This window comes from Spea bombifrons, chromosome 2 (genome assembly GCF_027358695.1).
Source record: "Spea bombifrons isolate aSpeBom1 chromosome 2, aSpeBom1.2.pri, whole genome shotgun sequence".
NCBI lineage: Eukaryota > Metazoa > Chordata > Amphibia > Anura > Pelobatidae > Spea > Spea bombifrons.
In genome coordinates this window covers 110024399-110168577 of record NC_071088.1, presented here as the reverse complement: position 1 = coordinate 110168577, position 144179 = coordinate 110024399, and the positions used below count along the sequence as shown (strand labels likewise).

The window sequence follows — 144179 nt, the reverse complement described above, 5'->3', positions numbered from 1 at the left end:
TTCAGTTGATTAATACCTGCAATGCTGTTTCCATGTATTTATTTGATCTATACCTGCAATGCTACGTTTCATATACTATTGTATACCTGCAAATACAGGATTTGTATGTCTGATTTGATATATACCTTCAGTGCTGAGATCACAAGTGAATATCAGTTGATCTATACATGTAAAGCTTGGTTTGTGTGTTAATGTGTTGATCTATACCTACTATCGGCAACTGGGGCTAATATTAATATATATATGGGCAGCAAGGGCATCAATACACAAGGGGCAAAAACACTAAGGGGGGTATAAACGACAATGCAGTGTGAAAAATCCATCCTGATGTAGACGTCTGTGACGTAGATTGTGTCCTGCTGTTTGTGTGTTTTTGGTTATCAGTGTAGCAGAGCCTGTTCTCGGGTGTGTGTGTATAAGTGTTGGTGTGGCAGAGCCTGTCCTGGTGTGTGTTTGGGTGTTGGTGTGGCAGAGCCTGTCCTGGTGTGTGTGTTCAGTTGTCAGTGTGGCAGAGCCTGTCCTGGTGTGTGTGTTTGGGTGTCAGTGTGTCAGAGCCTGTCCTGGTGTGTGTGTGTTTGGATGTGGGTGTGGCAGAGCCTGTCCTGATGTGTGTGGGTGTCTGTGTGGCAGAGCCTGTCCTGATGTGTGTGGTTGTGTGTGTGTTTGGTTGTCGGTGTGGCAGAGCCTGTCCTGATGTGTGTGTCTGGGTGTCGGTGTGACAGAGCCTTTGTTGGTGTGTGTGTTTGGTCATCTGTTTCCTGGCACTTAACTTACAGTAGGAATTATTTAATTTATATTTATCCAGAGATAAAATGCCCTCCTGAAGTTGTAGTGACTTCAGGGGACAAAACGTTCAAGGCCCTGAAATCATTTAGTGGTAAAGTTATTTATTGTGTTATAATATTTATTTCAAGGATTAGTTGCACTCAATTGTGGCTTCAGGCTTCCCATGTTGAATGATCAAGTATTATTTTAGCCCAATAACAAAAGTATAATTCCATAGCACATTACTTTTGGAAATTATGAATGCCCCCCCAGTTTGACTGTGGTATCTTGTGTGCCCCCCTATATATTGTTCCTAGAGTCGCCACTGTTAGTGCTAAATTGGTAACAGGCCGAATGCCGCTGGAACTCAGGTACCATACAGTGACAGCCGCAACAGTGCTCCCTCCTCAAGGGCGACCTCTCAGCACAAGTTGAGGCTGGACATTCTGGATATTGTCTATGGACTCATTGGACAAATGCAGGAGTGTGTGCATTGCAGGCAGGTTCCCAGGATTTCTCTGGGCTTCATCCACACCAGTGCACCAGTGGAATTCAGGACTATGACCTATTTCTCCACTAGGTACCGATGTTGATGCAGGGCCCAGAAAGAAGATTCAGTTGTTGCTCGTTTATGAGATTCATTGTAGATGGTAACCATTGCTGCACTGAAGGAGGACTACTGGACTTGGTACACTCACTGGCCACTTTATTAGGTACACCTGCTCAGTTGCTTGGTAACACAAATAGCTAATCAGCCAATCACATGGCAGCAACTCAATGCATTTAGGCATGTAGACGAAGTCAAGACAACTTGCTGAAGTTCAGAGCATCAGAATGGGGAAGAAAGGGGATTTAAGTAACTTTAAACATGCCATGGTTGTTGGTGCCAGACGGGCTGGTCTGAGTATTTCAGAAACTGCTAATCTACTGGGATTTTCACGCACAACCATCTCTAGGGTTTACAGAGAATGGTCCAGAAAAGAGAAAATATCCAGTGAGCGGCAGTTGTGTGGATGAAAATGCCTTGTTGATGTCAGAGGTCAGAGGAGAATGGGCAGACTGGTCCGAGATGACAGAAAGGCAAGAGTAACTCAAATAACCATTTGTTACAACCATGAAAGCATGGATCCATCCTGCCTTGAATCAACATTTCAGGCTGGTGGTGGTAGTGTAATGGTGTGGGGGACATTTTCTTGGCACACTTTGGGCCCCTTAGTACAAATTGAGCATTGTTTAATCGCGACAGCCAACCTGAGTATTGTTGCTGACCATGTCCATCCCTTTATGACCACAGTGTACCAAAGAGATTCACATCATGGATGTGCAGCCAACAAATCTACAGCAACTGCGTGATGCCATCATGTCCATGTGGACCAAAATCTCTGGGGAATGTTTCTAGCACCTTGTAGAAAGTATGCCATGAAGAATGAAGGCAGTTCTGAAGGCAAAAGGGGGTACCTAACAAAGTGGCCAGTGAGTGTATAGGCAACAGATGAAGGGTCTAGGCCATAGGTTCACCATAGTTCAAGTGAACAGGGTAATACACACCTTAAAATAATCTGTGGGATAATTGTGGGACGAAGAACAGTTTGCATGAGATGGTAAAGGACCGGAATTAGGGCCAGTCTCCACTGAAGTTGTCAGGTGGCTTGACATGGGGTTCAGGGGTACTGGCTATAGCTCTAGGGTTTTCTGGTGGAGCTGGTGCTGATGCGGTAGGTGGGCTAAAAGCTGGCACAATGTGAAGTTCTTGGATCTGGGCCTGAAACCTTGCTTGGTTGGCTTGTAGGTCACGTACAGCATGGTTGAGTGCAGATACTTGCTGCGTCAGAGTTGTGAGTAGTTCAGCCCCTCCTGTGGGACCCATTGGTGGCTTGGTTTTTCTGTAAGCACTAACGCAGGCAGTATTTCCAGTGCAGGAGAAGCTCAATACTCAGGCAGTCCAAACGTCCAGAAAGGCAGCATCGCAATCAATAATAGTAGACAGGCTTGGGTGGAGGCAGGCAGCAAGAGACATAATCCAGAAACCAGTTCCAGGGGTGACCAGACTGGCAGGGCAAAGGTGCGTGAAGGATCCTCCCTTGAATTTGCAAAATGGACCACTAAATTGGACTAATAATGGAAAAGCAACCCTAATAAAATTCTATCTGTTCATAGCAATACATAAAGTACCACATATTCTAACACAGAGCAACATTAGTCATCCAAGGGAGTAATAACTAATATCTTGTTTATCCAAATGACCAAATGATTTGGATTTTTATCTCTTTCCCTATACACTGCGTAATGAACATTTTGCTGACAGAGGCCAGCTTCATTACAAGAGGAATAGAGAAATCTGCACTTAAGTAATTCAATGGGGCTTATAGAAAATCAGCATGTGTTAAATTGATATGTTTTGTTCAGATTTCATAGGCATTCAAAAACAACATCTAGGAATTGATAGGTTTAAATTGAAAAAAAAGGCATTGTTAAAGGATAAAACTATTTTTTTTTACATAATTATTTAGGGTAGCTTGGTGAACCATTTATTTATTAGCGGTTTTAGATCAGAGCCCAGCAGCATGGTCTTCATGCAGGGCAGATTTAAAGACATAACAGGAGGACACTAAATTGAAGGGAATTGAAGGAATTCTAAAATATTGAATACATAAACATAACATTTAAAAAAAAATGATCAACACCAATACCACCACAAGCTGAGCCTGCCACTTGTGCCAAGGGTGGAACCAGTGTCATATGTTCATCATACATCTCCCTCTGAAGAGATACATTTCTCCTCTTCCTCCCTCTGCCAAACTTCTCCAAGAGGAACAGTTCCACAGGCTACTGGCTATGCCACACAATCCCACACACCTCACCACTGTTGTGAAAATCCCTGAATCTAAAATTGTAAATGGAAAAGAGACTCCCTGCCGAAACTCTTGGAAAACTATGCTTAGGATTTTTCATACATTTTTTGAAAGAGTAGCAAAAGATCAAACATAAAGATATTTATCGGTAGTATGCCACTGGCAGTAGTTTAAGATATCCACGGTCTGCCGGCCAGGCCATACAAACAGTTAAATGTTATTCCATTATTGCATAAAAACAGCATATCCATGCTCTAAAATATTATTTTATTGTAAAAGGATGAAAATAATGAAGACAATTAGCTTAGCTTGCAGCTAGGAGCCACAAAACCACCCCTACCTGCAATTAAGAAATATATATGCGATGTAAAAAAATCAGAGTATTGCAGAGTATGCGGTGATACCTTTTTTATTGGACTAACATAAAATTTAAAAGACAAGGTTTTGAGAGTTATCCTCTCTTCATCAGATTATTATTATTATTATTATTATTATTATTATTATTATCTTTTATTTATATAGCGCCAACAGTTTACGCAGCGCTTAATACAATACATAAATTCAAGGGATATGACAAGACAAGAATTGACAGACTAAGACAAACCGATACATTTGGTGGAGAGAGCCCTGCTCGCAAGCTTACAATCTAGAGGGAAAATGGGGTGATAAACATAAGGCATAGAGAAAGGGTGAGAGGTATTGTGGGGGTATCAATGACAAGGATGTTCTAGCAGCTAAGATGGTATGCTTCTCTGAAGAAGTGGGTTTTTAGATGTTTCTTGAATGTCGGGAGGGAGGGTGAATTCTCAAGGTTCCTTGGGAGCAGATTCCAGAGATATGGGGCAGCTCGAGTGAAATCTTGTAGACGGGAAAAGGAAGTGGTGATGAGTGAGGAGGAGAGCCTTAGCCCATGGGAGGAACGTAGGGATCGAGTAGGAGAGTATTTGCTAATGAGGTCAGAAATGTACGGAGGAGCAGTATTGTGGATGGCCTTATATGTCAGTACCAGGATCTTAAATTTAATTCTAAAGGTAATTGGGAGCCAGTGGAGGGATTCACAGAGGGGGGGAAGCAGTAGAGGAGCGACGTGCAAGGAAGATGAGCCTAGCAGCGGCATTAAGGATTAGACTTGTGCATTCGTCTTCGGGCGAACATGAAAACGAGCACGAAGAGGCCGTTTTTTTGTTCGTTCCGAAGGAACGTAGAACAGAATACAGTGCCGGCAAACCGTAGGCGAAGACGAAGACTCACAATCACGAAGAATCGAAGATTCTTCGTGATCGTCTTCGTTTTTGCCGCGCAACCGCCAAAATTTCAAACAGGAGTGAGCTGATCCTCGTCTGTCCAATCAGCTCACTCTTGTGACGTAACGCTAAGGGTCTCGTCCAATGCCTGTGCTGCTGTTTTTTGAATTCTGAAGGCGCCTTTATAAGACCAGAGCTTGCCTGAGAGATCCATTCATTTTTCGCTGTGACTGCTTTGGCAACACTGCTGTGCTGCATCCGAGCGTTACAGAGAGAGATTGTTCTGTTCTGTGTGAGACTGGTAAGCCTTAGCCTGCCATTTCTCACTGTGTACTTCATCCTCACTTCAGTGCTACTTAATTAATATATTTAATAATAATAATTTGATTAATTTAATTTTTTTTAAATTAATTTGTCATCAACTTTAGTGTAAGTGCTGTTGAGTTGACAGTGCACCCAGTGCCTCAGTGGCACTGGGGTGCCCTTGCCCTGGGCTGGCACTAGTGCCTATTGCCTGTCCTGCTTAAATAAATTAAATAGAATTTATAAATTACAATTTAATAGAATCTATAATTTAATAGTTCATTATAATATTATATATATATATATTTGTCAGTCATATATATATATATACTATAGTATACTAGTGTAGAGTGTACTGTAGACATTCATCTACTAGTGTCTAATTTAAAATCAGTAATATTAATTAATATAATTAATAATTGAATTCATTATAAAATTATATATATATTTGTCAGTTATAGTTAGTAATAGTATACTAGTGTAGAGTGTACTGTAGACATTCAGAACATCTACTAGTGTCTAATCTAAAATCAGTAATATCAATAATTCTCTAATTCTTTCTTATCTTAATAGTTAATTAAATTAGCTATAAATAAAAGTAATAATATTAATTAATTACTACTAGCGTATAGTTCAGCTAATCTTATTAGTACTGGTGCTGCAGCTCTATAGTTTGTGCTTTGTTTTAGCAACAGTAAGAGACCAAGTCAATTTTTCTTAATTAATCTTTCATTTTATTTCATTTGTTTTGCTCACCTCAGTCCATCAGTGAAGTGAACTTGTTGGGCTAGTGAGTGCAGCCGAATAAGTGCTGTGTTTTTTTTTGATCAGCAAGCAGTGACGTTAACTGTTTTGCAAAGATTTTCTCATTTATTTTACATTTTATTTCAATTTTATTAAAAGTACCCTTAGTGTTTTGCTCACCTCAGTCCATCAGTGAAGTGAACTTGTTGGGCTAGTGAGTGCAGCAAGCAGTGAAGATAACTGTTTTGCTGTGACATTTTATTTTATTTCTAATTCTTTTCAAGAAAAATTGACTGTGACGAGCTGTACTAAGCAAAGCTTCAAGCTACTAGCTGTAGTACTAAAATAATTCTAATCTTCTTTAATCTTAATCTATAATATATTATAAATAATAATATTCTAATTCATAATCTATAATATAAGTAATTCTAATTCTAAATTCTAATTCATAATCTATATTCTTCTATCTATAATACATAATATATAAGTAAATTAGTTCTAATCTATTAATATTATATAACTTAATATTAATTAATAAATCATATACTGAATCTGATTTAACCTCACTTTAGCTTAGTGGGTTTGAGAGCGTCTGCCTAGAGGTAGACTTATAGTAAGGAAATATAGCTTTAGGCTAGCATAGTAGTAGGCTAAGCTCTTAGGCCCGTGTAAATTCAAATTAAAAATAAAATACTGCTAGTTATTAAATAGTTAATCTTGAGTTAATAATTTAAATAACTTTAGGATTTTGGCAGATTGCACACAGCACAGTGCAGTAGTGCATAGTTTTACTTTTTAAGCAGTAGCACTGAAGAGAACTTCCTCTAATTTTTTTGTCTTTAATTCATTTTTCCTTTTTTTTATTTTTATTTTTTTATTTTTTTTTTATAGTTTTTTAAACACTACACTACACTACACTACACTACACACACAACACAAAATTTGAAATGGATCCTCCTTTTGGGACTAAGGAGGGACAAGCTCCATCTACCACCACCACCACCACCAGCAACACCACCACCAGTTCTAAGATGCAGCCTTTGCGTCAGTCTAGTCGGCCAAGTAGGCCAAGCTCTCGCTTATCATTTGGGGAAGCATTGCTTGAAGGATCATCAAGTAAAGGAAAGGCACCAAAAGCAGGCAGTAGTAGTGCGGCTAGGCCCACAAGCTCTATGGTTTTTTACGGAAAGCCTAAAGCACCAGAAGCACGTTCAAAGTTAAAGGGTAGCACAAGTAGTACCAGCCCAGTGACTAAAAAGAAGTGCCTTTTGCCCCAAGCAGCATCTTCCCCATCCACCAGCAGCATGCAAGGTACCAAGCAGAGCCAAATTAGCAGCAAGACTCAGAGGGGTCCCAAACCAAAGCGATCTCATTCCTTTGTAGGGAAAACCACCACCACCACCCCCACCTCTACCGCCTCTACCACCACTAGTGCTGCGCCTACTGTTCCCACTGGTACCGCCACGCCATGTCCTCCTAGTACCTCTAGCAAGCCACCAAGTCCTTACAAAATTTTTGTAAAGACAGTTAGAGAGAGGGCTACACATAGTGGAACTCCACCTAGCGAGGTAGCAGAGGAGCCTGAGACTGAGAGGCCAAGTGCAGAGTCTATTCTTCCTGCTCGCACTACTACTAGTCACGAGTCTCACGACGATATCAGTCTTAGCTCCAGCCTAGCAGGAATTCCATTCGATCTGGCTAATGAAGAGCTAGACTATGAGCCAGAGGAAGTAGAGGAGATGAGTGGTCAGGAATCAGATTCCTCAGGGAGCAGTGTCCAAATGACTAGTGCACAATTTTCCCCTGAGCCTCCACCTTCTCCGCTACGATCATCACCATCACCACCACCAGCAGCAGCAAAACCTAGCAAATCTAAAGCAATTAGCAGTCCCACTATGGCCAGTACTGTTACCACCAGTCCCACCACCACTAGTTCTGCCTCTGTTCATCCACCCCGAGCAGTAAGAGCAGCACCCAAGGCACACTCCAAGGCTATGCGCGCCCCAATTTGGGAGCACTTTGAAAATGTTGAAGAAGGGCGCTATGGAAAGTGCAAACATTGTGGGAAGCTAATAAGCAGAGGGAAAGTGTCTGGCCATTTTACCAGTGCTAGCATGAAGCATCACCTCAGCACTCAACACAACGCTGTGCTATTGGGGAAAGATGCAGAGGTAAAACTTAGTGCAGGCAGCATAGCTGGTGGCCGTGGAAAAACCCCAACAGCTTCTTCTTCTGAGCCAATAGCAGCAGCAGCAGCAGCAGCAGCAACTAGTGCTGGCAGCCAGAGACCAAGGCAGGTTGGAGCACTGCATGCCCAGCCCACCCTGGAAGAATTTGGGGCATTCCACTCCAAGAGAACGATGCCCAAACAGCAGGCCAATAAAGTAACGCGACTTATTGGTCAGTTCATTGCTGTTGGAGGGGCATCCTTCTCCATGATTGAAGGGGAGCCTTTCAAACAATTGATGGCGGCTGTGGCTCCACAATACACAGTTCCGTCACGTTCCACTTTCAGCAGGAACATTGTCCCCTCGCTGTATCGGTCCTGTGTTGCAGCAGTGAAAGAGGAGCTTTCCAAGGCTGCTGGTCAGTGTGTTCATTTCACTACAGATTTGTGGAGTGCACCTAGCGCCCAGCATGCCTTTCTTTCTTTGACAGCACACTGGTGGCAGCCCGGTGTGTCTAAGGAAGTTGCTGCAGCAGGCTACCGATCATTCCTTCTCCATGCAGAAGTGATGGATGAAAAGCACACTTCCCAAAATATTCTGCATGCGATTAGGAAAATGTTTAGCCTTTGGGTGGGAGCAGAGGCGGGCACCAATGTTGAAGTTGGTTTTGTGGTAACTGACGGAGGTGCCAATATGGTGAAAGCGCTGCGAGATGGTCATATTGTTGGTGTGCGCTGTGCAGCCCACATCATCCATCTTGTAGTGAAGGCAGCAATGTCAGAAGGAACTAATGTGGCAGCAGTAGTTCTGTCCCGCTGCAGAAAGATCGCTGGGCACTTTCACCATAGTGTTAAGGCTAGCCAACTTTTGAGGGAAGAGCAAGAGAGGTCAGGTCTTCCCGTACACTGCCTACGTCAGGATGTCAGTACACGGTGGAACTCCACGTTAGACATGCTAGAGAGGATTTTGGAGCAGCAGAGGGCAATCCATAATCTTGCCTCAGAGCACAATATTGGGATTACCTCTCCATTGAATAGGGAGGATTGGACAGTGATCGCCCAGCTAGTGGCAGTCCTTAAACCATTCAGGGATGCCACAGAAAATTTAAGCTCAAACACTGCCAGTCTGGCCCAGGTAATCCCAGTGTTCTCCCATCTAGGCAGCAAGATGGATGTGTTCCTTGGAAACCGTGAGGCTGTTCAAGGTGGCACTCTACATCCTGACGTAGCAGCCATAGTCAGGAAGCTGAAGGATCTGCTAAAAGTACACCTTCGCAAGCGAATGGAAGAGAGTCCCGAAATGATGCTAGCGTGCCTTTGTGATCCAAGAATTAAGGGAAAGCTAGCTTTGAAATTCAATGTTCTCAGTAGCTACCGGGAGCAATTGGTCAACAAGGTGCGTGACTGGCAGCGTAAAATGGGAATGCTGTCCGAGGAGGGTGAGGTGCAGGAGGAGGAAGAGATGATGTGGTCTGCTACCCCTAGCAGCAGCATCAGCAGCAGTGCCACAAGCAGCACAACACAGCTGAGTGGAGCAGCTGCGTTTTGGGAAGAGGCACTTGGCAGTATAGTTGGACCATCTGACAGAGCTAGCAGCAGAAAGGAGAGTAGTGCTGCTGAAATGGTCAAACTTTACCTCTGTGAAGTTCCTTCTGCTCCTAATGTTGATCCTCTTAGCTACTGGGATGAAAAGAAGAGTGTGTGGCCTGCACTCTCATGGGTTGCGCAGCAGCTTCTATCATGTCCGCCAACCACTGTTCAAAGTGAGCGCGTGTTTTCTATGACTGGAAACATACTGAGTCCACAGCGCTCACGCATGGCACCTCATCTGATGGAGCAGATTGCCTTTCTTAAATTCAATCTGCCCAAATTGGGTTACCCAGCTCTTAGCTTGGAAAGTTAAATTTTTTCTCTCTAATGTTTAAGGTAGTTTCTCCCCCTGGTTGCACTTGCTGCGGTGTGGCAATGCCTGCTACCTCCGCTGGTGTAGCCAATTTACGCTAGGGCCTAGTGTCTGAGTTCTGTAAGTCCGCTCCCAAACGCCTAGGACTGACAGTCTTTGGATGCTTTGCCCTGGGGTGAAACAGGTGAGTGGGTCGTCAATTGCCCACTCATTCACCTTTTTCCGTTTCCAACGCTGCTGCTGGTGGTGGTGCCAGTATCTTTTGCCAGTTCGCTTCCTGGCTGAAATCATGCCTCAGATGTCCCTAATGGAAAGGGTAGTTTCTCCCCCCTGGTTGCACTTGCTGCGGTGTGGCAACGCCTGCTACCTCCGCCGGTGTAGCTAGCTTACGCTAGGGCCTAGTGTCTGAGTTCTGTAGGTCTGCTCCCAAACGCCAAGGACTGACAGTGTTTGGATGCTTTGCCCTGGGGTGAAACAGGTGAGCGGGTCGTCAATTGCCCACTCATTCGCCTTTCCCAATGCTGCTGCTGCTGGTGGTGGTGCCAGTGTCTCTCTTCAATGCCAGTTCGCTTCCTGGCTAGTGTCATGCCTCGAATGTCCCTGATGGTAAGGGTAGTTTCTCCCCCCTGGTTGCACTTGCTGCGGTGTGGCAACGCCTGCTACCTCCGCCGGTGTAGCTAGCTTACGCTAGGGCCTAGTGTCTGAGTTCTGTAGGTCTGCTCCCAAACGGCAAGGACTGACAGTGTTTGGATGATTTGCCCTGGGGTGAAACAGGTGAGCGGGTCGTCAATTGCCCACTCATTCGCCTTTCCCAATGCTGCTGCTGCTGGTGGTGGTGCCAGTGTCTCTCTTCAATGCCAGTTCGCTTCCTGGCTAGTGTCATGCCTCGAATGTCCCTGATGGTAAGGGTAGTTTCTCCCCCCTGGTTGCACTTGCTGCGGTGTGGCAACGCCTGCTACCTCCGTCGGTGTAGCCAGCTTACGCTAGGGCCTTGTGTCTGAGTTCTGTAGGTCTGCTCCCAAACGCCAAGGACTGACAGTGCTTGGATGCTTTGCCCTGGGGTGAAACAGGTGAGCGGGTCGTCAATTGCCCACTCATTCGCCTTTCCCAATTCTGCTGCTGCTGGTGGTGGTGCCAGTGTCTCTCTTCAATGCCAGTTCGCTTCCTGGCTAGTGTCATGCCCCTAATGTCCCTGATGGTAAGGGTAGTTTCTCCCCCCTGGTTGCACTTGCTGCGGTGTGGCAACGCCTGCTACCTCCGCCGGTGTAGCTAGCTTACGCTAGGGCCTAGTGTCTGAGTTCTGTAGGTCTGCTCCCAAACGCCAAGGACTGACAGTGTTTGGATGCTTTGCCCTGGGGTGAAACAGGTGAGCGGGTCGTCAATTGCCCACTCATTCGCCTTTCCCAATGCTGCTGCTGCTGGTGGTGGTGCCAGTGTCTCTCTTCAATGCCAGTTCGCTTCCTGGCTAGTGTCATGCCTCGAATGTCCCTGATGGTAAGGGTAGTTTCTCCCCCCTGGTTGCACTTGCTGCGGTGTGGCAACGCCTGCTACCTCCGCCGGTGTAGCCAGCTTACGCTAGGGCCTTGTGTCTGAGTTCTGTAGGTCTGCTCCCAAACGCCAAGGACTGACAGTGCTTGGATGCTTTGCCCTGGGGTGAAACAGGTGAGCGGGTCGTCAATTGCCCACTCATTCGCCTTTCCCAATTCTGCTGCTGCTGGTGGTGGTGCCAGTGTCTCTCTTCAATGCCAGTTCGCTTCCTGGCTAGTGTCATGCCTCGAATGTCCCTGATGGTAAGGGTAGTTTCTCCCCCCTGGTTGCACTTGCTGCGGTGTGGCAACGCCTGCTACCTCCGCCAATGTAGCCAGCTTACGCTAGGGCCTTGTGTCTGAGTTCTGGAAGTCCGCTCCCAAACGCCAAGGACTGACAGTCTTTGGATGCTTTGCCCTGGGGTGAAACAGGTGAGCGGGTCGTCAATTGCCCACTCATTTGCCTTTTCCAATGCTGCTGCTGCTGCTGCTGGTGGTGCCAGCATCTCTTCTCTGCCAGTTCGCTTCCTGGCTAGTGTCATGCCTTAAATGTCCCTGATGGTAAGGGCAGTTTCTCCCCCCTGGTTGCACTTGCTGCGGTGTGGCAACGCCTGCTACCTCCGCCAATGTAGCCAGCTTACGCTAGGGCCTTGTGTCTGAGTTCTGGAAGTCCGCTCCCAAACGCCAAGGACTGACAGTCTTTGGATGCTTTGCCCTGGGGTGAAACAGGTGAGCGGGTCGTCAATTGCCCACTCATTTGCCTTTTCCAATGCTGCTGCTGCTGCTGCTGCTGCTGGTGGTGCCAGCATCTCTTCTCTGCCAGTTCGCTTCCTGGCTAGTGTCATGCCTTAAATGTCCCTGATGGTAAGGGCAGTTTCTCCCCCCTGGTTGCACTTGCTGCGGTGTGGCAACGCCTGCTACCTCCGCCAATGTAGCCAGCTTACGCTAGGGCCTTGTGTCTGAGTTCTGGAAGTCCGCTCCCAAACGCCAAGGACTGACAGTCTTTGGATGCTTTGCCCTGGGGTGAAACAGGTGAGCGGGTCGTCAATTGCCCACTCATTTGCCTTTTCCAATGCTGCTGCTGCTGCTGCTGGTGGTGCCAGCATCTCTTCTCTGCCAGTTCGCTTCCTGGCTAGTGTCATGCCTTAAATGTCCCTGATGGTAAGGGCAGTTTCTCCCCCCTGGTTGCACTTGCTGCGGTGTGGCAACGCCTGCTACCTCCGCCAATGTAGCCAGCTTACGCTAGGGCCTTGTGTCTGAGCTCTGGAAGTCCGCTCCCAAACGCCAAGGACTGACAGTGTTTGGATGCTTTGCTCTGGGGTGAAACAGGTGAGTGGGTCGCCAATTGCCCACTCATTCGCCTTTCCCAATTCTGCTGCTGCTGGTGGTGGTGCCAGTGTCTCTTCGATGCCAGTTCGCTTCCTGGCTAGTGTCATGAATCAAATGTCCCTAATGGTAAGGGCAGTTTCTCCCCTCTGGCTGCGTCTGTTTGCGGTGTGGCAACGCCTGCTACCTCCGCCGGAGTGGCCAGCTTACGCTAGGGCCTTGTGTCTGAGCTCTGGAAGTCTGCTGCCAAACGTCTAAGACTGACAGTGTTTGGGTGCTTTGCCCTGGGGTGAAACAGGTGAGTGGGTCGCCAATTGCCCACTCATTCGCCTTTCCCATTTTTCAATGCTGCTGCTGGTGGTGGTGGTGGTGCCAGCATCTCTTCTCTGCCAGTTCGCTTCCTGGCTAGAGTCATGCCCAAAATGTCCCTAGTGGTAAGGGCAGTTTCTCCCCTCTGGCTGCGTCTGTTTGCGGTGTGGCAACGCCTGCTACCTCCGCCGGAGTGGCCAGCTTACGCTAGGGCCTTGTGTCTGAGCTCTGGAAGTCTGCTGCCAAACGTCTAAGACTGACAGTGTTTGGGTGCTTTGCCCTGGGGTGAAACAGGTGAGCGGGTCGCCAATTGCCCTCTCATTCGCCTTTCCAATTTTTCAATGGTGGTGGTGGTGGTGGTGGTGGTGCCAGCATCTCTTCTCTGCCAGTTCGCTTCCTGGCTAGAGTCATGCCCAAAATGTCCCTAATTGTAAGGGCAGTTTCTCCCCCCTGGCTGCCTCTGTCTGCGGTGTGGCAACGCCTGCTACCTCCGCCGGAGTGGCCAGCTTACGCTAGGGCCTTGTGTCTGAGCTCTGGAAGTCTGCTGCCAAACGTCTAAGACTGACAGTGTTTGGGTGCTTTGCCCTGGGGTGAAACAGGTGAGTGGGTCGCCAATTGCCCACTCATTCGCCTTTTCAATGCTGCTGCTGGTGGTGCCAGCATCTCTTCTCTGCCAGTTCGCTTCCTGGCTAGAGTCATGCCCAAAATGTCCCTAATGGTAAGGGCAGTTTCTCCCCCCTGACTGCCTCTGTTTGCGGTGTGGCAACGCCTGCTACCTCCGCCGGAGTGGCCAGCTTACGCTAGGGCCTTGTGTCTGAGCTCTGGAAGTCTGCTGCCAAACGTCTAAGACTGACAGTGTTTGGGTGCTTTGCCCTGGGGTGAAACAGGTGAGTGGGTCGCCAATTGCCCACTCATTCGCCTTTTCAATGCTGCTGCTGGTGGTGGTGCCAGCATCTCTTCTCTGCCAGTTCGCTTCCTGGCTAGTGTCATGCCTCAAATGTCCCTAATTGTAAGGGCAGTTTCTCCCCCCTGGCTGCCTCTGTCTGCGGTGTGGCAACGCCTGCTACCTCCGCCGGAGTGGCCAGCTTACGCTAGGGCCTTGTGTCTGAGCTCTGGAAGTCTGCTGCCAAACGTCTAAGACTGACAGTGTTTGGGTGCTTTGCCCTGGGGTGAAACAGGTGAGCGGGTCGCCAATTGCCCTCTCATTCGCCTTTCCAATTTTTCAATGCTGCTGGTGGTGGTGGTGGTGGTGGTGGTGGTGCCAGCATCTCTTCTCTGCCAGTTCGCTTCCTGGCTAGTGTCATGCCTCAAATGTCCCTAATTGTAAGGGCAGTTTCTCCCCCCTGGCTGCCTCTGTCTGCGGTGTGGCAACGCCTGCTACCTCCGCCGGAGTGGCCAGCTTACGCTAGGGCCTTGTGTCTGAGCTCTGGAAGTCTGCTGCCAAACGTCTAAGACTGACAGTGTTTGGGTGCTTTGCCCTGGGGTGAAACAGGTGAGTGGGTCGCCAATTGCCCACTCATTCGCCTTTTCAATGCTGCTGCTGGTGGTGGTGCCAGCATCTCTTCTCTGCCAGTTCGCTTCCTGGCTAGAGTCATGCCCAAAATGTCCCTAATGGTAAGGGCAGTTTCTCCCCCCTGGCTGCCTCTGTTTGCGGTGTGGCAACGCCTGCTACCTCCGCCGGAGTGGCCAGCTTACGCTAGGGCCTTGTGTCTGAGCTCTGGAAGTCTGCTGCCAAACGTCTAAGACTGACAGTGTTTGGGTGCTTTGCCCTGGGGTGAAACAGGTGAGTGGGTCGCCAATTGCCCACTCATTCGCCTTTTCAATGCTGCTGCTGGTGGTGGTGCCAGCATCTCTTCTCTGCCAGTTCGTTCCTGGCTAGTGTCATGCCTCAAATGTCCCTAATTGTAAGGGCAGTTTCTCCCCCCTGGCTGCCTCTGTCTGCGGTGTGGCAACGCCTGCTACCTCCGCCGGAGTGGCCAGCTTACGCTAGGGCCTTGTGTCTGAGCTCTGGAAGTCTGCTGCCAAACGTCTAAGACTGACAGTGTTTGGGTGCTTTGCCCTGGGGTGAAACAGGTGAGCGGGTCGCCAATTGCCCTCTCATTCGCCTTTCCAATTTTTCAATGCTGCTGGTGGTGGTGGTGGTGGTGGTGGTGCCAGCATCTCTTCTCTGCCAGTTCGCTTCCTGGCTAGAGTCATGCCCAAAATGTCCCTAATGGTAAGGGCAGTTTCTCCCCCCTGGCTGCCTCTGTTTGCGGTGTGGCAACGCCTGCTACCTCCGCCGGAGTGGCCAGCTTACGCTAGGGCCTTGTGTCTGAGCTCTGGAAGTCTGCTGCCAAACGTCTAAGACTGACAGTGTTTGGGTGCTTTGCCCTGGGGTGAAACAGGTGAGTGGGTCGCCAATTGCCCACTCATTCGCCTTTTCAATGCTGCTGCTGGTGGTGGTGCCAGCATCTCTTCTCTGCCAGTTCGCTTCCTGGCTAGAGTCATGCCCAAAATGTCCCTAATGGTAAGGGCAGTTTCTCCCCCCTGGCTGCCTCTGTGTGCGGTGTGGCAACGCCTGCTACCTCCGCCGGAGTGGCCAGCTTACGCTAGGGCCTTGTGTCTGAGCTCTGGAAGTCTGCTGCCAAACGTCTAAGACTGACAGTGTTTGGGTGCTTTGCCCTGGGGTGAAACAGGTGAGCGGGTCGCCAATTGCCCACTCATTTGCCTTTCCCATTTCCTTTTCCATTTCATTATTTTCCTTCTGATACACAACCAACCAAACATAACACACACAATAACACATATAACACATATAACACACAGTGACATCACACATAACACACATACACACACACTTACAATGCACAAAACACAAGGACCTTTTCCTTGTTATTTGCCCTGGCCTTCACTCACTAATAGCATTACATTAACACTATAACTCACACTTCACCCTATAACATTTTTCCATCCACATACCTGCCAACAGACCCAACTTTTTCAGGGACAGTCCTGCTTTTTTCCAGTCCTGTCCCATCTAATTTAGCTAAACTAGGTATGCAAAATGCAAATACACATAGGTAGTTATAGCTCGGTAGGTAACGCTACTATAAACATTTAATAAATATAATCAAGTACTAAATAATAAATCTAACTTTAAAATACATTTAAATAAACCCCTATTTTTTTTAAAAAAAAAACATTAAAATTAAATTATTATTATTTAGACATAATCCATCTTTAACCAAACCAGTGCACTGCTACTAATCTTAAACATAACCGTACATTAACCCTAAGCTATTTTTTAGTTCTTGTCCAACATTTTTCCATCAGCATACCTGCCAACACACCCAAGATTTTGGTGGACAGTCCTGCCCAATAAGTAAGTTGGGTTGTTGCAAAGTATGCCATTGTAAATAGGTAGCAAATGTTAGGCATGTAAAGTGGTCCAAAATCAATTTAAAAATGTAAAATATTCCCTATTCTTTTATTAAACATCTATGGACAGTACACCTCGGTATGTGTGTGCAACTCTATTGGTCGTTTCGGCAGGGGGCTCGCCTGCCATCAACGAATGAAGTGCATTCTGCAGTTCTGCAATTCACTCGTTGATGCCAGACCAGCCCCCTGCCGAAACGACCAATAGAGCTGCACACACGTACCTTCACGGCAGCTGCTGCTGCTGTGATGTGTTATTAACCCCGTATTAACCCCTGCTAGGCAACCAGGAGGAAAACGAAGATTAAACGAGCACGAAGAATGTCCGCGAATATTCGCCCGAAGAGAAGACAGGAACGGGCGAATGTTCGCGGAATACGAAGATTTTTTTTTCCCCAAAGACGAGCACGAAGACGAACACGAAGAGCCCCCTGGTGCCCAAGTCTATTAAGGATAGACTGTAGAGGAGAGAGTCGAGACAGTGGAATGCCAACCAGAAGAGTGTTGCAGTAGTCAAGACGGGAAATGATAAGTGAATGAACCAGAGTTTTTGTGGATTCTTGGGTGAGGAATGGGCGGATACGAGAGATGTTTTTTAGGTGCAGGCGGCAGGATCTGGCGAGGGACTTAATGTGAGGGATGAAGGAGAGGTTTGAGTCAAGGATGACCCCAAGGCACCAGGCCTGGTTAGTAGGAGAGATAGTTGTGTTGTTAATGGTGATAGAGAATTCAGGTAGTGGAGTGGAGATGGAGGGAGGGAAGATAATGAGTTCCGTTTTAGAAAGATTAAGTTTCAGGTAGTGTTGTGACATCCATGAAGAAATAGCAGACAAGCAGTTGGTGATCTGGGACATGAGAGATGTAGAGAGATCAGGAGAAGACAGGTAGATTTGGGTATCATCTGCATATAGATGATACTGGAGGCCAAATGAGTTGATTAGTTTGCCAAGAGAGGAAGTATAAAGAGAGAACAGCAGAGGACCAAGGACTGAACCTTGGGGGACACCAACCGAAAGAGGAAGGGGCGATGATGTGTTGCCTGAGAAGTTGACAGAGAAGGAACGGTTAGACAGATATGAGGAGATCCAGGAGAGAGCTGTATCTCGAATGCCCATAGAAGCAAGTGAGTCAAGAAGAAGGTGGTGATCAACAGTATCGAAAGCAGCAGAGAGATCCAGTAGAATTAGAATAGAGTAGTGACCTTTAGCTTTGGCAGAGAGCAAGTCATTGGAGACTTTTGTTAGAGCTGTTTCAGTAGAGTGAAGGGGTTTGAAACCAGACTGTAGAGGGTCAAGGAGGGAATTAGAGGAGAGGAAGTTAGTGAGGCGATTGTACACAATCTGTTCAAGCAGCTTAGAGGTAAAAGGAAGCAGAGAGATAGGGCGGTAGTTAGTCAAACAGACAGGGTCTGAGGAAGGATTCTTTAGAATTGGTGTGATTAGCGCATGCTTGAAGGCAGATGGTACAGATCCAGATGATAGAGAAAGATTAAATAGGTGGGTAAGTGATGGACCAAGGGATGGACATAGAGACTTTGTGAGTATTGCATCAGACCTGATGAAGAGAGGATAACTCTTGAAAGCTTGTCTTTTAAATATTGTTTGTTGGAAGCTGCTGTTTCTATTTTGTCTGTTTTGCAATAAAAACACACATTTTCATCCAGCAGTAGTTTCACCACATTATATAAAATATACTGTAAATATAATATCAAGATATTTTTTCTCAATTAAAGAAATTAGTTTGCTTAAAGGGTGCTTTAGGCGGCCATTAAGTGTTATGTGACTAATCCTATAACAGTGCATCTTTGCCATGTTATATGAGTATCCTTACTGTAGCTAAGTAAGAAGGGAGCCAGACGCTGACTTAACCATCCAAGCCAGACAGGTCATTTAGCCATCTTCTCAGTAAAACCCACTATTTCTCTCCTTTGCTAAGCATCAGACTTAAGTCCACACCAGTACACCAGGCTCTGAGCTTCCATTTTAGTGTAAGCATGTCTACAGTGTTAGTTTTTACAAAATACTAGTTTTGTACTATGTATGCAGATACACATCTGTCCATTTCTTTCTGCAACATAAGTGCATAACAAAAATGAACCACAAGATGGCGCTGTTGTTTTATCATATTTATTTCTACAGTCTGTGTTTAACAAAAGTGACACAATAAAGTAGATTTTGCAAGCCCATTGGGATTTGGGGTGCAGCTGCATCACTCCATGTCATATCTTACGGTATGCCAGTAGCAATCTTAAAATAAAAGATTATACGAGATAATAATTAAGGACTTTTAAACTATTTGTTTTCTTACATATTTAAATTCCTCATGTATACACTTGTTTCGTTTTGAGTCTTAATTTTTGAGTCTTTGAGTTTAAACTTTTCAGTAATAAACATTAATGTTTATTGGTGTGTTGTGCTTTTAAACCAGATAGTGGACATTATGTATAAACCAGTTCTGGTCCAAGGTGGTAAAAGTGCGGAAGCCACTTTTGTCAATATGTACCAGGATTTTTTCCCAGTAACCCACAACATGTCATGTTTTGACAATATAGAATAATCAGGTACTGACTAACAAATCCTACCCTAAAATCGTTCTGCACTTCTTAGGTTGAAATAATTAAAGTCCTTTTTTCAGTACAAGGTGCTCACAACCCACAGCCCTCCAGTCAGTAACATATTTACCCTGGGTGCTTCCCCAGGTTTGATCAATGGCAGCTCCCCTAGCAGCCACCATCCTCACTGAACACCAGGAAATTAAGTCATATCCATACCTGGGTACTCTGCGTGACACATCACTCCTCTGGTTCTCCAGCAGTAAATCTCCTGGTCACAGGAGTGGCCCACACTCCACCCATCCCATACTAATTTAATGTGTTAGGGACTAGTTTCAGCAATGAGCATGATTAGCCCTACTCATTTCTGATATCAGTCACCTACCCCCTCATACTGCTAACCTTGCCCCACATGATGGATACCACACTGCCCCTGAAGATGATGAGCTCTAGCTGACCAGTCATAATTCAGAGCACTGTCTCTTGAAGGTTTGCAGCACTGGGTGCTACATACAATAGATCCAATTCCAGCACTGCATAGTGCCCCATTGTGTAAATGGGCAAATTGGAGATGACAGATCATCCTTGTAACCAAGTAGGTTGATTGACTCTCCTTTTTTAGAGGAGGGACTGGAGCCCTAGACCTAGTTGGCCTTGGTCAGAACACACTGCTGTCTCCAGCCTCTAAACCAGAGGGGGAAGCATGGTATCAATGAACTAAAAGCAGTGACGCATCCTGGTCTACACAGACTAGGCCTAGGGCGACAAGTATAGGGACAGCAGTGACTCCTATCATTATATGGTGATCAAGACACAAACAGTGATACTGCATGATTCTCATCATTATATCGTGATCCAGACATTGAAGGTGGTACATCATAACTCCTATCACTATATAGTGATCCAGACACAGACAGTGTTACAGCATGACTCCTATCATTATATAGTGATCCAGACAAAGATGGTGGTATAGCATGACCCCCAGCACTTTATACCAAGCAAGGCGTGGATGGTGGGACAGTAGAACTCCTATAACTATAATTAACTACCCTGACATTGATGGTGGTACAGCATAACTCCCATCACTATACACTCAGTCAGACATTGACGGTGGTACAGCATAAATCCAAACACTATATACTGAGCCCGGCACCCATCGTGGTACAACATAACTCCCATTACTATATTCTGAGCCAGACATTGATGATGGTATACGATAACTCCCGTCTCCCATAAACATTTTTGTTTGCATATAGTTGCTTTTTCAGTCTCATTCATACTCGCTCATTCTCACTCACGCTCTCTCACACATTTTCTCACATTCTTTCTCACACTGTTATTCTTACTAAGGCTTTTTCGCACTCTTACTCACTCCCTCACACATGCTCTCACTCTCTCAATGTCTCCCAACCTTCTCCGTGTCCCTGTCACTTTACTTGACGCTCCTCTTCTTCTCTTGCCTATTCTTTTCTTAGTCCACTTCTCCCCAGTATCAGCTCCGTTGACCAGGACTGACCAGGACTTTGAGAGTGGTTGCGCATAAGGGCGGAGCCTCTACTCACCACATGGACAGCCTCTTCTCAGTTCCTCCAACAGGGGAGAGGGTGTGTGCAGAGGCTACACTCTTTTGAGGAAACTTGCACTCCACTTCCCCACCGCAAAAAAATACAGACTTTATATTTCTGGCATTTTACTTATGCCAGCATTGGCTCCAAAGGGTTGATTACCAGCTGTACCAGTAAAGTACTGGCTGGGTGGCAGCTCTACTTACTTCACTTCTAGTAAGCTTTTTTATGGTATGCAATTATAATGCCAGTACAGGACCATCACAGTCTTAACTAGTAGAACTAAGCTTATTTTATTGGCAAAATTCAGAAAATGCATTGTGGAAGTGAGTAAGGTAATATATGTCTCATTCCTAGATTAACATTAGTTAAATGAATGTGCAGGAGGAAATTGTATATGTGGTGTAGTTTAACACTACAGGTAGATATAAATCATTTTAGGCATAAAAGGTTCTTTGACCTGTTCAGTCAAATGGCTTCCCACCCGTCATATAATGATGTAAGTTCACACATATTGGAAATATTCACTACTATACATGTCATTCCTTCACCATATAAAATATAAGAGTCAATTAAAAATGAGGAAGGAACAGCTGCTCTTTAGAAAAATGTCCCTAGCATGAAACGTCAACAAACCTTCAGGGCAATTTGATTAAGCCAAACTAAGCAAACTTCTTTCTTTGGGGAAGTGAGACTTTGGCTTGAACAGGGAACAATGTATTTACAGACGTTTTGAATGATTTTAAATGGTGTTCCTCATTGCTAGTGGGTAAGGAACTTTTGAGATAAAAGTAGTATTGGAAAGATATTGTAGAATGTAAATATTGCATTTTAATGTACCGATCCCCCAGTGAAAACATAATATTTATGCTTCTTGTTTTCCTGGAACCAGATAATATTAATGTAGATTATTGCATATTTTGGCATGATTTGTCACGCTATTGTGGATTTAGGTAGGTACAGTGGGCTGAAACTCAATTTCAGATTTTATTTATGTGGTTTTCAGGAAGCTAGTCACATTAAAGACTTGTATATAAAATTGTAATATAACTTGTTGCTGATTACCAGGTCTCCAGCTGTGGTGTAACTGAGGCCCCTGTAGCCCCTGCAGTTCAGGGGTCCCTAGGTCTTTGGGCTCCACCAGATTTCTTGGTGCACAAGTGGGACCCTTGGTGGCACTCGTTAAACCTACTGCTAAATCATTTTGTAATTACTTATTTTCAGGCTTACTTATGTGAAAAATTGGCTAAATTCGTTTTTATTATCTCCATAATGTAAATGCACATAATTGAGTTCTGATTACGCATATGTAGAATTAAATATTCAGATCCACAATAGGATAGGTATGAGGAGAGGTAGGCTCCTCAACACTGCACATTTTGTGTTACACCTTTGGCCTGAAAATTGGTATGTTTGAAACACGAACGTATACGAAGACACACAATCTTCGTGTTCGTCTTCGTTTACTAATCTCCCTGGTCCCTTCCCCATCTACCCTACCTTATCTACGCAGCATCGCAGGGGTTAATGGGAGTGGAAATCCGTAGGTTCGCCGTCAGGAGTTAAAGGGACGTGCGAACAACTCAATTTGTTGATGCTAGAGGAGGCCCCTGCCGGCGACCAATAAAGTCGTTCTCATGGAGATTTAACTCCTGAAGGTGAACCTACGGATTTCCACTCCTGTTAACCCCTGCGATGCTGCGTAGATAACAAGAGCGGAAATCTGTAGGTTCGCCGTCAGGAGTTAAAGGGATGTGCGAACAACTCAATTCTTTGATGCTAGAGGAGGCCCCTGCCGGCGACCAATAAAGTCGTTCTCATGGAGATTTAACTCCTGAAGGCGAACCTACGGATTTCCACTCCTGTTAACCCCTGCGATGCTGCGTAGCTAACAGGAGCGGAAATCCGTAGGTTTGACGCCAGGGGTTAAAGACCTTTAACTCTTGGAGCGGAGAGACAGGCCAAGTTCCCCGTCAGGAGTTAAAGGGCCATGCAAGCGACTCTATTGGTCGCCTGCAGGGGCCTCCTTAGGCATCAACCAATTGGTCAATGCCAGAGGAGGCCCCTGCAGGGAACCAATAGACTCACTTGCACGGCCCTTTAACTCCTGATGGCAGAACTTGGCCTGGGTAGACCCCCGCTCCAAGAGTTAAAGGTCCGTACGAGCGGCTCTATTGGTCGTTCGTATGGACCTTTAACTTTTGGAGCGGGGAGACCAGTGGTCTCTCCCGGCCAAGTTGCGGCACCAGGATTTTAAAAGTCTGTATGAGCGATTCTATTGGCCACCAGCAGGGGGCTCATCTGCCATCAACCAATGAAGTACAGGTGCACTTCATTGGTTGATGGCAGAGGAGGCCCCTGCCGGCGACCAATAGAGTCACTCGTATGGACATTTAAAACACTGGCGCCAAAGCTGCTGCTGAATATTCATGGAATACGAATATTCATGAAATTTCCCCCACGAAGACGAACACGAAGAGTTGGCCGGCGTCCAAGTCTAATAGATAGATAGATAGATAGATAGATAGATAGATAGATAGATAGATAGATAGATAGATAGATAGATAGATAGATACGGTTCCGCATGGAAGTCATGCTTCCATACTGACAGTCGCATTCCTTTTGTAATTGCAGAGAGGCTCATAAAGTTAGCAATGTTAGAAAAGTGTTGACAGAACACGATAGGATAACCCAAACAAAACTATAGTTAAGATGTTCCAGAGAAAATAACCAAAACATATCAACTTTAATTCAGCTACAGATATTGAAAAGGGACAGAGAGCTCTGTTTATCTCTGGCTACATTTGAACTCATCAGTGAGCTTTACAGCAGTCATATATCTATTAAAAGAGGAAGCAAGCATAGATATATGTGTCACAAAACCGCAAACATATTACCTCAAACCATCAATGGGAATCTGGATGCAAATGCTTCCCACTATCAAAATCTATTTCTGTACATGCATTGTCTGATTTCCCATAAAGCACATTATGAAATTGCAATAAGAACTATTATTTTAGGATTACCACAAAAGTGAAATGTGCTGCTTTTTGTCTCTTTACCATTGTCTGTCTTGACCCAATTGTGTCCAAAAATCAACCTTCCCATGATTTTCCCATAATCAAAAACACAGTTAGGTCTATATTGTAAATATGATCTACTATAGTAAAGAGTACTTTGTGAATATGATTCCTGTCTAAATATTAATACTTTACCCTGTAAATGTCAGCGGGAACGCCCCAGACGTCAGTGGGATCGCCCACCAATGTCAGCGGGATCGCCCACCGATGTCAGCGGGAATGCCTCCAACATGTCAGCGAGTGGGCAGTCCTGGCCGTGTCCTGCAAGGGTAGGCTCTGGGTAGCCGGATAATACATAGTTCATGTAAAATAAAGTATGCATTCATATATTAAAACAGTTTTTTATGTTCACAAATATACTCTTCAATACTATTAAGGGGCCAGTCAAGAGCCATATATCTGATTCAGTAAACATGTTTTGCAAACTCCCAAGCACCCTTCTTCAGAATAGACAGTCTCTCTCCATTGGCATTTTCCAGGCTGTTACAAGGCATTCCACGGATACAACAGTGTTTGTTTACACCAGCGTGTATGTGTTTACAAATAAGATAAAATGTTTGTTCTTGATCAAAATCATATTGTCCAATGCCTTTATTATGAAGGGTGGTATACCATTACTTCCAAGTATTTCAAGGATTGTATGGCTTTAGTACGCTGTGCTACACTCAAGCCAAACAAATGTTGTTAGCTCCTTGTGAAGTGGGACAATAGGAGAGGAAGGAGATATTTGAGTTTTTTCTGTGCAAATAGTTCTACATGTAAAAATAATTTTATGGTATGATTTTTATGTTATCGTTTGCAAATTAAAATTTAGCTGTGACAGTTGCCCCCCTCCCCCCAAAAATAGCATAATTTTTAGAACTCCTCCATCAGTTTTGCTCATGTGACATCTTTACAGAGATGAAAGATAGAGGACAATTGCTAAGCAAACAGAAAGACACGTAAGGTATCCGTCTATGCCACTATATGGTTTAAGGATAAGGCAGCATACCATGGGTTCTATAGTCATATAAGCTAATTAAGAAAGTTGGCTCCAGCAATCAAAGGACACTCTCATTAGTGTGAACCGTCGGCAGGCATACCCTTGCCGTAAATATTTCATCTCCAAGCTCTGTTAGTGAGCTAATTTTTCCCCAGCCTACACACTCTTTTTCAATGAACTTTCACCCCAATTGGTTGCCATGGAAACTCTGTTTATACAGTAACCTGGATCAATCTTATAGATAGGCGCTTCCAAAAGGGAGAGATATACACACATATAACTGTTGCTAGGCAACTGTTAGAATGGAGCACTTCTATTGCTAAAAAATCAGCTTTACAAAAATAAATATAATTAAATATAAATGTGTCTACATAATATGCATCTTTCAACAATCTATCGTTTTCTAACTTTATACACTTTTCACACAATACTGGTTCCAATATGATCCCTTGTTAGGAACTGTGATTGAGAAGCGGCTGATTCTATTTGGTGGGCAATAGGTGAACATTATACATAGAACAACGGCACTTTCAAAGTTATCTACTTGTTTATCAGCCGCTTCCAAAATGCAGGCACAACCGGGGCTCACATAAAGCCATTCCTGGTGACCAAGAGCAGTTGTACAGCAGGGTTCTTATTTATAGAGAAGTATTTGACACATCGTATCACCTATAAATATTAATTTTGTTTCATACAGATACTTCGTTTGAGTAACTTTTTCATCTAAATCGTTGTGGTCCCCTGTGTTTATTGATGTGTGTGAGTTTGCAGGTGAGGAGCAGATTCAGTTCACTGACCTCCATTTACCTATGTGTTGCCCTTATGCCAAAGCCAGGGCAACGCCACCAAACCCCATCTCTGCTCTGACATCCTTGCTGCTGAGTGCCAGTATATAACATATGGTATACTCACTGTCAGTTAGCACCAGCTATGGCTCAGTGGAAATTCTGGGGTAGGCATCTAACAAGAGCCAGGTTAGGCATCAACATTGCCCATGGTGGACATTTACTGGGGTCTGTGGTGGGCAATTTAATGTTGTTCACAAACCTTGAAATGGACACTTTGCCTATCCCTGATCAAGACCCCACAGTACGCATGCAGATTATGTGCTGACCTTTATTTCAAAGCAGTTTCCTGCCACTGATTGGCTGTTTCAAGTAGCCAACCAGAAATATGATAACAGGAACATGGAGGGGTGTTGAGCTGCAGCTCTGGTGTTTGAAGATTGCATATTAAAGTACTTACAAAAGCTGTATGTGATCCTGGAGTCATTTTAAAGGGGATAACAAAAAGTTACTCGTTTTATATCTGGCTGCTTGTTGTGAATTGGGTGACTCCTTCCTTACCAGGATGTTTTCCTTTTTTGGAACATTCCATATTTCATGAAGAAGTGGCATTAAACAAAATAAAACACTCCAAAAGAAGCCAAAGGGAATCACCAGATCTCAAGTCTTTCTCTTCAATGGACAAACCTCTCAAAGGCATATGCAAACCATTCGTTCCATCCCCGACCTAAAAGCCTACAGGATGTCCAGATTTGCCCATCTTTAGAAAAAAAAGCAGAACGCTTAAGTCTTCAACTGGAAGTGTGAGTCCAAAGGGACTTACCATGACATTCCTGCAAAGCCATGAGGACGACATTTCTGCAGGGAGAAACAGTTAAAGAGGCAAGTACCTTGTTCATGAAGCTAATTTATGACCCCTTGATGAAAAAAAAAACTTGTTTTGTTTTAAATAGGAATCATTTGGAGAAATTTAAAAATTAAGCACAGATGCTATTCGTAGGAACCGATTGACCAACAAACCTTCAAGGGAATCTAATCATGCCAAACCAAGCAAATGCATTTTTCTTCCAGAGAAGAGATGGTTTGATAACATAGTCCATATAAACAACCAAATGTTTTACATTGTAACACAGGATTGACCCTTTGATGTGGTTGATATTTTTGGCATGATTTTTGTTTCAGTTTTACAAATGAACCATAGGGTTACACTCACCAAGTGGAACAATCTCACCTTTTTTTCTCTGTTTCACTTGCCATTTTATTTTAATTCACTGCTTACGTCACTACATTTAATCTTTCAATCCTTCAATCACATGTCATGGACCACTCTGCTCTGCAACACTGCAATTTCCATTTAATTTCCCCTATTCCACTCCATTAATTTCTGTTATTCCTTGACACATTCAGTTTTTCCTTATTATTAAGCCCCATCTGTCACATTCATGCTCCATCTCTCCCTTTTACCCTACCTGACGTACCTTTACACTAAAAACAAAAACTGTCTGCGCTTCTTACCCTAATAAAGTTGGCAACAAATATATAAACATAATATAAATGAGAGGTTTTGGTTATATGAATTGGCCAAAGCATAATTAAGCTCACCCGCCACGTCAAGGCACACTCTCAATAGGGTGAGAACCTACTCTCACCTCCTATGTAGTGGGCACACACCTTTACACTATCCAGATCATTTCAGGGTACGCTCTTCCATCTGACAGTTCTCCACTGGTCAAAAATCCTTGTAGAAAAAGCATCACTGAATCAATCATATACATGTTGTTACTGACTGTACAATAAAAAAAAAATACTTTAATAGTAGAAATTGTTCTCTACACACAATGGATTATAATGGCTAAAGTGTTACTTTTATAGAGGTACAATAATTAATGCTATAGTGTTCTATAGTATATCTGCTGCACCACAATGGTTTCATATATGTGAGAAAAGCTCAGCAGTACTGTTTGAACTGCTGATTAATCACTCATTCAATAGTTGTCCTTCCTGGAAGTTCTTGCCAACTACCACAAATATTGCATTATAACACTATAAGTCATTCCCATTGAATGGCACTATGGTAGTTTCTTCTGTCCTGACACTACTGCCCACCTTGAGCAGCGACCTCCACACACCAAGGTGAGAGCTTGTCAGGAAACCTAAAGTAAAACTGTCAAACTGGACCCCCACTATTACATATGCTTTTCCCATAGGCCCCTATCATAACCCACACACAACTAACAAACTCACACACAAACACAAGATCTTGAGTACAGAATCTTCTGTACCTTATACTTTTCCTGACCTAGAATAGAGGATTAAGGTATAAGGGAGGGTTCAAGGTCTATATCATTTCTAGAAGTTGAAATGTGCAAAGTGTAAGGATGGATCTAGTTTGTCTTATTGTCCCTATGGCAGGCGCTCCTCTTTTGTCATAGGGACAATAAGACAAACTAGATCCATCCTTACACTTACACAGATTCCCAAGCGTCTACCTCGATACACCAAGAGAGGAATAGGAGAAGAAATATAATTTTTAGTCAATTAAATGAAGCTTCAGGTGGACAATTATATTTCAGAGCCATGATCATGGACAATTTCTTAGCCCAGAATTAAAACCGACTTTTAGATCCAGAGGCTGAAGCGAGCCTACTACTTCAGATACTTTCTTAGGGTCCGTGCAGAGACCAAAGACAAGCAAAACATATCTCAAGAAAGCAATACAATGGTGTTTGAATTCACACTTCTCTACTTTGGCATACCAATTATGTTCAGATTCATTTAAGCACGGCCCTTACATTTAAAGTGTGTGTGTACAAATTGCGGAGGAGGAGCCAGTAAACAACAATTATCTGAATTTAATCTGGTTTTAGAAGTAGAATCACTGAATCTCTGTGATAAAGTAATAATTAAGTTTGTTTATGAAACACCATATAAAATAGATGTTATTTTTAAAATGAGACGGTTTGCATAGTAATTAATCTGGATCTTGTACTGGATTTTCTTATTTGTTATGTTTAGGTTTCACAAGTAGATTATCGTGTATTTACTACGTCTGCTGTCATTTCTATCTGATGCCAAAAACACAGTCTTGTTTGTATTGTGTATGATTTAGCATGCTGCCTTCAAAAATTGGAGTGAAGGAAATGTACTCACCTGGCTAACCTTTTGTCCACTTTTAGCTTACCCTCCAAGATTTAAGATATGCCATTTAATGACTGTGGCATTTGTGTTAACACCAAACATCTAAAAAACAGGAATCCATGGTATGCAAACACCCTTCGTTTGGACTCAATGTCAACAGATAAGCTAAGAAGAGGCAGTGTGTGGCTCCAGAACTGAAATAAAACCACATATTGAAAGTTAACTGACACAGCATAAAACTCTGGCTACAAGACGAGTTGGCGATTCAACACTCTTTCAATCAAGAATCATTGATGGGAAGGAAGAAGAGCATATACATCATGACCTTTGCCCTGCTACATTCCACAGCTTTACTCTTTACAGCTTTTATTTATTAAGCACTAACAAATTACATAGTGCTGTACAATTTAAATGGAGCAGCTAACACATGCATAACAAGTTTGCATTAATACATACAGACATAACAGGAGTTGAGAACCCTACCTGTGATCTTGCCATTATGGTACTTTTACACAAAGTTCCTAGCAAGAATGGTGAGCTTTTGAAGGCCTCATTTGTGAGCTTACAATATAACGCAATAGTAAGGGTGGTTGAGACAAAAGGAGGGGTGAAAATAGGGAGAAGTAGCTCTCTTGTAGCAATAATTAGTGATAAATGGTTTCAGGATACAAAAGAGAATGTATAAATAAAATGAAATAGAGGGCCTGCGGTGTTTGAGGAAAGCTTTGATGGCTTGCAGAGGGCTTGTAGTGTTTCAGGAAATCTTTGATATCTTACAAGGGGCTTCTCTTAAGATGGTGGCTTGCAGAGGACTTGTGGTGTTTCAGGAAAGTGTTGATATGTTCCACGGGGCCTCTATTAAGTTGGTGGCTAGCAGATGGCCATACCTGGGAACTTCTTAACTCCGGCTACCAGGAGCCTTCCCTTGCGAGATGTGGCCAGGACTGCCCACTGACATCAGCGGGCGCTCCCGTTGACGCCGATGCGCGGATCCGCTGACGTTGCATAGCGTGATTATTATTATATACATTATTCTTAATAGTATTGAATGCTTAAACCCTCCACAAAAATAATTATTAATCAGGAAAAATGTTGTCTAATTCAGAATTTCTGGCCAGAATCACTTAAAAGCAGATAATGACAGACTGATGCCATAGAAACTGAGAAAGCTTCCTGTGTTGTTTATTTGTAATTAAAACTTCTGAAAAAAGAATAAAATGGCTTGCCAATATTTATTTGCTTAGCATAAACTAGTGCAATTAATGTTTTCACTAAGAGGAAGTCCTTTAACTTTTATGAGCATGCACACTTACATGTTTCAAAAATGTCATGGCTACTTGGAACCTAGAAGTTGTCCATTATAATACAGGTCTGTATTAATAGCAAGTCTGTCCTGTGGATTATACTAGGGGTTTTGCATCATTAGTGAGAGCAAGAATGGTGTCATGTAACCTGAACCCAAGCCAGACCCCTTGGTCTGGTATGCTGAGCCACAAGCAAGACTTGCCTATAGGATATGGAAGGCCTTTCAGAAGATCCAAAGACAGTATGGAATGAGGCAATTTAACCTTGAGCTCTTCTCCTCTTGACAAGCCAGGCCAAACCTGGTTCTAAACCAATGCAGACTGATCCATTTTTTACTACTTGGCACCAGAATTGGTCTCCATACCTAATACTCCTGTTTTTCATAGGATTAACAAAAGGGAACAGGGTCTCTTTTTAGACCATGTTCCAGTCTTGAGGAACTTGTCGCCACCCTGACAGGACAAAAAGCTAGTTGATGAAAAAGTGAAAACCACTGGAATTAGATTTATGGCTTATTCATCTGAGGCTAGATCACCTGTTATACCACTATAAACCAAAATGGCAAAAATATAAATATCAACTCAAAACATAGTCTAGCAAAACCGGTGTTATTGAGGTTATACGTATATCACAGACACACAGAGAGGGGACTCAAAGCAACTATGGGTTGTCCCTTGCCACCAGGGGCAAATGTCTCTTGCCTACCTGCAAAAACTGCATTTCTTTGAATGCCCCTTTCAATCTTCCATGAGGAGCAATCTTCTTTGAGGATGTGCAACAATCACAGTAGGCTATTTTTTCACAAAGAGTTTTTGTAAACACTGTAGTGGAACAAATCCAGTTCTATCAGACAAGAAGTGCTAACTTTTGTTTTCTAAAACAACATTAGTTATTTATGTAGTAAGTTTCAGAGCTGTTAAAAATCATCTGCAATGTCCTCAAATCTTATGTTACAGTTCATTACGTAATTTAATCTGTGTAATACAATATCCTTAACTGGTGTACAAAGGGGTACGGTATGACATAACTATCAAAAATACACAAAAGGCATTATTATATCCCAAATGAGAGATCAAGCCTATGTAAGCCATTTAAATGTCTGCTTAGGACTGCAAGACCTGGTAGGGAGACATCTCTGCAAATACGCTTTTGTCTTGTCTTGTTACATCTCTATTATGTATAAAACATTTGAATAATAAAAGTAAATGGGGGCCTAAAAAACTTGATCTGCCCCTGCATGTGTGATTAAATTTAAAGAATGCTTTAACTTCAACATTGTCATAAAAAGTTTGTATGTCTTCAGTATACGGTACAATTTTGTTGTTTCCATTTTTTTCTTTGTGAAACTACATAAAGGGTTCCATGGTGTCCGGCTTTTGATGATCCTAAGTCAGATCTCATACAAACATTTTTTTTAAAGAAAACTTGTCCTACTATAAATGGTCACATAATTGGGATCTGCTCCTCCATCTCCAGATGGGAGCCACGAGCTGTCAGGGCCCAGCTAGGGGAGTTGTTGCCAGCTGCTTGGGGTACATAGGAAGTCAGTATGTATATTAAGTATCTGCTAGGGCCACATTCATTTTATGTCTGTACCCCTCTTCACAGCCTGAAGACATCTGGACTATAAACCCAGTTTAGGGTACGACAAAATGTCCCCTGTAATCTAGCAATCTTATAAAATGTTTGGCCTGATTATGGAGTCAAATTCACCAATACATTAATGCCTGGGAAAAACAAGCTACCTTTTCATACACGTTCTACAGAAAACCGGCAATCACTTATGGGTATTTATATATAATTCCACAAAATGCTGCAGAATTATATTCTCTGAGGTGTCATGTGTTAAAAGCAGCCCATGATCACCAGTTGTTTTAGGAAGAGGGGATTCTGATGGGCTGTTATCCCCACTATACTGCTTCTTTGATGCAGCTGCGGGCTAAGCAATAAATGGCCATATAGCATGACGGAATCCTCGATATTTATGCCTTAGATAGGTGTTTTTTGAATGCTGGGTATGCGCTGAATTCTTGCTTTGTTTTGTTATCCCCACTCACCTGCTCAAAGGTTAAATTAAAAGTGCTTATTCCGTAAGGTGCCATACATGAATCTCAAATTTCATTTTAATTTAAGACATAACGTGATTAGTTTTTCAGGTTAGACAGGTTTCAGCTTGGAGTCTATGTTTATTATAAATTAATAGGACAGTTGCATGGCATACGTGGTTAGAGGCTGGCACACCTGCTGCATTTAAAAAAAAACAACAATTACAATTTATATGTTTTATTAATTTATTAATTAATATAAAACTATAAATACATTTACATTGTTTCAAAAGAAGCATTAAAGACAAGTAATATATTTTATTCTTATTGCTAAAGTTATGTCAGTCTCATGAAAAACTTCCTTAGATGTATTTTATTTATTACCTTGTGTTTAAAAATAAGCTTTGGAAGCAATTCATGCTTAAAGAAAGCATTATCCTGCATATCTTTATAATGTCCACCTTAAGCAGAATGCTTGTATTAGGCATTATCCCAGAACCAGAGGTCTCCAACAGGTGGCTCTCAGATTGAGTAGTTTGTACTACTCCATTGCCACACCAGGCAGACAGACTGACGTCATGTTCGGAGGCAGGACTGACCATATATTTCAGGCTGAATTAAGCAGCTGCCTATGGTACTGAGCTGGTGCACCTCAGCGTTAAGCAGAACCTCTATAGAATGCCAGCCAGACCAGAGGTCTCCAACAGGTAGCTCTCAGGTTGAGATTGAGTAGCTTGTGTTACTCCGTTGCCACCCAAGGCAGACGGACTGACACCATGGTTGGAGGCAGGACTGGCCATGTATTTCAGGCTTAATTAAGCAGCTGCCTAGGGCACTGAGCTGGTGCACCACACCCTTAAGCAGAAGCTCTATAGAACGCTGGCCAGACCAGAGGTCTCCAACAGGAAGCTCTCAGGTTGAGATTGAGTAGCTTGTGCTATGAGGTTGCCACGCCAGATAGACAGACTGGCCTTATAATTCAAGCTGAACTAGGTAGATGCCTTGGACACTCAGCCGGTACAGCTCCATAGAAAGTGCAGAAGGGGCTACCAGGACATGGTGTGCTCATACCTGGGAACTTTCTTAATCAGCTGACCCTTGACATATTAACCCTTTAATAGCCCATTGTGAAGATTCTATGTAGTGACTGGCCCAGTAATACTAGTCCTCATGGGAACATTGGCTTGTCACTATTTAAAGATACACTTAATCAGCTGCATTCAATCAAATATATAAACCATAACATACTGGTAGCAGAAGCACCAATTGGGAGTATTATATATGATTACAGCAGTGTAGAATAGGAAGGGCCGGCCTTAGGGGTGTGCGACCGGACAGGGCGCCATGGTAGCAGGGGCGCCTGCCCGGGACTTAACTTAAAACATTGTTTTTTTTAAAACTTTATTTAACATCATTCATGTTAAATAAAGTTTAAAAAATAAAAAAAACGATGCTTTAATCTAAGTCCCGGGCAGGGGCGCCGAGCGGTTGCTCGTGAAGTTCTCAGCAACCGCTCGGCGCCCCTTACTCTCCGTGACTCCGTTGCGGTGCCGGCATCTCATGTTGAGCGCCGGACTATTTCAACATGAAATGCCGGCACCGCGGCAGAGAGAGAAAACGGACGCCTCCCGCTCTCACAGCAGGACTCCGGCAACAAGGTAAGTGGGGGGGTGTAGTTTGAAGGGGCAGAGGGGGGGTGTAGTTTGAAGGGGCAGAGGGGGGGTGTAGTTTGAAGAGGCAGGGGGGTAGTTTGAAGAGGCAGGGGGGTAGTTTGAAGGGGCAGGGGGGGATAGTTTGAAGGGGCAGAGGGGGATAGTTTGAAGGGGCAGAGGGGAGGGGTAGTGAGGGGGGGCGCCAGAGGAGTAGTCCGCACAGGGTGCCACAACGCCTAAGGCCGGCTCTGGTTGTCAGTTCCAAATTGGATAACCCTGAGAATTTTCCTCTTCACCCCGAGACCCTAAAATTAGGGCAAACACCCTTATACTCAGGGTTAAACCCTGAGGGGGGGCCAAGGTATGGGTATGGCCTTGTATAAGAAAGAAGGGCTGAAGATATAATATTCATTTATTTCCAATACATTTTTTGTCTCAGCACTTGACATTTTTCATGAACGATATGAAAGACTGAAGTCCCCTTCTCTAGATAATATCTGAATGTGCTCACAACATACAGTTTGACAGCAAATAACAACCATTTGGCCATCTAGTTTGCCCATTTTTCCTTATGAAGGGACTCCTTTATTAGTCTTTGATCTTGTCTTTGATTCAGGGTAGCTTTATGCCTATGCATGTCTAAGTTCCCACACTGTCCAGGGGTGAATATTTATTTCTTCATTTAATGGATATCATTATTTTTTAAATGGCACAAGAAGGCCACATCTTTCACGGCCTGCAGCTAGGGGGCAGAGTTCTGCCAGGACTTTTTGTCTGACTTTGCAATGTTTATATTTCTTTGAGTAAGGAACTCAGAAGAGGACTAATGTATTTTAGTTACATTATTTCATTTTCGCTTTGTTTATATACACATTGTACATCATCGTGATGCATCCATACACCGCATTCTGAGCTTTTGGAATCCAAAAAACAAAACAAAAAATCTGGGGAGGAAAGAGTGATTCAGGTCCCAAAGAGAGCCTGTCCTTCCTAAAGAGGGCCAGTTGGGTAGCATGATTAACTTTCCTTAAAATTGAATTATTAATTTTAATTCATTGCAGACTTCATTTGCGAAGTAGCGTAAAGCAGATTATCGGATGGTTTGTACTCGTAAATCCCAATTATATATAGAGCAGCCAGCTTTTAAGAAAAATATTCCGACCAGACTTGACTAATTGTTTGATGGCCTGCCAGTGACCCTTTAATTCATGTTTATCTATTGAACCCATTACATTTAGTATTTTCAATGTCCTGATGACCAAGCTGCATGTTCCATGGTTACAGTTGACTCTGAATGTGTGTTGTCAAAATAATCAATTAAGCTTTGGGCTGGAGACCAGGTTAGTTCAACTGGAGAGGCTTTTTTGTGCAGATTGCACTGGTCTGCTTTCTTTATCTAGTGAACATGGGGAAAGTTGGTGTTTGCTCTGCATGGACTGTGTGTACTTTTTAGGAGCTGTGATGAGTGAGTCAGTGTTTGGATGCAAAGGTCTCAGAGAAGGAGCCTGTGCCTTTAAGACTCGCCTGTGAATTACTAGTTATTTTCTGGATCCGGGGTAGAGGGCGTTTTCCCTGGACAACAAGAAAAAAAAAAGACGAAGGCTGGATGCAAAAGGCTGGAGGGAGAGGAAAAATATTAATAAATAACTAGTGAAGACAGTGGGGCCAACAGCAGCCTCTAGAGGGAGAGATCTGGAGAAGACAAGCCCACAGACACCCCGGGCTTTGCTGTCAGAGGCTGGAAGGAGGGATAGCGGTGGATCGGCTGCCACCCAACCAGCACCATTCAGCGATCACAGGGAAGCCCCAGGTTAGTGCCCCAGCTGGATGCGGACGGACGCGGTTGACATTTGGGGAGCATCGCTTGCGCAGCGAGGTGCTGCATTCAGCCTGACATTGCCTGGGTCACCGAGCTTGGATCTCGCCTGTCATCTTCCTCCCAGACCCGGTAACCCAGCAGCTCTTCTGCCCCGTAGCAGAGAAATCGTTAATTGCCCTCCCATTGACTCCATTGCACGGTACTATGTTATTGCCATGTCGGTGCTTAGAGAATACGAGGTCTACGGTGCTCGGTGCCGCTTATTCCGACACCCCGTCCCTTTTAACCATCTTCTCTCGTCTCTGCCACATCTGTACCCACGTTGTGCCCGTGGATCCCGTATATGATGAGCTCCTCGCCATTCTCTACTTCCCTCTCTTATCTCATTCTATACTTCTCTGATTCCCCCCCCCTCTCCTGTTGTCTCTCCCTCCTCCCCTCTTTTGCACTTCTTTCTCCCTCCTCTCCCTGTCACTCTCTCCCTTCCCCTCCCTCTCTCCCTTCTCTGTGTCTGTAGCTGGCTGTGCTGTGCGGACCTTCCTCTGGGACAGAGGCATGAGGGGGGGCTGCTCTCTGCCGCCTTGCTCCCTGGGATGGTGGGGGCGGATTGCGGGGGTGTGAGGTAGGTCTGGGGGAGAAGGATTGCGGAGGTTTTTTTGTTTAAGGGAGGGCGCAGGGAGTGCTGGGTTGGTGGAAATTCAGCAATGCAGAAGGGCCAAGCTGTGCGGGAATGTGCTGGAGGCAAGCGCTTGGCGATCTACCGGTAATCACATAGCAGCCTGTCCGCCACAGGACTGACTTTGTGACCCCGAGGCTTTGGCACGTTGTATCCCCCGCAGTGTTTGTATACGGACTTCTGACCTGCCTCGGTCGGGCTTCCTATATGTATACAGTGCAGAGGTGTGATCCACCGTGACCGGACTTCCTTCCTGTACGTGTCCTGTGAATGCACACACCAGCCGGGATCTTGTTACATGGGGTTACACGGTGTGTACATTCCGCTGTGATCTCTCCAGGGATACTCTGTGATGGGGCTTCCCCTCTTTGCACTGAGCCTCGATCTTGCAAGGTATCTGCTGTGATTTGGGCTTCCTGTGTGTCCACTGAGTGATCTACTAGGTTACACAGTAAATGGCTTCCTATGTGTCCACTGAGTGATCTAGTAGGTTAGGCTGTGAAGGGCTTCCTATGTCTCCACTGAGTGATCTACTAGGTTAGGCAGTGAAGGGCTTCCTATGTCTCCACTGAGGAGTGAGTGATCTAGTAAGTTAGGCTGTGAAGGGCTTCCTATGTGTTCATTGACTTGTGATATATTTCTAGGTTTCTGGTGTGGGCTTCCTGTGTTTATAAACCGTTTTGTATAAAGGATATTCTTCTCGGCTGTGGCTTCCTCTGTGTATATTGGGCTGAGACCTGCCAAAGGATATTCTCCTTCCTCTGTGTGTTTACCTGCGATCTTGCGGAGTATTATCTGAGCAGGCTTAGGGATATGTGGTCTTGGGCTAAATTTGCTGTCATTGGACTTGTATTTACACTAATCACTTTTCGATTAAGACTCCAGGTTTATGTGTGCACACTTCAAGGGCTTGTATGTGAACTGAGCTAACAAATGAGTGTGTCTACAGAGCTGGTGCCCTTGTGTATACTCTGATCTGTGAATTGCGTGTGATCTCTTGTATGTATACTGGCCTGGGATATTTCAAGCAATCCAAACTGAACGGATTGGTCATCAAACATTTCTTAATCTGTGATGTAGCTGAGAACAAATGACCATTGGTTTAAGTCAGTTGTGTTCATGTGCAAAAGTAAAATCTACCCCCATAAAGATATGTGACACCAGTGGAGTTGTTGGACCTTCTAAACCTGTTTATCTTTAGTGCTTCCGAAGGTTGTTCTTATTGTTGGTGAATGGAGCTAGTTGATGCAGCTTCATTTGTCATAGAGAATGTGCCAAAGATTTTTCCACTGGCTTTTTATGCCAGTTTCATTTGTAGCATTTGAGCGTTCTCTAAAACCCGAATGATTGGCATCTGGGGACATTGACCCTGGGGATTCCGACACGTCTTTTTTTTTAATTATTATTATTAATTTATTGTTATAAACCTCTCTGGGTATACCAGCTTAGAATATAACGAGGGGGTTTCTGTGTAAAAGCTGCAGTGTGACTGTGCAAGGGATCTGCCAAGAGCGCTTCTCTTGTTTATTTATTGAGCTATGACCTTGCAAAGGATCTTTTGTGAAATGGATTAATGTAGGTCATATATATGAAAAAAGCAATTCTGGTGCAAAATGGGAAAAATGAAGCACTCCTCAAGAAACACCATTGGTTCCTAAGGTGATTGCCCCACTTTGCACCGGAATTGTTCTTTATACCTAACCCCCACAGTGTGCATACATTTTGTAATTATCCCCTTCTGTATTTACTACTGCAGAACTGTTAATTTAGTTTAGAAGTTCCCAAACCTGTCTTGCAGCCTCAATGCCGTCTTACATTTTAAGACAATATTCTTGCTTGAGCACAGGTGAGACTGCAGATGTGTGCTAGGTATAATATACTTAAAATGTACTGATTTACATTTTACTGGCTTGACATTGCTTCTTCATGTAGTGCTTCTCAAGTCAGAAACGTCCAGGTTGTCCTTAGCCAGCAAATAACTAAAGGTCAATTATGTAATATAGGGAAGATTTACTGTACAGAGAGGGTGGTAGATAAATGGAACAGCCTCCCATCAGCAGTAGTACAGACTAAAACAGCGTGGGATAGGTATAAAGCTACCCTGACTCTAAGACAAGACCAAGGACTGATTAAGGTCTGAGTCTACATCGGGAAGAATGGGCAGACTAAATGGGCCAAATGGTTCTTATCTGCTGACAAAATCTACGTAATTGTAATGATCAAATGACTGTATTTAAAAATACCTACCTATATATTGCGTTTTGAGAACAGATTATGGAAGAAACTTGGAAAGTTTTAACAGCATTACTGAAAACACAGGTTTGTGTCACGATCAGCCTTTACAACAGGTTCCAACACCATTTTAGGAGTGTTATTAAAGACATTATATTTTTAATTAAAAAAAAAAGTTCTATGTTTTCTGCTAGTGCAGAATAAATCATTTTCCAATTGCTGTGGAATACGATGGCCTATATCATAATAATAATTTTCAGTTGTCAATTGTCAACATTAGTAGCATAACTGATAAAGGAACTTCAGATACATATACTTAAATGATCATAAACACCTTTGTTATAAATAGAGCATGAAAGTATTGAAACTTTTTGTATTTCTTTTTATTATTTGTAATTTATACTTATGCTTTAAGCAGAACACAATTTATACCAACATGCCTGCTCAATGTCATTTTTATCTTTGTAACATGTTTTATGAATAGGGCAAATATACCACAGTATCATCATCATACTTGTATTATTCCTAAGTTTGAACAGTAAGTAAGAGGGGTTTATCAATGAGTGCTCACTCTGCCCATACAGATTGCAGTCTTTGACAACCATTGCCCATAATGTTAATAGATATGTATTTTTTTTTGGTCAATTTTGAAAATACCTACCAGTTTGTATGCTCAACTAATCACTAGCAATCATTTTAGTTGATGGGGCCACTTTACACCAAGTGTATCATCTCAACGGTTAAAGGAACTGGAACAAACCCCACATTACACAGTTTTTGTAAGCCCATCTTACTGTACGCCATCATTATTATGATTCTATCACAAAAGGGTGACTATAGGGACCAGTACCTACCCTCTCTGTATTACTCTATGGGAGATCATCAGAAGCATTCAGCTTATTGTATGTAGCCACCTGACACTGATTCCTGGTACCGTAGTTCCCGCTTTCATTACAGTTTTCCTAATCACATCATCTATATGCAATAGGGGACTTGCGTATTTACCTGTATTTACAAATATTCCTTTATACTTAACCGGAACACTGGAATAATTATTGATATTACCTGGACCATTGAGAAGAGTCGTATTTGGCAAGGGAAGGGACTTTGGGGCTGTGCTGAGAGATGAGGCGCTCCCTAAAATCCTCACACTTGGCTGTGAATTTCAGAGATGTTTCCTGGTATGTATTTGTAACTTGGATAGTACCAACAGTGCAACTTATCTCCTGTTGGAGAGCTTTTCTGGCCACTGGTCACTCATAGTGAGGGAGTCACCTGATGTGATGTCACATTTAATGTGTGTGATTGTTAAATCGACTCCTTTAAATTCTGACATCACTGCCACATTCTATTACAGCAGTGCTTGATAGAATTCTGGAGTGTGTCAATGCAGAGCCTATAACATTGGCTGAATGTTGGTAAGGGGAAAAAACTGAAAGTTTAATGACTCATCATGAAGCCTATTTATATCTTAAAAGTACCGCTGATGATGTCATTTTTCATCTTTTCATGTATTAGTTACACATATTCAGCAAGTACATATCTTGTGTATTGATTGCAGTTATTGGTTTCAAGTATCTCTTAGTCTGTCGCTTATGACGCACTCTCCATTTTTAATTATAAACTCATTAAGCAACTACTCAGAAAGTTCTGTTTTTAGCAGATAATGTAAAAGTTATTTTCCAGGGTGTTTTAAAATGGCAGCCACCATCCACAGAATCCAGACTGTTGCGTGATTCATTTTTGACCGTGGCAAGCTTTGGTAATATTGCAGCGTTCTTCAATGAGTTCATAACTAGTCTATAACAAAAGATGTATTGTACGGTTCATCGGATTTGCTGTTGCCATGCATTTAAGAATTTGCTCCAGTGACATCTTACGACTTTTCCGCATGCCGTCTTAGATGAATTGATTTTATTTAATTACAGGGGGAAATCATGCTAATTTTATTGCAGTTGGTACACATGTTGAACAAACTATAATTTGTTGTCATTTTCATTTATTAGTTAAGAGCATTAAGATGGTGAAACAAATCAAGGTAGTCAAGGCTAAGTAATCAAAGTTGATGAAGGGGACCCCATTTAGATGGTGAGCCATAAGCCCAACAGGCGCTCATAAGCAAACCAAGTAAAGTACCAACATTATATTTGTTTGTTGAATATCTTGAAGAAAACAACTTAAAGGAAATTAAATTATTCTGCAATAAATGGCAAAAACTATTTATCCTGATGTCCTTTGTGTCCTGTAAAAAAGCAGCAGCTTATACGTATTAACCTTTTGCGCGTTTTTTAACTTGACACTTATTTGTGTACGAAAACTACCGTACCTTGAAACAAGATCGTTTTCTGTTACTATTAATGTGTTTTGGTAAGAGTTGGAAAGCAGCTGACTTTTTACATTGTCTCCTTGCTGTCCCAATATGACTGAAGCACAAAATATAATTACAGAAAACATAAATCGGTAGTTTGCAAATTTACAAATTACAATGAAAAAGGGAACCTTGAAATTATTGGCCATGACCCCCTTTTTATGTCACCATGAAACCAAAGTAATGATGCAAAAAAAAAAAAAAATGTTAAATTTAATTTAAGTGTATTTTATTATAGCGTTCACTTTGGCAGGTATTTATGTTTCAGTATATTTATTATAAATAGTAAATATATTTTGTTTCAGTAAATTTTTATTTTTGCTTCATTTCAGTTGTGTTGTTCCGTCAATCATACATACAAAGTAAATTTAAGTATGTGGTAGAAAGAGATTTAATTTAATATATATTAATATATTACAAGGTTTAATATATATATAATTTGGTATAAGTATGTGTATTTGGGGCTTAGTGCTCTGGTGATGAGGTGGCCTTTGGGCCAGGAAGAGGCCACATTACATTATGGGACGAGTTGGATTGTACAGGATGTTCACCATGTTATAAAGGACAATTGGATAAATCGAATAAAAAGCTATAATCTATAATGATCGTGTTTTTGTGTCTCAGCAAAGTGAGATGAGATAAGAGAAATTATGCGTGGAGAGGAAAATGTTTTGTATCTGACTAGCGGTAGGGGCTAATTTGTAGGGAGATTTGGAATCAGGTGTGTAAGTAATGGGAAAATGCGAGTGAAGAAGGAATTTGTATTGGTTATAAATTGTATTATTTGCTGTGACAGTACAGCATGGCTACATGGTTTTATAAATAAGTCCTTCATTAGCCATTCTCGGTGATAGAAAGTAGTGAGCAAAAGCTTGTGTGACCCTTACACAGATCAACATAGATAATTCATGTATGGGAGCTTTCCAAATGAATTAACCCCCAGCACCCAGCAAAAATGAACCTTTACAATCTCATTAGTAAGTTAGATATCATTACTCTACCCAACCCGCGATAATAAGAGGGTATGACCAAATTTGACACGGTTCATTTATTTGTATATAATATAAATTATTATTTTAAACATAATAGGAGAATATTGTTTTTTCGAGACTTTAAATTGAATTTAATACATAGATCATAGGAAAGTAGAATAGGTTAGATTATGATGATGTCCAAAAGCCTTTCTTTGTGACAACAGGCAGTATAGCTACAGAGCACTACAGATAAGACTAGGGTGTGGTAGGCTGTGGAAGAAAAGATGCTGTCCAGTGGGTTCCTACAGATAAGATACAACCGGAAAGGCTGACATAATAAAAACAGGATTCAAGTAAATGACCCTTTGAGAAGGTTGTGAGTGGGCACCCTGGTACTTACTGTTGCATGGAGTCTCGGGTGGAAATGGGACAGAAAGAGACCATGAGGTGCGATGGTGTGTTTGTGGCTATTATACTGATGATGATAAATAGTTTGGGTTTTTGTTCTGCATTCGGTTACGGTATGGTAAAAACGTAAAGCTCTTCAGCTTAATGCCTCTAACGTAAGTATGGATCATGGTAGGAAATAGTGCATAGAGAATGGCAGCCTCCAGTGCCCATAATCTCCATATTGCACTTGGTTTCATCAGTGGTGTTCATAAAGCAAATCAACAAGGCATTTGTCAAGACATGGCTTGATATTAAGTCAGGTCTTGACAAATTTGTTTTGAATCTAGGAGCCAGCTAAAAAGTTAGGAGCCAGGATTTTTTTTTTGAAACTAACAAAGTTTTATTGTCAACAACAAAAAGTAATGATGTCCTAAGGGAATTCCCCTCCTCTCCCTTAAATATAGGTCCTTTTTCCTCGAACTCATAACAATTTTTTTTAAATACTTACTGTATTTCCCCACGTATAAGACGCACCTTAATTTTAGGGCCGAAATTTGAAAAAAAAAGTATTAACATAAAATTCATACTCCTCCTCATCACTCCCATCCATTAACTGCCCCTAAATTAACCCTAAAGGCCCCATCAACCATAACTGCCCCTAAATTAACCCCCAGCTCCCCTAATTTTCAGCAGCCCAAATTAATTTTATACTTACTGTTAGATGAGTTGCTGTCTGAGCAGTGTGGATGCCATGAGGAAAGGGGCGGGGCCAATCGGCAGTGTGACTGCAGGGCGGTACTGGGAAGTACCGTAGTAACTGCAATCTACAACCACTGTATAAGACGCACAGGGCCGGCCGAAGACTTAACGCCGCCTGGGGCGAAGTTTAAAACGACGCCCCCCCCCGCCGACGCCGGGGGGGGGCGGCATTTTAAACTTCGCCGACGCCATTATCTACCCCCCCCCCGGTACTTACCTTTAAACAGTCCTGCGGCGAGTCTCCCTGCTCTGCCACGGTGCCGGCTTGTAATGCTGAGCGCCGGAAATTGACGTCACTTCCGGCGCTCTGCATTACAAGCCGGCACCGGGACCGAACAGGGAGACTCGCCGCAGAGGAGAGAGAGAGAGGGGCGCCGAGCGGGTAAGCGAAAACCACTCGGTGCCCCTCTCTCTCTCCTCCGCTTCAAAAAAAAAATAAAAAGCGCTTGGGGCGGCAAAGTGCCGCCTGGGGCAATTGCCCCAGTCTGCCCCATTATAGGCCGGCCCTGAAGACGCACCCAGTTTTTAGATCACAAATTTTTCGAAAAACATTTTTTCCTGCTCTCCTCCGACGTGACGATCCTCTCCCTGTCACGAAGAACTCTTCTGTGAGCCCAGCCCCCTTGAGCATCACGTCTTGAAAGGGGCGGGGCGAAGAGCCTCACTGAGGCACTGCCACTCAGCAGCATGGTGTGCAAGCCGGCCGCATAATGCCTAAAAAAATTAAACCGGCCGGCGTGCACACAGGGCTGTCTTACCACCTCACTTTGCGGCCGCACTACATGAACTTTGGTCTGCCAGCCCACCCAATGGGTTCTAACTTATGGACAAAGGTCTATATATTTCTTTGTCGATGTACCTGCAGTCTTCAGCTGTGACTTCCCAATCGAGGAATCTGGTTTCTCAAGACCTCGGCAAACAATAACTCCCTTCTGGAAAGAGAAATCATCGATGCTCTACTGCTTTCCGTATATGGTCTCCATATCTGTTTTATAGGAATCTTCCCAAATTAGATGTTTTTTTTTCAATTTTTAGAACACTGACTTCCCGGTTTCCCGAATGACAAATTCTTGTACTCGTACTGACATATTTTTGTGTGTCTGAGAATAGGGATCCATGCGTAAAGACAAATCATTTGCTACAGTGCCATCTGGTAATATTTCCTTGCTGTCTGCATAGATTTGTTGGTCATGCATTCTTCCCTAGCAGAAGAGTTCAGAATTGAACCCTACTGGTATCTGCACAGCACAGTGGCATGCTAGCTTGCGACGGGTAGAAACAAGTAGATCAATGAATGATATCGATAACCTAGGTATACAATTGGCTGAATCAAAAAAATATAATCAATGTTAAAAAGGCAATTTGTCACCTAGGCCTTCCTCCGTTGCCGAACCACCATCAGGGATATCCACCACGAGGGATCCTCCTCCATCTGCTTCCACTGACAGCTCCTGCTCTTACTACAGTGGCTGATTGTGGCCTTGCGCACACCTATACGACACACAACATGGCCACTTGTTTTGAATTTTGGCGCCAAATTTAAAATGTCTCCTCCTCAGCCCTATGAAAGCCTCTGGAAGCCATTACACCTTGCCCTCTGATGGTCGTACCTATTCTAGTCAGCCTATCCAGTCCTAGCGCATTTATTACTATTGTTCCTGTGTTTAGCTTGGTGTGACCTCGACTATTCTGTTTTCTGGCTCCCTGACTTTGGTTCTGATACCTCAACTACCCTAAAATGTGGCTTCCTGACCTCGGCTCTGATATGTCGGTTACCCAGAACCTCGGCTCCCTGTCTACGGCTTGTCTTGACTGTTGTGATTGTGCACCCTTAGAGTTGTTAGTATTTTTATAACCGTGTACCACCCTTTGCTTTCACGGTTATGTTTTCTCTCAATTCCTTATAGAATGGTAGCAATATAGTTAGAATGAAATGAAAAAAGGGGCATAAATGACCAACTTAACCTCTTTATCACCCTTTTAAGCTTCTTATTTTTATGCATCGTAATATTACTCTTTCTTGAACTTTTTTTATGGCATATAATTAACACATATATTTATCTGAAAAAAATACACAGAATATCAGGAAAGTAACCATTTAGTGATTATGCAGACACATACTGATGTGCTATATTTAAAAAGAAACCTGATGATATGGGTAGCATGTGCACCTAAATCACCTAGCAAGGAGTTGAGCCCCAAGCTAGAAGGACAGGGACGATACCAACTGTGATGCGACTCAGGTGTAGGCAGGTAATATTCGGCAATAGGCAAAGCAGAATTCCTAGGCAGGTGGCCAGGGGTTAATACAGGATGGATGCTCAAAATACATTACATTTGCAACTTTTTTATTAATTACAATAAAATGTATTGGGTTTTTTGTATGTTTTTTTTTTTTTTCTTCGTTAATAACCTTTAGTGAAATAAACTACATCTGGTAATGCGAACGTTCTTCAAAATGGCTCAAAAATACCCATCATATACGTGATTACTTTTAGATATTGCTGGAATGGTCTATATTCCCAGCACACCTCTTCTCTTTCCTGCATACACCAATAACACTGTTCACATTCCTCTCCTGTTTGTTTGTGGTCTTATCACTCAAAGGTTGTGTTTGGAGCCTGTGATACACAAGGCTTGTGACAGCCGTTTCCATGGTGACGGCTCATGAGGTCACAGGCATGACGACTGTGCCTTCACTGTTCCCAGGCAGGGCCCTGTGTGGGAGGTTATTACAAATGCAGTTGAGACCTAGAAGCACACAAGGAGAGAAAAACGGCATTTATTAAAGTGAACGCCGGCCAGGGGAGGTAGTCGGAGTCACTGTATCAAGCAGCTATACTGTACTTTCAACGTGAGAAATGGAGCGCGGGTTTATTTTATCTTTTTTTTCAGAATGTTGATGCTTTTGTAAAAGATGTTTCTAATAGCTAAATAAAAAAAAATTTCTCACTTATCTGTTGTGCTGATAATTAACTTTTTATCTTTCCTGTTTTATTTCAAGCGCAGAAATCAAGACAGGGGATGTTTTTTAATAATAATTTGGCTGAAAGACATTTTTCAACATATTGAGGGTGCAAGCTAAGTGAACCATTACTCCAGACCTTAGCGGTGGCACCCCACCACCAGCCCGGTGCCCAACATGCTATGTTGTAGGGCCAGCCCTGGGCATACGGGTTTATATAGTCCTGTATATAGTGTTATTTCAGTGCTGTCTGTTAAGCCACAGCTATTTTCCTCATCTTTTTTTTCTTTTCTACCAACTGAAATCACTTACTATAAAAATAAATTTTAAGTGACCTTAATAACTATTATTGAATCCTCTTCACAGTTATATATTGATTTCAAGGTGAAACACAAGTTTCAGTTACAGAGTAGTGTCATCTTATCACACCGTTGAATCTATAGTTTTTTTACTTTGTAAAACCTAAACAAATGGGTTTGCTTGAGTCTTCGGTTCGCGCTTGGAAAGCTACTGTGTAAATGACTCCGCAGCTAGGGAAAAACACAAGTGACCTACAATAGGCTGTGCATGATGGCGAGTTTGCGGGTGCTTTTTGTTAAGTTATTCTAAAGCTGCCGCAATTGTCTAGGAAGTCAACAGCTGTTATAAGTGTGCTGTTCCATAAAACATTATTTGCATTGTAGAGCATTAATTTTGTTTAATATTCCCCGTTAATGTTTATTCATGTCAAAGCAACAACTTTTATGATGATTAAGGGTTCCCAGCAAAATGATAAATTATTAAATTATTTCTGGGAAGCGTTCTAGGGAGTTATGATGTTGATGCTGCAGCTTTGGTGGAACAGCACCTTTAAAGGTTTTGCACAAGAGATTGGAGCAGCACCTATTTAACAATTCTTAACATCAGTGTAAAGTAATGCATCCGGCAAAGTGCAAAGATACTAGTTTTACTAATAAATCTTTATACAAATGCAGACAGGCACGGTTTAATCTGGAAGAACATGTATAACACATGATTATCTAATCAACCTGCTGAGCCCTAGTTGCTGTTGTACTCCAGTTCACACAATTCTCTGCTAGAGATGCTAGGAAGCCGCAAGTACAAAGGTTGCCGGTTTCATGATTGTCTATGAGCTATTTCTGAATTTACAGCTCCAGAGCGTCGGCATCTGCGAGATGATTGGTTCATATAGGCGCTGTGCCATGAATAATTTACAACACATCTTTACAATGCTTGGAAGGACAATATCTATTCGAAGCATTGGTGCTTTGGAAACGTATCTGAGGCTGTGTTGATTATCCCGTACTTCCCTATGATTTAAAAAAAAAAAACAATTTTTTCCCCCATCCCTGATATAAATTAATTAAATGTATTGTTCCAATCATGGGAAAGTAGTGCATGTTGCAGTAGGCGTAACTGCTTTTCTGCCTCCGGCACAGCAGGGTTTTAGGTATGCCTGGTACTGGTGTATCAGGCCCAGCCGGGGCCCCTCTACTTGGTTACAGCGGGGACACTGAGGCAGGGGCCACGTTACATTACCCTGAGAGACCGCAGTGGACAGCTTGCACGTTGTGCAGACAGGCTTGAAGTAAGAGCAAGAGGGGGGAGAGGTTAGCCTATGTATGTATGTATAAGTGTGCGCTATATTGTTAAAAGTCTGTGTTGTACTGTAGTTTTAATCATTTTATGTGTGTGCGTGTGTATATGTATAATGCCGGATTGGGGGTGTGTGTATGTCTAGTGTCGGAGCCAGTGTGTGTGTGTGTATTGTGATAGCGTAAGTATGTATGTTTTATACATGTATAGTGTCAGTCAGTGTGTGTGGGTATAGTGTTGGAGTGTGTATATTTTATATATTGTATGTATAGTGCTAGAATCAGTGTGTGTTTAGTGTTAGAGTATGTGTATTTATGTATCATGCCGGAGTCAGTGTTTGTGTGATGTATGTTGGATAATGTGGTGTTATTGTGTATATATTTAAAATTTCTTCTATGTATTACATATATTTTGTGAGATCACTGCGTGAAATGTCTTAAATATGATATTTAGGTATTAAGGGAACCAAATTTGTTGATCCCTGATATAACCCTAAACTCCAACTCGTGGAACAGCTTTGGCATGCTACATAGAAAATATCCTCTGTCCTGACTTCTTTGGAACCACAGGGGCTTATTACAAAGATTAAAGTAGATCCGCCACCTTCATTGCGTTTAATATAGTGATGCGTATAGGAAATGTTTACTGCAAGGTTACATTAAACACGTTGCTGCCCTGCAGAACACAATTTTTGTATATGTGGTCCTGGCTAAAGGAGCCTTCTGGTGACCTTAATTGAGTGTCTCTTTAACAGTTTTTGGAGATACTTAGTTTCAAAGCAAGCTGCTGTGTGAGAGAACCTCTGCTTTAGACGACAGGGATTTAATTATTTAAACTACTACTCAAAAAAAAAAACCAACATGTTTTATGTGCATATACATGCATGCGTGTTATACCCATTGTACAGCGCTGCGGAATATGATGGCACTACATTTGCACACCAGGCGAGCAATTAGCAAAAAATTTATTTTATCCAATAAAAGGGTAAAATAAGGAATTTTGATATTTGCTACAAATATATATAGGGCTGGATTCTTCTTTAAGGTAATTTTAGTGGTTCAGAGGCAATATTCTGTGCCCTTGAGCTCCGTGATCGTAAAGGTACTGCTAATAATCACAATACAACTAAAAACCACGATAATCTGCGCAATTGTTACCTCGGTATATAAGCTGTTACTTGGTTCTTATTTTCCTTGGCCTTGGTAAGTTGTAAACCTCTCTCCCTCAATCACTGAAAGATATACAATCTCAAGAACAAGGGTTGATAGACCAAAACATTTTGGAAGGACAGTCTCGCTTTGGGGCCAACATACCCCTATCCATCTTTTTCCCTGTGATGCCCCTCTTTTTCTAGTAGCACAGAAACATTTTATGTGACTTTGTAACCTCTGAATAATAGTTTTTTGTGTAACCGAGTAAGGCGTTTGGAATAACAGTAATTTACCCAATTTTGTTTAGAAACGCATTTCTGCTGTTTTTGTAACATTATTGTAACTTTTAGGGCCATAGAACAGTAAGTGAGATGCAAAAATGGGCGTTGCCCTTACGAAAAAATTACTGCAGTTTTTCTGAAAACTGCAGTTTTTTGGACATGAAAAAACTGCAATACTGCACTTTTACTGCAGTATTACTGCAGTTTTACTGCATTTGTACTTCACTGTACTGCAGTGTTACTGCACATTTGCTGCACTTTTTTTTTTATATTGCAAACCTACAGTTGTACTTCAATGTACTGCAGCTTTATTGCATTTGTACTTCCGTACAAAAATAACTGCAGTGAAACTGCAGTACAGTGAAGTACAAATGCAGTAAAACTGCAGTAAATGTGCGGTAATACTGCAGTAAAAGTGCAGTATTGCAGTTTTTTCATGTCCAAAAAACTGCAGTATTACTTCAGAGAAACTGCAGTAATTTTTTCGTAAAGGGTGGGCATAGAGTGGGAAGGTGATTTGGGGCCAAAAGAGGGACTGTCCCTCTTAAAGGATGACACTTGGGGGGTGGGTACGATGCTTGGTATGAGTATATCACAGTCCTTTACATTCCTTAAAAATCGCAATAACATATGTAAACATCAAGCAATCTTTTTTTATTATTATTAAATTGTGTAAATTCAGTAAAGCTGCCTCTAACCCTGTCTCCCAAAACACAACTGTCGCTATTTGGCTATATTAAATGTTGGGAAGTATGGTTTGACTTGGTGCCTTGTGTAAATTTACTGTATTCCGAATCAATTTTTTGTGACTTCAGGGTTTTGACTTTCACTCCCATAAATGTTTTCTGAGAGTTTTGGAAAATTAGATTTAAAGGCATTTATTTATTTAAATCACATTTTATTCGGCTTGACGTTTAAGAATAAAGGAAGGTAGAGAAAAGAAGAAAGAGAATGCAAGAACCAAATCAAGAAAACACTCAAAAGGCAGGAGCCCATCATAAACCCAAAAACTAAATCCAGTGTATCATCCTTCGTACTTTCAGAAAGCTGGGCTGCATTTCATTTCAATGCTTCTCTTCTTAAATTGATAAATGAAGCATGCCTTTTCTATGTGCCGTGTGGGTGTTCCACGTACACAGACAAGGGAGACACTGATGTTGGAACAAGATGTCCAATATTTCAAGCAGTTGATTTATGGAACGGGAGGATATCTTAATGAGAAGAGAAGCCATTAAGGTCCATTTCACAACAAAGACCTCTCTTTATATCCATTCCTGTTACCCGTTTAATCTTTTTGAAAATTACTTAAGTACGGATCTGCATCTCTATTTCACATTGTCTGCTGCAGCGCTGGGCTAATTGCAGCTAAATTCTGGAGCATGTTCCGACCTTCAAATGTTAAAAACTACAAGACGCATGAATGTTACATTTTGTTTTAAGAGGTTACTATTTTTGGGCATGATTTTGTACTTTTGATGGACTTGAAAGGCAAGCTTAAGGATTTTGTTATTCTAACCACTGCCAAATATGTAACCCGGATTCTAGAAATACAACAGTATGCTTTATACTGTAAAGTGAATGGGAGTACTTTTTCAAGCCAACAGTAATCACCCCATGTCAAATGGAGACTCCGCTATACTGTACTTTTTGGTGGAGACATTTAGTCGAGATGGTAGCTTTACCATCCACCCATTGTTTCCCTTAGTAGATGCTTTCAGTAATATAGTAAGAGCTCAAGAGCAGACATTTAATTAGCATCCAGTTATTGTCACAAAATCTGTTGCTGACATTGAGTTTTAAAACTCTGAATGACAGAGGTGCCCCCCATTGTAAATATCACACCTCCATCGTGTAAAGTACTTTTTGGGGTTTCTGGATATCCCTTCTGAATGATGAAACCGGTTAACTAGTGTGTTTACTTTCTGAGAATTTTTTTCTTCTGGTTTTGTGTTTCCAATGGTAGATAAATATAAAAACAACATTAATAGATATGATTAATAACAGATTGTTGAAACTATGTTACATTAGTATTGTGGCTGCAGAGTCAACAGGCTTCATCTGTGCGGCTATTTTCCAGGATACTCTTATCTCCCAGCTACGTGAATGTTTTCTAGCTCATGTTGGCTATTTTTTTTTATTGTTAAATCTATTTATCTGATGGTACTGCGTGGTCAACAATTTTGTGTGCAAACAGATTACTGATCAACATTGGAGAATTCACATTAAATTAAAAAAAAAATTTGGTTAAATAATCCCTGATAGAACTGTCCCCCCCAAACAAAAATAATCACATGGGAGACTCATGAAATCCTCTTCTGTTCATGTGGTTTTATATTGCAAATTCAGAGGCATGTTACCAAATGTTGCTGATTCATTCTGGGCGATTAAATGGAACCTATGTGTCTAGACAGCCTTACATGCCTGATTTGGGTCACAGGTTAGAACCAGTATTAGCTCCATTATTTCATCTCAATGTTCTAGAAACATGTTGCATTTATGTATTCAAATCGGCGTAATCCACTAATCGGTAAGGAATAGTAACGAATTGTAAATATATTGTGCTCCAAAAGTTACACAAGAGATGTAGCTCAGAGTTTGTCGGTGTCAGGTAGGCCCCCATCCCAGCATGGCATATTTTTAGGATCGTCCCTGAAAAGCAACTATAGGCTAAACCGTGCCCTATACAGCAGGTTGCTAATTAAATAACCACCTGTGCTCATCTGAGGTATTAAAAAAACATTTGCACCACTGGGGGTATTTAATGGTGAAGTTGAGCACTTCAGCTTTGCATCCCCAAACAATGCATTTTCCTTTTTCTCATTCCCCTTTCAAGGGCAAAGACTGACCTTTTAATTATTTCAGGTTGAACGGCGAACTCTCATTACGCTGTGGATATCTGAGTCGATTTTACCATTCGAATGCAGAAACTGTGTCATAGATGGTGGCTAAAACTTTAAAAAAAAATAAAAAAAAAAATAAAAAAGGCCAAATACATTTTTGGCCGTTATTTTAAGAGATGTTCCGTTGTCCCCGTTTGTGTTAGTTATGTGCGTATATCTGCTCTTATGGAGAAATGGCTGGTGAAAACTTTTGGGCTGATTTTCCTTCTAAGTCCTGCCCTGACTCTTGGGTGCTGTGTTTAAAGGGACAGCCTAATGCCCTTGGCACCCTCTCTCAAGAAGAATACATACTAAAGTGTGACTAAATGGATTCTTGTTAAACAAAAAGTTCTTACTTGACACAGAAGCTGCACTCCTCCTGCAGAGGTAGCGCTCCTCCTTGGTTTGACACTTGTTGCCACTGATATGCATTAAAGTGTACATGATAGCTGGAGTGTCCACTTACGGAAAGAAAGCATTGGCCATTGTTTACAGTAACCAGTAATGTGTAATTTATGTTTCTTTCACCCATCTTTTTCAGGTGCCCTATTGAGATTTCTCCTAACTCCCCTCCAAATGCCATTGAATTAGCAAGCTCTGAATTAGAGGTCCTCCCTCACCTCTCTACTCGTCGGAATAAATGCCGGGTATCGCCCACCCAGCCAGGAGCTTCTGGGAAGCTGCCGCCTCCCACGCAAGAGGGGTAAGTTCTAGGTGCTTTGGTTCTGTTCCGTTATCTTATATGCAGTTGGATTCCCTTTAGTGAACACACTATATTTCACATCGATACATAAGTGTCCCCCCCCCACCCTAACACTGTATTCGGTGTGAGTAATAAACCTATTCAATGTATCTATGCAATAATGGTGGGGCTCGTGAGCTTCATATAGTACAGAGCAAGGAGCTCTTCATCAGACAATGAACGCGGATAAAGTAAAATAAAGAGTGAATGCTACAGGAGGGTTTAATAAATATGTGTAAATAATGCTAAAAGCCGAGTAGGTTATGGCTCAGATGTGATATTCAATTTCCTGCTTCCATTCTGTCTGTGGTTTCTAAACCAGGATAGAGTGAAGCACTAGGCTATCAATTATGTATACATCACATCTGTTTTAATGAGAAGTGTTTTATGAAAGAAGAAAAATGGGCACGTTTCTTGCATTTTATTGCTGAAAGACCATCTAATTTTGTTTATTAGCTATGTAGTAGTTTCTAATGGCTCTTGCATGTCAAAATTTCTCTCCTGCAGCAGAATGTCATGGTTTAGTGGCATCCTTGTCCCAAAAGTGGACGAGCGCAAGACGGCATGGGGGGAACGCAACGGAAAGAAAGGCAAGCGAAAGAACACCATGTTGTGTGGCCCCCGTTATATGAGTTGTCTTCAGGACCCTGAAATGGAGAGGAACAATCGCAACAACTTTGGCCTCCACTGCACTTGGCAAGAGGACCATTATGGGAAGAAGGGAACAGCAGGTGGTGACCTAGGACTTAAAAGTGTAGCCCTGGGTTTTGAGGATGGGGAGGTCAAGAGTTCCAAAATGGGTTCAACAGAAGCCGTCGGCACTGAGGACGGAGATAGACATTTGACCCCTCGGGAGTGCTGGGCAAGATTTTTGCAAGTGTTTCAATCCAAGAAATTCCAGTCTGCAAAGCTGGAACGACTTTACCAACGATACTTCTTCCAGATGAACCAGAGCAGCCTGACTATGCTTATGGGGGCACTGGTTCTGGTGTGCCTGGTTATGCTGATCTTTCACTGCACTCACGGAGAGCCTGATGTACTATATGTGTCTGTACTTGCTGTGGCCATGGCCCTGTTTCTGTCGCTCATGGTGGTCTGCAACCGCAATGGCTTTCACCAAGACTATATGTGGATTGTAAGTTACTTGGTGATTGCAGTGCTCTTTGCGGTACAGATTCTAGGGGTGTTTATGGTCACCCCACGCAGTGCCTCAGAAGGGATTTGGTGGAGCGTTTTCTTCATCTATATCATCTATACCCTGCTTCCCGTTCGTATGAGAGCAGCTGTATTGAGTGGTCTTGTTTTGTCTGCTCTACACCTCATCATCTCCTGGAGGCTAAATGCGGATGATGATTTTCTCTGGAAACAGGTAAGATGTGGCCTTTTCATGTCATTTTACTTGGTTTTGATTTTGTATCTCTTGTACCTTGGCTACATTGTTTAGTTTCCTTTGTGTTTCCATCATTGTACGCAAATTTGCCTTTGTGGTAAAAATATGGCTTATGCTGTCCTGCTTGGAGAACTGTATGTACACTCTGCTCTCTTCGTGTGTGCTTGCATTGTCCTTTGCCTACTTGGGCACTACAAGCACACACTCAGAGTGCATCCTGATGACTTCCGTCCATCTGGAAAGCTTTAAGAAAGAAAAAAATAATAAAAGGACTGCATGATATTTATAGTTATTTTTTTAACACAGAGGCCACCAGTCGCTTAGACTGATGTTTTCTAAGCGTAAGAACAATCTTGCATTTTAACATTCATGAACCGGTATAGTAGCAGAGGAATTAGGATCTCTTATGTACTACCATGCACTGTGAATTTGTAGGTAAATTGAGGTGGAACTAAACATTTTGACTCCTTGACTGAGCAATGCTGGCCAGCCCAGTCCTTTTTGCAGGTTCACAAGAGTTTCCTTTCGAAGCACACAGTGATATTGGTGTGTTAAAATTTAAGTATCTCATGTCACATCAATTCATTCACACTTGCATGAATAAACCCCTAAGTGACCGTAATCATGGTACTTTAGTAAAAGCTTCTTGCCATAACCCCATTTGGGGTAGATTGTTGGCATGCTTGAGAAGTATCTAGCTCATGCAACATTGCTGCTGGCCTCCTGGTAGTATCTAAATTTTAGGTTGGTCAAAAACTGTGTGTCTGAACTCATTTGTAGCCATTTGGCCATCCATTGCCAGTGGAATCTATTCAATGTGGAGCCCAGCAGAACAGAATCATTCGAACATCTGGCTTTCTCATGAACGGGGTCAAATATGCAAAAACAATCTTAGTCAGAATGCTACTGCTTCTTCTTTATAGTGTTTTTAAGTCCCCGGCATCTACAAAGGTTAGTTTGGCCTCTATATAGAATCGTCCGTCTTGTAAATTGCACAAACAATTGTCAACCCCTGTAACGTAGCCAGCGGAGTGGCCCTTATTTCATTTCACTTTGACATGTATGCTTTATGCGAGGCCAACGAAAGCTATGATTTCCTGTTTGCATTGACCCTTGTCGTCCCCCCCCCCGCTCGTTTCTTATATTACTCTCTGCTGACAAGGATTGTATTTGTTTGTCTCCCATTTTAGAAACCGTGAGATTTGGCTGGCATGATTTCCTTAGGGCTGGCAGTGATACGGATAATTGTACCAGTGTTTAGCCCAGAGACGGGTGTGCCCTCCTTGGTGTGAATAATAAACGGCATTTTCACAGGGTTCCCTGGAGCCAGTTCTATAAAAAAAAAATCTAAAAAAAATCAATAAGTAACAAATGTGAGAAACCAAATAATAATTAACAAAAAGTTAATGGTTATATAATATGCTTATTGTACCCAGTTACTTGAGAATATATGAGATTTCCCGTGGTAATGTGACATACACAGTTTACAGGGTTGAGTAAATAAACATGTTTTCATAAGTCCCCAATAGTTTGTGCTAGCTTCTGAATGCGTCTTTAGTATATGAATAAATAACGTTTGTTGGTATTAGGTCCAGGATGATCAAAGGAAAATGACTTTGTTGTTTTGTATAAATATGTAGCTCAGCTTAATGTATGTCATTCTTGCTATGGTGCATCACCGTGCTCTCCTCTTCAAGCTTTTTGTCAATCTCCTTATTTTATACTGGAGGCTCATCCTCCTCAATTTTCAAGGGTCATTCACGTGTAATTAACCAATTACCTGTGGTTCACTAACACAAATGTTCCTGCATCTCTTGAGGATTGTGTGTAGACAAATTTCCAGCTCGTTTTTCAGCTTCGGTGTGTGATAATCCTACCAAAGCAACAAGGGTGCAATACCATATGCGGTAACGTCTACCAGCGCAAAGCCGCTACGCTTAACAATTATATATATATATATATATATATATATATATATATATATATACGCTTGTGCTATATAAATCCATAAATAATAACAGTAATATACACTGTGGCCACTGTTAATTGAGTAGATGTAGATTGAGTAGAAGTGCCGTAATGGTCAATGGCACTTTAAAGTGCCATTGACCGTTACGCCCTATAGGACATACTAAAGTGATTCCTGAGCTGCTTGGGCACGGGGAGAAGGCAGGCTGTTGGCTGTTGCCTGTTGCCCATTGGAGTGAACATTATAACAACTACATATGTCCCAAGTGGCTCATCCGCAATGATGTTCCATCCCAGGTTTTGTTTCAATACATCTCAAGGTATTAAGTAAAATGAATGGTCCTCCTGTGGACACCCATGTAAATTACTTAAACCGAGAACCAATTCTGCTTGTCATCATATCAACCAATCAAATGGAATGACCTGCCACCTTCAGCTTTTCCCAGTATTCCTCCTTATACTGGTAACATCACTTGCCCCCCCCCCCCTGTTTTGCGTCAATTTATATCTACCCTACTTTATATCTACCCTACGACAGAAGGTCGTTGGCATTGACCTTCTGTGTCTCAGTGGCACTAGTTCTCTGGTGGTCTTTGGTCTCGGTGGCACAAGGTGGCACTGTAGAAGTAAAATGCTCCTGCACTTAGTGACTTGTTACTTTATTTGCATTTCACATCTGATGTGTGGAAACCAGGCGAGCAATTCTGTAAGAAGATACCTTTACTGTTGGTGGATAGCATCTCACACTCCTCAGCCAGAAACAGCAGATGAGGGTCACAAATGCCTCTCCGCCATTAGCTCCGTAAAGAGCTCATGAACTGTTGTGTGTTTGTAGCTTCTAGTTCAATGTGCGGCTGATATAAGTAGCAATGTAATCCCTTTTATTTATGTGTGTGTGTGTGTGTGTGTGTGTGTGTATGTATGTATGTATATGTATATATCTGTGTGTGTGTGTATATATATGTATGTATAATATATACATGACCTGGGCGTCGGGTGGTACAAATCGTGCATCCCTGCACTAAACCCCGATTATAGGCCGCACCCCCACTTTAAAGACTTAAATTAGGGGGGAAGAGTGTGGCCTATAATCGGGCCAATACGGTATTAATCCGAAGATGGTGGTTTTTAAATAGGATGTGCAGCTTGTATTTAATGGCTGTGTCCTGATTTCTTGTTCCACTGTATAACTTCTAGCTAAAATGGACCATGCATAAGCTGGAGCGCAGTGAGCGGAAAGGGAAGCCGTGTACTATCTGGGATATCCGTTGGGGTCTTCAAAAATAGAATTACCACCATATCTGGCAGATATACATGTTCTTTAGCGGTTTTGGGGTATTTCTGTAGTAACTGGCATATTGTCTTCAAAGCCACCGAGGCCATTACGTGCAAGTTTTTTAGCCAAGTGTTATGTGTATTAAAGCAGAGACTGCCATTTGCAGCTGAGACAGAAGCTGCCAATTTTGCCCCGGGCCTGAAACTCCTTTTTTGTTTCGAAACTGGAGACAATGAATTATGCTAAAAAAAAATAACCCTTTAATGGCAAATTCTTTAATATTTTATTTGAGGCGTTTTTTTCCCAAAAGCAGGTGGATTAGCTTAAAGTGTTACCATTGATGTATTTTTGGGGCACATGTGTAGTGCATGTTTAGAGGCAGACACATTTGCCATTTGTTTTATTTTGAGAAGGTACAACGTTGTGCATCTGGCTGATTAAATATCTGTTTCTAGACTAGTGGACACCTAGTAAAGCAAGGCAATCCAGAATAAAGAGACTCTTTTAAAATAGGATTTCCAATAATCGGCAGAATTCTGCTGAAGGACGGGGACAGTCTGCATCATTGATTTGTTGATGCCTATTTATCAAACCTTTTTAAAAATGTACAACGTCATAGGGGTCTCTTTGGGCATATTAAGAGTCGGTCTCTTTGGGCATATGCACTAGCTCAGAAGTTTGCCATTTCTGCTTCACTCTTCTTCCAGGAAACATTGAAAAGTGTTGGCACTTTATAATGCATAGTGAAAAATTTACCTCTTCTGCAAACACTCTAGTCGGTGTAAGCGTGTGTGTATAATATGTATAATTTTACATACTGTTTCTACTTACTATTCACACCTAAATGTATTGAGCACATTATGATCCATACTTTGTTGGGCTTCTCTGAGTTTTGTAACCTCGCTTCTGCTTTTAATATCCTATAATTCACCTGAGAGGGACATAAACACAGACTGAGTACTGTTACATATGGAAATGAAGCCCACAGCTCTGTGCCAGCTTTCTGTGCTTTGTTGACTTGCTTGACAGCTTCAGTAATAGCCCATCACAAACAACCTGCCTGCATCTCCCTCATAGAGGCATAACGCACAGAGAGTATTGCTTCTTCAGTGAAAAGGGCACCACAGAGGCCTGAAAGTGTCGTATGAGGTAGTGTGAGTAATGTGATAAGAAACAGTACGTAAATGGATTTATCAAAGTAGAGGCAGTTTATAAGAACAGGCGTTTTTATGTTACAGAAAGGGTGGTAGATAAATAAAATGGCCTCCCATCAGAGGGGGTACAGGCTAATATAGTGGGTTAATTTAAACATGGGTGCGATAGGCATGAAGCTATCCTGAAGCCAAGAGCAAGGAGCAATTTAGGTCAGAGTCTACATTAGGAAAATAGGTGTGGTTCTTATCTTCTATCAAATTCTATGTTTCTGTGTTACTATACTTACTCTTTCCCTGGCGCTAAGCCTTTGGGTTAAATTCTCTACCCGTGAAAGGCTTCACCTGTTGGTCACACGGAAGACGAATCTCATGACTGCCTGTCACTAAATACTGATGGGTTTCCCAGCGTTTGTTGGCGCATCTATATCTTTCCTACCTACCGCTGAGAATGCTAGAGAAGAAAAATACTAGCTGGGTTAATACTACCTATCCAATGTTTTATTGTGCCAATGGTAGGTGGCATCTCTAGTTACTTTTTTCCCCCCTCTGGTACTCTGTCGATCTACTAAGTCCCTGCAATGATTTGTCTTTTATTTGAGAAAATGACAGCAATTTCCTCTGCGACATCTTTAGAGATCAGGATATATAACCAGCAAGTGTGAAAATGCCCATCCCCTCAAACATTGGCCCCTTGAAGAGATGGGTTTAACATAATAAAATTACTGTGGTACTTAACTGCTGAAACATATGCTTTATTTATACATTTCACACCAAAGATAAGCTCTTTTTAAGAGACAAAGAGGTGATTTTGATGCATGTGAAAAATACAGGAAAAAGACCACACACAATGAGTGCTTCTGGTACATTTCTCATTTGTGGTTCATCCTATGCTGTCTTGTGACAAAACAAATGAGGTTTTCTCTCTTCCTTGGCTCACTATTTCACAGAAAGGAAATCCAAAGACATGTAGAAGCCGTCATGTTAATATCTTCTTCTATGTGGCTATACTCACTGGCAGGAAACAGGAGGAAATTAGATAATGTCATCTGTCAGGAGGCATCCGCATATGAATGTCAAGGAGGTCCAGTTGGGGAAGACATGTTAATAAGATGGTCAAAGCCCTCCTTTGGCCCCAGGAAAAAGTGGCTAATGTAGCGAACTTGCCCGTGGAGCATCGCTAAGAAAAAAAAAAAAAAAAAAAAAAAAAGCCAAAAGAGATATCTGGCAGGTTTGGGAGATTATATGTAACAGAACAGGCAGTGATAAGAAACACATGTCCCTAAATGTGTAGCAGAGAGCCCTAAAGCTATGAAGTCTGCATTTCTTCTCTGCCTCATGACACTTCCTCTATTGTATAAAGTCACAGAGGCAGCTTCCTCTGCGTCACTAAGGCCCTTTTGCCCCGGCTGCCTCTAAAGATGTGCCCGGGGCTCTGCTGTCACATGCCTTGTCCTCCATGTACAAGACAATGGCGGGGACAAGTGGGTGGACATCCTTTAAAGAATGGAAAGGTCAATGTCAAGGAGAGACTCTGACTAGTCAGCCCAGGTTAAGAATAACAAATCTCATTATTGCCTGTGGTTGTGTAGCTGGGAAGCACATAGCAAAAGCTAAAGGGGTAGGGAAATGCTGTAATTTACCTCACTGTTCTGTTTTGGTGAGGAACCAGTGCTATCACTACTAATGCTCCTTCAAGACCCAAATGGTGAGCTGTCCACCTATAATCCTCTAGCCCTGTCTCACAGCCCTGGTTCTCCAGTCTACTCTTCATGGTTAGGGCATATGCTTTACCAAATCAGCCACATTAAATCAATAATGGAAATTCTGTTAAGGGTCTATAATGTCCCCGATGTAATGTTAAGATATTACAAAATTGATTAACAAATTGCGCAAAGACCTTGAGGGATACCGCTGTGACTCCTGCAATGCCAATGCAAAGGGTGGTTGATGTAAGTGGTGAATAATGACCTATAGGATGTAGGTTTTTTTTTGGGGGGGGGGGTTTGGAGATGGAACTAACTGGATATTAGACAAACCTGTTGATGCCATGAGACTGAGACATTTGGAATCACGGTTTCTCAGCTGCTCTGCTTGCCAATGTTTGGCAAACATGAAACTGTAAAATTGTATGTTAAAATGTGATCTAAATTAATATTACAAGTTACAAATTACAATAGTTACAAGTTACACCAATCTTACATCTCATGATGAAGTCATCCAGGTGATTTTATATACTGGCATTTGCTTTTTAGTACAGAAGACCTTTTACACTGTTAACTGAGCCAGTTAAACTTACATTCTTGACATTAGCCATAATGGCAGCAGTAAAGGAAAAAATAAAAAAACTGGAAAAAAAACTCTCTTATTCTACACAAGTAAAACAGATCTGGCAAGTCAATGACAGCACTGGAAATTGACAGATGACAGTTGCCAGAGCTAAATGACTTCTTGTACAGGATATAACCCATGTACTGTTTAAGACTCCTCCTAATCCAAACACACTTTCACTGAATCTTAAATACAGTTGGTTGTGTATTTACGCTAAGGTGGACAGTGATGTATACGTACACATAGAAACACGCAGTAAACTTTCAGTAGACAAGGTGGTAAAGCAGTGATAAGGCATGCATGTTAATGACAATAGTAAGAACAATGATAAATGTCTTATGGATGGGCATTTAAAGCATACGCATGAAAAACTTCAGTTGAATGCCCATGTAGAAATGTACAGTCAAAAATTACATTATTTGGAATCATTTATTAACACAATATAATTTTAGCAATGCTTTTTCTGTTACGTAGTATTATTTTGCTTGTTAAGGATCCTCATACCCACCAAACAATCAGAGCTCATGGGAAAGAGGGTCATCGGGGAAGGAAAAGATGGCTTCCAGTTATTGTTCTGAATTAGATGTATTAAAACAACAAGCACATATCTCTCAAGAACCAGTTTCCCAATCCCTCTTTATCTACTATAGAAAACAACTTCCTGGCTGTATGGAACATTTGATAGTCCAGGTAAATAAATGTATGTAGTATATTCCGTACTAGAATCCACACTCAAAGGTTTGGAATTGCTTATGGAGAACATCACATAGAGGGTCCGAAGAATGTCATGGTCCCTATTGACAGTAAATAGAATGTCATATGGATAATTTCTTATTTATTCGGTTTGTGAACATCCATGTGGAAAATGTAGAAAGTGTAAGGATTTAACCTTTTTAAAGAGCTGGTCTCGAAGCAAATGAGCATGAGTAGCTTGGTGTTTTTGTTTCCATTTGCCACCTCATACAGTGATCAACAGATAACAATTATAGCTAATTACATACAGTGATCATGCTTGCTGTCTATCCGTTTCAACCTTAATTAGACAGGGAAGGTAGGAGTAGAATGAGAAGATTATTTTACAAAACCAGTAGATAGCAATACTTTAAAGGGACACTCAAGCCATCCTCTGCAATGTAATGGCAACTTTACATTAACAAAAATGACATGCAAATGCATAGAGGGATTTTCAGAATAATAATGTATTTTGTCTATCCCCCAAGCCCCAGTTATCTGCATTGCAGGAGATGTGATTGGCTGAACGTTCTCCTGTGGAGAAGTGCTCATACTCCTCACCAGCCAGCTTCAGTGATGGCTTCAGCAATGACCATCCGCCCCACTGTGCCCAGAGAGTGATCTCATTGATTCGAGTGAGAACACTTTACTGCCCCTGCTTGAAGCATCTTCACTGTTTAAGTTTTATTATTTTGTTTTTTACTCACAAATTCTAAAACCCGATGGGATTGCTTCTTGCAAGAACCTTAAAATGCCATGCGCTTAAAGAATGGATATTTAATGTAGGACATCGATAGCATCTTATAGAAGAGCATTCTAAATTTCTCCAACTCATTTCTGAGTGTCAAGAATGCAAAACTACTGTTCCCGAGTATGCGCCATCGTTAGGCTGATCGTTATTCACGCCTAACACCCCATACTTTTCCCTGCCTGCACTCATCAGATCCAACTCTTTATACCATCAGGCAGCAGTTTAAGATTGTGGAAATTTCAAACCTTTACAATAACGTTTAGTTAAAATGCCTGAAATGTCATTACTTTTTCTAAAGAGAACTTGTAAAAAATGTAAACTAATTAATGAGCTCAGACATTTATTTTTCAGGAGAAAAAAATCCCCCGCCATTTTTCTTTGTCACATCTGTACAGACCGTGAGTGGTTTAGACGTATGTGCGTATAAGTCGGTACTTTTCAGTGCTCGCTCGAAGAGGTTAATGTTGTTTATTCAATTATTAATCCTTGTTTATTTAACTAAATTCTCTGCATGTGAGCTGGGACGTACAGAGCCCTCAGTTGCACCTTTTGTGCGTTTCTCAGTAAATGAGTCTTGAGACTTCCTTCCAGCGGTTTCATGGGAATAGCTTTCTCAGACAGTTAAATTTAGAACACATCCAAGTCTTTGGCATAGTTTATTCTAAGGATTATTAGTACTGTGGAAAGCTTCCCATTGGAGTTGTGATACATGTTAAGACTGAGCTGTGCTGGCTGGGATCCTCTTTGTATTTTCAGATTGTATTGGGTCATCACCCTGGAAAAGATTTATACTTGGAACGCCGCTGTTTCAAGAACAGAGAATAAAAAAAATATATATACGAATACTCACGTATTCCTAAATACTATTCTAATAAAGAAAGCATTGAACAAACAAAAATCCCAAGATCATTTTTGTCCTTTTTTGGCAAGGCCTATCTTTTCTCATTTTTGTTTCCCAATGTTTTCTGTTTGATCACAAGTTTGTATTTAGTTTTTTTGGTTGTTTTTTTTTGTGTTAGGGTTACATTTTATTATGGTTGTATAACTTTTATGTGGAATTTGTATCTTGCTACTCACGCAGCCTTTGGGGGGCTTCTAGAACAGTGATTCTTAATCTTCTTATATAGTAACATGATTTAGTTGTTTAAGTCCATTAAAGGTACATTATCACTCAGATAGCTGAGTATCTTTTTTTTTTTCTTCTTCATTTTTGCCACTTAACGACTAGAACACATACCAATGACTAATATACTGCTGTCTGAAAACATTGTTATGGAAGACTAGAACTGTTTTAATAAAAGAATACTGCCAAACATTTCTGAAAATATGTTTTAGTGCAATAATATATTGGTGGTAGTTCCCTTTTATGCTATGATCATTAACACAATGAAAAAATAGGTTGACAGTTTATCACAATCAACCATCAATTGGGTGTAATTAAAGAAAAATGTAAATCTCGAAGGACTTGGCAAGGTTGTCCTTGTAAGTGGCAGCCTGTGTACCTAATATGACCCCCAGCTTGCCTGACAAAAAATAGTTTCTGTCGACAAATTGGATTAGGGCCTTGGACCCTCCCTATTAAAATATTTGACAGAGTGCCATAGCTGTAAATTCTAGTTTAGTCTGCTTTGTCAGGGCTTAAAATCAGCGGAGGAGACCTGGATTAGAATAGATCCAAACTATCACTGAAAAGTAAGTGAGTACGTTGGCTAAAGCCCGTAAGACGTTTGTGCTGAACACAAAATTATATTTTTAAAAGGTGGATCTGGCAGCTCAGGTTAAAGTTGTCTTGTTGAGTGTGTGGACACCCTGGTCCCTGATCCATGTAGGGCTGGAGAACTGGGTTGAGCGGTGCCCTGAGGCAAGGACTTGAGTAGAGCTTTCCGTAGTTTTGTGGTGGGAAAACACTGGAGCACTGGGATGATGGAAACAAGAGCCAGGTTCTAATTTAAGACTAGAACATCTATTCTGTGGAATAGATTTTGCATTGGCTGTTGTGTTCCTTAAAGGGGAACCTCAGCTATATTTTTATACAATTTTCTTTATTAAACAATAACTTTTACATGGCATACTTATGAAATTTAAAAAAAAAAAAACATAAAATGAACTTGATTACATGTTTCACACGAGTACCCACCTTCCCTTGATCCTCTGGTACTTGCGGCGCAAGTCTTCATGCCTTGGATCGGTGTGCCGACTGCATCTCGCTCAGTGAAGTATGTAAACCTCATTGCACAAATGTGGATGCTGCAAATGGTGTCTGACATCCTTACACAAATTACATGTTGTTGAAAAGGATTTAGATCATTATTTATGTGGGGAAAGCAGGAACTAAGGGACACCCATGGAAAATTTGTGTTGCTTCTCTTCTTCAAAAAGTGCTAGGTAACCCACTGACAACAAAAATATGGCATTTAAAAACTTCTTTAAAACCATATCCTTTGGACAATATGTTAGTGTACATATATATGTTACACAGCTTATCTGACATTTCTCCTTTTTATTAAAACTTGAACTGGAAAAAAACAAAACGTATAGTTAATGTAGGGTCCTTTCCTAGTTGGCAGCGATCTAACGTCTGCAAATGATTTTTGGTTGTTGGTCTTTGGATTAATTACTGTGGTTTTTTTTCAATACACAAAGCCAATTGATGTAGCTAAGAGTGAACGGCTCTTACTGAGGTGTTCACAGAAAACGTACAGATAATTTGAATTCTAAGGTTACAGATGTCCAGGCTGGTTGATGTGAGCATGCGGACGGAACCCGATTTGTCTGTACTTCTACCTGCTGGGGTTTTATTTTTGGAACTAGACCATCTGGTGGCAGCTGTAGTTGGATTTCATTTGGTTTAAATTGTTGCTTTCAGCCGTAGACAATATTTTGCGAGCCGAAGGGATATTTTTTTTTTGATCGGAAGTGCTTTATCATTTTCAGGTCAAACTTCATTAGGAAACCAGTGTGTTTTATAAAGAGTCACCGACCAAGATAGACAAAGGTTATGTTAGTTGAGTTAGAGTGTCTGGAGTTAGAATTATTTGTTGCTTTATATAGTGCCTCATGTTCCGCAACTCTGAGCTGTGTTGAGTTTTAGCTGTATTTAATTTAGGAATTAATGAAGGCATTTTAGCATACATGGTATAAAAGTTAATGCTGTGGGAATTTTGAGCACTCTTATGTCCACGTCCGCCTGCTTATTTTGGAAATTCTTATTCTTCGTTTCTAGAACAGCTCAGCAATTAACATTTTTTTTTATTGAATAACATTTTATGTATTCTTTTTATAGTGAAAAACATACTAACTAGAAATGTTTGCGGGGAGTCTGATTTCATTTTAATAAAAAAAAAATGAATTTGTAAAATATGATTTTATGTGTACGTTTTTTTTTCTTTGTTCTAAAGAGGCATGTTATCCTGTAATTGCAAGAGTTTAGTAAATGACTTGTATAATTCCTTATCGGTTGCATGATAAGGCAGAAATAACTTGTCATAGTTCTTGATACCGCTTCCTAGTAAGACACAAATCCATCAAATGCAAGTTTTCCAAGTTATCATTAATTGTATTGATCCAAGTGACTGCAATCCAGAATGGTTAGAAAATGCTTCGTGATTTCACTGGCAGTCACAATAATCCCTGGGTTGACATTTTTTAAATTGAGTTTCAAGGAATCCAGGTCATTCTTTAAAGCCTGGGGGTATTATTAATAATACTCCCATATTGCTTGCATGTATAGTACTGATTTGTATTAATTCACTCTTATTGGATTTTGGGAAGAATTATAACTGCACAGATAAACACAAACTTAGCTTTGTGCTGCTTGTTTTCTTATTGTATGATCTGTACGCTGTAGCTCCCTGTTTTGTTGAATAACAGGCAGAAGGAAGGAAACAGTCTCTCGAGCTGTCCAACCAGTGTTTGTGTTCTAGGCTTGTCTAGCTCATGGCTTTAGGTGACCAGTTTCAGATCAAAACCACCTTTTCTTCCTCTTTTGCATTTTGGAAAATTCTTTCTGCAAGATAAATGTATCCCCACGTATCCCCACCTATCTCCACAAAATGACAGAGCTGAAGTCATAGTTGGCCACCAACACTGATAGAGAGTTGTCTCTATTGCTGCAGGTCTCAGAAGGACCCAATGACTCATAGATGGGCTGTTTAAGCAGGTCATCTTTGTTCTAGAAGAAAGGTTATATAATTTATAGATCAGAAAATCAATATGGCATCTCTCCATTAAATACTTGTGTGTAGGTTGCCTCCTAGCTGATAACTAGCTAAACCTCAACAAATCATTAGCTAGTTTTTTCCACCTTAAGTGTTTTTTTTCTTTCTTTCTATGGGTTTCCTTTTAGCCATTTAAGTCTAGAGAAATGATTCAGGCAACATATACACATATTTAGATAAGTATTGGGCGCATTGCTGTGTGCGTGTTGGAAATTGTAATATTACTACATAATACAGCTTACCTGAACCACTTAGAGAAGTCTAATCATAATGTGCAAAAGGTAAAACTTCATCACATATACTCAAACAATTAATCTATTTCAGAATCTAAAAATTTACATTACTTGCACCTTGTCAATGACTGCTGTATCACTCACCCAATCGTCACATTCCATCCAATTGAAAACACTCATGAGTCTTCACTATATTTATTTCACGTCTGACATTAATTTTACAATGTTTTCAACCCACACTGTTCTTCACCTCTTTACTCAGTGTACTTGGAATACAATCACTAATGTAATCGCCAGGGCATGGTAGAAAAGTTAATTGACAAATGATTAGGGGGAGAAACACAAGAAACGGAGTAATCCATTTTAAATGAACCATGAATTCATGTTTTAGGGATGATTAAACGTGTTTAATGGAGCCATATAATTATTTGGCACTCCAGTGTGTGAAGGTGATGGTCAGGTTCTAGCATTTATGCATTAGCCCATCTGGGAGTGATGCCAAACCAATTGGGAAAGGTAATGCACATAAATGCTCAGTATCACCTCCACTTTAGAAAAGTTCTTGGCCAAACATATCTCCTGCCGCCTGATATACTTACTGCCAGTCAACTGCAGCTCCAGCGCTGGCTTGGTGAGCGTTCGGGGGGATCTAATGAGATCAACAGGAGTGCTTTACTGCCACTGATAGGCTGCTTCAAGCTCCCAATCAGAGGCACAGAATAACAGACCACAGAAGGCATGTTGCAGCTCTGCATCTGCACCTTCTCCTAAAAGTATTTTTTGTAGGTTTAATAAATGCATAATACAGTACTTACAGCAGTTCTAATGTGTGCATAATGTTTTCAGGCAGCTACATATTAACCATTTGTGCGTGTTTTAGCTCTGTTATTTTAGCAGATTAAATTAACTAGATAAACCCTCACTGCCTGTGGTAAGCAATAGAATGGCTCGGTCTTAATTATACACCCAGATATGCTGACTACTGAGTCTACGGAGGGACAGACTTTATTAACATAACCATAAAAAAAATAATTTCTGAGTGGTGTTTGAGCACCCGAAATATCACTTGACTGGCAACAAGCTTGGACTGGCCATCTGGCACGATAAAAGTGTACCCGCCGTCTGGCCCTGGCGGACCTCGGTGGCAGCTCCATGTCTGCACGTAACTTTATTGGAACACAATGACATAAAACCATTTTTTTCTGTCAGTGCTAAAATACATTACTGTATACAGCGCTATATCTTACGCTCAAGAATAAATTACATTTTTTTTCCATGGGATTTTCTCACGTGTGGCCTAGTTCCACATCAGCGTGTTCATAAAAATGCAATTTCAGTAGTTTTGCACAGTTTTACACAGTTTTACACAGTATCAAATGCAGTTAATTTAGAATTATTGGTGTTAAAGATGGTAAACTGATCTTTGGTTGCCACTTTTTATGCATTATGGGTAGTACTGGTATGTTGATTTGAGGTTTTTTTTTGGACCTATTGGTACAAATAGCACCTAGTGTAGATGCTTCACAGAGTTTAACTTTCTTGTGGTTATTGGACAATGGCTCTGGTTACTGTCTGTCAATAAAAGGATGATTATGGTTTGGTGAAAACCCCTGCAAATTCAGTGTTGGATTGTTGACTTTCAAGTCTTTAGCGGAAGTTGATACCTCTGGGGTCGTGAAACCTTATGTAGCTTTACATCTTCTTCTGACCCAATAAAAGGTGTCAACTACAACTCCAATGACTCCATTTTCACTTACCTCGACACTCATTCCTGGAGACTCTAGGTGAAGCACCGCTTCTCACTAAGGGAACTCCACTTCGTGCCCACTTCTCCGTTAAAGATACTGTGTATCCCATCAAAGGTGGGACCCCCAACCTGCATCCCGCAAGGGAAGGCTCCGGGTAGCTAGACCCAGAAAGCTCCCAGGTATGGTAATACAGCTGTAGCCATTGATTTTCTAGGACGCTGGAGTTGTCATAAGAATTGGCAGGCTTTGTCTGCCCAGCACAGGATTAACCTAAAGTCTGGCAAACGTCTGGAGGAAGTAAATACTGATGGGAAGTAATGAGACTGAGATCTGTAAACAATATCAAGTAATGTTTTATACACACATCTTTTGTCATTGAACAGAAACCGTACCAGATGGCTCACGTGGTTATGTATAAGCTTTGCTTTATGTATATTTTTTACCTAATCTGGGCTCAGTAGCCGAAACGGCATGTCTTTATGATGGCGGTGCACCCGTTTTTATCAGAGACTGCAGCGAATCTAGATAGAGGATGTTTTCCCTCTTCCATATGTAGTGAAAACTGACTCAGACCTCCTCTTGCTATGCTTGGAAATGAAGATCGTATTTGGTAAAATCCAAGAAACGCACCCTATGTAGTAGACACCCTCAAAACCTTGCATTCTTTTAAACCTGCTTTAACCCTTTTTCATTTATACTACTGTATGAGGGCCATAAAGTGCAGATTCTTAAGAACCCTCGAATAGGTTAAAGGAATGCCATTTATTCTTAAGTGTATGCTCATTACTTGCCTCAGAAAAAAAAAACTAGGAAAATTACAGACGATGTTTAGTTGTGGTGGAAAATTACTGATTTAGCGGTGCACTTACTTGTCTACCTTCATATAGACTTAGCTGCAACTTTCAGCGTGGATTGGTTAATACATTAACGAGTGGACCTCTTTTCTAGCAGTCTACACCAGTGGACAAATATTTCTAAACAGTGCATGAATAAAAATCTGAACACATTTGTGTCACATGGGTATCCTTATGCTGAGGAGTTTGCATTCGATTTGAGTATAGCTTTCTGAGAGCGGGTTAGCTCGAGGAGCATTGAGAGGGAGTGGGTATGAGTATGCCCACCTCCTCTGGGGCTTTACCAAGGTCCCTATATTGACAATCTTTCCAGGACACATCAAACGTGTGCATGTTCCTCACCACCACCTATAATGTGCTTCCCTGCAATAAAAGTATTATATCAACTTTATACCTCTCGCTCTGCAGGGCGGCGATTAGCAATAATGATTGGATCCCGGCAGAACTGCCAGATATGGCAACCCTAGCGTTTCACCCATCGTTGGACAAATGGTTAGTTTTTCATGTTTACGTAGCTGACTACGTCATTATTAAATCAAGGCAGAATATGAACATCTTAAATGGTTCATTACAGTTGAAATCCCTCAATAACGGTGACTTAATTCAGAATATCTTTACCTCCTAATCAGTAGTGGCTTTTACACGGATAGTTTATGAGAACCATCAATGCTTATTAATATTTTCCGGCATTAAAGTAAGTTACAACAGGAAAATATTTGTGATGGCCTCATGATCCGTTTATTTATAAGTTTCACAGGTTAAAATATAATCAAAAGGGCAATCACCCTGAGCCAGAAACCGCTTGCCGGCCCAAGGTTATCCTGCTCTGAGACGGAGTCTGCACAGTTTACACATTCTCTTTAAGTGACTGGGTCAGTGGGAGTTGCAGGTGAAAACTCCATTTCTTTATTTGGAATTACTCTATTGAATCTGGCAGTCTTTCTCCCTTGTCTTTGTATGATTTATAAATACCTGTCACTACACCCTAGACACCACTTATGTTTCCATGGAACCCGCATAAACCTAAAACTCAATGTAGGCTTTTGATCATTTATGAAAGGGCCTTCAAAGTTGTGTATCCATAATCAAGTATTTGATACCTAGAAATATGTAAGGCTTTCTCTTTCTTCGGTTGCCATTCATCAGTCCTTACAAAGATAGTTCCTCTAACTGAGAAGACCTTGAATAGCTGGCACTCTTTGAAACATAGGTCTGTGGACTGATTTAAAAAATTAACCGGTCAGTCAGCTATCTGGACGCGTGTCACAACAGAGGCCTTGGTGTGCCATGAGTTCTCCATTGTTGACCCAGAACAAGGTTAAAGAACTTATTAAAGGAAAACATCCTGCTGATATCTGACCATTATGGGATTAATAACACCGCAGCAGATGGAGGACCACAAGCTGGTGGCATCTCATGTGGAAAAGAATATTGGATAATAACTTCAAAAACATTGGCCCTTCATAATACTGATTCTTATCAGGGGGTCGGAATGTTGAACTCTCGACAAACTCCCTGGTTAGTGACACTAGCATTTGGAGCTTTCGGTTGGGCATGTTAGAATAAGCTTGGAAAGGCTTCCTTCTGGGTTTGCTCATTTGTAATGTTGTGCGTCATTTAGTGTCTGACAATTTAGGTCATGGCAGACATTCTTTTTACCTTGGACGTGCATAAAAATACATGATATATACTGTATGTAATGGGTTTATTCAGTAGAGGGAGAGTTGTGGTTTCAACGCCTTCACATCACTATTCAATATGAGGGGGTCAGTACTGGGCAGTTCCTTGAGCAAGAAGAGCTGAGCTGCCTCTGTTTAATGCATAAATAAAAATCTCATTTAATTCATCTGTACGTCATACAAGGCCAGCCGTGCTCTTTGTGCAGCAGAAACTCACTGTGTTTTGGACCCCAACGAACTACGGCTCTCCTGCAAACTCTCCTGTTAACTATCGCTTTGAACAGTCAATTAAAAAAAATAATCCTTAGCATGTGCGTTTTGTTCCTATCTGCCAGAGCACAATGTCCTCACTTGGTTTTTATCACCTGCTCGCTGTGTTTGTTTGTAAAACAAGAGTGTGCCTCCTAGGTGATGCCAGGGGATAGGTTTTTTTTTCTTTCTGTCTGAGCGTTTCTGGGCATCTGTGCGTTCTAACCCGTGTGTAATAAAAATGACAAAATAATGTGTTCATAAAAGTAAAACAGGGCAGCTATATTAATGAGTAGGCAGAATAAATATAACCAATGAAAGGTTTTGTTATAAAGTTTGGTAACTGCCATTAGCAAGGATGGTGGATACATAGAAAACCCTTCCAGGAGAGATGGCGAGGCGAGATGAAGAGTGTTTGGCCTGACACTCGTATGTATTAGACACAACAGAAAAGAAAAAGCTGCCAAAATACCAGTTATTAGCTGTGGCTTAAAAGTTATCTCTTAGAAGAATAATCCTAGCACAATTAAACAGTTTAACGCATTTAGATAAATAAAAAGGCGTCAAGTTCTCTTGTTTTTATTTTTTTTTTAATTTTCTCCTAGATTGACTCACATTCACCCCTCTCTTGATCTGGGCTTCTCATCATTAGGACAGGGAAATAACTCCAATGTCGCTCCATGTAAGGGTATATAGGGTTAGTCTTCTAGTATCGAGTGCACCTCATAACAGGGAGATAGTATGTTATGTCATGTGAGGAGCTAATGATAGCAAGAGTTACTCTAGATGAACTAGTTTCTTTAATCGGACTAGTAGCTCCTTTTTATTAGAACTACCCTATTTAGCTATTTAGACTTACCCACCTTTTTTTTCTTTAACTTTTAACGCATAGCTAATGGTATTTAGCAGTTTTTCTTTTCTGTTGTCTTTCTTTGAGTTGTCTCAGATGTAATTCCCATTTAGTGCCCCCCAATCTATGTGATTATTAAGGGGCAAGTGGCATCTTTGTTTCTTGTTTATTTGGATGTATTAAGTAACAGTAAAATCAAGATTTAAAGTTTGACTTAACAAGGACTACAAATTCTTGATGGGTCAGTTGTTTGTGTGTCATTACAATTTATGTCTTTACTTCTAAGTAAAATATCAACTTTAACCATTATGTGATAATTCATGAAGATGTTATTTTGTGTTCTATCAATAATGCCTATTCTGTCCTCTAAGGGATCAGTGAAGTAAGGATCAGGACTGAACCCTGCTGGGGTGACAGTAGCCTGAAAGGGGCAAAGCTATGGGTTCGTGATGGTTCTGTGTGCATGGGGAGACTAACGCAAAAGCACAACCATGTAAAAAATGAAAGTGTCTTGAAATGTAAAACATGGTTCTTTTATTTAATTACCACTAATTAATCCCTTGTTTTTGCTCTAAGCAGTTTAGCTGTTGAGATGCCCAACTCTATGCATCTATGAAGGAGAGCTATAGATGGAACCCTATTTTCACATTTTATTGAAATTATATTTGATACATTGCTGATATTTACAGTATGAATATAAGTGGCAGTTTTCTACTATTTCTCCACAATCTATTTCCCTCAATCTATTTCAGAATAGCCGTTTAATTAGTGCTCTGCAGATGCACACATGTATAAATGGATCTTGTATTGTGTGGGTGGTTGTGTATTCACAGCATATGCCCTGGCTGATGTTTCTCCAGGAAATGTGAAAATCCTCCACCAGCATACAGACCACCCCTGTTTAACTCGAGTGAGGATCTATGGCGTGAAGTTACTGTGTTGGTAAAAAAAAAAACAAAAAAAAACAAATCACGCATATACTTCTTTTCAACGCTAGCTTGGTGGAGATCATTACAGAAGACAAATACAATGTCTGGTGCTTCTCAGCGTTCTCTCAATAAAGTAACCTAAAGATTGGAAGCTGTTTGGAGTGCTGGGATTCCTTTTCTTTGTTCGTGTCTTCCAAGTCATAGAGCTTGGTTGTTTTGTGCCCTTACTGTTGAGAGGCATGCTATACTCAAATCGAATGCAACAACTATTGTTAAGCTGCTGATTGCTGTTTATTGGTTCATGCAGCTTTTGCAAGAAACCAATGAGACAATGCTGTTTTGTCAGATCCTCCCACATACGTGAGCTTCCTTTAAGTAGAATGACCAGATGCCCCCTGATTGAGGCTTACGTTGCTGGAATTGCCCCTCAACTCCTTTTTTAATCTACACAAGTACATTATATTTTCAAAGTAAAATGGTCCTGTGTTTTATAGGTCATTACATGTATTTACCATGGCAAATGTGAAAATCTCACACAGCTAATTTATTTTATGCAAAACTATCGTTAAATAATATCAGTGTTACAATTAATGTTCTTGTGTTGCCCTTAATCATGTGTTAGACACAGATTTACTTCCTAGTTAATAGGGATAATTATAATGCCAAAACGGCTTTCGTTTATATTATGTTGCCTTTTTTCTTTTTAGTACTGTTGACTTGCTAACATTAGGGGGGGGGGACTTCACTTATATCTGCAGTTGAATTAATTCCTTGGACTTGAAAAAAATCTCTTGGTTAGAAGTTCTACATAATTATTATGTCTATCCCTACTGACATGTGAATAATTTAACATTTTTTTCCCCACAAAAGTAGGATGTCTGGCAAGATTTTAAATTTTAATCATGTGTTCTAGTGAAACAAGTCTTGTTATAAAGGTTTTGTTGAATATACATTTTAGCATCTGTTTTTCGGACCAGGTTCACCCTTCCTGGCCGTGTTTAGCGTCAAGTGAAGTTGTCTCAGCCTCACCCTTTGGAAATGTTTGTGGGTCACCCTATCTAGTAATTAAAATCTGGTTCTCTGATGGGACGTTCCCCTTAGAACCTTATATTATCACTGGGATACACTATAATAGCCCTGCTGTATTATTGCAAGCCTTTATTTTCCGCTGCCAAACACTAAATATAGAGATTTAATTTGCAGTTTGTTTCTGTATATGTGGGATAGTAACAATGAAAGAGAGCGTAACAGTTTAGTGAGCATTTCATCCCAAAATTACGTTGTTCCTTTCTTGCTCGTTTTGAGCTATACACTGTGCTAACACAATTGGTTTCAAACATAGGTATTAATTACATTTTTTGCCATGACCTTCATGTCTGGATCCCAATCAGAAAAAAAGCCCATTTATGTAGAGTATAAAAAGCCTGTGATGCCAGCCTGATAAAAGTATTGTACTGTAGTTAAATTTTTTATATATATTATTATTACTTTGTTTTTATTTGTGACTATGAATGGTGTTAGAGATGGAAAGACAGAGGGAGAGGGAAGATGCCCACACATGTACACACACACTCTCACGTTTGCCCAAACTTACACACTAATGCATGCACATACTTACACGCTCATGCTACTGCATAGTCCTACTTACACGTTCATGCTCACACACTCCTACTCTTAAATACATACTTACCCTCTCACTCACTGCCTTATTTCACCCACAGTTTTCGTTCTGTGCTGCAGCCTCACTTTTACCACGGGGTCATGTAACATTGCATTATGTGACCCGGCGAGCCCACCCCTGATTCTGGCAAACTGGGCAAATGCACTGCAAGTATCCTCAGCTCTCCTACAACCTCACAGGCTAGTGAATACAGTCTACAGTAATAAGGCGTGATGTGGTATGGGGTGACAGCATAGATGCAAGATTTTGAGGGGTTAGTGGGTACAAATAACCAGCAAGTGAACTTGAGAAGTTGTAAAGCACTCCAACCTCTCTGAGGCTAATTGCTCTTATCGTTTGTTGTCATGCTCACTGCTGTCGTCACAGTAGACATTTCCACCTGTGTGCTGACGCCACAGAGTTGTAAATAAACAGGTCTATGGATTATAAACTCTGTGTCCCATTGTGTTCTAGATTACAGGGTTTCAAGGGCAGACTCCAAGTGGATGCCAGGCTGATCTCCTTCAAGATAAACTTGTATTCTTCCTTGCTTTTATCATCATTTCATTTTCTCCATCAATAATAATTTTCCCTGTCCTTTGTGTCCTTTCATTCCCTCTGAGTTTGCAATCTGGGTTCAAAGCTGTGCACTGTGTTAACCTGAGTAGGCATTGATTTACATTACTCTGCTGACCCCTCACTTTTTTCCACTAAATATCAGTTGTCAATGCTGAAGCTTCTGGCCCCATGGTCCAGATGTACCAGGGAACATGTCCACAGCAACATTGGCTACAGCTACTCCAAAATAAGATGGGACCTCCCAGCATTCTACATTTTTCACTTTAAATTAAAATTAAATTCATGCTTTGGAATAAGTTGGCTCGCAAGACCTCACGTAAACATGTCTGAGACCAGGGAACCAACAACATTGTATGTGGTAACTGGTAAATGTGTGGCAGTGTGATTTTTATTACTGGTTTACATACTTCATCAAGTTTGGTTCACTTTATGCTTAGAGACAGTTTACTGTATGTTTATAAGATGGCGGGAGTGTCCCTTTAAGAGAGACCTGGTATTGGTTTGACCCAATATAGAGATGAATATGAAATGTGATTCTCACATATTGTGGTCATACTTGGGAATCTCCCAAGATAGGCTACCCAGAGCTATCCCTCTTCCGGGGGAATGGCTTTGAGAAGGGTTGGGACTAGCTTTAAATAGTGGCGTGGCTAACAACTACTTTATGGTGAGCCAGAGGAAAGTAGGGAGTGAGTGTGGCCAAACCCCTCTCTCCCCTGCCCTGAGAAAGAAGACACGGACTACTACCGAGAGATTTCTCATGTATGAAAATGGGATTTTGGTGCAATGTTCTAAAAGTCTTGGTACTATAGCAACCAATGCAATGGTCTAACCTACACAATCATTCCATTGGTTGCTGTAGCATAACGACTGCTTTTAGAAAGCTGAACCAGAATTCACTTTTGTTTACTTGCAATATGTCAGAAGTTTATGATTTTTTAAATGACGTCAGACTTTTTCCTCTAAAGCCTGCTTATTTTTGCCAGATATTTTCTTTGGTAAGTCATTGCAAGTCCTGCATGTTTACTTCAGCGAGATTAAATATGGGCTGAAAGGAGGGTCTGACTTCGGGTAAGGGCCTTTTGTCTAACTCCCAATTCATCAGATATTTACAGGTAAAAGCTAGGTTTGTCAATGAACCAATAGCCAAAAAAATAAATATGGGGAAATCCCAACTAGGCATGGACCCCATGCATACCAACCACACCATCTAACAATATTGTATTTCCTTAATGCATGTTACTCCCTTGGCAAGATATTCTTGTGTTATGGCAGAGGGTCATCTACTCAATAGACTCCTCTTGCCTCAGTTCTGAAGTTATGTCCCAGGTGCACCCACAAACCTGAAAAATGTGTTTCTGGCTGGGTTTTCAGTATGAAGTAGATTCAAATGGTGTTTCTCACGCAGAGATCCTTTGCCGCTTGAGATTGGTTGGGTTCCCCAAAATGTTGTATATGTACACTTACTTCACGTGTTCCGTACAGCATGTGGAAGGACACTCAACATATTTCAGCCTCATAGGAATCTTCAATGTCAAAGTACAGTTTCATGCTTTGTTTGTCTGTTAGAAAGCAGGTGACTATCCCTTTAACAATGTATCATATACTGGGACTGTTACAAAAGTTATGCATTGTGAACTATATACAGTCAGCTGTTCTGCACTCGCCCTGTAGCTTTGTTGTATCTTTGAGATCATTCGTTTCAGCATTCAAAAAGGCATTGACTGCGTTGGAGGGACTACCCCTTTTGTATAACTAAGGGGCTTATTAGTTTTGTTCCACAAAATACAGTTATGTAGCACAAAGAAGTACACAGGGATTCCTTATGCATTAGTAATACCATACGTGTGTTATGTTGAGGATGCTAAGCACTGTCTGGGCGTGAGTTATATATGACCCGTGATGGTCTTTGGGTTTCTTTTTTGTTGGCATATTGCATGCTGAAAGCCTCATGAAGACAGCATGTGAAAAGAACTAACTCAAGTGCATTTCAAGTGCATAGTTAATTATTTCTGGCCTTTTTTAGGTTCACTAAAGGAAGTTGTTTTTTTTTTCCCCCCGTACACTCTGCAGAGCTGAGTTCATCCCCTTCCTATTCATCACAACATTAAACTGGCTCTGAGATGGCATGAAATAAATTTCATCCAATTATATTATATCTTTAGAATATATCCGTATGTAACATAAGTTAGGTCTCTACAGCACCTGACTTACAAATCTGCATTTAGTATTGAAAGTGCAAATAAACTGGAGATGCTGGAGGTCGCCATAGTAACGGTAGTAGTGGTACTGCTTCCTTGCTTTACATGTCTAGTACAATGCAATCGAAATCAATACAGCAAGCAGACATTTGATATGATATGGACTTGGATATTTTCTGCTGCTGTGTGTTTTGTATTAGGCGGAGACAGCTTTTTAAGTCACTAATTGTTTGGACCATGTTGTGAAAGTTATGCGTTCTTCTGTCTTCTGTCCTTTTGTCTCCTCCTGGAATCTTCAAAACGCACTGCCCTGTGGAGCCCAGGGCTTGGCTGCGGTTACCATCGGGAGGGGTATTTCAGTGACATCAAGCCTGGCTGCAGCAAATCAAGGCATATGACTTGTTTGAGTGTTCATAATGTTTTCCATGTAATAACTGGGGACACAACCCTGGTGAGATCTCTAGGCTCATTGCCATGTACTGTAGGCAGTCTGTGCAAAGTGCACTTATACTAGGCAAAAACCTGTACATCTCTAGATTTTTTTTGTGTCCCTGCCAAGATATGCTGCATAGCTGAATGATGGCATAACTTGGCTGCTGGAACTCAGAGGACAGGAAAGTTGCCATGTCATGTATGACCAATGTGAGCTGCCCAGACTTTTAGCTAGCTACTCAACACAGGGTTTCATCAAGAGTCACCTTTGACCAACTGACATATGTGCAACCTGCCTTCAAGTTTAGTCAATCGTATACATATGTAGACAACAGACTCCCTGTTGTTTGCTGGATAATGTTGGTTGTAGTTCTGTGCGTGGTGCAAGGTGTATCTTGGACATGGCCAATACTAAAAGGTAAGATGTTAAAATTACCTCCAGATGAGACCAGTGCTTCATGTACTAAAGGCATTGCATGAGAAATATGTTTCTTTCTGTACTTCTCAACATTGAGGAGACCATTAATTGTACCAGAAATGCAGCCCCAAACTTGCAAGGAACCTCCCCAGTGATTCACTGTTGCCTGCAAACACTTATTCTTGTACCTCTCTCCAGCCCTTCCACAAACAAACTGCTTTCTGCTACAGCCAACTATTTAAAATTTTGACTCATTTGTCTAGGGCACCTGCTGCCACTTCTCTGCCCCCCAATTTCTGTGTTTTCAGGAATAGTTGAGTTGTTAGCCCTTGTTTCCACGTCAGAAGTAAGGCTTTTTGGCCGCAAGTCTTCTATGAAGACCACTTCTACTCCGGACAGTAGATGGGTGTACCAGGGTCCCACATTTTTCTACTGAGCTGAGCTGATGGCACTGCTGGACATCTTCTGATTGTGAAGGGAATTAAGCATGATGTGTCTTTCAACTGCTGCACTAAGGTTAAATGGCCGATCACTGTGTCAATAACATTGCCCGTTTCTTTGTGCTTCTTCAAAAGAGCTTGGACAGAACATCTTGAAAACCCTGTCTGCCTTGCAATTTCTGCCTGGGAGAGGCCTTGCTGATCCAGTATAAATACCATGTGTCTTGTTGCTGTGTTCAGTCTTGCCATGGTGTGACTTTTGACATTAAACTGTCTTCAGCAACCTCCCATTGTTTGTGGGTTTGGCTGTTCCTCACTCAGTTTTATTCCTCCTACGCATCTGTTTCAATTAAAGATTGTGTTTCAACCTACATATTCAATGGATGATCATTAGCACCTGTTTGGTATAATTGTTTATTCATACACCTAACTATATTCCTACAAAATCCCTGACTTTGTGCCAGTGTACATAGAAGAATTGATGCTGTTATGAAGGCAAAGGGTGGTCGCACCAAATATTGATTTGATTTAGAGTTTTCTTCTATTTACTCATATATCTATTTTTGAGAGCATTCTTGCATAGTAGTTCTTTTGGTTTTAAGGAATAGTCATCCATGTGTTGAAATCTCCCTTAAAGCAATTGTATGATTGAGAAATAAAAACCAAAGAAAAATGTAAAATGAAGAATACACTCTTTGAATGCACAAGTATATGGCATACCTGTTCCAAGTAGGGCACTAAAGGGTGGAATTTAGCTCTTCTCTCTGATATTCAGATTTTAAAATAACTTTTAAAAAAAACTAAACCTAGTGACTGCTATTGTACATTTCAGCTTCACTTACTGCTAATATTATTACAATTATTTCTAATGTTTATAACTTGCCATGACATTCTATAGCTCTTTGCCCAGTTTCAGTAAATACACTAGACTTATGACGCCATACACTGTTAGTGTAAATGTAAGAGATTTATCAAGAAGAAAAAAGAAACGGCACTAAAATAGAGTTCCTTGCTCACATTAGCTTACAATTTAATGCTCCGGATGCCCATTTTATTGTCAGGTTTGACTGTGTAGGCAGCACTAGATTTGTTCATGAAACTGTAAAAGGTGTCGATCCACATAGATGTTTTTCCCCAACATTCCTAGATTATTTATATTAGTATGTACTAATATGGAATGCATCTTAAATTAAGCTTATTCCTTTTCTGAAAAATAACATAGCATTTGGATGGTCTCCGAATCCTGTCTGTCTTCATTGCCAAGCCTGCCCATCTCTAACATCACAGAAGGGGGCGTTACCTTTTAGCTCTTCTAATAACTCTCATCACACCTATCACACGGAACACCTCACTCAATCACACCTATCACACGGAACACCTCACTCAATCACAGTCACTGGACATCATTGTGTAAATGTGGATCTGTAAACTTTGTTGTTTTGCATACATGAGTATGAAGTGGCTGCTGCTGGTCAGGCTGCTATGATGTAATACATAGAGGAGGGCTTTGGACAAAGGATATGACTCTGTTGCTAGGCAACTGTAGTATTTCAATACATTTTAAACACAGTTTTTAAGAGACCGTGAGCATTAAAGAGCAAAAAAAATGTCAGTTTTTTTCTCGCTTCTCTCTACAGAACTTATCTGGGGATATTTTAAGAGCCCCCCTAGGTGCACCTTTAAACTGTTTGGGTGTGCAGCATGGTGCAGGGTGTGTGACTACAATCTATACACACTTGCAGATTACCAGGTATGTCATGGGTGTGTCATTTAGGATGTTTATGGTTTGCACACAATCTTTCGCGGCATACAATTGTTGGCCGTATGCGTGAATACTGCATCTGAATGGTGTCTTCTCACCATTTCCACTGCTATTTCTGTTGCTGTACATAAATTGATAATTTTTTTCCTTTTGTTTGACTTTCCTTTCCCCTGCGGTGTTTACATAATTCTAAATGTTTAATCCTGAAGGATCACAACCTCCTGTCTGCAGCGATTAGAGGAAGGACAGATCCTTGGAAGGGAGCAGAGCAAGTGGCTGTAAGAAGCGGAGTTTTTTTCCCCATGTTGCGAACATATGTCTCTAGCTTAAGCCTCCATAAACCCTCAAAGATGGCCACACGTTCGACTGCCATATTTCCCAAAAGCCTTCACTCATCTTGTTTCTGCAGGCTGCCCAGTAACAACAATCTCATTTCTCCCGCAATGATCCTTTGGAATGCATGTAGTTATCTGTAATGGCAATCTAGTACACAATAAATGTTTAATGAACTATTAACTTTTAATAGGATTCATTTAGAAAGTAAGAACATACACTGACTCAGGTGCCCTTGCAAGAGGGAGAGTAGATATAATGTGTACCAGCGTAGCTATATCTAAATAAAGATACATTGGTGGTTATTTATAAAGAACATTATTGGTGCGCAAACATCCAATCATTTCTTTTGATCGGAATAGGCTTATAGCTAAGCTTTTTAATTTATTTTATTGTTTTTGGATAATATGACACGTACCACCAAGAGTACTAATAATTAGAGAGTGCTCACGATTTCTACCAAAAAAAGTGAAAAAGGGTCATTTTATTGGAAGAAGGATCTGTGCACGTCCTGTGTAAACCACATAAAATTTTGGTTCTTCATTTCACACGCCGACTTCTGATACGCGTTGTGCACTAACGGTCTTTGTTAATTTCACTTAAAAGTCTTTGCAACTGTAAACAGAGCTCTAGAATTTTCAGTATTCTCTATGGTTTAAGGAGGACTGGCGTAGGCTGCTTGTTTTTGTTTCCACAATGACAATGAGCACTATAAATATGCAATTAAAAGGGAGGCCCTGTGAGAAAAATCTCCTCGAGCATACAATACAGTGTTATATACAGTAATATAGGTTAATGCTGACAAAATCTTGGTGATTTAAGACTGAAGCATTCTATTGTTTACCAAGGCAGTATGGTAAAGGATTGGGGTGTTTATCTGGTAGACTGGGCTAAGATAACACAAATGGCCAAAATGCAGCTGCCCAAAACATTATTAAAATAATAATAATAATAATAAAAAGATTTAAAAACAGACTATGAAAAGAACAAATCACAGTACTTTTGAAAACATATTTTTATCTGATGCTCATAATATAGAATTTTGCAGGGTGTTCCTCTTTGAATATATACACTCAGGTTTGTCCAGCGACTGTATGCGTGAATAAGGTGCGCTTGACAGATTATGCTGTTCCATTGTGGATTACTTGTAGATAGCCTTGCACATCATGCCTACCAGCACTTTTGGTTAACTCCTGTTATTCAAATGACTGTGTAATCCCCCTATAAATTATGTAGCAAGTGATGCCTCATTGTTTGATCTCTATAAATATTCCAGGAGATCCTGGAGACCTTGTAGCCATGGCTCCTATAATGTTATGCTGGCTCCTAAGTGTGCCCGGTATCTATAATTGTCAGAAAAACAATCTAAAGGCTGAATGGGCTTGTTGATATGTTATGTGTGCCCTGTGATTCTAGAGCTGTGTTTGTAAGTCACCGTTGTGTCATTGTTTAACTGGCTTCCCTTAGAAGGCCTCTCCTATACGAGGATGAAGTATGTGTTGGGTAGTTTTGTCTGCCCTTTTTGTCAAACTTACACTCTGCGTTGTTTACTTGGCCTTTTGCTAGTGTTAAATTCCAACTTCAGAGGGGTCTGTGTATCTCCATTGTTCGCCTACTGTATAATAGAAGTTCAAGGTAACCCCTCGCTGGAGCTCAGAAGTGGGAGGGTGACCAATAATTCATTAACTCGGCCAAGGTTCTGCACTGTAAAATGAGATGGGGAGAAATGTGTGTATTTGGCGTTTCTGATCTGCGGTGCCGTGTGAAACCTGCCTGCAATGACATTGCCTTCCTGCCTTCCCCTAAATACAGTGCAGCACCGCTAATTCATCCTTGACCTGTCGTGATTCTCATGGCACGGTTCAACCTGATTGATCTCGCCTCCCTCTGAGTCATGTCTGAACAATACCTTGTGGCTTAATTATGTAACTTTGCTTTAAGGGATTGCATGCATATCAAAATATTTAGAATGTTTCTGTTTCAAATGTTATTATGGTTTAAAAAAGGTGTGTGTTGGGGTGAAATAATTGTGTTTCTTGTTCTAGAACCACCAAATGGTTCTTATCTGCTAACAAATTCTGCATAAAGCCTTTTAATATAGTGATACCATTTGTGGCCAACTAATTCCTACAGGGGGATGAAGAGCTTTATAGTGGGGGGGCAAGTTAACCCTTTACTTTTTATAACCATTTGGTGTACCTATTTGCCATTGACTTGCTTTCTTTGCTGGCTATCTACCTGACTTGGTAACATCCTTCTGTATCTGCTATAAACATGTTAATTTAGTTTTAAATTTCCTGGGGTGAAAGTTTGCAAATCCAGAGCGATGTTTTGTTCCTGTTTTTTTGTCTTTTGAGTCCTTTCATGACATTGAAATTCGGCACTGACCACATCAGCTGAGCAGCCAAGGGGATATTAAAGGGGAATTTGACACCACCGGGTGATTTCTGCTATATAAGAATGACCCTTTTGTGAGGATCTTTTCTCTTCCTAATCACTTTGATTAATCTGGATTCTTCAAGTCTCTTCATGGTGCTTGTGGGAGGTCTAACTATAGGAAAGCGAGAACAAATAAAGTGGTCTTATGTTTACGGGAGAGATGAAGGGGAAAAGGTTGTCCCGGTTACTACTGATTTAATGATTTGGAGCCAATACTAGAATTAGGGGTATTTTTCTTGCAGTTCCACATGGCCGCCAGGGTATCTAGTTTACAAAACCTTTGGGCCGCATTTACACCATGACCTTTCTGGGCTCATTTTAATGGCTGCCTGCGCGCTCTCATTTGATGAATGTGTGATGAAAAAGACTTGTCAGTTTGTGTGTTGTGCTGTGTTATTACTTGGCACCATGTCACTGGGCTTTCTCCTGCACAAAAAGTTACCAATCATCCTCTAGACTTTTCCGAAAATACCAGCTTTGTGCCGGGGTTTGTCTAGTGGCCTTTAATCCCGCAGTGCACACACACAAGTCTTTCACACGCCTCTCTACCGCTGGATTGTGTCACTCACAACCCTTACGCACACACCCAGTGAGTGACAAACTCCGTCTACCATTTACAGCCAGCTAGTGCAGCTTGCAATAAATGAGTGTCCCACGGCCAGGGAAGTGTTTGCACTTTACCGTGCCTGGTACTGCGGTTATGAGATCTGGCTCTTACTGGTTTAAGTCCCCACCTCCATTTTGTTCTCTAGCTCGGGGCAAGTGCTTAAATGTGACAGTTGCCCTAGGGTGGCTTGCTTCTGATACTTGGAAGCTCAGTCGGTTTTTCTCTGCCTGCAGGATTCTTGAAACACTTATTAGTAATCCACGTTCATCTATTCACTAACAAGTATTCATCAACCAAACAAGGAGGCCCAAGTCAATGCAGGAAAGTAGGGTTTAACCCCTTCAAGACGGGGGGGTTTAGTACTTTTTTGTCATTTTTTGTATACCCACACATCTTTTTTTTTTCAGGAGAAGTAGGATTTTCTTTTGAAACCATAGAAGCAAACAAAATGACATCCCCTGATTACAGACATACCCCATATACATTCTTTTGTCTTCTAGAGGGCCAACTTCAGCCCTAACATATAACCCTATAGTGTACTATATTTAATACTACTGGCTTAAGGGGTTTAGGGGTAGTGAAGGTGGGGAGGGATATACTTTTTTTTATATATATACTGGTAGGACAGTAGGATTGCAGGGCACTTCTTATGGACACAAAAAACTGTTGCACATCGCAGTGTGTACATTGAGCCAGTCACTTTTTTAGATGAAACCTGTCGGAAGGGACTGTCCAATTGCGTGATTCCTATTATAATTGTGGGATCGGTCATCAGGAAGCCATCATTGATGTCTGATCTTTCTGCAAAAAAAAGGATTGACCTACAGGCCCGTCCTAAGGGACATCTTGGCACACCTTTTAAGGATGTACCTGTATGTCCATAGGAGACTACATCACGGAAGATAGACAGCTTTGTCTGAAACATGGATCAAATCAGCATTATACTCCTGGGATGCTGGCAAGGCTGTGAATCTGAGGTGTGTTCTAGTCACATTGTTCACCTGGAAGTTTGATATTCTTCCAGTGAGTTTAGTGGCATGAAGACCCCCCCCCCAGTACTGGGCAAGTGTCGCAAATAGCTGTGGTTATCCACACTGGAAGGTATAACTATGACTAATCTCCGGACCTCAAGATCACTTCTCTGTCTGTAGAGCAAAATTCCCTCTACCTTTTTCCCACCAGTCATTTCTCTCTGCCTCTGGGCTTCGCATGCAGTGTGTCGAAGCTACAGAACATTCTATGATACTGAACCGTTTGGTAGGGAGTTTGTCCGTTGTTGCTCTTGCCGTTACTGTTACAGCACTGAATCCTGGGTTTTACTTTTCACTTTATATAGTCATTTGCACCCTTATCCCAGAGTTGCGAATTAAATGTAGTGGAACAAGCACGGGGCCTTAATTTTTCTCCGAATATCTGGTTGCACCTTAAGCAGGACTGATGTTCCCCAAATACTCGGTAATCCTCCAGGGCACGCGAAGATCTGATGCACAGAGGGGAACTCACGGTAATATCTATAAAGGTGAAAAGGAGGGGCACTCGCTCTTTCCATGCACATGTACTAAAGGCTTCTTGTCCTTATATTTGTCTCCCAGCCGTTTTAAGGTTAGGTTTATTTTTAGCTTTCATTAGTTGTAAAGTGCAGCTCTTCTTATCTGTTAGGTTTTTGGTTAATGCTTAATATGGTGTCTGTTTCCTCTTGTTGCAGATAATGGTTTTGCTGTGTAATCATTACATGTATATTATGCTCATGGAAACCGGCAGCGCTGCCCTGGCTGTCTTTTATGTCGGTTTGGGACACCGCATCCCATGTGCTTGTTGTTGGATGCCAACTCCCGTCATGCAAGCCAGCTGCCGGGGGTGATGAGAGTTTAGGTGCAACAGCACATGAGGTTTTGATATGTGCATGCGTGTACGTGAAATGTTATAGAAAACTGGTACTGTATTTTACCGGTACCGGAATTAAACTTTTGGCCACCGTAAGGGGCCTTTTTTGTTGTGGACACAGACGCAATGACTACAGATTTGTGTAATATTGATACAATGCCTTAAATACATAACATTATGTTTTATTATGGAGTGCCAGCTGATTCAGTAGTGCCATTACAATAGGGGAAAATGAACAATAACAGTAAATAAAAATGACTATAAGATTAACACACAAGATACTGGTACTCTTGACTTTTAGCATTCATCTGTTGACTTCAACAAGATGTTAGCCTATTTATACCTGGTCTCCAGATGTTCTTGAACAGCAGTCACTTTATCATGATATACAGTCTTCTCACATAGTAGTTGTGTTGCTGTGATTGATCATTCCGGGGGATGTGTTATGAGTTAAAGGTTTGCCTGTAATATATCTGTTTTAATGTGATTCTGGACCAAAGGTAGAGATGGTGATACCACTAACCCTCAGAACTCTTCTCATTCTTAATCTGAGGGTCTATATTGTGTTAAGGAGCAGATACATCTAGCCACTTTCAGTAGGTGCCATAACCTTTTTTTAGTGGAGGGTATAGAAAGAAAACTACACCACATTTCGTTGGCTCACACCTTCCCACCCTATGATCAAGAAAATTATTCTAGTTATTATGATACTGATGAGCAGAAAGGAAAAAGTATTGAATTAAAATGATTCTAAAATCTTACCAGAAAATTATGTAAAAACTGTAACAGTAAAAGCATAAATATCAGTGTGGTTTTGAGTATGGGTCAGCTTGTTAATGTTAATTCATCATTTGAAGTAAAAAAAAAAACCATACATTTGGTGTGAAGGTTGTCTACAACATTCAACAATCTCTCGATGGTACATTGTCCTTTTCATGGTGGAGGTTCTTCTCACTTCTGTTTTCACCACAACGTACCGCTTCTCCTCTGGACCAAACTGCATTCATGATCATCCAGTTGTGTTGGTGGGGGGCGTTTAAAAGCCATTTATTTTCCTGAAGAAGCTATGATTAAACAAAATGAAAGCAATACATATCGTGTTTTGGGTTAGGAATGCCTGTTGGTTGCCCATGCTGCCCTTTACTGATTATTCTGCGACTACTCTCTTTCTGTAGCTGAGCGCCAATGTGCTGATCTTCCTTTGCACAAACATCATCGGAATTTGCACTCACTACCCAGCAGAGGTATCCCAGAGGCAGGCCTTCCAGGAGACGCGAGGGTATATCCAGGCCAGACTGCACCTTCAAAGAGAGAACCAGCAACAGGTGAGTGTGGCGTGTAAACCCTGCAAACCCATAGTGCAGTCTGCGTTGGGTAGTCAATGGATGTCTCTCTAGCCACGTTACACAGCAGAACTCCCGCAAAAGCTGTACAATAAAATGATGTAAATTTAGACATCTAATACTTAACTGGGATAAAAGGTGCTGTAGATTTGCTGCACTCTGACTATAAAGTGTAAACCATTGTGAAGAAATATGTTAGGTGCTTCTCGGGCTAACGTTTTATTTTGGGGAAACTATAATCACAGAATGAAGTAAAACATGCATTCAAGCTTCTAAAAAGCTAGAGTATTTTCTTCATCCAAAATAAATCCTTCTGAAGCCAGCTTGCAGTAAGTGCAGTAAAGCGTAAAATAAAAAGCTAGTTTGTGTTGTAGCTTATTTTTAGGGATGTTAAACTCCATTTCAAATCTAGACATGGGTATTTTTAGTTTTATTGCCTTATTTTACAGCAGATGGGGGCTGTCACAGTGGGTTTCTTTCCTAGTGACCACAGTTTGAAATGTTGCTGTCTCTTTGTTTGCTGAAAACACACACACAAAAAACAGCTTTGATCTTAGTTTTTTTTTTCTTTCAATTTAATCTAAAAATACAGTGAATTTTTTTTCCCAAGAATGAGTCAGAACAGTGAAATCTTCGAATGATTTCATACCAGACCTTTGTGCCAGTGTGCTAATTTATGTACCTTCCAAACTTGGCTGAAACCATAACTGATCGCTTTTACACATTTGCTTTTGTTTGTTTCTGGCTTCGCTTGCAATAAATACCATACTATTAGCAGGACAGAGTTGGTCTTTGGAATATGTTTACCCTGACAGCAGAAGTGAATTGGAGTTTGTGTTGATTTATTCAGGAGCGCCTCCTGCTGTCTGTGTTGCCACGTCACGTAGCTATGGAGATGAAAGAGGACATCAACACCAAAAAGGAAGACATGATGTTTCATAAAATCTACATCCAGAAACATGACAACGTCAGGTAACGGGACAACCATGGTCAACCATCCCATACTGACTGCCACACAAAAAGTACAAGTTTTTTTTTATTTTTTCAAGATGATCCCCATCTATTTTTTTTATTTAGGGACACTATTGTCCCATGGTTAAGAGTTAAGGCCTTTTTCTGCAGTAATTTGGGTGCAACGTATATTCCACTTGTCTCTTTCTGGGACAAAGGGATTTTGGGATGGTGGAGGGTGATGTGTACTGCCCTTCATAATGAAGTTATATGAGGTGTGTGACAGGGTTGTAGGAGGTATTATCACGGGTATTGTGAACTTTCAGTCTGTTCTCGTTTGCAGCATTCTGTTTGCAGACATTGAGGGTTTCACCAGCTTGGCGTCCCAATGCACAGCACAGGAACTGGTCATGACTCTGAACGAACTGTTTGCGCGATTCGACAAGTTGGCAGCAGTATGTATTACGAACGCACCTTATTTATTAATGAAATACAGTTTGAACCTTTGTCAGCCATCATTCCTTGGTGCCGGCATAACCCCAGTGAGATCTTGTTTGCAGATAATGCAAAAGTTGCATTTTCTCCTGTCTGTTCGTATCTGGTATGGAAATAAAATAATGTTCTGCCTCGGATCAGGAGGCTTTTTGACAGTTGTATCATCCTACTTTCAGGAAAACCACTGCTTGCGGATAAAGATCCTGGGGGACTGCTACTATTGTGTTTCTGGTCTGCCTGAGGCCCGAGCTGATCACGCACACTGCTGTGTAGAGATGGGAGTGGACATGATTGAAGCCATCTCGTAAGTACAATTCCATATACATCTCTTAAATTGGCTGTCACTGCAATTTTGACTAGGATCATCACAATACTCTTGGAACGTATAACAGAGTCTTCATTATGTCTAGAGAAGTTGCAAATATGTTTTTAGTGCTAGCGTTCAAAGACTTTGTTTACTATGTATTTTAGTTTACATAGTTACATAGACATATGTGATCTTTGTCCAAATATGCCCCTTTTTTGTTTAAACTCCTTTAGTATAATCTGGTTGCAGAACACGACATTCATATTACCATTTATTTTGCCATTTGCCCATTGTACTTGAAGAAAGTGATTTCTAGAACTGCTAGCACACTGAACGTGGAAACATCTGGTACACCAGTCTCATTCCATATTGCTGTATCGTGGTCTTTGTCCTCTGCCAAGGAGGATCTTTTTCACCCTTGTTGATCTTAAACAGGGAACTCCCCTTACAATTTTTATCACTGAGGTTGAATACAAATACATTTTAAAAGTATTGTGCTGTTTTGTTTTTTTAAACAACTCTATTTGTTTTTCGGCTGTATATTCATCGCTGGTATGTGTTGTAGCTGTTACATTACACAAATCCACCAGACAGACATACTCACTCGTCATACTGCCCAAGGTTAACACCCATTCTACTCTCTGACTAATGACTAGTGCTTAGTGTGGTGACTGTGCATGGGAAGTCACCCATAATATTGCATGGCTGACAACATCCAGATAAGCAGATAAAGAACGTTTATTGGAACAAGATGAAAAAAAAACCAAAAAAAACTTTTTCTCAAAGCTAACCTATGTTACAGTGTTTTATGCTCAGGAATAAAATGTTTCCATAGGATGCCCCTATGCATTTTACCAGAAGGGTGTACAATATATGCCTAAAGCTCTGCGCTCAAGGGTTAAACTTAAGTTAGTTTCAACATTCATAGTCTTAATGAATCTAGTAATTGGTGTCAGGAGCAGCATTCCTGTATAATATGAATAATATACATTTAGTGCCTGGGAATCAGCATGCCTTGCAGGGAACAAGTGATCTTCTACCACTTAGGTTGTGAAAACAGTAGCAGTCTTAAGTCCTGGTTAGACCTCCACACTACATTACATTTATTTATATAGCACCAGCAGATTCTGTAGCGCTGTTATAATCAGAGGAATCATTTAAAATCACGCACAATAACAAACTGGTACAAAAGGAGCTTACAATCTAGTCGGTGGTTGAGGGGGAAGTGAAACAGCAAGAGAGGACTGCTTGGATGGGGATGAGTTGATAGTCCAGATAATCTGTAGAGGTTGTTGGTCCTTCAGATGGCTTGATTAGTGTAATGGCTGTTGATTGAACGGGGAGAGGGTGTTGCGGTTCCCTGCAGTTTCCCCTCAATGTAACTTCAAGGTAATTTATCTGTCTACTTATGAAGAATCCACTAGGGATGAGGCCTCTGCAGCTGCATTTCCAAGCAAGCTTGTGAGGCCCAGGAATTTATAGGGCTACCTCACAAGTGGTCAGATAAGGTGATTGCATACAGGAGGCAGATGTTTCACACCTTGTGTTAATTATTGCAATTAAGATAGAGGGTCCCAAAGTTAACCCTTTGAAATCAGCAGGGTATGGAGACAGGCAGGGTAGACAAACCAGGTGAAAACTAGAGGTTACAGCAGGAGATGAGGGGTTCATGGGTGGATCAGATGCAATGAGATAACCACACCTGTATGAGAGGGAGATGGTTGAGATTAATATAGATTGCCAGGTGAGTAGTTGAATGAATGCATGAAGACCAGGAGAGGATGTCTAGAAGGAGACCGATAAGAGTTACACTGGACTAGCCAAAGGCCACAGCAGCTACATTTCCAAGCAACTCTACACCATTATTTTAGCCATCTTGGATTTACTATGTTGTTTCCTCTCTAAGGCTGGTGCGGGAGGTCACCGGTGTGAACGTTAACATGCGCGTAGGCATACACAGTGGACGTGTTCACTGCGGTGTCCTTGGCTTGCGCAAGTGGCAGTTTGATGTGTGGTCCAATGACGTGACTCTGGCCAATCACATGGAAGCAGGAGGCAAAGCCGGGTGAGTGTATAGATCCTGCTGGTTTGCTTGCAGCTCATGATCTTCTTTGTAATTTACAGCCATACTTGGCAGAGGTAGCATGAAATCTTTCCTAAGTTCATTTTAAGTGCCACTACATTACACCAAATTAAACTACAGCCAAGGGAGGAAATATCCATTACTTCCTGAATCCGTCTAGCAGTTTAGTTACGCTCATAACAATAAATTCAGGAAGCGCGTGTCCGTCACTTCATTTATAAATCCAACAAATCCCATTACAGAAGGATACACATTACCAGCGCAACTCTGAAGTACCTGAATGGGGATTACGAGGTGGAACCGGGCAACGGCGGCGAGAGGAACGCATACTTAAAAGAAAATGATATCAAGACCTTTCTGGTGACGGGATGCAGTCAGAAAAGGGTACATGTCTTCTGCCGTCTCTGTCATTACAACAGCCGAGCGCCTGCTTTTCAGTCTCGGTTGCACCTCAGGAATTTAAATAATTACCAATGGTTTCTGTGACAATAAATAATAGCAATGACTTGGTTACAAGTTTGTTGAACCTTATTTCTGGTTGTGCGAATGAAGTGCATGCCAAATTAAATAGAGTCAAGTTTTAAAGAGCCCTGTTCAGTTTCCTTGTCTTCGTTATCATTAACTATGAATTGATGTAGCACATCATGGTTTCATTTCTATAGTTCTACTTTTTTTATCAATCTACACAATAAATAATTTGCTAAGAGAATTTCTGATCACCGTTACTTTAAAGATCCTGTCCCCTGGGCGTCTTAGATCAATCCCTTCTTACGTCACATAGATCACCTAGTGAAGGTTTGTTTGGACATCGCGTATCAATGCAATTAATGAAACCTTATTTTTTGGCAATCTCAGAAAGAGGAAAAAGCAATGTTGGCAAAACTTCAGAGGACTCGAACCAACTCTAATGAATGCCTCACCCGTGTCTGGGTACCTGAGAGAACATTTCCACGAAACAAAGGCTCAAAAGCATTCCGTCAGATGGTGAGTACCCTACTAATAGATAATAATAGGTTTAGACAGAAAGAAAGTAAACCTGAGCATCAGTAGCAACAAGAAGATGTATCATTCAAGAAGGGGTACATGGTGAGAATGAAAAACATAGAATGGGTTATGTTGATGAGACAAGTGTTTTAACATTCGGAGAAGATTTATGCAACGACGGATGAGTGTTCTAGCACTGCTTTATGACTGGAGTTGTTTATTCCAGCAGAACTTTCAGCTTTAGTAACAAAGATAGTTTCTACCAGTTGGCTGGCTGAATTTGATGAGGACCGCATGACATCAATAACCCGAATTCCAAAAATCCCTAGCTGAGAGCAGATTGTAAACTCTAAATATTTGTACATTCAAATCTTTTCTGGTTAATCGTACAGCTCAGTAAAAAGTACATCTGGTTCCAGAGCTCACTGTGTATTAGTTCTCCCCGTTATGGCACGTTCACTAGTGGCTTATGGGGTCCTAGTACTGCTGCTACGGTCAGACTATGAGTGCAGGCAGATTCTTCATCCACTCGCTGACTGCTGCGTTTCCCAGGGGCCGAGCGTGAGAGAGAGAGGCCTCCCGATGAGGTTACGTGCAGACAACACAGGGACGCCTAGCTCCTCTCTCAGGAACACTTAATTAAATTCTTCTTCAGAGGCCCTCCTTTGGGACCTGACTAATGAGACATGCCAAGGGGCAAACAACTCTCAGCTCGTGTGCCTTTCGCTGCCAAATGCTTCCTAAAGGCAAGCTGCAGCACAGCTGAATATGCCCTGTAGAGTGATTATTAAGGATTTTATATGCTTCAGTAGCACAGAACAGATGAGCTAATAATAACAATTAGGATAGTTACCTGGCCTGAAAGTAGTAGGGAGGGGTATTTTGCATAAAGCTGTGGCCTTCTTAAGAAAATAAATGCATGAAATCTTCCAAAGTCCTATTTATAATAATATTTTTTTAAAAAAAGCCTGACTAGTATGGAAACAGGATATCCATAGTAACTTCCCCTTTGATTGTGAATCCAGATTGTAGCACGTAATACTCCAGTGCGAACAGCAAACCCATCCGGTTATGTCCAGCTGGAGCTGCAAATGCTGGCTTGGTATGGAGCTGTGGAGCGACAGTATTTTAGGAAGTACCCTCTTTCGCGGGAAAGTGTATAATGCATGTTAAAGTACTTAGTAAGCACGTGATCACGCGTAGAAGTGCAGGCTGATGTGTTGGGGCTTCTGAACACCGCTGAGGAAGTGTGTCCGTCTGACTGTACTGAAAAGCGAGTAAACCGCCACTCCAACCGCATTGTGACAGCAGCGGCAGAGAGTGCGCTACCAACTTTCTATCCACCGGTTACTAAATGCGCTATTTGAGCTGGAACCACCGCGGTGCAAATTCTAGGCAAGAATTCAATTTCACAAACGTAACCCTTCTTGCAGGAGAACCTTTCCGCTATACATTATGTAGGGCCAGCTCAGTCCGTGCAGGAGAACTTTTCCGCTATACATTATGCAGGAGCCAGCTCAGTCCTTCTTGCAGAAGACTATTTCAGCTATACATTATGCAGGGCCAGCTCAGTCCTTCATTTAGTTAGTGTTAAACCCCCCCTACTATCACAATTTAGCAAAGAAGCCCCATCGTGTATGAAGAGACATACTAAAAATTCTACCATTTAAGATGGACCTGTGATTTTAAATGATCCAGCTGTTTATAACATATGGGCATCCATCTACCTTCAAACAACAAACAAATAAGAAGGTTTATCAAGCTAATTCTCTCTCTCTCGTTTATTCACTTCATTCACTAACTTTAACAACAACTTTCCACCGGTTGTAAATTGACTGTATTTATTATACACAAACTACCTATTCAAAATCACAGCAAAAAGAAAATACAGTCAAGTAATTATGAAACAATTGAGAGCATTTTAAACATGCAGAGAAATGCTTCAGGCCAGAGTTTCAAAGATCTGTTAACTATTAACAGGTTGAATAATGGCTCATTTGTAAAAATTGTTCCTATTAAAGCTCGGTTTGATAAATAGACTGTTTAATTAACAATTAGGTCTAACCTATGAAACAGTTGAAGGCCACAGAAAATAACTAACCATTGTGTAAGTAAATAACCAGCCAGTGTAAAATATATATATATATATATGTAATATATCATACTTTCCTTACAGATAGGGTAGAGATAAGTGGAACAGCCTTCCAGCCAAGGTGGTAGCGATTAACACTGAGGGAATTGAAATATGCACAGGATGGGCATAAAGCTATCCTTAATCTAAGATGAGACAAAGAACCGAATACCGTATTTGCTCGATTATAAGACGAGGTTTTTTCCAGAGCAAATGCTCTGAAAAATACCCCTCGTCTTATAATCGGGGTCGTCTTCTCAGACCCCCCAAAAAATGTCTGCTGGGGCCATGCTGCTTACCGGTCGCGAGCAGCGTCTCTTCTGTTAGAAGCAGGAGGACAGGAAGCTTGCAGCGTCCTCACAGAGCTCTATCTCCCCCTCCCTCCTCTGGGGGCGGGGCCAGAGAAGTTGCTCTACAGCCGGTCCCCTGCAGAAGTCTTCGAGTGAGAGATCTGCAGTTCAGGTAAGGGGGTGGGGGAGGGTTTTTGGGTAAGTATGTGTGATTAATGTGTGTTTAATGTGTGAAGTATGTGTGATTAATGGAATGAATGAGTATTTAAATGTGTTTGTGTGTGATAGCATGGATGTGTAAGGGGGGTGGGGGTTGTAGCATGGCATAGGGAGGCTGTAATCCCACTACTATCATCCCCAGGTTCCAGCATGTACTGGCTGCCTTGGCTTGATAGGAGTGTGATTGCTGTTAGCAGTTTGATATATATATATCAAACTGCTAACAGCAATCACACTCCTATCAAGCCAACGCAGCCAGTACATGCTGGGTTAAAAGGCATATCATGGGGCTGAGTGGCATATAGGGGGTTAAAATGCATTTCTGGACCTCCAGAAATGCATTTTAACCCCCTATATGCCACTCAGCCCCATGATATGCCTATATACCTCCAGAAATGCATTTTAACCCCCTATATGCCACTCAGCCCCATGATATGCCTTTTAACCCCCTATATGCCAGAGTGGCATATAGGGGTATAAGGCATATCATGGGGCAGAGTGGCAAATAGGGGGGTATAAAGCATTTCTGGGGGCAGAGTGGCATAACTGGGGGGGGCAGGTTGGCAAATAAAAGGAAATTTAAAAAATATATTTTTCTCAATCATAGCTTTTATTAAACATGAAAAAATAATTTACATGAATTAATATTTACTGGTAAAACTTTTTTCCTATAGGGTCGTCTTATATTCAGGCTTTTTGTTTTTTTCCTAAATTAATATTTTGATTTTGGGGGGTCGTCTTATAATCGGGGTCGTCTTATAATCGAGCAAATACGGTAAGTGGGGTTTTCACCGCAAGAAAAAATTAGTAGACTAAATGGGCCGAGTGGTTCAAATGTTATGTTACTGGATGTACTTTTAGCGAGGGCTGATATACAGAGCTGCGAGAATTAATCTAAAGGTAATATATTGTGTACACAAAGGGATGTCAGGTCCGTCTTATATCAAAAAAAAAAAAAAAAAAAAGATAACTTTATTTATTTGTTTTTTTAAGCTTATTTTGAAAGTATTGTTTCATCCTCAACATTTCAGTTGCTACATTCCTGAAAGAGGATTACGACCAGCTTGGGAATTTATTGATATCATCGTAGTCATATTACCGTATATAGCAAAGTGTTAAAAATAGAGCAGTCAGCCGTGTCATTCTGTTGGTTTCCATGGTGATTGCACCACTTTTGTCTTATTTGTTTGGGAAGAGAACCTACTGTAATATGTTTTTCCCTTTTTTCAGGGCATTGATGAATCAAGCAAAGATAAGTAAGTGGGATTTAGTAAACCACCTGATTTCTGCTACCACATTTAACACTTTTTTCCTTCCTTCACTTGCCCAGTACTTTACTAATTTCCAAAATAACACATTTGCAAATGATATGTTAGATTAAAGTGAGTTTAGATGCAAAACCTTCTTAAAATAGCTTCCCTGGCTGGATTATCCTTTTGAGTGGCAGTCAACTGGTTAAATATTCTAGTTGTTTGTTCCAAATACCATGGGCAATGCTCTAAGTTATTAACCTAAGAGTGTGTGTGTATATATGCGTGTGTTTGTGTGTGTATATATATATATATATATATATATATATATAATATATATATATATATGTGTGTGTGTGGGGGGTGTATATATATATATATATATATATATATATATGTAGAAGAATGGCGTAAAGCTGTTGTGACTTGGTGAAAACCTGGAAGGCATTCCCAGTTACCCCCTATAAATGACTTTATTTCTTAATCACCACTGTCTAAAAAGGAGGTTGATCTTCCATTGTGGCTTAGCATTGTGTTGGCTACTAGCTTCCTTATCTGCAAATCGCATTTGATTTGGTCTTCTGGCGACTTTTTCCTATTTGACCCATTAATGTTTGTACTGACCCATTGTGGCTTATGGCCTTAGATTTAAAGTGGTGTTGACCCTACTGCATTATTGCATTCTATGGTAATATACTGAATATTTGTGCATTTTTTTGCTTTTCTCTCTCTCTCTTTTTTTTTTGGTTATATACTAATTCATTGTGTTACACTGTCTTTATACTCCCTATTTCTGTTATTTATATGGTTCAATGGTTTATATTTAGTCGAAACACACAAGAAGCCCTAAATCCCGAGGATGAGGTGGATGAGTTCCTGGCTCGTGCAATCGATGCTCGGAGTATTGATCAGCTACGAAAAGATCACGTCAAGAAATTCCTGCTCACTTTTCAAACTCCAGACCTAGAGAAAAAGGTAACGCACAATGATTTCCAGACGGTATTTACCAGGAAGAATAGTCAGAATTCTTACGATACTACTTGTGTCTTTTGCAGTATTCCAAGAAGGTGGATGACCGGTTTGGGGGCTATGTGGCCTGCACTCTGCTGGTCTTTTGCTTTATCTGTTTCATCCAAATTGTGGTATTCCCTCAGTAAGTAACCGTATTCATACATTATTTTTGTAACACGATATTGTATAAGCTTTGGGGGCTCCTGCAAGTAATTCTTCTATCTTTTCCTACAGTTCCCTCGTCATGCTTGGAGTCTACACGTGCATCTTTATTATTCTGGCCAACATTATGTTTGTGTGTGCCGTGTATTCTTGCATAAAGGTAAGCTCTGTAAATGCTGGTAATTAGCTAGGCATTTCTTAGGCTATAAGCTTTAACGTTAAAGTTTTTTTTTTCTTTATTTCTCTAGGTCTTTCCATCAGCTTTGCAAAAGATATCACGGAAGATTGTGCAATCACGAACAAACAGCACCCTTATTGGGATATTCACTATATTGTTGGTGTTCATATCTGCCTTTGTCAACATGGTAAGGATATATTACTGACTCCATGTGATGAAAAAAAGAAAGCCATGCGGGTCAACTCATCCTCTCTGACAAGGGAGTATAGTATAAGTTTACTTACATGGCGAAATCGGGTATTTGTGAAACCTTGATACATAACATGCCTTTGGAATCTCAAAACCATCACTTACCCCGTGCCTTTTGGTCATTGATATTTTGTGTGTATCCGTGATATTGATGTCATACTAAACCATAGACTTATAAACGTGCCTTTCGCGTTCTTTATGATGTTCTGGTCTCTCTCTCTCCGATCCTAATTTTTTTCTGCTGAAAAAGCCTTCTTCCATCTTATTGCTTTCCTATGAGAAGTTATTTGGGCTGTCATAGGTTCCCTGCATAGACAATATATGTTTTATTGTCGCCTAACTGTTTTTTTTTGTGCTCTTTTAATTTTTAGTTTGCCTGTAATCACCAGAGCCTTGCTGAGTGTGCTGCTCAGGAACTGAACATCAGTTATGGGTCTGTCACTGCCTGCCACCTCCATATCCTTAACTACAGCCTGAGCATGGACACTGCTCCGTGTGGCTCCCACCAGCCCACGTGCAATTTCCCAGAGGTATGAAACCCCAACCGTATGGAGAACACCAAAGAGCGATCCATTTTTATGCCAACAGTCTATCAGCTGTCCCAACTGTGTAATAATTGTTTTTCTAAGCCCACTCCGTTGGTGAATTTTCCTTTTCTTTTTCCTCCCGACAGTATTTTAACTACAGCATCCTCCTGAGCCTGCTGGCCTGCTCAGTCTTTCTGCAGATCAGCAGCATTGGGAAGCTGGCACTCATGTTATCCATCCAGATCCTCTACATCCTCATTGTAGAGGTGCCGGAGGTCATCCTTTTTGATAACTACGACCTGCTTGTGACAGCAAATTCATTGTAAGTGTATCTTTTTTATTTTTTTCTGCTCGTTGCCAGGTGCTCATGAGAAACACACAATCTGGTTAGCAAAACTCGAGCATGGAGTAACACTGTTGCATATACAAATAGCATAGTGAAGATGTCAGATGAAGGCTTAATTACCACAACGGCACCAATGCTGTATGGATGCCTCTCATGGGCTCAGTATAGTAATTCTACTATACACACTGCTGTATGTGTAGATAGCATGTTGTGGTAAGTGTCATAAGATGCACTTTGAGTGTACAGGACTATTATTTGGGCTCTGGTGGACAGGACTATAGTACGCTGCCGGATCCCGTTCAGAGTGTTTGCCATGTAGTGCAGATTACAATTTAAAACAAAAATAGTGTCATTTACCCCTTGACTTACTGTTTGCTTTCTATTATAACTTTACTTGTTCTCATACTCTGCTTGATACAGAAACCCTCTGGGCACTTTGGAGTAAATTTTATGTAAACTAATCTTTGCACACATCATTTGAGATATGCCTTGTGAATATTGCATGGCTGTTCAGTAACCCTTCTGTAGCTGCTTTAGCATTCACATCACTGCAACCCAAGTCTCTTTATTTCCCATTCGCCTTGGGCCACCTTGATGTACATGGCTTACCGAGCAGAATATTCCACGGAGGCTCATGGTGACAGAGTGTTCCATTAAACTTCGGAGTAGCTTTTAAACACATACTTAAAATTGGCTGTTTAAAGATTAATGCATAACATTTACATTCCTGTCTGAATTGGCCAGGATCGGTAATAATATTGTTAAAGTGGCCATGTCAGCTAACTTATTATCATTATATTTGTAATTTCAAATTCAGCAGGTTTAATGTTATTTTTCCATTTTTCCAATTATGCAAAAATTAAAAAAAAAACACTGGGTTCTGTGTGCTTTGAGTTTAAAAATGAAGCCTTCCACTATATTTGTATGGTATTTCCTGAAGGTGTGCCAACCAATAGAACCAAACAAGCCTAGATGTTTCCAGTATAAAAGTATCAGTATTAAGGAGGTGACCTGTGTATAAAATGAGCTCTCTGCTTTGTTTTCTTTTGTTTCATTGGGGTCCCTAGTTTTCAGACAAATTAATGAAATAGACAAATTTTGTGAAACTTACAAATCTGGATGCACAAGTCAATGAGATATGCATAAAGCGATCCTATGGAATATATAAGGGCAGACTAGCTGAGCCGTTTTCTGCCATCACAATCTGTTTCTGGGTTACAGGACATGAACTATCCGTAAGCTGAATTTCTTCAGCTAAACCAAACCTTGGTCGCAGGAAACCATTGTCTTGCCATTTGTGAAATGTAAAAAGAAAGCCTGGTTTTGGTTCTTAGAATGTAAAACTTTGAAAGGTAAACATAACCTAAGCAGCCCTTCTAGTAAATGTGTTTAGATGACATCTATAAAGTCATATCATTGGGTAGGAGTTCTGAGGCAAATACCAAATCCTTCCTGACACCTCACAATGTAAAAGGAGCCATGGATACACCTAGTCCTGCTAATTGGGAAGCATGGAGTCCGCAAGGGCCAGGTTGGCCAACACAACAATTATCACCATTAGGATTTGAGAAAATTCATTCAGATGTGCCAGCTAAATTTGGCAGGGGCCTTGGCAAAGGCTTTATGAGCTGCTTCAAATCTGCCATGAGGAACAGATTGCTAGTTAAGTGCAACGAGTGTCCCCAAGTTCACATCACTCTATATATTTGAGCTGACAGGCGCACAGAAACCAAGAATACAGTCTGAAAAACATAACTCTGTAGTGAGGAAGGATGTAGACTTCTAGCATTTCTTTGTATTAAGTCTGTGTGTGTTCTAATATCCGCACATGTGTTTTCTCTTTAGAGCCTCTAATCGAACTCTGGAAGCTGACGAATGGTAAGTAATGGCTAATCAAACCATTGTCCCTTCTAAAAAAAACTCTACATTCAGGCCGGCCAACAACAGTCACTAGCTGGTCGACAATTATGAGTTATAGCTTATTAGCAACTGGAGGCCCATAGGCTACCCACCACCAGCTTTAGGTAACCTTTAGATGTAGCTCTGGTAGCTAGCTATTATATAGGTGGAATTGAGCACAAATAAGCTATATGTTCTGAGCAGAGCTGTCATGGATACCGTACAGGGAGCCACTGCCTGTCATTTCACCATGATGTTAGGAGGACGTGGGTATAAAAGGGTTAATGGGAAAAACCAGCCCGCAGGCCCACTCGAAGCTCTAGCCACAGGGCACAGAGCAACTACACCTGTGTCCTTCATGTTATTACAAACATCGTCCTCTGTATACCCGTTTGTGAGGTGACCCATTTTTATTTCTCAGGCCCTGTTTAACCCCCTCCTGCCATGTTTCCTATCTTTCTGGAGGGCACATTGAACATCTTCATGCTCTGATGCTGCTATGAGGATAAGCATTTAACCAATAAGTAATTGTTGCCTTTCAGCAGCACGGTGATCAGTAAGATAGCTCTGAAGTATGTGACTCCTGTCATTCTCACTGTGTTTGTGCTGGCGTTATATCTTCATGCGCAGCAAGTGGAATCCACAGCAAGGCTGGACTTTCTTTGGAAGTTGCAGGTATGCAGGGGTGGGAGAATGGTTACCTAAAGTTTGGGAGATATGCATAGGATTTTTTTTTCTCTTTTTCCTTTCTTGATATAAGCTTTTCCTGACTATACAGTAACGTTTCATACCTGAAATCAATGAGCACTCACTCCGAAGTTCACATTTCTCATGGAAGTTTGCTTTAGATTTTTTGCAGAAACAAAGGATGTTACAAAATAGAACACAAAAGTGTGATTCTGCTTTTACGAGTTTACTGTCCCTTGTATAATGTGTATATAGTAGTCCTACTGTATATATTCTTATTTTAATATGCATACCCCCTATTGTTTTAAATGTCTGCACTTAAATTATTATATTTAAATCTACCCATATTTCCCTGTAGTTCTGTTTCTTCCCCCACAATGACCTCCATATTGGGGCGTTTGTGCACAGAAGCTCAGAAAACATATGCCAAAGCTTGGTCGTGCGTTCACACTAGAGGAAAAGTTTGGCCTATTCTGCCATTTTTAGGTTTGTCGTCTTCTTCTATTCAGGCAACAGGAGAGAAGGAAGACATGGAGGAGTTGCAAGCATATAATCGACGTCTGCTCCACAACATCCTTCCGAAAGATGTTGCTGCTCATTTCTTGGCCCGGGAACACCGGAATGACGAATTGTACTACCAGTCCTGCGAGTGCGTGGCGGTTATGTTCGCGTCAATCAGTAATTTCTCAGAGTTTTACGTTGAACTGGAGGCCAACAATGAAGGAGTGGAGTGTCTGCGTTTGCTCAATGAGATCATTGCTGATTTTGATGAGGTAATGTGTGGAATTTGCTGATTTTGATTAAGTAGTGTGCTAAAATTTGGTCGCTTCTTCAGGTCCAAAAATGAAAGCTTTAAAGATGTCGAGAGTACCTTTAACACTGAAAAAAGACCACTTCAATGTAAGAACATTGGTCACAGGTTTAGAACAATTCATCCACAGGAGGGCTGGGTTGTTCTGATTTGAAGAATGCAGGGCAGTGTTTTGTAGGGTTTATCTGCTGTTCCATTTTTTTTATACCATTGAAGTGGTATGGTTGCAGTGATGTCTTCTAACCTGCCTCTATATGCGTTTTACTCTTCATGTACACCCTGTTAGGTGAGTGTGTTTGGGCTAGAATTGTCCAGTTAATTGTTGACCTCTGTGTAGCAAATCCATCTTTTTGGTCCACGGTCTGCAGGCTTTACTGTATGTGTTGGAATCCTGCTTTGAAACTGGAACCATTAAATTAAACAGACTTTCCCCTGAATCAGAAGGCGACTGATCCCGATTCTGAACTAGTACACGTGCTCTTTCTTTCACAAAACGTCATCCTTCAATTTTGCAACTGGCCTCTCTTCCACAGATTATCAGCGAGGACAGGTTCCGCCAACTTGAAAAGATTAAAACCATCGGTAGCACTTACATGGCAGCTTCTGGTCTGAATGACACCACCTACGACAAGGAAGGGAAGACGCACATTACTGCCCTTGCAGACTACGCAATGAAGCTCATGGAGCAGATGAAATACATTAATGAACACTCCTTCAATAACTTCCAGATGAAGATCGGTGAGTGCCAGTTTGTCAGGATAAACTGGGGTATATAACATAGTGTCAGAAAGAGCCTTGCAAGGCTTATTGTACAGGGAGACTCTGCCTTCCCAGATAATCAAGCAACCTGGAATCGAACAGAGAGGACATTTGGGGAAACGGTGACTTTGATGTAAAGGTTTTATAGATATTTTTTTTGGTTTGAGGGCCTTTGAGTAAGAGAGATGATTTTTATTATGAATTTATATAGCGCCATCATATTCCATAATGCTGTATGCTAGACAAACTTGACATAAGCAGTCACATAGCAGAGTGAATGTATAGAAACAAGGGGCGAGGAATACTCTGCTCAAACAGTGCTACAACCTAGAACGTTTTACTACTATCTGCTATGATAAACACAATTGTAGGATTGTACAAGTGCTTGATAGACTTGCATGAGGTGCTAGGTTCTTTGGTTATGGTTACTTGGATATCAAAGATATGTGAGATAGTATTCATCGACACGGTTTATTTAATCTTTAAAGCATCATGTATTGTCTGCGGCGCAGGGACTTAATTGGTACAAACTGTGCATGAAGGTATTTACGAAGAGGCTGTGAGCTGACTTGGAGCCAAAGACTTTTCATAGTCTCAGCAATCCAACACTCATTCAAGAGATAAGAGGACAAAACGCTATCTTGTTAATTTCCAAGTGAAGTTATATCCTTTGTCGTGGCTACCGTTATGCACTGTCCGAGTGTTCTGACAGGGCCAGTGCTCTGTTTCCTCCACAGTGTGTCACGGTAACCCCAATTTCCTTGTTTTGGGCCCAAAAGGAGCCCTCTGTTGTTTCTTGCCTCGGAGTGGTTGTAAAGTATTAGTTCCGTGCATAAGGAAATGTTGATTAAAACTACAAAAGCGCTTAGTATCGAAGTGAGGAATACACTGCATGTAAACAAAAGCTTATTTATCACATTATTGGACTCTGAGATTTGACAAATAGTTTATCAGCTGGGAAACTAATCAGTTATATTTTTCTATTCTTTTGTTAGGGCTTAACATTGGGCCTGTTGTTGCTGGAGTAATCGGAGCACGTAAACCTCAGTATGATATTTGGGGAAACACTGTGAATGTAGCCAGTCGCATGGATAGCACTGGGGTACCAGACCGCATACAGGTGAGTTACCTTCAGACTTCCACGGGCACTCTTTCAAAGGTGTTACTCTGCCCCCTGCTGGGGATAAACAAAAATATATCTTTTTTTTATTTTATTTTAAATAATAATTGTGACCATTTGGAGCTATTCTGTGACTGGCTTTTGAATGTTTTCCTTTTTAAAACACTGCCATCGAGTCCCAGGGCATTTCAGGTAAACAGTGAAAAGCTTGCATTGACTGGACAAAAATAATACAAAAAAATAGTTTTTTACTTGAATTTTTCCCTATGTAGTCGCAGGTGTCCCAAGTGTTGTCTTGATTTCTTCACAGGTAACTACTGATCTGTACCAGGTGCTGGCAGCCAAAGGTTACCAAATGGAGTGCAGAGGGGTCGTTAAGGTCAAAGGGAAAGGGGAAATGACCACCTACTTCCTCAATGATGGGCCGGCCAGCAGTTAGCAGGAATCTTTGCTTCCTAAGGATAGAGGATCCAGATGCCTCATCCAAACCCCGTGCAGATGACCCAGAATGACAAGGAAGCTACCTACATCCTCAGCAGCAAATGGGTTGGTGACAGCAGATCCCTGGCCCTGAGATGCAGAGTTTGGCAGCAGCGTGTTTGTGTGGTGCTGTGCTCCGTGACTGTGCTGCCATGAAACCGAGTCAGACTCAGCTATACTATGAAAGAGGAGAGAAGCAGCTTTCACCCTGGCACTTACGGAATACTCACAGGCGGTACTTGCAAGTTATTTATTGTGAATGAGATGTCGAGATTATTTTTTTTTTCCTTTTTATTATTTTTTATTATTATTTTAATGTATGGGATAAAACAAAACGAGAGATTTTAAGCGGCATAAAATGAAAGTTTTAAAAATTCTCTTAAAACTGACCAAAGAGCCAGAAGTATGGGCCATAGCAGGGATTGAAGGGCATTGCCTTGTACATTTTAAAGCGCTGTATGTTTTCTCTTGTGGATTATGTGACATGTATCCAGCGACAGGTGGAATAAAAGGATGTTTCTTCACAGGAGCCCAGTTGCACCTGCAGGTCGTTGCAAGGGCAACTAAACCTTTTGCTTCTCCGTTTTTACCTCCCCTTCCAAATGTGCCCATTACAGATCATTTCCACCGCTTTGGATTCTTTACAGATCATTCTCCAGCAGGAGCAAACCCTTCCTTACATTGGACCCTGACAAGCTCCAGAAAAAGTGCATTTTGAGCTGTTCATTTTCCATGTTTTGTTCTCCCAAGGAAGTGCTTTCAATAGACCTCTCTGTTATCCCTTTGCATCCCAGGAGAGTTGCATGGGAACCACAACCTGAAAACAGACTTCAGCAGTCTCTGCCTTTACTGATCTCCTTCCTCAACTGCCTCTAAACACAAGAATTACCGAAGCAGAAACGGAGGAATGAGGATACTGATGCTTGCGCCTTCTTCGTTTCCTGACTCTTCTGTCTGCGTTTTTTTTTCTTCACTGTGAAGCTGTTGGAATTTCCGTCTCGTTTGCCAAAATCAAATCCAACCTGTGGATTAAAAACAAATCTTTGGTTTGGATAGGAGGGATTTATGCCTCGTCTTGTAGGGGGGCAGCACATAGACAGCATTAGGTACTAGCTGACTTTTTACTTTCTCAGGCTGCAAGTAGAGCTAGCACCTTAATTTGAAGTTGTAGCCTTGGTTCACTGTAGGAGTTGTGTAAGCATCAGGTGGTTTAACCAAACTGTAGCTCTAACTATGGGGAAATATGCTTTACTTGAGGTGAGCTTTGGCTTTTCATTTTTACATTTCTGTTCCCAACCTCATCGGTTGTCAGAGCAGCTTGCAAAATGTGGCTAACAGAAGATTCAATTCAATTTCAAGCCAGCCCCACTTCAATGGGGGTCTTGAAGTGGGCACTACTCCCTGTTTAAGAGGTAGATATTTTGTGATTCCTCCTCATTTGTCCCACCGTACAGGACAAACGAGAGCAGAATACAGATGTAGGCAGACTCTGGCTCCCGTGGCTGGCCTACTGTTATGACTGATTTAGTCCACAGAAGCTGGAGTGCCAGCTGTATTCTGCGTTGTGGCCTTTTCTGGTTCCCATGCCCACCATTTAGATGATCCAGTTGCTCTAACGTTTAATCATGGAAGGTCTTGCATAAAAGTACGAGGGAGTGCAATTCTGTCCCTGGTGCCAAAGAATAGTTAAACCTTGTGTGTGATTTGTATGTATAATACATAGTTATATGCATGATACATACAAATAACACAGTCATATTATGTGTGTTTGGTATTATGCTGTTATACTTGAGTTGCTTATTTTGTAAAGGTCACATATTACATTTAATCTGTTGACATACTAGAGCAACATAAGCTTTTTGGGTATTTGTGGGGGGAATCTGTAGTGGCGATAAGGAATCGAAACAGATTTTCTTGTTTAATTTCACTAACTTAACACTAAAAAGTCCATGTATTGAGGAGTTAAACACTCCCTCCTCCCACCCCCTCCACTATAGTGATGGGGATCCAGATAAAACGCCTTGTTCATTCAAAGGGATATATTTTATACACAGTCATTAAGTACATATTGGATGGGGTCTAGTTGGTCAAAGATTTTACTCCGTCTTTGGCCATGCCCGAAATAAAGTATACCCCACTGCACCTCCCTGAATGTGGGTGTTGCATGTAAGATGGTGACCAAGGAAAGCATTTGGCCTTCCACTGTGTGACATAGAGATAGGGAGGACAAAAGTGCCTTGGAGAGTTTTGCTGAACTTGAGTATGTGTTGGTCATGGAGAAACCATGTTAACTTCTCAGCTAAAGTCCGAGTCCCCCAACTGGTGGTTGAAATGTCACCTCCATGCCCTGTAATGCCATTACACATAATGTTTCATTGCCTTGCTTTAAAGGAATAGCTCTTGATTCCTTGAAGTTGGCATATTGCATGGTGGGACTCTCCTTTCAGGTCCAACACTACATTGAGGTTGAGTAACATGTAGCTCTCAAACATGTTTTGGTTTGGAACTCTCACAACTACAGGCTAGTTGGGCAGCATAAACTGAAGCCTACTACCAGTGGGGTCTGCGGCACATTGGAGGGCGAAGTATAGCAGACCCCTCAGATTGGAAACGTGTTAGTTTAGACCAGGGCTAGGCGACATGTGGCTTTCAGCTGTGCCTCAATCTTCCCACAAACTACCGTATTTGCTCGATTATAAGACGACCCTGATTATAAGACGACCCCCCAAAATCAAAATATTAATTTAGGAAAAAAACAAAAAGCCTGAATATAAGACTACCCTATAGGAAAAAAGTTTTACTAGGAAATATTAATTCATGTAAACTAATTTTCATATTTAATAAAAGCTATGATTGAGAAAAATATATTTTTTATTTCCTTTTATTTGCCAACCTGCCCCCCCCAGTTATGCACATCTGCCCCCAGGCTTGCCACTCTGCCCCCAGAAATGCCTTATACCCCCCTATTTGCCACTCTGCCCCATGATGTGCCTTTTAACCCTCTATATGCCACTCTGCCTCCAGAAATGTCTTATACCCTCCTATATGACACTGTGCCCCATGATATGCCTTTTAACCCCCTATATGCCCCTCTGCCCCATTCTGGCATATAGGGGGTTAAAAGGCATATCATGTGGCTGAGTGGCATATAGGGGGTTAAAATGCATTTCTGGAGATATATATATATATATATATATATATATATATATATATTACTGCTAACAGCAATCACACTCCTATCAAGCCAAGGCAGCCAGTACATGCTGGAACCTGGGGATGTTAGAAGTGTGATTACAGCCTCCCTATGCCATGCTACCACCCCCACCCCCCTTACACATCCATGCTATCACACACACACTCATTCACAAACATTTAAATACTCATTCATTCCATTAATCACACATACACACACACACACACGCTCAAACCCCCCCACCCCCTTACCTGAACTGCAGATCTCCCACTCGCAGACTTCTGCATCTGCAGGGGCCCGGCTGTGCGAGCAACTTCTCTGGCCCCGCCCCCAGAGGAAGGAGGGGGGCGGGTAGAGTTATGTGAGGACTGTGCTAGCTTCCTGTTTCCTGCTGTTAATAGCAGAGACGCTGCTCGCGATCAAAGCCCGGTAAGCAGCACGGCCGAAGCAGAATGAGGTCTGATTAGAAGACGACCTCGATTATAAGACGAGGGGTATTTTTCAGAGCATTTGCTCTGGAAAAAGCCTCATCTTATAATCTAGCAAATACGGTATTAGATCATTTAAAAAGATCATGGGAACTGTAGTTCAACAGCTTACCAGCCACAGGTAGTCCATCCCCTGCTTTAGACTTCCATGGACAGCCCTAGGGCTGTGACTGCCAACAATACGTGCCATATTTTTCTTATAGAAGAAAGAGGGTTTATTGGTTTCTGGACAAAAAAAAAAAAAGAAAAATGGTTTATTTTTTTAAAACAGTTTGGTACATTATACAGGAACTATGTTAGGGTTTAATGACGGATTCATATGTCTAGAGATGTTCGCACAACATACTGCAAGCTTATTGTCAATGCATCTGTATTTCCGCCCCCTCCGTTCTGCACTTTAAAAAAAAAAACAAAAAAAACATATATTTCTAGATGTATAAGGTATGTATATGTTGTGTGTACAGATATGTATCTTTGTGTGTCTGTGTGTGCATATATGTAGGAAATAGGAAAACAGTAGCCCCCTAAGATTTACAATCTAATTGGGAAAAACACATATACCAAAGCAATGGAAATGTATAATTGTGTGACTTTTTTAATATAATTAAGAATATGGAACTGGTAACATTGGGACAGCTTTTATCGGGAGACAAAGTGAGTTTTACTGTACTGCATAAAACAAAAGTAAATGACAATAAATTAATCCAGGCCCACTTAAAAAAAGGTCAAAAGTAAGAGATTTGCTAATAATTTCACAATAAGTCATCTGCTGCTGAAAAGATAGATTTATTTCACACATAGTGTGCACATAGTAGCAAATGTAACATTACAGGCCACGCTTGACCTCTTAGCAAAGTATTTATTGTTAAATTATTGGTAAAATCTTGTTTATGTAAGCGAAATGTAAATAGCTGTAAAAATGTTGTAACATTTTAGGTAGTTCCTCTCAACAAATTTCAAAGATGGTTTGCTTCATCCATTTCATTCTTCAATAATTAACTTACTTTAAATATCAGTACAGAAGGTGTGTGTGTGTATGAATATACATATATATATATATATATATATATATATATATATATATATGAATATATGAATATATATATATATATATATGAATATATATATATATATATAATATAAAATCAAATAGAGTGTACTATCTATGGTTTGGGCACATGTATATCTGTAAACACAATTATGCAAAATGACTATTTCCAAAATTATATATAACAAATTGCAGAGAAAAGACACTGGGTAAAGGTGCGATCTGTGTTTAACATACGGTATATACCCACGTTGTGTGCATTCTGTGAGAGCAGCCATTCATTTCCTGTCCTGGAATTAGAATTATTATTCCTTCCCATTCCTCGCAAATACTAGAGGCCATTTTGTATATAGATGACGGGTTTTTATTCATATTAACCATTTTATTGAACGACCCATGTCACTCTTCGTATTAATAACTCGTATTTTTCTTCGTAATACCTCACTTTGTTACACGGGCATCTATTAATTGGTCAGAAAGTCACATATAAATACTTTGTCCAGCAGACCAGCAGCAGGATCGCTCACATACAGAGATTTCAAAATGAAACATCCCTGATTAACCATTTTGATGGTAAGAGAGTTCCATAAGTATTACAAATATACATGGACGTGGACATATAATGTTGGGATATAAATATAATTCTGGCAAACAGGGGTGTTAGAAATAAAGTGCTCAGAATAGATTGTATACTTACTTGAACAAGGATGAAACGTTTCTCCTAAAGGTTTAAAAACAAAAAGTACTCCCCAGGGAACCTCACCAGTTCCATGTAGATTTGCAGATTTTAGCCACCTAAATCCAGCAAAAACAAAACGTACCCTTTATCCATATAATTATTGGTGATAAACATAACAAAGGGTTAACGTGTTAAAGAAAATTGTTATTGAATGCTACTGACACTGGACTTTTCTTGAATGTTTAGTTACTTGAGCCAATATCACGTGCTTTTATAATTACTTTTCTCATGGCGCTTCCCTGAGAGGTTGACCTCGGAGATTAAATGTTGTGTGATTTTGATGAATAGGACCAAATATAGCAGTTTATTGGGAAACAAGTTTGTCTTGAGATTTCAGAGGAACATGTGAATGCAGGAATTTATATTAAACTTGTGCCAAATGCCGTATGTGGCTAGCAGAACACGCATTCTGTACAAGAAGCTAGTTGCTGTGTAGGTTTTGATCGATGCCAGCAAATACATGATATTCTCCCATCACCCTCCACAGGTCCCACCTAGAAGAATGGCACAAATTTCTCTATGAAATCTTCATGGGTCATTTATATATTTTAAATTCTATGAATATGTGTATCTATGTTTTTATTTTCCTTAACAATCCCTTATTCTTCAACTTCTTCTTTTTTGTAAAATTGTTCAACCTACTCACCACAAACTCCTAGTAGTTGACAGGACAGTTGTGGTTTCAACTCCTTGGCATCACTCTTATCAAGGTCAGACCTCGGTGAGCTTCTGCTGCAGGAAGAGCTTGTCTGGCCCTTTATGATGCATAGACAAATCAGTGAGCTTTCTTACTCTGCTCACTCATTGAATTATGCATTACCAAGGGGCTAGCTCATCGCTTCCTGATGGAGAAACTTACCAGTGTTGTCTCTTTATAATGAATTGTGAAGTGGGGAGTTGAAGACTGATTACCCTCAAGGTAATGGATTTGGAATGGCAAAGAAACTGTAGCAGGATTTGGAAATGGCAACCATGGTCCTATTCTCCCTCACACTCATGGTCCCTGTATCATTATTATCTAGTAGAGTGTTAAGATATGATGTCATAGCCCTTCACTGAAACCTGGAAAGACTGTGAGCATGAGGAAGAGTGCAACAGCACTATAGGGCCCTCCAAAATGTGAGGTCCCAAAGCAGGAGCCTCGCTTGCCCCAGCATAAGGGAGACCATGGTACAAGAACACCAGTTTCTATGGCAAGGCTTGGGTAATCAGCGGACATATCTATGCATTTAGTGAAATGTCCATCACAAAGCCTGGTGCTTCCATAGCCTTTATCAGTTTAAACTCTAGAGGTAGTATATAAACATGGCACACATGGATTTTCTGTCACCAGCTGTTTGCAAATACAAGACCAGTCCACTATACTATATTACACTATGAAATCTCCTAAACCTGTGCAGAGAATATTTGGCGTGGTGTAATATGAGGTTCCGTGAGAGAAGATCCCTCTTGATTCCAAGTACTAGTGTTTTAATTTTTCATTTTAGTGATAGCTGTCTTAATTATTTTGTATTTTTCTTATTTATTTCTTATTTCAGAAAGAAAGAAAACAAATCTATACTTTATATGCAAATATTTGTGCACACCACTGTACCATGCATGTGATGTTAGAATGCTCCAGTAATGTGTTAGTGTGTGTGTATATACAAATATATTTGTACAGTATAAAAATATATGTACACACACCCGAGTAATCATGTGAATATTGTATGGAGGCAAAAAATAATATTTTGAACCTATTTATTTTCCAGAAATGTGTAGATATTTATTAAGTCATATATGTTTAGAATGTAAGCTCTTTAGGTTAGGGATTTGGTTCCGCATTTATGATAAGATATAAAAACCAGAATATATTATTGGTGCCATAAAATAAAGTCACGTATATAAAACCAAATACATTCATGCAGAATATCTGGCACATGCTATACATTTATTTTTATAAAATCACATTTGTATTTTAAGATATATATGTAAGAAAATATGAATTCATTAGAGGCCAGTTATATTCTGGGATAAATGCTTGTTGGTCTCTAGATGTTAATTCAGATTACTTTGAATGTTATAATAGCCCCGTATCCCCTAGAATACTGCCCCACTTCTGGCTGTCTAAGTTTACCTCTCATCATCCTCATCACCAGTTCTTGTACCTGTCGGTTAGGATAGGAAACATCTGGTAGCCGTAGAAGTGTCTTAGAAGTCACCCACTACAATTCTGTTCTCTGTAGGGCTATGCGGGGTCTCACTAACCATGAGTCAGGGCTGGCTAAATATTAAGATATAGTGTACGCAGGGCAAGAAGTTGTATGTTGTCAGGGATATATACCATGACTATGCATGGTGCAGTCATGAAAGCAAGGTGAATTGTAGTGCACCGTTCTGACGGTGTGCTACCCTTCTGATAGTGCCACACTAGGCCAGGGCCAAGTAAACATGGCACTGCTGTTATCTTGCGAACCAGGTTATGTCCAACATATATATATACACACACACACACACTACTGTTTTTGGCATTACCAAGACACCATGGGTGCATCTAATAAAGTACATCTTATACTGTCATCCAGCTTCTCTCATCGCTAAGTGCCCACCAAGCATAAAGCTGTCACATAGTCCCATGACAGCCAGCATATGGTGATGAAACAATAACCATAGGTCACTGGTGCCGGGATGTGTCTGGTTCAGTTATATATTCAGTGTCTCAGGAACCCACCCTCTAAGAGGTCAGCGCAACGCTACATCACTATAATGAGGCATATAGCATAAGCATGAATGTACCAATGTTGAATGCCTGGTATCGGTAGACAAGTCGATGGGATATCTTTTATAGAGAAATCGGCACCATTGGCATGAGAGGTGTCAACCATTTTGATTTTTGCCAAATATAAATTTATTGATGGTTCACCTTATAAGCTGCCAGTAGTTCTAAGTCAAACAAATGTGTGTGTATGTATGTATGTATTTGTATGTAAGTATCATCCACACAGTTTTCTTTTTAACCTGTACATGGTCATTTAAGCCATGCAATACTGCTACTGACCTGAAAACGTTTAAATATTATTTTATGACAAAAAGAATCATTGGCATTGTAAGCCGGTGTTGTATTTTATAGTATGCTAGGTTATAAGGTTATAGTATGTCTGGGTTACCTTCCATTGTTTTCCACGTGTGTGCTTGGTTTGCTGTGTGGCAGTAAAGGGTCAGTCGCTGTAGGGGAATGTTGAATTTAATATTCTATCGCATTGTTTTATACTAGTACTGTATGGGGAAGTAAGAGCATTTAGGTACAAGTGCAGGAAATTGCCCATTTTGTGCATCTGTGTCTGCTTTTTGCTCTGCAAACTCTGATGTACAGAGGTACTTTTGCTTTTTTCACGGGGGTATATGGCAGCATTAATGTCGCAATGCAGAGGAAGAAATATGTTAAGTATAGTTGCCTCTACAATATGGTGGACCTAATTCCAAGAATTGTGAATGTAACCTTTTTAGGTAATTTATTTCCATATATATAAATAGCTAGCGTGTAGATAGTATGCTTGTGTGTCTGGTCACCCTATTTTCGGTATTGCCTAACGAAGCAGAAATCTCTGGGTGACCCACAAAGAGTCTAATTGGCCTCTTGATATGCAGAACCCTGGGGGGAGAAATCCATAGATGCACTGACCGTCTGATATACCTGTATTTCAATTGTATTCTTCATAAATGGTTCTATGTCTGTCTTTGAAAAAGACTTGGGGCCGTATTTATTAGTAAAATTGGATAATTTCCATGCCACACTGCTAGATGTTGAGCAATCTCTTAGATCCTATGGAGACTGCACCACAGAACTGCATCGATTTGGCCTTGGAAAATATGCCTAAACTTGTGTATCTCCTTAACTTCATCGGCTATCAGAGCTCTCAGTGGGGCTGAATGGCGATTGTTCTTTTTCTACTTGTGTACAATATGTTCTCAAATGCCATACTGTATGTATTTTGAAACCAACAACACTGTATGCAAAATCTTCTTGGAAGACTTTGTCCTTTGGTTTTGCACAGGAGGTTTCTTAGCCTGGACTTTTATTTTCGTAAGATTAAAAATGATGTGTTAGCGATAGTCTGTCTCTGGAAATGTGGGAATATTTAAATATAAATGAAAGAAAATGTTTAAATATAAGAGAAACACAATGAAGGAGGGGGTTGGGGACTAACATCCTGCAAAAAAAAAAAAAAAAAAAATCTTTCTGCGCCTGTGATGTCAGTGTGCGAATTTTAACACCAGCCCAATATATCTGTTATATTTCACAAGAGTATAAGTATTAATTCTGGGTTTGGCTTCCTGTCTTCTCAGAACAATCTGGGCTCACTTTTGTCACCTGTCAATCGAACAGGGTAAAAAAAAATAAAAAAATCTGCTCTTGTGTGGTTTTTGCGATAAAATTAAAAAAGAAAATAAAAAATAAAAACTTTATATGAAATCTGAATTTTTTTGTAATATAACCACTAAAAGAAAAAAAAACATAGAAATCACCATGTATTTCATTGAAATATTTAATATATTTAAATATCAATAAAAATCGATTTATTTGTAATAACCATACTCCATGCTTTTTATTGGTGATGCTAAATGTTTTTTTATGCAATAGTTACTAGAGGTTTTTCAGGGTATGGGAGGAATTCTGTTGCAGAGAAAGCTGGAAATGGTGCGACACAGCAATGTCTTAAATTACACAAATATGCCATTATATATATTGGAATTAATGTAAACTTACCATTGATCAGTATAGAATAAATCATCTATATTGGTGATAAAATTGGGGTAAACTACGGTATGTTACGTAACACATTAACACATTGTGTCTTTGCTTAAGTATAAAATATGTCCCGGGATGCACCCTTCTTAATCTTTGCAGCATATTTTATAACTGCTACAGATGTTGGGGGGGGGCAGTTGGTTGTATGCCCTAAATCCAGGGTATCTCCACTGGTGGTAAATTGCATGGGGTACTTCTAATAGGGTTAAGGGCTACAGCTATGACGTTTAATTTCAAAAGGCTGAAGCTCAAATGAATAAAAAACTCATACGTGGGGACGTTCCAAGAAGGCTGCCCTGGAGATCTCGCCTTCCATTATCATCATCATGCCAATTGGTAGGGAGCCGAGTCAAGCCACGGGAGACGAGAGGATAGCTGCAGTCAGGTAGGACAGCGAGCCAAGAGAAACCTAGGGCTGGGACGTAGCCATTCATCTTTTCCTTTGTGCCAATCCAATTCTTACACCACAGCTAAAGATTCCAAATTATAAAGGAGCTGGAACCTGCTGGTATTCTAGAGATATAACCCATTTGGTGCGGTATATCCTTCATGCTTAACTTCAGCATTAATTACAAAGTTTAAAAGTGAGTCAGGGTTAAAACAGAAATGTCACCCATTATTAAAAACTAACCAAATATTAGCTTAACAAACATGATCATCGTCATCCAACCCCTGTCTCACATACAAGAATCAAGCCGTTCTCCAACAGGGTGGTGGTTAATATCTCTGCTGCGTTGGTTTAATTGTTAGCGCAGCCTGTAATTTGCTGCAGCGTAAATACATTTTAATCTCACTAATCTGAATCATGAAAACATCCGTATCAAAACTAGCAATTTACAGATACGTAATCCAATGAACCTGTGTGCTGCAGATGGACCTATCCCAGCTTTTAGCTCCTTGCCAGTCTAGAAAGGCTGACAGTAACCTGGAATCTATCGTGCGTCAATGAACGCACTCTTTGAGATGGATAAACGCTAGAAAACCTAATTTCGCAGTTTGGGTGCACACTGCGTAATAAAAGCCACATCTAATTTAATACTATGTTACATCTAACACCACCTAACACCCTGCCAGGAGCTCCACAGGGCAGAGAGTGTGGATTGGTAGCTCGGCCAGTTCTCGCGTGTTCAAAATCCTATAAAAAATAAAAAAAAACACCAATATGGGAACGGGAATCATTTCTATGCATATCTGAAAAAAAGTTCAAAAGGTAGGGATGGCAAAAGTTAACCAATTTACTATTTCTTTATGAATAATTTAAGTTAATTCGCCTTTTATATACAAGTGATTTCATGTGCTCTCTAAAACATGTTTTGCATAAATAAAAAGTTATGGGCTAAACACAGCAAACCATTATAATATTTATATGCAAGTAAAATATAATTGTATGAAAGAGGCAAACGCGCAGCTGCAATTTGTTTAAGTGCGTCAGCCAAGAGCTTTTTCAATGCCGTCTTTTTGTTTTAGCTGCACACAATATGGTTTATTTTTAGCATCTAATCATTATTAACACGTGTACAGCGGCTGTGTGATTAGATTACTGAACGTCATTCCGGTCAACACCACTGACCTTATTATGTTAAAAACAATTTATGTGCAAGCCAGTGATTAGCAGGCAGGGATAGGCACTCGAGATGCCGAGCATTACAACTACCATTATCCTCAGTACAGCACCGGTTGTGATCATTCGTTTGCTAATAATGACCCACGCAGTACATCATGTTCTCAGATATCCTTGATATTTAGTGCCCACCTAAACTTATTCTCGATACAGAGTTGGGGTCTTAATACATATGTATTTTCTTTTAAGTGTGTGCCCTTTGAAGAAACATTATATGATAATAAATAATTCAACAAATATACATGTACCTGTCCACTTTTACTACTACACATAATACGTTTCTACATGGGTTGGCCGAAAGTTTTTCTAAATAGTGTATGGGCAGTCGTGAGCTTTTTTTTTTGGGAGATTCCAACTCAAGTAGGGGATTCCTTAGGGATGGAGCACAACATTATTATTTGTTTTATATAGTGCTGTCATATTCAGCAGCGCTGTACAATGGCTAAACAGAACATAACAAGTAGTGCATAACATAACGGTTTGAGTTACAGAAACAAGGAGGTAGGGAGAGCCCTGCACGAAGCTCACAATGCCGGCGCCTTTTGCAGGCTAGGCTGCTTGCTTGGTCAAGAAAATCATGGAAGAGAGAGAAGGCTACAGCTCTGGGGAGTATTTGACACTGTAACACTCTGTAGATAATAAGGGGGCCAGGGGTATCAAGTTATAGAAAACCAGAAGAGTAAACATCCCTGGCATGTGCCTTTTCTGCGACACGCCTGTGCTAACATAAACAGGCCACTTAGGACCTAACTGTCAGCTCTGCGTTTAGTAGATCATCCCCACAGAGACAGAGATTCAACAACTAGGACATGAAGATAAGGAAGCAGTCTTACAGAGTATCATCAAATCCATGGCAAATATGCCTTAATGAACCCGGAAACCTGCCCAATCCACATGACAAAAAGGAACATTATGCCTTTTTCTACACAGTGATCAGTTAGCCAAATAGTGTTTTCCTAACCGATAACCTTCTTTTGGGTAAATAAGAAATGTTTTGCTTAACACAGTACATGCATTTTTTTTTTATTACTTTTAAAATTAAAAAATAAAAATGTTAAAATCTAGCATTTCTGGCACACTTATACAAATTATGTTCAAGGTCAAATTCACGTTTTCTGCTCTCATTTATATTTGGCAAGGTACACATACAATATTTGCCCATTAAACCCATAACATGACCCCAGACTGATAGACTGAAAAGACTACGATAGCGACAAGGGCGTCGTGCGTCGTTTTGAGGTGCAGAAGGTCAATTGAGTAGAATCTCCTAAAACGACCAGTGATCAGAATAAGCTGAACTCTTTGTTTGTGACGGCCATCTTGTCCACAAACCTGTAAAGAGACAAAATGGGGATGTGTCTGTGAGTGGAAGGGACAGTAAAGCAAGCAGTGATTGCCACATGAATTCATTTGATTTAGCTAAGTGAACAGTGTTTCACGCTTACTCTCCTAAATACAGCGCTCTGCTTCTCCTTACGGTTTAAGTAGATTTAGAAAACAATGACATTGGAACTCAAAGGCCCCATCAATGTGTTAACCAATTACTTTCAATCAGGAAGTATCCTTTCAAAATATTTAGAACCCAAAACCACTTTATTTGCATTCTTCACGGCTATCAGCAGAATGCTTCCTTATTCCTGTTACAGACCGCAGTTCTTAATGGATCTGGATTAATTTATTTTATACAAGTGTCAGTCGATTGACGTCATTGGATTTCACAATGATTTGCTCTGCAGTGTGACACAAGCCACAGAATTTGGTAAGCTACTCTAAAAAGCATATTGATTTAATTCGATACGGAAACAATATGCCTACTCCAGCATAACAGTATGCAAAATGGGGAAATCCCTTACTCTTTTTCCATTTGTAGATAGCTGGAAAAAAATTAGATTGGACACCTTTAATCAAGTTCCTTTTTATCTAGGAGTGTGGGGTGACTGGGCCCTCCAGACCTAACATGACCCAGATACGCTCCTATCTCCCAATGCTGATTCAAATTAGTTTAGAAAGGGCCGTTCTGACCTGGAGCGGTGCCGTGTAGGTCTGAAGGCCCCTTTCTAAAATTTTGAATCCGTATAAGGAGAGAGGAACAAGGGGTCGTAGTTACGCTCCAGAAACGGAATGTCTAAACGCTGACCACCAGCTCTAACATCACAAATATGGCTGATGAGGAGGTAATATTTGGATTACATATGTCAATCACTGTTTTCATGAGTTTTACATTGTGGATTGACAGAATAGATATTTGGGTACATTTGGGTTCATACACTGTTGTATTTCTAATGAGCATTTGTGGGGTCAGGCACTGATGTTGGATGAGAAGGCCTGGCTCGCAATATCTGTTCCAATTGGGTTTAGGTCGGGGTTCTGTGCGGCCCAGTCAAGTTCTTTCACATCAAATATGTCTTTATGGACCTTGCTTTGTGCGCTGGGGGGGGGGAGTATGCAATTGTTTAAAAAGTCTTTCTATGCTGTAGAATTAACATTACACTTAACTACACCATTATCCCTCCACCTCCAAACTTTACAGGAGGCACTATGTCCTGGCATTGGTCAAGCCCAGATTCGTCCATTGTACTTACTTCCAGATAGTGAAGCATGATTCATCACTACAGAGAACACGTTTCCACCACTCCAGAGTGCGGTGGCGATGTGCTTTACACCAGTCCAGCTGATCCCTAGACGATTCTACTTCACAATAATAGTACTTACAGTAGACCAGGGCAGATCAAGCAGGGCAAATATTTCACTTAGATTTCACTAGTGGCATCCTATGACATTGCAACGTTTAAAATCACTGAGTTCTTCAGTAACACCCATTCTGCTGCCGATGTTTGTCTATGGAGATGGCTGCCTATGTGCTGGATTTCACACACCTGTTAGCAATGTGTGTGGTTGAAAAGCCTAAACGCCACATAGATTTGGTCACATAGTATATAACTCCATGTCACCAGCTCTTCTGGATCTGAGTTGGCCAGTTTAAAGCAAATCAAATATGAATCTTCTGGCAGGCAAACCTCCAGGTTTACGAAGCATGTGGACAAGGCTGCACATATGTCCATGGTCATTGGGGAAACTAGGAAGGGTTACAAGACTTCAGTTGAAGAAACAATCCTGTGAAAAGAATCTACAGGAATGTTCCTTTAAACCAAGCAATTAGAACAGTGATTGAGACAGTGGCAGCTGCACTTTAATGTTGGTAAAAGTAAAATGCACTTGGGACATAAAAATCCACAGGCACTGAGGACACTGTTCTGTCAGCGACAACAAAAAAGAATTACACGGGAGTAATTATTTCTGGGGTAAGCAGGTAATGCATCATCCACAGCCTCTATTCCCATGTGTTTAAAATGGTTTCAGACTTTACAGTCTATCTAAAATATTCACAGGAGTGCAGTGTCTGCGCTCACTTCAATAAACACTAGTGAAATGTGTTGAGTTCATTTTCTGTAGCTTTAAAGTTCTTTGTGTTTAGTGTTGCATGTCTATACTGTTTTGTGGAGGACATGATAAATTAAAAACATAGTTGGAACTTTTTCTTACATAAACCTGCAACCATATAGAGAAAAGGTTAGCAGATGGAGATCACTGACATTAACCCGGAGGCTCAGACAACCTAGCCGGTATGAGAGTATTGGCGTTGTCCATCAAGTAGTCTCATAGTGACGTACAGAACATGTATGAAGCAGGCAGCAAAGGCAGTGACACTAAGATACGCTAAAGTTCTAGAAACACAGTTAAAACTTTCTTGAGCCATCAAATTCCAAACTGATCAGAGGGGGGTGTACTTGTTGCCTGCTACTATATGCACTTTGCACCTAGGTGATTAAACATATCGTCAATGAGAAGGCAACTTGGACCGAAATGAGTGAAGCAACAGGATAGCCATTCTCACCTACCCACCCCATGGGACTAATGCCATTTTAAGGATGAGCTCTACTCAAGTGTATGTGAAATGCGTTAGGAATAACAAATAGAGTGAGGGAGTTTAAACAGGCATGGAATAAACATGAAGCTCGTCTTTTTCATAAGTAGACACAATTATGAATATGTTATATAGTAGAGTTTTAAATGTCATAAAGTAAAAAGTAGATGGTAGGAAAATGTGTGTGTTAACACTAAAGATTCACTGCAGTCTGTTAAAGCACATAAAACAAAAACGAAACTGTATTATTTAGAGTTAAACATGCCGATCCCAACCAGACAAATGCTATATCACATCCTCCGCATTAATGATAACACAGAATATAATACAATACGGAGTTTTCCTGTGATTTCACTTAACAGACTGCATTACACAGAGAGCTGTGCAGCAACAACACAGACAACTATATCCGGGTCAGTAAAACCACGAGGGGTGACTGGGCCCTCCAGACCTAACATGACCCAGATACGCTCCTATCTCCCAATGCTGATTCAAATTAGTTTAGAAAGGGCCGTTCTGACCTGGAGCGGTGCCGTGTAGGTCTGAAGGCCCCTTTCTAAAATTTTGAATCCGTATAAGGAGAGAGGAACAAGGGGTCGTAGTTACGCTCCAGAAACGGAATGTCTAAACGCTGACCACCAGCTCTAACATCACAAATATGGCTGATGAGGAGGTAATATTTGGATTACATATGTCAATCACTGTTTTCATGAGTTTTACATTGTGGATTGACAGAATAGATATTTGGGTACATTTGGGTTCATACACTGTTGTATTTCTAATGAGCATTTGTGGGGTCAGGCACTGATGTTGGATGAGAAGGCCTGGCTCGCAATATCTGTTCCAATTGGGTTTAGGTCGGGGTTCTGTGCGGCCCAGTCAAGTTCTTTCACATCAAATATGTCTTTATGGACCTTGCTTTGTGCGCTGGGGGGGGGGGAGTATGCAATTGTTTAAAAAGTCTTTCTATGCTGTAGAATTAACATTACACTTAACTACACCATTATCCCTCCACCTCCAAACTTTACAGGAGGCACTATGTCCTGGCATTGGTCAAGCCCAGATTCGTCCATTGTACTTACTTCCAGATAGTGAAGCATGATTCATCACTACAGAGAACACGTTTCCACCACTCCAGAGTGCGGTGGCGATGTGCTTTACACCAGTCCAGCTGATCCCTAGACGATTCTACTTCACAATAATAGTACTTACAGTAGACCAGGGCAGATCAAGCAGGGCAAATATTTCACTTAGATTTCACTAGTGGCATCCTATGACATTGCAACGTTTAAAATCACTGAGTTCTTCAGTAACACCCATTCTGCTGCCGATGTTTGTCTATGGAGATGGCTGCCTATGTGCTGGATTTCACACACCTGTTAGCAATGTGTGTGGTTGAAAAGCCTAAACGCCACATAGATTTGGTCACATAGTATATAACTCCATGTCACCAGCTCTTCTGGATCTGAGTTGGCCAGTTTAAAGCAAATCAAATATGAATCTTCTGGCAGGCAAACCTCCAGGTTTACGAAGCATGTGGACAAGGCTGCACATATGTCCATGGTCATTGGGGAAACTAGGAAGGGTTACAAGACTTCAGTTGAAGAAACAATCCTGTGAAAAGAATCTACAGGAATGTTCCTTTAAACCAAGCAATTAGAACAGTGATTGAGACAGTGGCAGCTGCACTTTAATGTTGGTAAAAGTAAAATGCACTTGGGACATAAAAATCCACAGGCACTGAGGACACTGTTCTGTCAGCGACAACAAAAAAGAATTACACGGGAGTAATTATTTCTGGGGTAAGCAGGTAATGCATCATCCACAGCCTCTATTCCCATGTGTTTAAAATGGTTTCAGACTTTACAGTCTATCTAAAATATTCACAGGAGTGCAGTGTCTGCGCTCACTTCAATAAACACTAGTGAAATGTGTTGAAATCATTTTCTGTAGCTTTAAAGTTCTTTGTGTTTAGTGTTGCATGTCTATACTGTTTTGTGGAGGACATGATAAATTAAAAACATAGTTGGAACTTTTTCTTACATAAACCTGCAACCATATAGAGAAAAGGTTAGCAGATGGAGATCACTGACATTAACCCGGAGGCTCAGACAACCTAGCCGGTATGAGAGTATTGGCGTTGTCCATCAAGTAGTCTCATAGTGACGTACAGAACATGTATGAAGCAGGCAGCAAAGGCAGTGACACTAAGATACGCTAAAGTTCTAGAAACACAGTTAAAACTTTCTTGAGCCATCAAATTCCAAACTGATCAGAGGGGGGTGTACTTGTTGCCTGCTACTATATGCACTTTGCACCTAGGTGATTAAACATATCGTCAATGAGAAGGCAACTTGGACCGAAATGAGTGAAGCAACAGGATAGCCATTCTCACCTACCCACCCCATGGGACTAATGCCATTTTAAGGATGAGCTCTACTCAAGTGTATGTGAAATGCGTTAGGAATAACAAATAGAGTGAGGGAGTTTAAACAGGCATGGAATAAACATGAAGCTCGTCTTTTTCATAAGTAGACACAATTATGATTATGTTATATAGTAGAGTTTTAAATGTCATAAAGTAAAAGTAGATGGTAGGAAAATGTGTGTGTTAACACTAAAGATTCACTGCAGTCTGTTAAAGCACATAAAACAAAAACGAAACTGTATTATTTAGAGTTAAACATGCCGATCCCAACCAGACAAATGCTATATCACATCCTCCGCATTAATGATAACACAGAATATAATACAATACGGAGTTTTCCTGTGATTTCACTTAATAGGCTGCATTACACAGAGAGCTGTGCAGCAACAACACAGACAACCATATCCGGGTCAGTAAAAGAAATAGAATCTAAAGATCATTAAAATGTATTAGAGTTCCATTAATTAATAAACATTAATACATTTAATATTAGATTAAATTAACCAATATTGGGGGGAAATGGTAAGGAAAGACTTCAGTGATTAATCATTGGTCCATTTCATCGCAATATAAATCACACTCACCTGGTCAGAGGACTGTTGATCATGGGGTGTCGGGGGGCTTGAATCCAGGGATGAACACTTTCGGTTTTGACTTTGGGATCCTGTGGTAGCCACCAACCATAATGCTGGTTTGTAGTGAGGGGCATTTGCTGAGTCTGCTTGGGAGCTGAAATGTTAAAATAAAATAACCCCCCAATGTATGAGATCATCATCTAGATCTTTTTTATACACCATTATGTTATACAACAGTGCTGACAAACAACGGGATTTCCAGGACATTGGAGGTGATACTGGAGGAACGCTTTAGCCATCATACGCATTTCAATGAATATAATAGTCAAGTGTCCCCTTCACCTTTTATGATGCCCCCTTGCAAATGCATGCAGGTATTCTGCAGATTCCCCCCATAGACATTTGCCTCTTTCCCTACCCCCAAACATTTGAACATATCCCCTGCTGCCTGTGTCCTCGTGGTCTACTGGCTGCCAGTCACCTCCAGTGCTGTCTCAGCGAGAGTTCTGGGGGTCTCACAAGAACCCCGTGCACATCGCACAGAAAGCTCTCCTGCTGATGTTTCTAGCATGGATTGGCTGCTTTAACAGGACCACGGAGGGGGATTTATTTACTATTTTAACAGGTAAAAGAACACATATTAAAGTTGTTACAAAGTACTTTTATATGCATTCTTTATTGGCGTATCGTCAATCTTTACATTGTATGCGGATAACCCTAGGTACAGCCAGACCTCTAAAATAGGTAGATTGTCCTCAACGATGGAAGAAGAATATATACAAATAGCAATTCTGATGTAAAGTGCAATATGTGGAGCAATTAGTGGAAACAGCCCACTGGTTTCCATGGTGATAAGTTCAGATTTAGATCAATGTTCTCAGTATGTTACACACGGCGCCCAATGAGTTTGGCAGATGATGTATACGATTATGAGACGTAGCGATGTGAAAATTAAGCACAAAAAACCTGAACTCCTTAAACTAAACGTGACGGGATGTTTTATTTTATACAGATGATACCCTGGATGTGAGAGAAGGCGCCCTAAATGAACAATCGTTTGGCAATTACACCGCCAACCCTCTGTCTCCAGATCCCCAAACAATCCACTTACTCCTCAGCGCCTGTTGTCGCGTCACGGTCTCCCGATACCGGCCATGGCTGACATAGGGAGATGAGGAAACAAGCGCAGGAAACTTCGCTGGGTCAGATTCGCCTTCTCCTAAAGTACAAGAGCTAATTATCCAGAACCCTAAAGCTCAATCACAGACTATCCAGAGCAAAATGATCTGGCAGCTTTATAATAAAGTAGGACTTTGAGATACATCGAGATAGTTAAGAGTAATTGGGAAAACTTATAAATGAGAAGTGACAAAAATGTGAAATATTGACCCTCTGCCACTATTAGTGGAGGAACATTACTGTGTATAAAACATACGTCATGGTGCGAGTGGAGACACACAGATCCGTAATGCGGCTCTGCCGGTATAATCAATAACTGGAGTAAACGAACCGGCACTTGTGAGTGAGATCACTGCTACAGATAAATCACATGGATCAACAGCGTTGTACATCTAATTCATTTGACAGTAGGGTGGTATTTGCCGGTGGTGACTGGTGATGAAAGTGTTATCAATTACCCCCGGTGTCGCCATTCCGGTAGATCTCCTTAATCCGTGCAGCTCGAAACGGATCCTGGTAGCCAAGAAGGGTGATCCCGAAAAACGCCATGAGAGAAGCGTTTTAACGGAGCTCGACGGTTACTGTTGTGAAGATGAAACTTTTAATACGCAGCCAGTAGGAGATCCGTTGCCATGGCGATGGTTCGTTAGAAGCGTCTATGATACGCACGTCTACACGTTGTACTAGTGGGCGGGTCTCTATCCATGACGTAAGACTGCGCTGTGCGGTGGTTGGGTGGGAGTGCATGCGGAGGGAAGCTGGTGGAGGGTAATGGCTTTCTGACGGTTACATAAAATAAAACCTATTCAGATGAAGCTTTCCATCAGGCCACCAGCTCCTTAGTTAGGGTACAAAATCTCCTCCTCCTTCTCAGTCCATGTGCCATAACTGGGCCCTGACTTCTCCAGTGCAGTAACCCTGGCAACATTAGAGGCCTGGGAGCTGTTATGAGGTCCTGGGCTTAGCTTTGGTAAATGTATGAGTGCAACCCCTCTTTGTAAATTAGGTCATACCTCGGAAATCACGGGAGTGGTGTTACGGCGTGCCCCGCTTCCCGCCCACTTACCCATTAAAAACAGTGTGTCGCCTCTTTTCTTCTCATTTACTGATCCCACAAAAGTTATATATTGTTTTTTTTCCCAGAACAAGAAGGGCTTTCTTCAGATACCATTTTTTTTTAATAATAAAATATGGTGAACATTTTTTAAAAATATATTTTTCTCACTTTTATTTGAAAAATCTTTTACTCATCTACAAAAGATGAAAAAACCTGTTAAATAGATCCTAATATTTGTCTTGAGTTTAGAAATGCCCAATGTTTTTTTTGGTTTTTTTTGCACGTTATAGGGCAATAAGTACAAGTAGCGGTTTGCTATTTCAGTACTATATTTTTGCCAAGTCAGATAATTCTGCCCCATGTGCTATTTGGGCCATTTTTGAAGCCGGTCAGTTTAATTTACTCCAAAAACTATATTTTTCTGAAAACTATACACCCCAAGGTATTTCAAATGCTGGTATTTTGGACCTTTTCCATGCACTAATTCTACTACCAGCCTTGGTCAAACTTTGTGGTAGTAATTATTTTTGTGTTCAGGTATGCATTTATTGCTCCTGGTATATGTCACTGTCAAACATGGGCGTAGGAACCCCTACAAATCTGGGGGGGCAGCATTTTCCCCCATCAGATCCCCACTTTCTCCCCATCTCTCACACTATCTACCCCCTCTCCCCCCTCTCACACTTTCTTACTATCTACCCCCTCCCTACCCTCCCTTCTCACACTATCTACCCCCTCCCTTCTCACACTATCAATCACTAGCAATCACACTCCTATCATACCCAGGCAGCCAGTACATGCTGGTACAGGGTGGCTGTAAGTGATGTGCAGACCCCATATTGCTGGCAGCATCAATACACAAGGGGGGCAGCTAGCTAGGTTTCAGCATGTACTGGCTGACTTGGCATGAAAGGAGTGTGATTGCTAACAGCAATCACAGTCCCATCATGCCTAGGTTCCAGCACTTACACATCCAACCAGTAAATTCTGGAACCTAGGCATGATGTGACTGTGATTGCTGTTAGCAATCACACTCCTATCATGCCAAGTCAGCCAGTACATGCTGGTACAGGGTGGCTGTAAGTGATGTGCAGACCCCATACTGCTGGCAGCATCAATACATTAGGGGGGCAGCTAGCTAGGTTTCAGCATGTACTGGCAGACTTGGCATGATAGGAGTGTGATTTCTTACAGCAATCACAGTCTCATCATGCCTAGGCTCCAGCACTTACACATCCATGCTATCACACACACTCATTCATTCATATACTCATTCATTCACAGATTCATTCCCTCACTCACGCATACTGATTCAAACACCCTCCCTACCCCCCTTACCTGCACTGCAGCTCCTCGATGCCGCTCACAGACTTCAGCAGGGGGCGCGCCCTCCTGCTGCGTTCTCTGGTACTGCACAGAGGAAGCAGGATGTGATGTGATGTCACGTGAACTCTGCTGGGTTCCGCTTCCTCTGTGCAGTACAGAAGACCCTCCCACAGGTAAGTAGCAGGGCTCTTGTTGTAGCAGGGCTTGAGGTGCGGACCGCATAAGATCGGTTGCCCTGGCTGCCGATCTTACGCGGGCCGCACCTCGAGGTCTCGCAGGCCGCATTTGCGGCGCATTTGCGGCGTTCTCAGGTCCTACGGCCCTGGGGGGATTTCTTCATTATCGGTCCCCCCGCATGAGTTACTGGGGGGATCTATCCCCCCCGGTTCCTACACCCCAATATGTGTTCTGTAACACGCCGTCATAAAACTAATAGTACACAAAGTCATTTTTTCTGGCACGCTTTATACTAATCATACTATAGTGGTATCTATAGTATATTATCTGCTAATTCCAAAATAGATATTGTTATGTCCTTAACCCCTTAATGACAAAGCCCGTGCATGTACGGGCTCAAAATGCATTGTTTTCAATGGGTTTAGGGACCGCCCATTGTCCTTAAGGGGTTAATAACGTAATAATGCAATGATCATTTCAATATGTAACAGATGCTTTTATTATACTGTCTGCTAACCGTTACAAAGGAAAGCAACTGTCTTTTTATGTACCTGCCAGTAGAGCCCTGCGTGGGACGGCTTTTTTAATCCCGCTCCTGCCCGCTCCCGCTGTTTTTAATCCCGCTCCCGCAATGTGGGTGTTCCGCTCCCGCAACATTTGTGGCCAATCACGCCCGCTCCCGCCACATTTGTGGCCAATCACGCCCGCCTCCTTACCTGATTTCCCGCGCAATCCCGCAAGGCTGCTTTCGAGTCGTTCCCTCACAGTGTCTCTTCTCTTGCTCCGCCCAGGAACAAGGCAGAGTCACAGGAAGCGACGTCACATCACGTGACTCTGTTTTGTTCCTGGGCGGAGCAAGATAGGAGACACTGCTTGTACGGAAGCCAGTGTCATCCATGCAAGCAAGCAGCAAGCACAACACTACAGATATGATCCCTGAAGGGGACTTCGCAAGATGAGGAACAGCTCCTCTAATTCATGGATACTCGAAAAAATGTAGATGTAGGGAATCCAAATACAGACATATATCGTATTTGCTCGATTATAAGACAAGGTTTTTTTCAGAGCAATCGGGGTCGTCTTATAATCAGACCTCAAATAGGTCTGACTATAAGACGCCAAAGATCCAGATCCCCCGCAGCTGCAGGGGACCTGGATTCTCCTGTCTCCGCCCCACTTACCGGTACTTCTGAGTCCCCGGTGTGTAGCTGGGGCAGCGTGTAGATGTCTACGTGATTCGCGTAGACAACTTCCGCTGCAGCAGGAAGGAGGTGTGGCTAGCAGCGGGGGTTGTCTGCGTCCATCGCGCAGACCTTCCCCGGCTGTCAGAGATCAGAGTTCCCCGCACCGGTGCCGGATGCAGACAATCCCCGCTGCACGCCTCCTTCCGGGTGCAGCGTAAGTGCGTGGGATCTACACGCTGCCCTGGCTACATGACAGGGAAGTCAGAAGCACCGGTAAGTTTGGGGGGGGGCGGGGGAGTGTTAAATGGGGGGCATAAGGCATTTCTGGAGGCAGAGTGCTCTGTGAAATGCCTTTTAACCCCCTTAATGCCACTCTGCCTCCAGAAATGCCTTTTTAACCCTCTATACGCCACTCTTCCTCCTGAATGCCTTAAACCCTCTAAATGCCAGAGTGGCATATAGGGGTATAAGGCATTTCTGGAGGCAGAGTGGCACATAGGGGGTCAAAAGGTATATCATGGGGCACAGTGGGATATAGGGTTAAAAGGCATATCATGGGGCACAGTGGCATTTAGAGGGTTAAAAGGCATATCATGGGGCACAGTGGCATATAGGGGGTATAAGGCATTTCTGGGGCAGATGTGCATAACTGGGGGGGCAGGTTGGAAAATAGATTCTCAATCATAGCTTTTATTAAAAAAAATAGTTTAGATGAATTAACATTTACTGGTAAAACTTTTTCTATAGGGTCGTCTTATATTCAGGCTTTTTCTTTTTTTCCTAAATTAATATTCAGATTTGGGGTGTCGTCTTATAATCAGGGTCGTCTTATAATCGAGCAAATACGGTATATTTATAATACACACATTGCCTGGTATTTGCCATTGTCAAACACCGCATGTGTTCAGCAATATCTCTTGAGTGTAGCAATGCCACCAATGCATAGGTTTATTGTGTTGTTTGGGGGCTAAAAGACCACATTCGGGAGGTATTTTTGTAATTTTAACATTTGGTCATCCTGCTCCATGTCCTATTTGGTACATGTTTGAAGCTGGCCAATTCAATTTACCCTGATATATTTTTGACAACTAGACACAAACAGGGTATTTCTAATGATGGTATTTTAACACTTTCCTTGCACTAACTCTACCACCAGAATTTGTGGATTTGATCATAAAAATGGACACTTTCTGGATTTATTTTCTACATTGTCTTGCAGCTGGATTGTTCATCTTACAGTACCATGGTGTCATCACTGGGGTCTTTTTTACTTGTTAAATTGTATTACTTTTTTTAACTATTTTTGTTACTTATCACCATACCTGGGAACTTCTGGGCTCCAGCTACACGGAGCCTTCCCTTGCGGGATGCAACCAGGACTGCACCTTGACATGGGTGGGCGGTCCCGCTGACGGCAGTGGGAAACACCCCCATTTAAAGGAAAAAATGGGCGAGGAGTGGGGCGTGTCAAGACCCAGAGAGTTCCCAGGTATGCTTATCACATAATGATTAGTAAGCTTGGCTTTCCTGTAGCTCCATTTTTTTTCGCTTGCTACTTCTTCATCTGTTTTCCTCCTTCTGCCCTATTCTCCTTGGATCTCTTCAGCAGCGGTGGCCCTCTGACAAGCTTTACTGAGTTTCCATAGCTCACTTAAGAGAGAAGCATAAGCCGGAACACACGCTGGATAGTGCCTCAAAAATCAGGACGTTCCTGGCAACATTGGAACAGTTAGCAAGAACACATTTGTTTCCTTGCAAAAAACTTTACAGGCCCAAGATAATCCACAATATTTTTAAAGTTTGTACGTTGCAGATGAAGCACACCCTTGGAAGTTATTTTGAGAGAGGGAGGAAGATTTATGGCATCCATGACAGGCTATCTGGTGCATTTTGAAGCTACTCTGCTTGGTTGCTCTAACAATAAAACATGGTTTCTATGTGAGGATCTGTCACTTTTAAGATGTTTAGATATATAAATGGAAAAGCAAGATACTTTAACCCTTCCTTTACCACATAGTCACATGACTATGACTCTATATACCACTCTTAAGTCCACCAGGTGGAGTGCAGTGGCCAATCAACAGTAGTGATGGGAAGTTCGGATCATTAAAGTGAATCGGATCATTTCGATTCGTTCACTAAAATGATCCGATTCATGATCCGGATCTTCGGATCACTCAGTGTGCCTGCACGGAGTTACTGTTTTCCAGTAACTCCGTGCAGGCATACTAACGATTGGCCCTGCCCCTTTCATTATGAATCCTCCCCCTTGCCTCCAGTGATGTCAATGAAGGCAGAGAGTCGTTCAAAGATTCGGATCTTACAGGGATCCGAATCTTACAGTGATCCGGATCACTGTAAGATCCGGATCATTGTAAGATCCGGATCATTGTAAGATCCGGATCTTTGAACGACTCTCTGCCTTCATTGGCATTCTAATCATTCAGAGAATATCACCATACTGTTATAAATAATATATTAATAATCACTGCCCCCAGGATTTACATTCCGCTTTACCTGCAACTGCACCTTAACCCCTTAACGACAATTGCCGGTCCTGGCACGACACGGAAAAGCATGTGCTTTACGACAATTGACGTGCCAGGACCGGCACGTCTATAAACGGGTGCAGAAAGCGATCTACTTTCGCTTTCTGCACCCAAAAAGCGTTGCTGAATGCCTCGACCTCGAGACATTCAGCAACGCCGCGATCGGCACGAAGGGGCCATCTCTGGCCCCTCCACGGGGCGTCAACATCCGCCATACTTTGTATGGCGGCGGACGCCCGTTTTAAAAGCGTTTAGGAGGCGATCAACGATCGCCTCCTAAACTTAAATGGTGTCGCTGGAATGCCTCGATCAGGAGGCATCCAGCGACACCAAACACTTACCTTTCGATGGGCTGTGACCGCTCGGGAGAGCGGTCACAGCCGCAGCTGCCCGTGATCTTCGCCATCAAGCAAGATGGCCGCCGCCCTGCAAGAGATACAAACAAGTTTTAAAGTTCGCTAGATGGTCCAGACCATCTAGAGAACTCTGGCTCCACTTGCAGGTTGAATACAGGTACTGCATTCACCATGCAAGTCAATGGAGCCCAGCTTTCTAATCACAGTGTGATTAGTAAAAATAAATTAAAAAATAAAATAAAATTAATAATAATTAGAAAAAAATAGTAAAAAAACAGTAAAATGTAAAAATCATTTCCCACTGATGTCACTATCAGGGGAACCTCCAAGTTGAAAAAAAATGTTAAATTTTTTTTAAAAAAAAGGCAAAAAAAAAATAAAATATATATAAAAAATATATTTTTGTGAGCAAGTCCTAAAATTAGCATATTAGCTTAAAACAATTCTCGCATGGAAAGAGTTAAAATACTGGCATATTAAATGCCCGTGGGGTGTCTACTTTTAAAAATGTATGATTTGATGGGGTAAATTGAATTGGCCGGGTTCAACAATGTCCCAATTAACACCGGGGGAAGGATGGCCACACATCTAATTTCCAATTAGAAAAATGCACACGTACAAAATGTGGCCTTTTAGTTTCCCCAAAAAAATGACAAACCCATGCATGTGGGGTATCACTGCATTCAGGAGATGTTGCTGAACACATTATGGGGTGTCGTGTGACAGCGGCATATACCAGGAGCTGTAAATTCATGCATAAAGTAGGTGTGTGTGGGAAAAATACACACACAAAAATACTACTGCAAACTTTGAAAAAATGCTGGTGGTAAAATGTGTGCATGCAAAGAGTTAAAATACCAGCATTTAAAATACCCTGGGGTGTCTAGTTTTCAAAAATATATGGTTTTGTTGGGCACACTGAAATGGCCCGGCTCAAAGATGTACCAAATGAGGCATGGGCAGTGGATCCCCAAATGCCAAAGTTCAAAATTGAAAAATGTGCATGCCCCAAATATGGCCCTTTTGCCCCCAAACAGCCAGGCAAAATCATTCATGTGGGGTATCACTGCGCTCAGGAGATGTTGCTGAACACATATTGGGGTGTTTTGTGATAGTGACATAAACGAGAACATTTTAATTCATACCTGAAGTAAAATGTGTGTGGCAAAACAAATGCAAAAAAATGACTACCATAAAGTTTGACATAGGCTGCTGGTAGAATAAGTGCATGGAAAGAGTTAAAATACCAGCATTTGAAATACCCTGGGCTGTCTAGTTTTCAAAAATATATGACTTGATGGGGTAAAATGCATTGGCCGGGTTCAAAGATACCCGAAATGGCACATGGGGGGAAGAATTACCAGATTTGGAAAAAATGGCTTTGAAATAGCAAAACGCTACCTGTACTTATTGCCCCATAATGGGTAGAAAAAAGCAAAAAAAACATAAAAACATTGGGTATTTCCAAACTCAGGACAAATAGTAGAATCTATTTAGCAGGTTTTTTCATTACCTTTTATAGATGAGTAAAAGATTTTTCAACTAAAAGTTAGAAACAGTCATTTTTTTCTAAATTTTTCACCATATTTTATACTTTTTTTAATAGTAAATATGATACAATCAAAACAATGTCATCTAAAGAAAGCCCTTCTTGTCCTGAAAAAAACAATATCTAATGTGTGTGGGTTCAGTAAACGGGAAAGAAGAAAATTACAGCTAAACACAAGCAGCGCAGAAATGTTAAAAAGGCCATTGTCACGAAGGGTACAAAAAGTAAAATCAGCCTTTGTCACGAAGGGGTTAAGCTAACTTTATTAAATTAATTAAATTAACCCTCACCATTAAATTAACCCTAAACACCCCATCAACCATGACTGCCCCTAAAATTAACCCTTAACACCCCATCAACCATGACTGCCCCTAAAATTAACCCTTAACACCCCATTAACCATAACTGCCCCCAAATTAACCCTAAACACCTCATTAAGCATAACTGCCCCTAAATTAACACTAAAGACCCCATTAAGCATAACTACCCCAATATTAACCCTAAACACCTCATTAAGCATAACTGCCCCTAAATTAAAACTAAAGACCCCATTAAGCATAACTGCCCCCAAATTAACCCTAAACACCTCATTAAGCATAACTGCCCCTAAATTAACACTAAAGACCCCATTAAGCATAACTGCCCCTAAATTATCCCTAAACACCCCATTAAGCATAACTGCCCCTAAATTATCCCTAAACACCCCATCAACCATACCAATTTATTAGGTAATTTATCTGGAGTACATGCAATTAATTTAGGGGCAGTTATGGTTAATGGAGTATTTAGGGTTAATTTCAGGGGCCGTTGTGGTTAATGGGGTCTTTAGGGTTAATTTCAGGGGCCGTTAGGGTTAATGGGATCTTTACGGTTAATTTCAGGGGCAGTTATTGTTGATGGGGTATAAGGGTTAATTTTATGCTGATGACTGCGGGTTAATTTAATTAATTTAATAAAGTTAACTGTAGGTGCAGTTATAGGTAAAGGGGGGCAAACTCAGGGGAATCTAAATCCTGGGGGCAGTGTGAACATTATTAATGTATTTATTTATAAAAGTATGGTATCAGTAATATTCTCTGAATGATTCGAATCTCTGTAAGATCCGGATCCCTGTAAGATTCGAATCATTCGACTCTTCGGATGACTCTCTGACTCTATGAGTCACTAATCAACAGTGGCCCCTGAAGTTGTGAGACTTGGACCCAGGAAAAGAGAATGCTGCTGGTCGGCCAGTCAATAAATTCAATGTCTGCAAGGGATCAGTGCATGGAGTCAGCAGCTCTGTGTAGCTCCCACTGGCCAAGAAAACAAAGAGCCTGCATGTTGGCAGCAGTTAGATCAGCTTGTCAGCATGCGGCATGCGCTTAATAGCCTTAACTGATGATGTCGCCTAAATTTTAACACACAGCTGCAAAACTTTATCTGGCCTCCAGGGGGAGACAGAAAGGGTTACATTTTATGCAAGTTGACGTATTTGTTCCTCCTCTACTTGCACAGCTCCCCTTATTGATCAGAAGTAACAGAGTAATTCTCAAAACACAAAACGGTGACGAAATGCTCGCTTCCTTCAGGCATAATCTGGGATTCGGTCCCCACTCGAAAGATGCAGACATTTAGGGGTAACTGTGGTAATTCTAAAATAATATCCGCATTGAGAGAAGGCGGTTAACACTGTACACGGATTGCTTAAAAACTTTTTGGTTCGCTACTGACTAATTTTGGTCCCATAATTGTCCACTCGTTTTTAATTAAACATGGTCCCTACAGCCACCGTGTAAAGCGTCACTTAGCGCAGTATGTGACGTAACTTCCCCTACAACATCTCCCGCTCCCAGCAGTCTAAAAACCCTGCGCGCGCTTTCTTACGTGAGCACGTCAGACGTCATTGCGTTTGTCGTACGAGCGCGCCCCTGTGTGTTCAGTCATGGCGCCATCGAGCCGCTGGTACTTTACCCGGGAGCAGCTAGATCGTAGCCCTTCCCGCCGCGCTGGCCTGGACGCGGACAAAGAGCTCTTGTACCGGCAGCAGGCAGCCAACCTCCTGCAAGATATGGGCCAACGGCTCAACGTGTATCCTTCCCCAGCCCTCAGCCCCGGTCTGAGCAGGCCTCGGACTGGGCTGTATGTGCGATTCGAGGGAGGAAATAACCGCGGTTCAGGCCGAAAGCATTACTGTTTGGGGCGTCTTGCTAGTTAATAATTAGTATGAGCGGGCTTTGGACACCCGCCGACCCACGGCCCACAGAAAAAAATATAATATCACCAAATGTCTCTTTCCTGTGTGTGCTTTCCTTATAGTCCGCTAGCTGCGCGCCCATGTTACGTGATCCCCGTACTCACACCCGTGCTGCGAACATTACCAGTTGTTATTTATTTCGGAATTAGGGAGCGGTCGTGAGGAGATTTTAAAGGCAACACGCTCGCCAGAAAAACCTAACGTAAAGGAAGTTAAACGTTTTCGTAGGCCTTGTTTTTAACGCAATAATAATAACTATATGCTGTAACATTATCTGGTTCAGAGTACAAGGCACACAGAATAAATGTATCTTGCCCTAAAAAAAGTGGCACACTAGTGCATGGTGTCTGTTTATAAATAATATTTAAATCAATTAATAAATCTAGAACTATTATTTTGTGTGCCCTATGTGTTTGAAGGAATGGTTTGTTGCGCTTCCAAATACACAGATTGATCAATAGGATGTAGAATGTAACTCAGTACATACTGTAGTATTAAATAGTATATGTAGAGAGAATATTCTAGCACTTAATGTTTTCAAAACATTTATTACTACTTATTGTACAGCGCTGCAGAATATGATGGCGCTATATTCATCAAAAAATGACAAATTTTTGGAAATTCATAAAAATAGCAATAAAATACATTTGTTAATTATAAGCTTAGCGCTGTGAAATCACACGGGAGTTGTATGTAAAAGTGATTCTGGTACGAAGTTTGAACTGTAGTCTTATTGCCATAGCAACTAATGAACTGATCCATGCAGGAGGATTCCATTGTTTACTATAGTGGGGGGGGGGAAAAAAAAATATATATAGTGTGTCAGTGCAAAAAAGTAATGTTTTTAGTCCAAGGTAATGCCTTTTATTTAGACAATATAGTTATACAGTTACATACGTTTTAAGGACCGCAGAGGCCTCTTATTTAGATGGGATTCTATTCTTTCATTACATTTGTAGAAGAGGCCGCTGGGGTCCCAAAAGCTTATGTGACCGGACGTCTATAAATATGTTAGCCCAGTGAGAGGGATTACCTATGGTGATAAGACAAATGTTAACTCCGAGCACCAGATACACTTTTTTAAAAACCCTGATATTTTCACAATGCCATTGCTTAACACGCTTATTATTTTTTCACTGATATATGTACATGTAAGATACTTTTATAATAAAAAAGGGGCTGCAAATTCAACATTGCTAGAATTGTAAAAAGTTATGGCTGGTTAGATGCTTCTATTTATATGTTTTATATTGAGAAAGAGATAAAGAACATCAGTGATTTGTCAATGTGTTGCAATTTGTCATCTATATTATATATGTACGTTAATATTTGTTTCGATGTTGCTTGTCATTTACTAGGATAAACTCATTTCCTGTTACTGTTGCTATAAACATAATACATTCAATAGCAGCTGAGGGCATATGGGTACAGAAAGCTTTAACTTGGCACATTCAGGTTTATGTGTACTTCAATGCTGCATTAATGTATTGCTGTCCTGCAAGATGGATGTGTGTCGTCTGAAAGCACTGCAGTGTTTTAAAGACTGCAGAGTTTGGGATTGTGTTTCTTTCTCCTTAACTTCAGTACTGCAGATCTCAGTTGACCATTAACACATCTATTGTTTATATGCATCGCTTCTACATGGTCCAATCCTTCACTCGATTCCCTTGTAACGTAAGTAAGAACATGCACTGAGCTCATTTTAGGGTTGTCATATCAACCATGTTTACAGAGCATGTCTCATTTTTACTTGTGGACACAGTAGTACCTCTCATAATTTATGTAGACACTCGATTAAGTCATTCATTTTGACACACCAAAAATTGATTTGATTTAGATTTGTCTTCTGTTCACTCACTTTACATTTTGTTAAATGATTAAAATAAACTATTAACAGGTCTACTTGTACACGCATTCCTACTTTACAGCATTTTTTCACACTTGCCTAAAGCCTTTGCACACTTACTGTACAACTGTATACCATCAACTATAATTTTTTATAATCTGTCCCTTGGAAGTGCTTAGTCTTATGTTTTATGTCCCCCTCAGTCTGTTGCACCGGCTGCACTCTTCTTGGCAGCTAAAGTAGAGGAACAGCCTCGGAAGCTGGAGCATGTAATCAAGGTAGCCCATGCCTGTCTGAACCCGCAGGATGCAGCTCCTGACACCCGGAGTGAGGTAGGTGCCAGCAGAGGGGCTCATTCAATTCTTTTTTTGTTTTTGGAAAATCATTATGAGGGTATTGTAAAGATTTAATTTCCATCTAACAAACTGATTCATAATATCATGGATAAACTCTCTTAGGTATAATTTGAAACACAGACGCTTGACTTTCACCTTCAGTATCCTACAATTTAAATTGAATTTGTCTGAAATTTTCTGTAGGTTAGGATTGTAAACTAATAAATTAGTTTATTTTGGCTGTCTATTTGTAGTTCAGAAGATTACAGTTTACTAAAGCCAGTGATGAATGAAAATGTTGTCTAGGTGCCACTCAGCTGCCAAGTTCTACATACCTACTAATGGCTCCAAAGCCAAAGCTGTTTTGATCCTATTAGGTGCAGATTTTAGGTGCTTATTAGGCTGCAGGATTCTAATAACTGTGTAAGTCATGCTGTGTATATGAAATCAGTTCCTTACATTTTTAATGACTTGGAATGTTTAGATATTTTTTTCGCACAGAAGACTGCTACCCCTCTGGCTTGAGCAGAACCTCCACAAGTTAACTGACTGGATTTGGTTCTGTGCTTAGTGATATCAGGGTCCTCCCATAGCAATTGCTATACCAGCTTTTTGCAGAAGTGGATATTACAGTCAATCTACTTGAGTAGCAATAAAATACCACATATATGTAGCTAACAAGCTTTGCAGAACCTTGACCAGTTGGTGGCCTTGTGCATAGGCTCTGGTTGTATTAGGACTTTGTACAGAGTTCTTCACAGTAAGTAATGTGCCTGTCCTCTCAACAATAGGCATACCTGCAACAAGCCCAAGACCTGGTCATTCTAGAGAGCATTATACTGCAGACCCTGGGTAAGTCTTCCAGAGCGGCAGGATATGTGGAACCTTGAAAATCCTTAACAAAACCTTGTCCACAGCTGTAGAGCAAGACTGACCTGGAGAAAGAGTCTGCAAAGTTAGATTGCACTGTTGATGAACGATACGGCTACCACTGGCATTTATAATTATATTGTGCTGCCAAGTATGATCTTTTGATTCCCAAATGTATTAGCTCTGTGTCAATGCCTTACCCCCAGGCATACTCTTTTGGAGAACAGAGAGTTCCTAAAAGGGTAGACTGACGGTAATGTCAATCTGAACAGATTATCATATGATATGACATTAGGTGAAACGAGTAACATTCATATTTGGGAATAAATAAATGTTGCTTGACTCTATGCTAGAATATAGGAAAGGAATGGAGAGGTTCTGCTTGTGTGATTTAGGATTTAGGAGGATCACCTCCTATTACCATTATTTACTTCACAGCTACTTAAAATCAATGTGTTTCAATTATATTTTTTCCGTAATAGTAAATCTTGTTTTTATAGGACATGTATGTGTAGCATTCTGTGATCATTAATTCCGTCTTTTATTTCAGGCTTTGAGATTACCATAGACCACCCTCACACTCATGTGGTGAAGTGCACACAGCTAGTCAGAGGTAAGATGTCTACACACAGACCTGTTGTTTATTACAGACCCATTGTTTACTTCTATAGTTTCATTGAACAGTAGAAATACAGACTTGGCATTACTTACAGTTTATATTGAGAGTTGTGTCTTGTATCGAGATTTGATCAGCTGTCAATCTCACCTGAAGAGAACATCAGAACAAGCTACATCATTGCAGGAAATCACAAAGGCTTATTCAGCCTTGTGTTTTGTTATTATTCTAATACGTACACATTCTTATTGTAATTTAAACTCAAGTGTTATTTCTCCATAAAATAAATTATTTATCTACTGTATAATGAGGTATCGCCTAATAATATTTCAAAAATATTTTGTATGTGTAATCCCATTTTTTTTTCTTTTCAGCAAGCAAGGACTTAGCCCAGACCTCCTACTTCATGGCAACAAATAGGTTAGTACCCTAACCATTCCCCTCAAATAGGCATATATAGGATGAAGCCGCTGCTAACACTTATTCTTACTTCACACAGCCTGCATTTAACAACTTTCAGCCTTCAATACACCCCTCCAGTGGTTGCATGTGTCTGCATTCATCTAGCCTGTAAGTGGTCTAACTGGGAGATCCCTGTATCAACTGATGGAAAACCATGGTGGGAATATGTGGATGTAACAGTCACATTGAAACTATTGGATGGTTAGTATATGAGTGTCTGTAACCTGATCTCCTAGGCTGTGAAACATTTGGTTAAGTGGAGTCTAAATTTATTGTAGGGGATTCCTACTCATGTTGAATTGTTTATATATACTCTATTTTCTTTCCCAAATTTTTTAATGAAACATTTTACTTTTTAGTAATTTGTGAACTTACACAAGATATGTTTTTTTGAGGACGTATAGGCTTTTTCATTAGTATAGCCCTCAACTTAAATATATTATATTGTTTCTTTTCTACAGAAATATGTACCACTAGGCTCCTTTACATGCTACATTAGTATACCACACTTATTTTCTTTTTCAATTTTATTCTTTAACTATTTAAACTTTTTTTTCTATGGGGTCTTTATACACCACTCTTCTGTAAAAAAAAAAAACAAAACAGTACTCCCGGGGGCCTAATGGTGATATCACCGGGGTTCCATATATTTAATTTTTTGTTTTTATTTAAAAAAAAAAAAAAATTATATACATTTTTGAAGAGGGAAAACTTTTCTTTTCACCACAATCTAGCTAATCACACTGTGTAGCTCAGACAGCAAGGTGATCATCAGAGATCCCAACAGGGTCTCTACTATTAAGATTCTGTGTTTCCGGCGAAGTCAGCATTGACAGTCATGGAAAGAGAATGTCTGAATATATGAACGGGCATTTAAACATTGCAGGTGTACACCAGCTGCCATCCCAAAGAGCTCTTGGTTCCTCATTTACATGCAGAAGCTTGTAAGTCAGTTATTAAGTTCTAGAGACCCAAGACTACATAAGATGGTTTGAAATGCACTGTTAAATGTTTTAATAACATTTAGTTAAGTTAAAAGCTGTGATGATGACATTATGTTTTACTTTATTTTGTTTTGCAGAACTGACTGACGAGTTTCTTCAGATTCTGGAAAAAACCCCTAACCGTCTGAAGCGCATCCGGAATTGGAGGGTAAGCCATAAGATACAATAAACAATTCTTTCTCTCAGTATTGGAGTGTTGTACATGGTTAATGCTCACTGAGATAGCATCTCTGACAAGGAAGTATATAGTGAGGTACAGGGAGAGAATAAAACACTTAATGAATGACAAGAATGTCATATACTGGGAGTCAGCTGTCAGGAGAGTGTTAGTCACTGTAAATATGTCATCAAAACTGCAGTTTCTTAAGGATTTGTTGCTTTATTACCGCAAAACCACTTGCTTTCATTCACTAAAATTACTCAGGTGATGTGTTTTAAGGTTTTTCTTTTATATTAATATATTTGCTTTATATAATCATAGTTAGTGGTAGGGTGCAAACCAAAAATAACAAGTTGTTAGTATTCATGGCTCATGTTTATAGGCCTAGCAGGCTATGTAACTGAAGTAGGGGGAATTCCCCCACAAAGTTGTATATGTAATACCGTAAAAACAATAAGTTAAATAAAGCCTTGGGCGGAGAGTGCTGCTGCTCCCCTGCTCTCGGAAGTGAGAAAGGCCTATAACTACAAGTGAAACGTGGAAGAACATTGTTTCTTTGGACATTGCCAACAGTGATCTTCTTTTTATTCACAGATCAGTCAGGCAGCCAAGAAGTCAAAAGAGAGTGATGATGAAAGTATCTCTGAACAGACCATTCTTAAGATGATATCTCGCAGTGGTGCCATGAACACATCACCTTTTTCTGATTCACAGCCGTTCTCAGCAACCAAACTGGATGCTGGGATGGCAGGACAGTGGACTATCCCACTACATAATCAGCGGGAGCAGCACAGGACTAGTGAGCACTCAGCATCCCAATTATCCAACGCCAAACCAACTCCCCTAGCAAAAGTTTCACTGAAAGAGTACAGAGCAAAGCATGCAGAGGAGTTGGCAGCACAAAAGCGGCAGCTGGAGCACATGGGAGCCAGTCTGAAGGAACAGTATGCCTGTGCTGCTCAGAACTTATTAATACAGCAACAACGGGACCGAGAGAAGGAGACCCACACCTCCCCTATCATCCTGAAGATTCCTTTGCATGAGGTAAGTCAAGATCGACCAGAGAAGTCGACAAGCTTGAAGGTGCGTCTTCCTTTGTCCAGCCGAGAAAAAACAGAGGATGGAAAGATTCGTATTAAAGTGCCAAATGAGGAAAGTGTGAGCGGCAAGAGCCGAGACAAACATCGGAGTAGCTCTTCATCATCTCATCACCACCATCACCACCACAACAACCAATCTGTCCGGCAGAACCATCAGGAGCCATCAACCAGCACAAGCAGTAAGAAGTCTTCTGCAGCTCTGGGGGGTTCCTCTCATAAAACATCTGTCCCTTCCCGAAAAAGGCCTCCATCAGAGGATGTCACTGTACATGAACCTCCTTCTCACAAAGTGAGCAGAACTACCAGAGCTCCTGCACAAGACTCCCCTTTGGCACATGCTACTCACAGGCCGCGAGCAAATCATGGAAAAGCAGACAGGGAGTCATCTGGTTCCAATGGCCATGGTGCCCCGAAAACAATTGATTACCAGGACACGGTAAACATGTTACATTCACTGCTTAGTGCACAGGGAGTGCAACCCATGCTGCCTCCTCAGTATTTGAATCAGTATGGAGAGTACCGTAGGGCTAGGCCCAGCAGCACGGAAAAGCCCAGACCACCACCGCCACTTCCTGCTGAACCACCACCTCCTCTCCCACCACTTCCTAAGTGATATCTGCCGTCTGCAGGCTCTACTTATTTGTCTGTCCCGGAGGATATATTTTTCCATCAACTAAGCACTATCTTACCAGCATACCTTTTCTCTGTCCTTGTTCTTCCATGTTTTTTTCATCACCGGATCTCTCGTGTTCAAAATCTTTTCTAAAGATGTGCTTACTTGTTTAGGGTTCAGATGGAATCAGTGAAACAAACACAGTGCTCAGTCTGTGTCAATTTCTCTTTTGTGTTGTATGATCCTACGTTCTTTGCAGAATTATCTCTTACTTATGCTGCCTGTCCAATTGTGATTGTCTTGGTTGCAGTCTTTGTCTTTTTAAAACGGGTCACTGATTATAAAAGTAGATATTGGAAGGAATGATAAATGGAATCTTGAAAAAGGTGTTGCTCCTACTTCTGATTGAGGTTTTCTAAGCATTACGCTGCAGGTACAGTATGTCTGCATAGAGTGTCAGCGGTTTCATCTCAGGTCTTATTTATGGAAAGATGTAATTGTGAAGTAGAATTATTAATGTGTTATGTTGGTTGCATGTTTACATATTACAACTAATTTATCCACAGAGCCATTCAGTGAAAAGATATTGTAGATCCAGTATGCAGATCACATAAACTGCTACTTCTATGTTTATGTTTGTTTTTTGGTGTTCAAAATTTGATTTTGCTACAATTCGGACATGAATGATTGTGTTCATAAATAGTAGTCTGTGATGCCACCTGTATGATATGGTTTTAATATCTATCGGGAGAGTTGTGGTTTCAACTCCCTGCCTTCACTGTTCATTATGAAGGGCCAACACGGGCATGTTTATCCCACACAAGGGCTGCTCCCTGTATATTGTATAGCTCAATGGGTGAGGAGATTGAAGAAATCTAGTTTAACTATACATTATACAGGGCTAGCCGAGCTGTTCCTGCAGCAGAAGCTCAGTGATAATGTATAGTAAAGTCTTGGGGTGGAAAGCACAACTCTCACTTTAGTGAACAGACCCTGTAGTTAGGGCAGTCATACTCCACGTCAGTTCGTGATCCTGGTGCTAAGTATGAAAGTGGTCTTATCACATAGGAACCAAAGGGATGGCCCAGCTAGCAGGACCATTGCAGGATTTTAACACTGAATTGCAACTTTAAGGGTTAAACCATGTTTTCCCATAAACTGGGAGTTTGCAGGGGAGTTAGAACGCGGCGTGTTAAGCTGAGATAATGTACAGAGTGTTCTTTCACTCGGGTTTGTCGTTATGGTGTGCTGTAAAGTTGTTGAGTTGCACTGTTGAACTCACCTGGAAAACTATAGGTTTAGTGGTCGCCTGTCTTTGTAAATAGCCCTCAGTCTCATATTCTTCTTTAGCTGAAGTCTTAATTGTTGTTCTGGTACAAACAAATAGTTGGGTGATTGTATCTTGCATGTTACTGTGGCCTCGGCATGCTGTGGTTAAATGATGGTTTTTTTAATGTGTTTCTAGTACCAGATATTTTAACATGGGATAATCTGGAGGATTATTTACTGCTTCAAGTCTTTTGGATTGTGAAGATCAGGGGAGGAAATGTATAGCTCGATTTTGCAGTTCACAATTTGCGAGAAACTGAATGTGTGAATTTGCAGAATGTGGCCTTTTTTTTGTTGCATTAACAAAAAATGCTATGTTCTCTGTGAGCATCCCTTGGGGTTTAGTGAATGCTAACCTTGGCATTAGTGAACATCCCATTTTATTTTTTATTTTTTTGCTGGTGGTGTCATTCTACTAAAGGGAAAATGCAGCTGTATTTAGTTGGACTGAATGTGAGGTATCGGGAGCGCTTCTTCATATTTAATGTGCCATGAACTCCTCTGCTTACACGAAATTAATAACATACCATTTACTGATCCATTTATTTTATTGCTTTTTAAAATGAATTATTGACGCGGAGTCGTTTTTTAAAAAGAGCACTGTTTTACCCAAATACTAAAGATCTTCTTAAAACAGAAAAAATGGATATAAATTATGAGTACTTTATATTTTCAATATTTATTGTTAATGTTAACTAAAGTTTGGTATACACATATATATAGCTATTCCTACAGAATCTGTTGGATTATATAAATGACTTAATGTTGAATGCGCCAACACAGGCCTTGCTTGTAACAAAAACGTTATACGGCGCTGGTTCGGATACATTTGTTCATGGAAACACAAAGCTGGCTTGGGTTGTATGTGTAGCCAAGGACCCGAAAAACCTTCTTGCTTCAATGAAACGGAATCTTTGCTGAGATCTGATTTCTGTTTCAGTCTAGTGATAGACCTTTGTGTGTAAAGTTTCAGAATCTCAGTAGTCGCTTTAAATGTGGAGGCGTTTACCATTTTAGGTATTTCGTTGTCAACTGATTTTGCATTATTGCTTCTTGCATTTGTTTATGGTGATAAGTTTATAACAAACATAGCAGAAGCAGTAATATATATATATATATATATATATATATACATACTGTCCATATACTATATATTTGTCCACACTGTGCACAGTAAGAAAATCATACTTCTAAAAATTGAAGTATATTTATTGTAAAATAGTTCATAACACTATGCAATGTGTGAGCAGAAGATGTGAATTCTACGAGGGGAAAAAATAAAAGAAAGGTATATTGCAAATATTTTTGGGTCGTTTTTGCACCCAATACTTGAAAATATTGGATTCAATAACAGCAGCTTCTTCTGTGTTGTGTTAATGGCACTGTAGAACTAGGAAGACATCCTAGCAGCCAGCATTCACTGGACCTATAACCAGTGCATAGGTTACAATCCAGATGCCGCTTCCGTGTAGTGACTATGAGTTGGATCCTGGCACATATGGATTCCCTGGCGGACACAAGCTAGGCTTTCCTGGGTAT

At 41.1% G+C, this 144179-nt stretch overlaps 3 protein-coding genes across 6 annotated transcripts; 2 read left to right on the top strand and 1 right to left on the bottom strand.

Annotated features, from left to right (window-relative positions):
* Window positions 1-35038: 35038 nt before the first annotated feature.
* On the top strand, window positions 35039-104939 carry ADCY6 (adenylate cyclase 6). Of its 4 annotated transcripts, none has more exons than XM_053455562.1 (23): window positions 35039-35469; window positions 52291-52452; window positions 52999-53860; window positions 86780-86929; window positions 87798-87919; window positions 88242-88353; window positions 88570-88697; window positions 90607-90765; window positions 91026-91167; window positions 91639-91767; window positions 95638-95663; window positions 96485-96632; window positions 96713-96810; window positions 96903-96990; window positions 97079-97195; window positions 97629-97787; window positions 97931-98106; window positions 99976-100008; window positions 100572-100704; window positions 101226-101489; window positions 102061-102265; window positions 103282-103406; window positions 103717-104939. In XM_053455562.1, exons 3-23 carry the CDS (start codon window positions 53003-53005, stop codon window positions 103843-103845), a joined length of 3501 nt encoding a protein of 1166 aa, XP_053311537.1. In that variant the 5' UTR covers window positions 35039-35469; window positions 52291-52452; window positions 52999-53002; the 3' UTR covers window positions 103846-104939. The 4 variants fall into 4 exon arrangements, with proteins under 4 accessions (XP_053311537.1, XP_053311536.1, XP_053311535.1 ...); XM_053455561.1 differs by lacking the exon at window positions 35039-35469 and adding an exon at window positions 36004-36100 and having other exon boundaries at window positions 53002-53860; XM_053455560.1 differs by lacking the exon at window positions 35039-35469 and adding an exon at window positions 36004-36100 and having other exon boundaries at window positions 100575-100704.
* An 11832-nt stretch (window positions 104940-116771) lies between these two features.
* Window positions 116772-124503, bottom strand: TEX49 (testis expressed 49). The gene is made up of 4 exons (XM_053457657.1): window positions 124330-124503; window positions 123804-123911; window positions 122702-122846; window positions 116772-117096 (listed from the first exon to the last, which is right to left on the bottom strand). The coding sequence occupies exons 1-4, from the start codon at window positions 124418-124420 to the stop codon at window positions 117048-117050; spliced, it is 393 nt and encodes a 130-aa protein (XP_053313632.1). The 5' UTR covers window positions 124421-124503; the 3' UTR covers window positions 116772-117047.
* A 9474-nt stretch (window positions 124504-133977) lies between these two features.
* Window positions 133978-141696, top strand: CCNT1 (cyclin T1). Its single transcript, XM_053455558.1, has 9 exons — window positions 133978-134139; window positions 135898-135979; window positions 136355-136483; window positions 137278-137338; window positions 137907-137969; window positions 138347-138392; window positions 138472-138635; window positions 139516-139586; window positions 140193-141696. The coding sequence occupies exons 1-9, from the start codon at window positions 133994-133996 to the stop codon at window positions 141309-141311; spliced, it is 1881 nt and encodes a 626-aa protein (XP_053311533.1). The 5' UTR covers window positions 133978-133993; the 3' UTR covers window positions 141312-141696.
* The last annotated feature ends 2483 nt before the right edge of the window (window positions 141697-144179 follow it).

Excerpts from the sequence above, each read along its gene's own strand:
- ADCY6 (XM_053455559.1), top strand. The coding sequence starts at position 36,072 with ATGGTGGGGGCGGATTGCGGGGGTGTGAG. Across the intron at positions 88,354-88,569 it reads GATTCGACAAGTTGGCAGCA|GAAAACCACTGCTTGCGGAT; the intron begins GTATGTATTACG and ends TCCTACTTTCAG. Across the intron at positions 95,664-96,484 it reads GATGAATCAAGCAAAGATAA|TCGAAACACACAAGAAGCCC; the intron begins GTAAGTGGGATT and ends GTTTATATTTAG.
- CCNT1 (XM_053455558.1), top strand. The coding sequence starts at position 133,994 with ATGGCGCCATCGAGCCGCTGGTACTTTACCCGGGAGCAGCTAGATCGT. Across the intron at positions 137,339-137,906 it reads CATTATACTGCAGACCCTGG|GCTTTGAGATTACCATAGAC; the intron begins GTAAGTCTTCCA and ends CTTTTATTTCAG. Across the intron at positions 137,970-138,346 it reads GTGCACACAGCTAGTCAGAG|CAAGCAAGGACTTAGCCCAG; the intron begins GTAAGATGTCTA and ends TTTTCTTTTCAG.
- TEX49 (XM_053457657.1), bottom strand. The coding sequence starts at position 124,420 with ATGGCGTTTTTCGGGATCACCCTTCTTGGCTACCAGGATCCGTTTCGA. Across the intron at positions 122,847-123,803 it reads GCGACAACAGGCGCTGAGGA|CTCCCAAGCAGACTCAGCAA; the intron begins GTAAGTGGATTG and ends TTAACATTTCAG. Across the intron at positions 117,097-122,701 it reads ATCAACAGTCCTCTGACCAG|GTTTGTGGACAAGATGGCCG; the intron begins GTGAGTGTGATT and ends GTCTCTTTACAG.